The 140220-nt window shown below is 28.6% G+C and overlaps 3 protein-coding genes and 1 long non-coding RNA gene across 5 annotated transcripts; 1 reads left to right on the plus strand and 3 right to left on the minus strand.

Annotated features, from left to right (window-relative positions):
* Positions 1-28162: 28162 nt before the first annotated feature.
* Positions 28163-29402, minus strand: LOC105844499 (neuropeptide FF receptor 2). The gene has a single exon (XM_065810411.1). The coding sequence runs from the start codon at positions 29331-29333 to the stop codon at positions 28314-28316; it is 1020 nt and encodes a 339-aa protein (XP_065666483.1). The 5' UTR covers positions 29334-29402; the 3' UTR covers positions 28163-28313.
* Positions 29403-57130: 27728 nt separating this feature from the next.
* LOC136086918 (histone-lysine N-methyltransferase SETMAR-like) lies at positions 57131-58021 on the minus strand. The gene has a single exon (XM_065809417.1). The coding sequence runs from the start codon at positions 58019-58021 to the stop codon at positions 57131-57133; it is 891 nt and encodes a 296-aa protein (XP_065665489.1).
* A 20614-nt stretch (positions 58022-78635) lies between these two features.
* On the plus strand, positions 78636-117485 carry LOC101239467 (protein boule-like). The gene is made up of 9 exons (XM_065810412.1): positions 78636-78818; positions 78975-79040; positions 80918-81009; positions 81492-81546; positions 81807-81863; positions 100359-100395; positions 100477-100850; positions 107940-108209; positions 115963-117485. The coding sequence occupies exons 1-9, from the start codon at positions 78816-78818 to the stop codon at positions 116203-116205; spliced, it is 1197 nt and encodes a 398-aa protein (XP_065666484.1). The 5' UTR covers positions 78636-78815; the 3' UTR covers positions 116206-117485.
* On the minus strand, positions 85917-90762 carry LOC136087514 (uncharacterized). 2 transcript variants are annotated; one of them, XR_010641840.1, is made up of 5 exons: positions 90342-90751; positions 89895-90038; positions 89449-89601; positions 89239-89307; positions 85917-86121 (listed from the first exon to the last, which is right to left on the minus strand). It is a non-coding gene; the product is annotated as an uncharacterized LOC136087514 (long non-coding RNA). The 2 variants fall into 2 exon arrangements; XR_010641841.1 differs by lacking the exon at positions 85917-86121 and adding an exon at positions 86952-89049 and having other exon boundaries at positions 90342-90762.
* Positions 117486-140220: the final 22735 nt, after the last annotated feature.

Consider the following 140220-nt stretch of genomic DNA (forward strand, 5'->3'; position numbering starts at 1 on the left):
ATTTGAATGTTAATAAGCACAACGGTTCTTTTAGTATTTTTCTATTTAATCATTTTAAAAAACAATTTTTTAAAGCGATTTCAAACTAAAACAGTTGTTTTGTACTTGAGAAGACCAAACAAGATTAAAGTACTTAATTGCAACATAAAATAAAAATTGAAAAATTGAAAATTAAAATTAAAAAATCAATTCAATACGATTTCATATTTTAATATGATAACGTGTTGAATTGTTATGATTTATATTATGTTTTAATATGATTTATTTTTATATATTTTATCAAACACCCACTCTATATAATTCAAGAAAAATAACTATTATATATAAAATTATTAAGTCAAATTTTGGAAGTCGAATAAAAAGTCTTGGAATTTTTTTAAGAATAACGAGTGTTCAATGAAAATCAGTAAAAAGTTTGAAGGTTAAAATATAGTACACTTACGAATCTTTTGAACTCAGATACTACTTTGTTACAAAATTAAGTTCCTTTTTTTATATACATGCTTCATGTGGATTTTCAATAAAATGTATCAAGACAGTACTTTGTCCCTAGCAATCCTGCAGTTAACAAAAATCTTTACTTAAGAAACAATCATTAAAGATTTTTTTATTAAAGTGCGTAATGACATAATTTAAAACACAATTAATTTTAAAACATAATGACAATCAATAGTTAATCCAATGATATATTAGGAATAACTAATAAAAAAATTAGCCATTATGGGGGGCAAAATCTTTACACTATTTATAACTACGAAATTTAAAATTCGTTTAATTTAGTGTAACCAATAATCTTATCTTTCAATACACAGATATTTGAAAATTGTGATGTTATTTTTATTTTATTTAAATTAAATAACTATGTAAACTACGCATTGTTTTTGTTAAACATTTTTAAATCATACTTATTTAAATCTGTATGATTTTAAAATTTAACATTCAATTCAAATCTTAGGTTTGGTTGGATTTTAATCTATAATCTATTAACATTTTATTTTTAAATCATTAATTACAATCTGCAGTAATGCTAGGAGGTATTAAAACATAGCTGCAAGGTAAACAAAGTTAAAACTTGTGATGAAACAAGGTGACATCAAGCTCTGTGTGACACTCAATGTGACACAACTTAAAGGTTTTTTCTAGAAATGTTAGAACTTTTATTTATGTTTAAAGACTTTTTGTTATTATAAAAATCATTATTACAATTTTCTATATTTGATTTACCGTCAATAATTAAGTAAATTTAATGCAATGTTGTTACAATCCAGTTACGTCATCAGTACAAAAAAGTTCTATAGGTATTAAGGTATATAAAGTATATCTTTCCTTTAAAAAGCAAGTTTTTCAATATAAACAACAAACTTAGAAAAATTAACAGTTAATAAAACTTCATTTAATACTTTCTTTTTTTAAACGTTTTCATGCATATATATATATATATATATATATATATATATATATATATATATATATATATATATATATATATATATATAGCTGCTTTTTCTAAATATTGGCAAAGATATTCTTTTATCGGAAAATCAAATCCAAAAGAGTAATTTTTTTTCATATTTTGCAATGGGGTTGAATTTGACTGTCTCTATTTTATCACAAGTTCTTAATGCACTTAAATTTCTAAGCTGCTTGTGTTTGGGTTATGCCGTCTGTGTGGTCAAACATTGTTTTAAGTCTTTTGATGTTCCTTTACGTCGTTATTTTAGCAATCCTACCATTTCCAGGGACTCTCTGGTGCCCAGAAATATTTTCAGCGCGTCGAAGAATGGTATAGATTGTGTTAATAGAAATTTTTTCAGCAAGAAATTAAACTGTAAACTTTTCCCTTTAGATCGATTTCAAATAAAAGCTGTACAAACGTTCTCGACGAGCTTCTTGTTTTTCTTTCATTTTTCTCTGTAACAATTAATTATTGTAATTTAAAATAAAACAAGTTTTGTAGAGAATTAAAAATGCTACAAGCTAGGTAAGATTGCTACCATAATTAATATAAAGTATGTTGCATAACATTTTTAATTAGTTGTGCGGAATGCATGTCTTCGGTGACAGCTTCATGCTCAGCATCGTGTTCACTTAGGTCTTCAAAAAAATGTTCTTTACTAATAATTTTATTAACTGCATCAATTTTGTTTTCATCTTAAGCTTTCGCTCCACATTCATTTTCGGTTTTTTAAAATTGCAACCACTGACATAAATTTTAAAAACGCTCTCGCATACTATTATAGTTTGCATAACAACATTTGAGCAATAAATCCACCCCTATTTTTTACGTTAACCAATGAAAGAACTGATTTTCCATAAGAATATTTCACAAAACTATTTTGGGATATTAGTGAGTTTGCGCACGCAGAACATGTTATCTTTGATAATAATCTTCTTTCAATGAATCCATATACTAGGGTATAAAACAAGATCATCTTGAGTTACTATTCTCTTGTATTCATGGAATGAATGGATTTAACAACTTAACAACAAAGATGTTAACAACTTAAGTCATCTTTAAAAAGAATTCTTTACGCAATTCTATTGTAGGCTCAAAGCATGCAAATTGTTTAATGTTTGAGGATATTGCAAACGGCACTATTTTAGCATTGTTGTGAAAAAAAAAATCTGTAATTTATTCAAGTCCTTAAACAGATTTTTTAAACTTTGATATTGATATTGTTACAACTCAAAATTTTCCTGATAATACCTCTATCTACAAAAAAGCAATACTAGGATATATATCTGGCGTTAAACAAAATTTAAAAGGATGAACATTTAAAGTCAAAAGCACGTAGGTCGAGTGTTGAAGATTTTTTGCAGCCACAATTAACCCTAATACAAAGGTTTTTCTCCTATGTTTTAATAATGAAGTACTATTACCATATCTGTCAACTTTGATAAGTAGTTTATTATTTGATCAAACGTTTACATTCCAATGTAGAAAGTCATTTCAAAAAAGAGCTTTCTTATATGATTTTGAATAAAGCTTTTTAGAGTTCAGCATATCGAACAATTTGAATCAGTAACCCTTATAAAATTTATAGTAACTTCAACATGCTTGAAATTCGGGTGTTTGGATATCATAAGAAATTCAATTGCATCTGCAACTAAACTATTGAGAGTTTGTGCAGAAAATACGTTCATTTGGTGACGTTGGAAATAAATATGTTTTATTGAGATTTTATTTGCAAATTTTAATACTTCTTCTTCTTGTATTTCATATAGAGCTTTTATATAACTCCATTATATATATTTTCACAATCCTTAAGTACTTCTAAATCACATAATGCATTTTTAGCTAATTTTAGAATATGACTTGGGTAATGGATTACATACAAGTAGTGATTATAGCTTTCATAAGAAAATTTTCCATTAATTTTTTCTTGTCTTTTCCCAAATGTACATCCTAATGATACAACAGAATTAAAGTTGACATTTACACCATCAAAATGTAATGCTACGTACATTTACTACAGAAGAAACTGTTAATACTTTTTTAATAAGACATGAAAGGGGTTCGGCTGTTATTTTACTACACAGTATATAGCTAATAGGTGTTATCCTATGGACTTGTAATACTACCAGCATAAATACCAATGCTTTTTTAGTTGGTGTATCTTGTTCAATTGCAGCAATATCTTTTCCATAATCTGTAAAGCCAATGTCTTTTTATAGTTTGGATAAAACCAATCGACATGTCTTTTTATCGTTTAGAACTGATGTTTTGATTGCCATTTTGGCAATTAAAATTGTAAAAAAAATTGTATCTGAAGATGTTATTGTAAGCCTAAAGCATACAATTTTCTACGTCCTATTCTCCATTTACCTGTTTAGCTAACTGGACTTCTTCTGTAGATTGTGAACCTGGTTTTTGAACGTGTTTTAAGTTATACTAGTATAAACCAGACACTGATATTAATTGCAAAAATTGTGCGTTAATAATTCCATGCCAATGAATTATGGTAGTATAATATTATGGAACTACTTTTGGTAAGTTATTTACATTTACCTGCTTCAAGGTAATTATGGAATTACCTTGATGCAGGTAAATGGAGTATTGGACGTAGAAAATTGTATGCTTTAGGCGAGTAAAAATGCAGAGTTATTGCAAACTTTTTCATTTCATCAGTGTACTTATGTCCTTTTAGAAGTGGAGTATTGTTTTAAACTGATTTTTTATAATATCAAAAGTTAACCCGCTAAAGTTTTCTCAAAACACATTAGCAGCATCTTTGAATACATTTTTTTTTGCTTGGATTTTTTGGCATAATTTTTAATGAATTTACTTTTTTTTCTTTTCGTCATAACTTTTGTTTAAGAATTTTATTTTTTGCTTTTATAAAGTTATAAAAAACAACTGCTGAACTGGTAATTCTAGTTTAAAGGAACATTCGGAAAATATCAGCAGTGTGTATATTTTTATATATTTGTATTATATATATACATAAATACATACATACATGCATATTTACATACATACATACATACATACATACATACATACATACATACATACATACATACATACATACATACATACATACATACATACATACATACATACATACATACATACATACATACATACATACATACATACATACATACATACATACATACATACATACATACATACATACATACATACATACATACATACATACATACATACATACATACATACATACATACATACATACATACATACATGCATACATTCATAAAAAAAACAGAGCTCTATGCTGGGCCCGTCGATGGGCCCTTTTTTTTGCGGGAAAAAATTAATTTTTTCCCGCAAAATATTTTTTCGAAAATATTTTTTCTTCCCAAAATATTTTTGAAAAGCTAAAAAAAATTTAGGAAATTCGTATATCTTCCTAACATCCCCAAAGCTGTAAGATGTTACCATACATTGGCGCTGTACATCTGAAATCAATTTGGGCCATGTACCAGGGTCATCAAGAATTTTCTCAGTATTTTTGATTACATTAGAATCAGAAGTATTATCTGCATTTAATTCTTTTTCTGCCACATTATTGTTAGACTTATCTCTTGTGTCTTGTTCATCAGAAGCAGTGAATCCATGTACATCTCCTTTGTCTAATTTTTTGTCTATTGAATTTATTTCAAAATGATTTAAGCTCTGATATCAATGCTAAAGTTATGCTCTCTGCAATCCTCAATTATACCATTAGAAGAATCTTCGTTTCCATATCGGAAAAATTTGGTTATTGATTGACTTCCAAGAGATTCTTTTGTTCTTATTTCATTTTTAAATTTTCTCTTTTGAACTCCAGATTTATGTTTGTAATTTGAGTTTCACATGGTGTTTGAATAACTTGGCAATTTAAAAATTTAAAATAATTTTCCTTTCAAGACATCATTTGAATTCTGAACAACAAATCTTTTTAGGAAGTAAAATTTTAGTTTTGATACATCAGAATCTTAAATTTTTCAAATGATATGTCTGAACTCAAATAATTTCAGAATAAATTATTTTCCTTTTTTATTTTTTTGATTTGATAACAAAGTTCAACTAATGTAAAATAATCAACCTGAAAGAATATGGACCAAATTATGCTAACCAATCCATTAACAAAGAAAAAATTATTACGCTAGAAAAATGCGGGAATAAGTTTATACAACGGTCCGCATAATAGTTTTAAGACCATATCGCTCTTAAGTGCAATTATAAATGTTAAGCTATTCGTTAACGTTAACGACTAATAACTTATATTTCATAACAAAGATGAGTTTAGCTTCAGGAATCGCTCATAGAAATCAGCGTAAAAAAACGGCAATATATATGAAATATATATGAAATAAGTAAAAAAACAACAAGTTTACCTGAACTGTTAAAATGTTTGTTTGTTTTCTACTTTTTAATTTTAGACAATGCTTTTGCTTCAAAAGTTTTTCTTTTCTTTTCACATTTATTTTTAATTCAAAACAATAACATTTTACTTGGATTTCCTATTTTTACGGTTACTTTCTTTACCTCAGGGCCCCAGTGCTGCAGTACCGGTATTCCTCCTCCCTTCTTTGTGGGGGCATTTATACATACATACATACATACATACATACAAACATACATACATCATACATACATACATACATACATACATACATACATACATACATACATACATACATACATACATACATACATACATACATACATACATACATACATACATACATACATACATACATACATACATACATACATACATACATACTAAAATATTATAACAATAATATTTATTTTCTGAAAATATTGCCTTTTGATATTTAGAATAACAAACAACAAATATGGTTATTTCATGCTCTACCTATGGCTGTAAAAGTAGATTTGAAAAAGCAGTTTTATTTCTAAAAAACAAAACAAAAAAAACAAAAAACAAAAATTTTCAGATTATTTCCAGATTGTATGAAAATAAATTTATAAACTTCTAGATTGTATAAAAATGGGTATTGGTTACTAAACGTGTACAATTTACACCTCAAGCCGCATCTGCAGTAAACATTTTAAATTAGAAGATTTTGATTACCAAGAGAACGGAAAACAGGTGTAAAATGATGTTGTACCTTCAATTTTTGAATTTGCTGTGATGATGAAAAGTAAGAGAGCTAAAAAATGGTGACAAAAAATTCAAAGATGATTTTATAAATCTTTGTCATGTACTAAAACTAGCTTGAAACGCTCTGTGTAGTATAGGCATCTTTGTTGATAAACAAAATTAATATATAAAGTGGAACCACATTAAAGCATTGCACAAACTACAAGAAGAAGAAGGAATAATATTAGTAATAAACTAGGCAATTATCATACTGACTTTTATTGGCACAAAATGAATGTAAACTATGTTAGAGACCTTGCTGGTTGCCTCTCATCAGTCTCTTCTTCTGTTTACAAAGAAACTATACTTCGGTATATAGCAGGGGTTATTGCTAGAAAATGATATACTAAAATTACGTGTTGTACATGTACAAATAGTCTGATTTCTCAACAGGATTTGTCCTTAGATCATAATTACTCTATATCTTGCAGTTCACTAAGGAAAAGTTTTATAGCTTTTAAAAATTGCGGTGGTTTAATATTTCTATCCTATAATGTTTTTGAGAATGTTGAAAAATGTAAAGCATTAAAACAAAAATGTAAGTTTTAGTGTGTAGGAAATAATCTGAAAATTTTTTGTTTTTTTAGGTGCCCCAGAAAGTCCTAACGGTCTTGTCACAGATTACCGCGGAAGTGCATTTAACCAGAAAGTTCACGCCTCCTTCCTTACTGTGACTCGAAAGTTTGTCCAGAGCTCGTTTCAAACCTGGATCTCCTGCTTATAAAGCAAGCGCTCTAACAGGTCTGAAAACCTTAACAAAGTACTCTGACTTGATATTAAAGATTTAAAAATTATACTAAAAACGCTAATATTCCACCAGAGGCGATTTTACGGGGAGGTGTTCCAACCCCTCCCTCCCCTCCGCCTAGTCGATATTTTTACGAATTTAGTTGGCTAGTCGGGTATTCAGTTGGGTAAATTTTAGTTTGAGGGCCTTTTTTTTTTTTCAGAAGCCAGTCGGTACTTTTTAAGGATTCACCCCCTCCCCCTTATTTTATTCGTAGAATCGCCTTTGTATTTCTGCATCTTTTTTAAAAACATCATGCGTTTTTAAAAACGTCAAACATAAAAACACTGCTTTCGAAAATTAATAAACTATTTTTATTAATTAAGGGACCCAATTTTTATTGTCGTGAAAGTTTAAACATGTTTAAGGTGGTAGACCACTAATAAAAAAATATCCTTCAAAAATTACATTTTAGAAATTATTTTTACATAAGTTGATTAAAATTTACATTTTAATGACAATTTTTATTTTTCGATTATTAAATGGCTTAAGAAATTTGGTCCCGAAAACCCCAAAATAGGGTTATTTCGTTGCGGTGAGTCATATAAAAAATGGGAAACATTTTTTACATCAAATTTTTCTATTCACATGTATACGAACATTAGAAAGGTGTCAAGATTACTTTGCCTTCTGATAATTCTACTCTTATGTAAAAGCTATGATTTTTAATGTTGCCCTGATTGCATCTTTAAGATTGAATTCTCTATGTATTGAATTAATAATAGTAATTTAAAACTCAAGCTAGTATAGAAGACTTTATTCAGCAAAATAATAAATATGGTAAAATAAAGATACAGTCAAATTATTTTACATAAAAGAAACACAATAGTTATAGAATAACAGTAGTAAACAATAGGAATCAACACACTCTGTCAGCAAGTATACAGCCACTAGGTTTAAGCTTCTGATAAAAGTTGATATAGTAATCTGTCTGATACACAACCACAAATTAATTGCATCAGCAAACAAGTTGCTGTTTTTTATTATATACCAGTTACAAGTTCAATTGTATCAATATGTTTCTAACTGAATTATTTTTGCTATTTTAAAGTCAAAATTTTTTACTCCCAATAAAAACTTCATTACAATCAATAAAACAAACAATCCTTAAATTTTTTTTCATAAACGTTTTTGTAGGTTATTTTTATTGCTCAACAATTTGGTCAAAAATCAAATTAACAACTCTAGCAGAAAATTGGTATTTTATTTTTAAGATATTACACTATTGCAGGGCTACTGAAAAAAAGGAGTATCTTTATTTGATGGACTGTACAAAAACAGTACCTTTATTTTGAAGGACTTCGTTTTAGCTTTATAAGCACAACATTAGGATGGTCCTGCTGGTCCTCAAACAACAATCGCAAGTGAGCTAATTTGTAACTCTTTTGAATAGGGGAATTAATATTCTTTTAGATAAAACTAAAAAAAATTCTTTTGTTTGTCTGATGTTAGATTTTGGTATGAAATATGTTTACTTTGTTCAAGTAAAGCTTATTTTTTGAAGTTTAATTATTCAATTAAGTTTTATGCTGCATTAATTGAAAGTAAAAAAGTTCTGCTTTATAAACATTGTGTTGATAATATTTAGAAACAGTAGACTCATTATTAGAAAATGTATTTTCTCAGTATAGTTATCAAGATCTATATCGCAGGTGTTCATATCAGTATAGTTATCAAGATCTATATCGCAGGTATTCATATTCAAATGGTTGTCTTTTTTTACATAAAGCTTCATAGGATACTTTTCTCTTCTCTTTTTTTTATTAAACTAGAAATTGGAACTATGAAATCAGTTGGATGAAGCTAATCCATTAGCTTTAATCCAGTTTCTACGTCTTCTACTTTTAAAAATTGATTTTCCAAAAGAAAATCTATAAGCTTGAAATCCACATTAGTTTTCACATCTTTTTGAGTTACTAGCTACACAACAACTTGTTGAAATATTCTTGTTAAATAATAAAACAGTGAATAAATTTCCGAACAGAACATACAAATATCACAATGTTTTTTCAGGAAAATTTCCGAATATTTATTTTTTCTGTAGCGGGTAGCGAAAAGATGTTACAGTATTCTCTCGCTTAATTGCGCACCCAATTAGTTGCGCATCCCAGTTAATTGCGCGTTTAGGCTCAAAATATTTGTGTTTCAATTTTTTATTGAGTTTTTTTGTTGAAAGTGTAATTAGATCAGAAAACGTAACTATTATTTTCCTGTGTTAAGTAAAAAACTAGTTTTTATCATAACTATTTTGAGATAATGATTTTATCAGAATGTAAATTGATAAATAATTCGAATTCGAATCGAATTAAATGATAAATCTTATTTTAAGCAGATAATAATAAGTTTTAACGATTTATCAGTCAAGTCTCATTGAAAAAACTTTAATAAGAAATCTTCATTTTAAATTTAGCCGTCTATTCACAGTTCTCTTAATCCAACTTTTTTATCCTTACTTTTTATGGCTTAAGGCAAAGGAAAAAGATTATCAGAAGATCAACGAGTTGAAATTATAGCTAAACTTAAAAAAAGTGATGCGCCAAGCAAACGAGCGATTGCAAGAGAATATAATGTAACTGAAAATTCAGTTCGATCTCTCTGGAATAATCGAGAGCAAATAGAAAAAAGAAGTTTACTAATGACAGAAGAAGCTAGAAAAAAAGTGTTTCGATTATCGTCTGGAAAATTTGAAGCAATAGAAAATGAGCTATATATTTGGATTGATGCATTGCGTCGTTCGAAGATTGAAGTGCCTCCATCGTTAGCAATTATGAAAGCAAAAGAAATAGCGCAAAAATTAAATATAAAAGAAGAAGAATTTAAAGCTTCTTGGCAATGGCTCGCAAACTTTTGTCGTCGTTGAGGCTTAAAATCGATGCATCTCTTCGGAGAAGGAGCTGAAGTTGACAACGATGATCCTGTTCTTCTTCAGCAATGCGAGGACCTTTACTTAGTTATTAAAATGTACAGACCCAAAAATGTATATAATATGGACGAAACTGGACTTTTTTTTTCGCTTGCTGCCTAGATATTCTCTGTTAATGCCTACTGAAAGCTTAGTAACTACAAGAAGTAAAAAAAAATCTAAAGAAAAAAAGCTGCAGAATGCATATCAGCCTACAGTTCATGACTTTTTCCGTCATGCATAACATATTTCTTAATAAAGATTTGTTTATATAGTTAATAATTTAGTTTGCTAAATTTTTTCTTATCTTTTTCTTAATTTGCGCACTCCTAGTTAATTGCGCACCGCAGTGCCTGTTTCAATTTGCGCAATTAAGCGAGAGACTACTAAATCATATTTTTCTTTTGTTCTTTCTTTTTGAACAATAGTCTGGTTTTAATCTCTGCTTTTAAATCGTTTCATTTAAATAACTTTTTATTTATAAATTAAATCATTATTTTACCATTAATTTTATCTTATTAACTTTACTATTTTAACTATATTTAATTATATAAAAAGTTCGTTTTTATTAAATTTTTTCGGAAAGAAAAAATTTGCTAATAGAAACCAGTAAATTTTTTGCTTTAACTAAATTAAAAACGATTATAATTTACAAAATGCTTAATAATTTGTTTTTTTAATTAAATAATATTTTGACTCCGTGATTTTAATAAATCTAATTAAAAATTTAATTTGTTTTTGACAAAAACAAAGTAAACTTTTAATTAGATTTTTAATTAGATTTTTTAATTAGATTTAAAAAAAAAATCAGTTAACCAGTTTACCAGTGGAATTCAACTTGACACATCGCGACGTTAGAATTATCTTGTTCTATCTCCACTTTTTGAAAAAATCGAGTTTTTATAGTTTTTGAATAGTTTTGCACTATGTTTTTCTATTTTATTTATATTGAAAACATATAAAACTTTTAATACGGTGCTGCATGCCATATTGCATTGTTCTATCTCCTAAATAAGCAAATTTGAAAATCTTATTTTAACTCCGATCAACCAATCATATATTTACAATTACATACTTGTACGGAATAATTTTGTTGTTATTGTAATTTTCAAAATGACAACTAAAAATATTGGGTAATCCTGCAGTTAAGCGGCCTAAAATAATTTTACTTTTTCGCTTGTTGCGCTCTCGTCAGAGGATGCTTTTTAAACATTAGAAATATTAAGTGTAATAATATTTAAAAAAAAAGATGCTGCCCCATGCCAAACCCTTAGTCGATGAAGCAGCACTCCCTTGTAGCAGCAGGCTATAAGATAGTCGATGTATGTACTGAAGCCAATAATATTCCTTTTGTTTATATTAAAAAGTTACTACTTTGAGCAAGTCTTCACACGAAAGCGCAGCAAGCAAAAAAATAAAATTATTTTAGGCCGCTTAATATAACTGAGATCGAGCGTCAAGTTATATTTGATAACTTTTGGACCTTAGATGATGACGGTAAAAAACATTTTTATTCAAAAACTACCGAAAAACTAGAGAAAAAACGCTGTCGGACAGCTGCTGGTGAAAATTCGAGAAGAAAAGTGTCTTAATATTATAGCTTCTTTGTTTCTAATACACAATATAGAGTTTGTAAATCCTACTATCTTTCAACATTGAATATTAGTAGCCAAAGATTTTTTTACTTTCACAAATTTAATAAATGCTTAACTACTGGAACGCCAATGCAATCAAAATTTAGGAGACATGTAAAAAAAAGCTTACCGGAAAATTCTAAAAAAAAATGTACGAGACAAATAAATCTTTTCCCAAGAATTGAGGCCTATTATTGCAGGAAAAAGACATTTAAAGAGTATATGGAAGGATCGCTCAATATAGGTAAACTGTATGATCTTTTTAAAATCTATTGTGATGAAAATTACTATATACCAGTAAAAGAACATATGTATCGTTATATCTTCAATCACGAGTTCAACATAGAATTTCAAAAACCAAAGAAAGATTTATGTGACACATGCTATAAATATTTCAATATTGTTAATGCAAGCAATGAGCAGACAGATAATTATAATAAGCACATAACATCAAGGAATGAAAACTGAACGTGAAATAGATCGTCAAAATGCTGATCCTAAAACTGCAGTTGTTTGTATTGATCTTGAAAATGTTTTAAGTTTGCCTTGGGCTAATGTAGGAAACTTTTATTACAAACGGAAACTTTCAAATTATAACTTAACTGGTCGTTGTTCGCTTAACAAGAAAGGTTATTGCGTCCTTTGGCATGAAGCTATGGCTGGTCGTGAAGGAAGTGATCTTGCCAGTGCTGTAACATGTGTGCTTCTGAAAATCATGGATGACCTTGACATAAATAGGTTCATACTTTAGTTCGATTCATGTGTACCACAAAACTGCAATAGTTTTATGCCAGCAGCTTTATGTGAATTTATTATACGATACCCAAAATTAAAGTCATTGAGCAAAAGTTCTGCGAGCCAGGTCACTCCAGCATTCAAGAATGTGATAACATTCATAGTCAAATTGAAAAATCTCTCTCTATTGCAGAAATATTCAGTCCGCTCGGACTAGAAAGAGCTATTAAAAATGTAAACCGTAAAAAACCATTCTCTGTTTACCAAAGGCAATTAATAGATGTGAAGAATTTTTCAGTTGTTGCTGGTTTTTCAAGTTATAAGTTAGTGCCTTATACAAGAGTTAAAAATCTTGTTTATCGAAACGGACTGCCATACCATGTTTTTTTTAAAACCTCATTTTCAGACAATTATTCACAAGCTCGTATTAATAAGTTTGTCAAGCGAGCAACATCAAGCATTATTACCAAACCATTTCAGACAAATATACCAATGACAGCTTGCTTACGTGCTCCTTATCAGTCTTTATCTGCTGAAAAAGCCAATGAAATCATTTCCATGTATTTATACATGCCTGCTGTTGATATTGCATTTTACAAAGCATTAATAAAGTGATTTTATATATGACTTTCTCTGTTATTTATTTAGTATTGATATATAAAACATATAAATATTACTATTATTTAGAAATCTTGATGAAATTCCTTATTTAGCTTATTATTTATAATAGTTTTTAATAGATACTTAAACTCTTGTAATAGAATCACAGGTAGGTATACGTAAATACGAAATACGAAACACAAAAATACGAGTTATACGAAAAATAAAATCTATACGAAACCTATACGAAAAATAAAATCAAGTTCATCTTGCATGTTGTTTGTAATTAGATTAGTTTAATTGTTGTGTTAATATCTGTAAGACTTAAATAATTGATAGATAATTTTAAAAAAGCTATTTCTTTTGATAAATATTTTCATCCCTTTCCTATACGCTATATATTACCATTTTTTTAATATTATGTAGCGAAGTGTTCTGTTTTAAATTAGATGTCTTGTTCAGATCCGGCGCGAACAGGTATCAAACAAACTTGTAAGAACAGTGCAATAGCTAGTGGGTCGGAGGCCCTCCCAAAATAAATTTTAAAAAATTCCATTTTTAGGTATTACAAAAAAAAAACTCCTTTTACTCTAAAAAGAGTTCCCATAGGTTCGCCGGGTCCCAACCAACCCTAATTTAGGGGCGTGGGTGTGCAACAGCACTGCGTAAGAAGAATGACTACCTAGAACAAAATTTCATCGATTTTCAACATGTCTTTGTTAAAAAATGTAGTTAATATATTTATTATATAAGATGTAACAAAATAACATTTTTGTATTTTACAAAATACCAAAGTTATATTGTTCTATCTCCAAAAGTGGGTGGGAAAATATGGGCGTTAGCGAAATTTTTATAAGTTTTTTTTATTTAAAAATAAACAACGGAACAATCATAAATCTAAAGAAAATCTTTAATTCCCAAAAAATTTTTTCAACTTAGCAGCAAACAAATTCAAACTTTGACATCGATTTTCTCAGTTTGCAAAAACATGGACTTATAACAAGATAATTCTAACGTCGCGACATATTGTTCATATTGAAAAGAAATAGTGTGCAAAAAGTCTTTGAAAACAAAAGATGCAAACACAAGCGGACTTCATCGTCACCTCGAAAAAAAACACAGCCAAGATTACGTTGAGTATTCTGAAAAAACGGACGACTCTCTTCTTCCTCCTCCTAAGAATAAACAACGAACCATGGTCGAAATGCTTGAAACAAAGTCCAAATATGACAAAGACAATTCCATTCAAAAACAGTTTGACTCTGCAATGCTGGATTACTTTTGCACTGATCTGGCATCCTTTTCAGCATTCGAAGGAAGAGGTTTCAAGAAATTGTTTGACATTGCAAACCCTAAACTGAGCCTTCATCACAGAACAACATATTCAAGAAAGCTTTCAATTCGGTCAAGAGAAGTTCAAGCTGGAATGAATAACATAATAACGGAGATTACACCAAATCTAAAAAGTGCTGCATTTACTTCTGATTTTTGGACTTCTAGAGCTCAGGACAGCTACATCTCTTGGACTTTTCGTGCTATTGACGAAAATTGGAGACTACATCACTGGACACCCCATGTCCAACAGTTCCCAGGCAGACACACAGGTATCTTAATTTAAGGAAAGCTGGATTCTTTCTTAGAAGAACTAAATTTGCCTGCTGATTTGCCAATGTACTGCGTGAACGACCAGGCAAGAAACATGAAACTTGCAGTCAAATTGTCAAAGCGCCTTGACCAATACTTGTGCAACAATCATATTTTGCAATGTGCAGTTCGAGATTCATTTGGAATGACTGCTGGAATGGATGATGCGTTGCAAACATGCAAAGATTTGGCTTCTTTAACTCACCAGTCAACATTTGCAGCTGAGTTGCTTGAATCAGAATCAGACGCTCAAGGAATCAATTTTAAACAGTTACACCAATCTGTTGATACAAGATGGAATAGTGAACTGGATTGCATGGCTTCTGTCCTACATCTAAATAGTGCAATTATCAGCTTATGTGCAAATGAAGATATTTTTTTCTTCAAAGACCATCAGTGCATCACAGTGGAAATCAATCGAGGGAGCAGTAGAATTTTTGGCACCACTTAAAGAGCTACAGAAACGTGGTCGGCTGAGTCTATTCCAACAATTAACACTGTCGCCGATTCTCTTTATTTAATCCATGACAAAATTGATCAATTCATTGAGACGGATGGAAAAAATGGCTACGATGTCTTGTATGCAAAAACCTTGAAAAGATGCATTGAGAAAAGATTTCCTCTTTGTCACACTGGAAATTTATTGAGTGCTGCAGCAAACTACTTAAATCCTGCTTTTAAAGGGACTTGAAGCTCTTCAAAAAATTTCAAACAACAAAAAATTGTTAGCCTCACAGGTTAAGGATAATGTTGAGTGCTAACCTATTGCCAGAATCCTTTCAGCAGATTTGTCCCCTAATTCAAAACAGAAGCGCAAGTTAAACGCCAGACTTGAAACACAAGAGCCAACACTGAACTAAATCCTATTTTGAGTGAAATGTGCCAGTATGAATATCTCTCTGATGCCAAAAAAGACTTTCCGATTCTTGATTGGTGAAAATTGCATTCAAATACATTGCCAAAACTCTCTCTTTATTAGCGAGACAAATTTTAGCAATTCCAGCAAGTTCAACTAAATCAGAGAGAGTTTTTAGCTCAGGTGGAAATGTCGTCCGATCATCAAGACACAACTTACATCCAGAAAAAGTAGAACAAATCATCTTATACAGAGAAAACATTGTCTTTTTGGAAAAGTTTGGCAAAAAAATTCTGAATTAATATTTGAAAAAGTTGTTTACATTTGACAAATGTCATTTGTGTCTATTTGTCAAAAACATGTTTACATTATTATTTTTTTACTTGGATTTTAATAAATTTGTTTTAAAAAATTGTTAAATTTCTCGTCTCGTTTTGTTCTCGGTCACACGAGAAGTAGTTCTCGTCTTGAAAAAACCTAGTCTCGCTCATGGTTAGCTTTAACAACCCTGAAGCGTTTTTTTGGCCTACAAGTATGCGCGTGCATATTTTTTTGAAAAAGAGAATGTAAACATTCGAAAGTCATCTTACAGATGACTTTTATAGCACTTCAATACAAATGGCTTAAAGACATTTTAGACCAATTCTATGAAACAATTAACAAAAATACTATTTTTAAATGTACTGGAGATCAAAACGTTTAAATTTTTATATGAAAAATAATTTAATCAAAATAAAGGAAATTGTATAATAGTTGCAGTTGGAAAAGATTTGGTTAAATCGGTGAATGGGCAATACGTCAATTTTTGGTGAATGGGCAATACGTCAATCAACGATTCGTGAATGGGCAATACGTCAATCAACGATTTTAGAACGTTAGGTTTTCAGAAACAACTAGTTTTCTTAAATGTTTTTAATCAAAATTCTAGAATATATTTACAGGAATAACAAAACAAAAAAACATTACAGGAGTTGAGTAAAATTGGGTCAAACCGCACACCATATCATTCCGCACACTGATTGAAATTATCAAATAAAAACTAAACGGATATGGCTATGAAAAAAATAAAAATAAATTCAAATACAAAACTCAAATTGATAAACTTTTATGCCAATTCGATTCTTTTTTTATACAACTTTAACGGGGAGTCAAAATTATATATATATATATATATATATATATATATATATATATATATATATATATATATATATATATATATATATATATATATATATATATATATATATATATATATATATATATATATATATATTTTATCGTTGCGAACAAAATAGCGCTTGAACCGAAACTAATATAAAAATAATTTTAGCACTATCTTGTTGGATATTTAATTTTAATTCTGATAGTATAATTTTTATGCAGCTAGAACAAAAAGTTAAATAAAAAATCAAAAAAGTATAAAAAACTATTTTTTCTGATAAAACCACACACTCGTTTAATTACTTAGTTTAGATTTTCGCAAGCGACTAAGCGCCTATCTTTATCTAATTAACTTAGTGTTAATTCCGGTTTAATTAAAAATGAATTATAACGTTGTTTGTTAATATAATCATCTCTTACTCATTAAAAACCAATTATTATATTATTTATCAATATAATCATCACTCACTCAATTCAATTTAACTCACTCACTTTAACATGTCAACAAAAAAAACAATAGCATACAAAGAAGACGATATATTAACCGCATTAACTGATATAAAAGAAAATAAAACATCACTGAGAAATGCTGCATTCAAAACTGGCGTTCCAGTCTCAACGCTCAAAGATTGCAAAAGTAACAACAACAAAGGCTTCCATGGCTCAGGTACAACAACGGTACTCTCAAATGAAACAGAAAGATTAATGGTGCATGGGTTCCAATTACTTGGTGACTGGGGTTATGGTTTAACCCGAAATGAAAACCTAGAATCTGTAAGTGGCTACCTTAAACGCGAAGGTCAATTGCACTTATTCAAAAATGGCAACCCTGGTAAAGACTGGTTTAATGCCTTTATTAAGTTTCAACAAAAAAAAGCGGCCTCTTGTACGCCAGAAATAATTGATAGTTATTTTGAATGCGTTACCAAGTAATATCAACAGGCTGGTATAACTTCTGGGTCGCATATTTGGAATTGTGATGAAACAGGTTTTTTGGGTAATCAAGGTAAAGCAACCGTAGAGTGTTGAAAAGGAACAAGACGTGCATTTAAACTTACTTGCAACAATGAAAAAATTCATTATACTGTAAACAATTGCTGCAACGCTGATGGGCATTTTGGTAAATGTTTTATACGCTTGCATGCAATCGCTGGTTTCCAGTACACTGGCTTTTTTCCACTAAATAAAAACAACATAAATCATAAGGCATTAGCAATCACACAAACTTTTAATCCACCTTCATCAAATTTAGCAACCTACGCATTACCTACACCATCTTGCTCAGACACAGCTTCACCATCTTCAACAGCCGCCGTAGCACCTACTCCAACTACACACCGATTACCATCTTTCTCAATTACACCAGCTTCAAGTTTTGATAGGTATCAAGCATGTGTTGAGCGTTGCAAAAACAGTATCGAGATAGAGTTGAAGCAGTTTTTTCAAGCAAAAAATGTATTGCGTGTTAAGAAACCGAAACAGTGCAACATGTCAAAACTTGGCAGAAAATGTATTACCGAAGAAAATGCGATCGAGTTCCTCAAAGAAAAAGATGAAGACAAAGCAACAATGGAAGCCGCGAAAGTTGCTAAACTTAACGCAAAGCGTAGACTCTCTATTCCAAGTACTCAAATAGACTCTCTATTCAAAGTACTCAAAAAAAATGTTTACTTGGTAGATCAGTTGATACTAATTGTTAATAAATCCAGAGATTTAAGAAATTTTATTTTTCTATAATGTATTATTTAGAAATGCTAACATTTAACAATATTTCAAATTTTAATAAATATTTTATGTCGCAAAATCGTTTCAAAAGTTATAACAAAATTTTATTGAATACAAAATTTTAAGACAATTATGAAACCAACGCAAGAGCATAGAAATAATGCACTCGCCATTTTTATAGCCCAGGTACTATAACAGTTAATAAAACTATCAGTATAAAGAATAATTTCGCACTCATCTAAACCTCTCTGCTTCATGTTTTCTTTTATAACATTCTGTTCTGTATGCGATAAAGTATGTAATCTCCATATTTCAGAATAACTAGTCTTTGTAAAACGTATATTTGCGCTGGAGTGGAAAAGCGTTAATTCGTTAGATACACCTGAATCGACTAAACCAATAGTCCCTAATGGTACTTTAAAAGTAAACCATGACATTTCCCAATAACGTTTGTTATGTATTAAAATAGATCCAACAAATACATGCCAAACTAAAGATAACAGTTCCACAAAAAATAAAATCCATTTAATTGACGGCGTTTGAAAATTTTTGAAAAATAAAAGAATAGGAACTAGCGCCACTAAAAACTGTAACAATAAACCCAAAACAGCTTTCCACATTGTTTGTCGAGAAGATTCACCATTCCATAGTAACATGTACAAGCGAGTTATGTCACTTTTATTATTTTCCCATGCATACATAAAACATCGAGTCATGTAATTTGATCGACTGATAATCCCACCTGCAAAACTTGAATCAACCATGAAAAAGACAGAAGCCATTCGAGGCCGAACATAAGACAAAGATCTGGTTTTTCCAACAAGTTTTTCGTTTTCATTTTCACTATCAATTTCAATTTCTTTGTCATCTGAAAATCGTACCTTTGATTTTTGAAAACCGTTTACTTTATAATCATTTGCCATACCATAAACATAAATAAAGATTCTTAGACACTAAGGTAACCTATACAAGCCAATCTCAAACAAGTTGTGATGCCGAACCAACAAGTAAATATTTTTTTAAGTTTTCATTCAATAACAAAAACGATTGCTTGTAAAATTACATACTTTTGTTAATTTTTTATAAACGATCTTTATTACTTGTTTCACATAAACTTATAAGCGCGTGATGTTTTATAATAAAATTTCCCAACACTTAATATATTAAGTAGAATTTATTATTAATAAGAAAGTCTTGTTTCAAAAAACTTAACACTTTTCCAATTGCTAAAGATTATTTATGTTTTTTCTGAATACATGGCTGACTGAGGCTTTCTCAGTAGCTAAAGAGAATTTAAAGTTAAGGTTCATCTTTCACACCAGATAAAACATAAGCGTAAACAAAGTATTAATCTTATAGCTTACGAGCAAATATACCTAAGCTGTCTGAACAATAAAATAGATATTCAAAACTTGCGTTATTTACTTTTAGACAAAGTTTTAAAAATGTTTAAGTTTGTATTTTTATTTAAGCAACTTATCTGAATGCGAGGAGAACAAGCAAAGGTGCACAATCGAAGAGGATATCTATCTACGATTCAAGGGATATGGAGCTGCAACGCATAGAGTCTACCTATATTACGTTAAATGAAAAGCAAATCAGAAATGATATGTACTTTTCATATTTTAAAAAAAAGGAATGCTATGTAAACAGTTTTTGATGATATGACAGCTTATATTTTCTCTAGGTATTTATAATATGTGTTTATTTTTATTTTATTGTAAATACCAATATGCGACATAGAAAAGGAAGAAAAAAAAGAAAACAAAGTGAGATAATTCGACAGCGTGAAGCATTAAGTTAACGTTTACATTTTATTCTGCAATACATTAAGGTGGTACCCTACTAAAAAGCGCTTTTTTAGTGTAAAATTGAAGTAAAACCAGATACTAATATTTTTCTGATAAGAAATTTATAAAAAAATAGTAGTTGAAATAAAAATTTTTTTTTTTAACTTTTTTGACATCCATAATGGCAGAAAAAATGCCTAAAATTGAATAACTTTGTGACGTAATATCTTTCGTTATATAAATTTTCTCTGGTTCAAACTTTGTAGAATGATGCATTATTATGTTTTATTCCGGCTGACAGATGGATTTTTAATTTAAGTACTTATTTTAAATTTTTTACAAATTATTGAAAACATGCTTGAAATTCTAAGTAGTTTCACTTAAAATGTGAACTAACTTTTTTATTTAAAGATATTGAACATGAATTTTTAAATTTCCATCTGTTAACCGAATTTATTGAGTATACCCAGAAAATTTCATGCAAAAATCATTAGCCAATACAAAGATATTCCGTTTCAAAGTTACCATAGTATTGCAAAAATCAAAACTTGTATAAAACACATTGAAAGTTTTTTTCAAGTAAAATCTTCTTTAATATCCACCAGAAATATATGACTGATTAGTTTTATTTGACTTTAGTTTATCGCTGAACCCTTTGGCTACTGATCTTAACTTTTTTCTTTGCTTTATACACTCTTTTGTTGACTTTCGCTTCATTTGTTTCACACGAGAATTGTCAAACTGAATAGATGTCATCACTGTTATATACCCAGTCAAATTGAACTCTTTTAAAACATTCGAAATACCTTTACTACCATCATTAAAATGAATAACAGCAGTGTAAGTTCCCATTTCAATTGTTTTTCTACTGGCAAAAGTGCTCTTTGGAACTCTGGACCATATAATGGCATTCAAGGACTCATTCAGATTTTGTGTCTTACCGTGAAGACATTTAGATAGCAGTTGATTGTCTTGTAAGCTTTTATAAATTGGCATTAGCAGGTTTTTAATCCATACTGGAATTGAACTCGATGGTATATACTGCTTTGTTTTACACCAATACCTGCACCAGCATTCAGAATCACGAGGACAAAACTGATGTCGCTCATCTTGATTTAGAATATTAGTAAAGTGGAAAAGAATGGTAAATATAGACTTCTTCATAGCATAAATATTATCAATGTTCCTTCTAATAGCGATGCCATAGTAGTTCTGCATCGAATTTATTATCTTATCTGTCAGTTTATTTCTACCAGACAATGGTGTTTTAGTGCCGCTGTATAATTTTACTAAACTTCGTAATTGGGTACCTATACGCTTTTGAACATGCCCAATACATTCAAGTTTTATTGGAATTACTCCTTGTTCAATGTAAGGTTTTGATTTTACAACATCTAAAAATGAGCTTGTGTCACCATCTCCAAGGTACTTTTTATAAATTAAGTTTCGATTTGAAATGGACCGACGAAATATGTCAACAGCCTCTGATGATTCCATAGATATTCAAGATCCTTCATGGTTTATTTGACAATTGTGGTCTAACTTCCACTGCTCGTATTCTAATGTATTTTCTTTACCTATCCACATTTTGCAACCGTAACAATGTCTTGACTGGATTTCAACATCAACACATTTATCACCTGTTATGGCTGTAACAATGCCATGCAAAGAAAAATAACCACGTCATTACCATGAGCCATTAACAGAAACCTGAGTGCAACGAATATTATTTACAATTTCAGTATAAGGAGCCTCTATAGCTGCCTTTTCCATGCAAGTTGTTGCAATTTTTTTATAGGCATTTTTAACCTGCAAGTCTATGTTGTGAAATGCCCCTTTAGCTAAAGAATGACGTTCATAACTGACATGAATGTCTTCATTGAAGCATATCCGCAGCCAATTTCTCGAAAAGCAATAACAGCTTGAGTGTTCATTTCCTTTAAATTGGCTCCTTGAATTATTTTTTGTTTTTTTATTTCTGGAGAGGTATTGAGATTTTTAAGAAAAACTACATTTTTTATTGCAACATAGTAGTGATAAATTATGTGAAAGTCCTTTTCTTTTATTGGGATAATCAATAAGCTTAATGTTGCAAAAACAATCTGGGCATGAAAGAGACTGAGCAATATTTTCCAACAAATGAAAATGAATAAAAATAAAATAATCTGATACAATAGAACTATCGTTTTGAATGCTGGAAGATAACTTTCTTTCGCTGGAACTAGAGGTTTGATTAACATTTGAGGTCTTACAAGACCTCAAATGTTTATCAACCCTCTAGACCTCTATTTGTTATAACACAATTCCATTTTCTTTGTTTTTTTCTAGAAAAGTTTTTTTTTTGCTAACTTTATATTTTTGATTTAGGTTTTCTTTTCCTCCTGAACTCATTTTTATATTTATTAAATAAAAAGCTAAAATTATTCAATCATATTAAAAATATATATCTCACATTAATTGATGTATTACAATAAAATTTACAACAATTATTTAAATTTGAATAAGTCACACAACAATGTGCTTTTAAAGTTTAGCTCAACTCTTTTATTTTTTATACAACAAATGTGCTTTTAAAGCACACTTTACAACGAATGTGCTTTTAAAGTATAGCTCAACAGTTTACGAAAATAAAAAAGAAGTCTAGCATAGCTTAAGCATAGATTTTAAGGCTTAAATTATGATTTTTTGTGTGTTGCTAAGGCGTTGCTAAGGTCAATAATTTTTATTAACTCTGGTAAAATACATTTTTTAAATGTTTAATGTAATTAAAAAATACAAGATGGTTATATCAAATGAAAAAGGATAAAATTTGTCCTTTTTCATTTGATAGTCCAAAAACTAAATTTTGACATTTTACTTCAAAATCAGTATTTTTTTTTAGTAGTCTACCATCTTAACTAATGTGTATGTAATCAATATTCTAGATCACATGTAGCATCGGATTGCTTTATTTGCTTATCTCCGTAAGCTATGTATTTACTTATCTCTGAAATTCTATATTAAAAAAAAAGTATTGTTAAGCATATTTGCATATTTTAACTTTTTTTTTCAATTAGTTTATATATTTGTTAATATATAATTATATAAATGTATCTTTAGACATTAAAACAATAACAAAAAGGACATCAGCTTATTGAAAAATACTCTGTTTGATGCCATTTTTTGGTTAGATAAATAATTACCTTTTTTTGAAGTTTTTACTTTAAAGAGTATTTTCTGAATCAAAATTTAAAAAAGAGCTTAATTCTGGAAAGAAATTGAGGTAAAGATGACAATTTTGGTCAGAAAAGGGGATTTGACAATTTATAGCACGACTCACAAAATCAACTGGATCAACATAAGCAAGGTTTTTGGGTCTTGATCATGAATATGGATTTTGATCTTCTTGTTCTACTGCTGATTTGTTAACGGTAATGCCCGATAGATTTTAATGTGCTAATCGTTATCGCAACAATCTAGATCTTCCTATATTTATGAACGGTATTGTACTGGATAAATCACCTTCCCTTCATCTTCTAGGATTAAATCTTACCTCCGATCTTTCTTGGAAATCATATCTCAATTCAATTGCAAAATTAGCATCTGCTAAGGTTGCATCTCTTTATCGTGCTCGCCGCTTTCTAACATCGGATTTTATTCTTTATCTCTATAAATCTCAAAACCGTTCTAGTATGGAAAACTGTTGTCATATCTGGAGCGGATCTTTGAATGATGCTATATCTCTTTTAAAAAAGGTGTAAAACGCATTTTAAATATAGTTGGGCTTGCAATTTTAGCCAACCTTTAACCATTGTCACACCATCGTAATGTTGCTTCTCTTTCTCTTTTCTATAAATACTATAATGGACATTGCTCTAAAGATTAACGTCTCTTGTACCATCTACTAAAATTCATTCTCGTCTTACTCGTTATTCAATTAAGTCTCATTTTTTTACTATGATTGTTCTTAATTGCTCCAAAAATTCTTACTTGTCTAGTCTTTTTTCCTTGAACACCAGTTCTTTGGAACTTGCTCCTTTCATCGTGATTTCCTGATTTTTACTATTTGAAATCTTTTAAGTTGTCTGTTAATAGTTATCTTGCATTATAAATTTCATCTTTTCTCTTCCAGTAACTTCCAAATCTAATAGTGGTTGCTTGCAGCCTTGTTGGAAGTGAAAATGTTAAAAAAACACAACTGAATCAACGAGAAGTCTGCATGCCATTTGAGTATCATGAAATCTGACAGCTTTAATTACCATCATCAGAATTCACATGAACAAATACCTCATTGTTCGTTATAAGACATTAGATATATCAAAAAGTCTGAATTCAGCAGATACGGATTGGCAGTGATGAATCCAGCATTTTTTGATGTTTGAGATTCAGATATGTAGCAAACTCCAAAAATGTCTAGGAACAAAAAAGTCCTAAAATTTCATCCCGTCCCCACCCCAAACGTGAGGACAAAAAGTGGATAAAATATCTTTGTACTATTCTTAACAAGACTTATTCATCGATAGATTTCAAGTTTCATGGTATTACCTCTCAGCATTAAAAAATTATGACCATATAAAGTTTAAACTCCCCTCAATTTTAGGGGGTTAAAAATCTCAAACACCAAAAAATGCTGGATCTGTCACTGAGCATTGGTTATCACTTCACTCTTTCTAAAAATGGCCTGTGTTGACGTAATTTCTTGACATAACTTTTTGCGATTGTCCAGTTTGTTTATTTGTTTTTTTTGGTGCCCCAATAAGTCCTAATGGTCTTGTCACAGAGCACCGCGTAAGTGCATTTAACCAGAAAGTTCACGCCTCCTTCCTTACCGTGACGCGAAAATATGTCCAGAGCTTGTTTCGAACCTGGATCTTCCGCTTATAAAGCAAGTGCTGTAACCATTGCGCCAGGGCCGCACCCCTGCACTGAGTTTGAAGAACTCAGATTCGCATCTGAGAATAGTCAATGGTGCGTTCTGACAAACAGTTTATAAAATTTCAGTCAAGATAGCAGCAAAAATATTTTACTGTTCAGGTTATTTTTAACGGGTAATGTCACACTTCAAATTGCTTCTGACGAATGATGTAACAGTTCAAATTATTATTAACGGGTATTGCCACAGTTCAATTTGTTTCTAACGGGTGATGCCATAGTTCAAGTTTTTTTTGGGCTAGAGAAAAGATATCCGAACTAAAAAGGCTTGTCAACAACCAATCGTCGTAAATCAATTGGTCGTAAATTTAAAATGAATATTCAATATAGAAAAAATTAAAATACACTATAAAATAATAATAAAAAGAAAAAAAACGAAGCAGAAAACTTGTTAATCAGCTTTATAACACGAAGATACTTCTGGTCATCGATGATGAGAAATACTTTAATTTTACAAACATCTAGAAATTCTGTATTTTATGCAAGTTCTTATTACTCTAAAGGTTCTGTAAATTAAACAAATATGTCAGTTAAGTTAACAAAAAATCCAACCCATCAAATGTGCCTCAAGCACAACCAAATGAGAACTTTTGGGGGTCATTTGGGTCCAAAGGTTTACAAGAGAGGTTGGAAGGCGATTTCATGATTGATCGCATCAACTTTTAACCAAAAGAAATCTGTTTAAATTTTTAATATTTACTTATGAATAGTGTCAAAGCAAAATTTAGATCAATTGCAGGTGGTTGCGTGTGGTTTTTTACTTAAGGAATAATTGATTTTTACTCACAAATAAGTACTTTAATTTAGAAAAGTATCCTTCTTTTTATTTGATAATAACATAATAAAATTTTTGCTTTACCGCATAACTTATGTTTCACCTTTCAGTTCACACGGTTCCAGATTGAATAATTTTTATAGTTCTTTGTTAGTCTGATTATTTATAGTCATATAATGTTTTCTAGCTCCGCGTAACACTTTAGCATGATTATATATATATATATATATATATATATATATATATATATATATATATATATATATATATATATATATATATATATATATATATATATATATATATATATATATATATATATGTATATATATATATATATATGAATATATATATATATATATATATATATATATATATACATATATATATAAATATATATATATGTATATATATATATATATATATATACATATATATAAATATATATATATATGTGTATATATATATATATATATATATATATATATATATATGTGTGTGTGTGTGTGTGTGTGTGTGGGTGTGTGTGTGTGTGTGTGTGTGTGTGTGTGTGTGTGTGTGTGTGTGTGTGTGTGTGTGTGTGTGTTTCATTAAAATTCACACAAAAAAAAACACACACACACATAAAAGATGAGCGTTTTCTTCTGTAGTAAGTTGTAAGTTTGTGCTGCTCCTGGCAGCAGATATTTCTTTTAGTACACAAAAATCTCTATCTCTATCAGCAATATTAAAGTGTGTGCGAGCAGTTCCAGCAACAAATAAATATTAGGAACAAAACAATAAAAAGATAACATCCTAAGCCTCTTTTTCATTCCCCTCCTCTACTTATCTGCCTCAAAAAAAACTCTCATGAAAAATTGTTTTTTTGAGTTAAAAACTATTATTTCTATGGTTTTTTTTAGGGGAGGAGAGGAAGGAGATGTGGGTGTGTGTGTGGGTGTGTGGGGGAAGGGGGCTGGAAGAATAATAAGGAAAAATGCCCCACTGCTAACTTACTAAATAAACTTGAGGTTCATAACACTATCAATAACTCAATTTTTTCAAAAAGTTGAGAACAACATAATTCTAATGTTGAAAGAACAACATAATTTCAATGTTGCGAAAAATCAGTTAAACTACCAACTAATTGACAGCATTTTGAGCAAAATGCATTTTTTTTAAAATGAAAATCATCAAGATTTATTTTACGGTTACTTATTTTATTCTGGACTAGGATGCAAATAGCATGTAAACATTTCTTTTTTTATATTTCTAATTATTTAACTTGGGTTCGGAAACTTTTATTAAATTGACTGAGTAACCAGCTTTCTCTAGAGACCCCAGCATAATTTAAAAAACTTGTTTATAAGTACTTAAGATTAAATAAAAAATAATAAAAGATTTAATAATTTTTTTACAAGAGTAGCTTTTATATTTTAAGAGTGGACTTAAAATATTTCTTATATTTATTCTATAATTTGTCTTTTTTTTTTAGGAGAGTTTTCTTTATTTATAATAAATAAAAGTAGTTCTAAACAATTTTATAAAAAAAAATTGAAATAACAAAAATAGTTTATAAAAGAGATCTTTTAAAATCTTGCAAAAAATAGTTAATCTATAAAAGATAATAAAACAATTTTATATTTTTTCTTCAATTGCTTTAACAATCATGTTTTTCAGAGTTCAAGGTTTCAGGGTGACTCTGATTTTATGTTCCGTACCATACGTGTCATGTCATATGAATATATTTAACTTAAAACGTATAAATTTAAATTTAGCAACTTGTTTTATTGAATAAAAAGAAAACAACAGAAAAATAAAATTAACCTAATTATTACTCAGAGGATTAGCGACTCAAAATTCTCACATAGTTTATGAGAATTTGAAGAATAAAATTGAATTATTCTCCTCACATGTAGTTTATGAGAATTTGAAGAATAATATATACCAACACAAAAAGGACAAAATGTTCAAAAAAAAAACAACAAGTTATTTAAATTAATAGTTTTTCTAATAAAATCAAAATTTATTTATAAATATGAAAATATAAATGGGTACATAACGAATTTAGATTTTTTGAGTTTTTGATGTTGCTATTTTTTTTTTTTTAGTTTTGTCCTATCTACTCGTTATCAATTTGTACCAATCAAACTTGTAACAAATGAACAAATAAATTCTTTATTTAAGATTTCTAAAATGGCGGGACTAAAGGTAACATTTTTTTAAAGTTTTTCTGTTCTACTTTTTCGTTATTGCCACGTTTATCTGTAAAACAAATTAAAAGTTTTCTGTATCCTTGCCTAAAGTCTGTGCTAAGGGCGTAAAGTATGATAGGGTTCATTATTGAGTTGAAAAATAACAAAGCTATTGCTATTTGATAAACAATTGAAGCATATTTCCATTTACTAATTGGACCTTTAAATACATTATCAATCAACAAAACTTGTATTGGGAAAATGCAAAACGTAAAACTTGAAAAAATGATTAGTAGAACTTTCAAAATTTTTTTATTTTTTTGCGTTCGATAAACCAGCTGCATTTTTCCTAATGACCCATTTGTCAGTTTTAACATATTACTTAAGCCACGGCGCATGTGCAATATACAAAATAATACCACTATAAATGGAATAATAAACAAAATTACAAAAAGTAGAATTCGATGAGCAATTTTCTCTGCGTTCTTTAAATTTAAATTGCAGCTTTTTTTGACCCAATAACCTGATGAAATTTCAAAAGATCCAACTAACGGAAGCCCAAAACAGATATAAGAAAAAATCCACGTCACAATAATTATATACAAAGTAGTTTTAAAGGAAACTTTTCTTGAAAATGGGTAACAAATGGCTCGATAACGATCTACGGTGATCTGCATCATAGTAAAAATTGTATTTGCTATCACGACATCAGAAATTGGAAAAATATACTTACAGACAAACCTTCCGTAAGGCCAGGGTACATAAAGCGAAACAAGTGAAGTTGGTAAACACCAAAGAATGTTAATTAAATCACTTACAGCTAAATTTGCTATAAACCCGTTTCTTACATTTCGCAATTGCTTTACTCTAATAATGGTTAAGATTACCAGTATATTACCGGGCAAACCAACCACAAAAATTGTTGCGTACAACCATGTCATTGCCATTTTAAAGGGCATCATTGTTGAGCATGTTACGTTACTATTGCAAGATGTATTTATTGGTAGAGAAGTCATAACTGATTAAAAAAACATAACTTTTAAGTATATTTCAAAGGAATTTCTGTAAAAAACACGTTAGGTCCGTTATCATAATTTTTATTTTTGTAAATAAAAGTTGTAAGAAACTTAATGGAATTAATTTTTTAAATTATTTATAATGTTAAAAATTTCATTTTATACATTTATTCTATTTTTATGAAAAAGAAAAGAAAGAGGAATCACTAAAATTTTAAATCTAATTTAATTAAAAAGCGAAATGAACTTCTGAGTTCAAAACCTTTCTTTTTAAAATATACAAAGAAATAATTAAAATAAACCTTTAAAAAACTATATTAAAAATTGGAAAACATCAATACGAAGTTGTCGTGTAATGAGATAAATAAACACCGATAAAATTAAACTTCTAGACAATTTTTTGTCAACAAATATTTAAGTTGCCATATTAAGAAATTAAATTGCTCAGCTGAAAATCTCAGAAAATGTAGTAATCTCCCTAATTTAAAAATCTCCATTATCTGAAAATATAATTTCCGACTGAGAAAAATAGAATAGCTGTAAGTAAAAATTGTAAAACTTCGTCTATGGAGATAAAGTAGTTTTTATATTATTAGTGGAGATAAAGTGGTTTTTATATTTATTCCATATTTTGTTTTCTGTTAGGAGAGTTTTCTTTATTTATAATAAATAAAAGCAAAATTAAAATAGCAAAAATAGATTGTAAAAGAGATCTTTTAAAATCTTTGTGGAGATTATTGAACTCAAAATTTAGAACAGTTAATATTTTTAAATTGGCAAATTAAAACTTGTAGATTTCTTATCATCTATATTTTTTTATATCTTTATAGTAAGTTTTTCTTAACAAACCTCACTAAGATAAAATATGATATTTGACAACAGCTAAAATAAGTTCAGTTACTAAGATAAAAACTAAGATTTGTTTATAAATTAAAAATTTTAACTTTGATAATATATATAAAACGAGGAAAATGTAAAATATTGTAGTTTGAAAAATACTTAGTTAATAAACAGAAACAAAAAACTGTCTAACTATCTGTTGAACTATCTATTTGATAAAAACGACTACAAGTATGAAGAAATACACAAATTAGTTTCAGCTTAAAAAATTTGATTTTGATTTTTAATAAGGCTAGTACCACGCTCATTATCGCCAGAAACAGGTATCTACTATCTTATAGCATTTAGTAATTATAGATGCAAATTTCTAATTAAGTAAATACATCTTTTTTATTTGAAAGTTTGTGTTATGTAAACATATAAAAACAATATTAAAAAAAAAAAAATTTTAAGTTGAATATGGCATAGCTCTAAACCTAGGTAACCAAACAGAAATGAAGCAAAAAGTTCATCTGTCAGTTAATTTTTTTTTTTTTTTTTTTTGCATAAAAACCTAATGCTACAATGTTGTTTATAACTCGTTTATTTTGAATTTATATAATTCATTTTATCATTATTTTGATTATTTAAAAATTGATGTTTTGCAGTGGCGTAGAAAGGGTTTGTGCTGCCCGAAGCTAAACTTGATTTGTACTACCCCCTCCTCCTCCCCCCGCTCCTAATAAAAAGAACACCAATTGCAATTATCAAAAAGCTTATTCAGATATAGGATTTTTTATATCTTAATTTTTTAATGGCAAAAAGTTAATTTCGTCGCAACATTTTAAAGGTTCGTTTATCTTGCTTTTCTGTTAACAAAACCATCAATGAGGCTTTTAAAGTCAATTTAATTACTCATTTTTTGTTGAATTGGTAATATGGCAGGTTTCATAAACCCGGGTTACTCATTGTAGATCAAAGGTAGATTTTTATCCGTTTAAGTTTTGAAAAACTTTTATTACAACTAGCCGTACTCATTGCAATCGTAAAAAACTCGTATTTGTATAACTATACTTGTAGCAGTATAACTATACTCGGAGCAGTATAATTATACGCGTAGCAGTATACGATACTTGTAACAGTAAACTATACTCGTAACAGTATACAATACACGTAACAGTAACTATATCAGGAACTTAGTTTACAAGATTATAATTTAGAAGGAATTGCAAAAGTTTAAGTGAACCTCTATCTATTTATGTTTTGTTTTGTCTTGAAATGCGATAACAGAAATAAAACTTTTGAGTCTTTTTTTTTTAACGAGAAACATTCTTTTATTAATGAGCATCATGGTCATGACCAAAAACTTAAGATTCATAATTATCACTTAAAAAATTTGATGTAGTAAGAATGGCATATTTAGCAAGATCATGAAGCTGTTCAAATCTTGTAATGACTTATTGGATTACTCTGTCAAGTAATCCAATAAGTCGTCATTTGATTTTTTTAACAAAGAGCTTCATACAACAATATTGAAAAAAATAAAAGCCTAAGTTTCTCGTTTTAAATAATATACAATATAAACAGAAAGGGACTTAAAGAAGGTATGGGTGATAAGACTATTACCTCAACCGTTTTATAAAGTCCCTTTGACAACTTTTTTTTTAAAATTGCACTTAATATGACACCTGTTGTTTTTGATATAACAGGGTTTTAAAATCAATTTTTTCGATTTGAGAGTGATCAATATAAAGTGAAATAATCACAAAATAGATCAATAAATAAATAAAAAAGTAGGATGAAAAAAACAACTTTTTTACGGTACTTAAAGTTTCATGCCGTTTGCGGCCCTCATCAGCCATATCTATGGCTGATGATATAAATATATATCAGCCATAGATATGGCTGATGAGTGCCGCAAACGGCATGAAACTTTAAGTACCGTAAAAAAGTTGTTTTTTTTCATCTTACTTTTTTTATTTCTTTTTTATATATATATATATATATATATATATATATATATATATATATATATATATATATATATATATATATATATATATATATATATATATATATATATATATTAAATAACAAAACTTATAAAAGCATAATTGAAAATAGAACATCAAAAATAACATTAAACAGCACACTTAAAAAATGTGTTTCCATAATACACTAAAGTTTTTAATTAAGAAATTATTACTGCAAAATAAATTTTAAAAAAAATAAAGAGAAAATTAAGAAAAATGAGCTAGTTCATTTGTCGGCAAAAAAAGCTAGTTCAGATATGACTCTTTCAGTTTTGGGAAAAGGACAAAATTTCGAGACTCGTTCCTTACCAGTGTCGTTTAATAGGCTAGAACCGATATCGAACCTTCGACCTCTTGGTTCTGACTTTTATTATTGACCATGTTTCTTTTTATTATATTAAATTTAGATACTTTAAAATTAAATTTAATTTTGGAATGTAAAGATGTTTTTATTTTATTTTTTGATTTTAGGTTCCCCAAGAAACCTTTACGATCTTATCACAGAGCACCGCGGAAGAGCATTTGAAAGGAAGTTCACGTCTCCTTCCTTATCATTTTATAAAATTTGTCTAGAGGTGGCGTTGAACAACGGATCTCTAGCTTCCAGAGGTGGCGTTGAACCACGGATCTTTTGCTTCTGAAGCAAGCGCGCTAACCACTGCGCTACGGCTGCTCTGAAAATATAAAAACAAAGTGGTTTCCTGTCCGCAGTCATGCACTAGACTTTAATTATTTTACAAGTTTCAATTTTATTTCAATTAATTTTTATTACGAACTTTTCTATACTTTTAATATTAAATTTTATTTTGTAATAAAAACAAGCTTAAATAAATAATAATAATAATAATAATAAAAATAAAAGATATGAAGTAACTTAAAGTGTCGCTAGTATCCTTAGCAGACTTTGTATTTTAAGCGTTAAGATGTATAAATTAAAGTCAAAATATATATTTGAAGCGGTAAGATGAGAGAAGTAACTATCGTTTGAAAGCCATACAATTGGTTAGAATGACGAATAAAATTTGTTACAAAAGTTTGAATGAGAATTATATAGGATATAAGCACTATTTACTTATGTTATAAACTTACAAAATGTAGTAAGTTTTATTTTTTCTTTAAAAAAAAGGCGACAATATCTTCTTATAGTGTCTACTCGCGTAAAAAAAACAACCTCAAAGTTAAGATTTTTTATAATGAAAAATAAAAGAAAGACATCATTTTATAATTTGTCATATATTTAAAGAATAATTTAGTCTAAAGTAGTAATAAAAAATTACAACTACCGAAATATAATTAAATTTTCGTTCTCAAAAAAATAAACGTGTAAATAGAAAAAATAAATTTTGAGAAGTACTTTTTTTTAATTAAAAGACTGGCATGACCAAGCCAAAACCCTCGTTGATGTATTTACATTCTAGGTAGTCAGTTTATAATAAAGGGGTAATTCTAGGAATAAAATGAGGGGGGGGGGGTGAGAAGTGATTTCTTAAAAAGCACTAAAAGTCTGCCAACTAAAATGAGTCAAATGCCGATTAACCGACGATATTCCTAATAAAATCACCTTTTTTAGGGGTACCACAACCTTACACGCACACAGATACACACATCCATCCCCTGTACAGGGTTGTCCCGAAGAGGGCGTAAAGGGTGTCTAGCCCGCCCTAGGAAGTTAATTAGTCAGAAAATTTGGTTGTAGTTGGCAGTTTATATATATATATATACATATATATATATATATATATATAAATATATATATATATATATATATATTTATATTATATATATATATATATATATATATATATATATATATATATATATATATATATATATATATAAAGAGTACACGGGAAATAACGACAGACATTTTAAAAGTTTTGAGAAAGTATATAGTAATCATTTATAAAAGTTTTCATATAGAGCATAGAAGTAAATTAGAAAAATTGAATAATAAAATATTTGTAACTTTTATTGAAAAAAATTTTTCCTAACTTGCAAAGACTTTTATAAATGATTAATATCTTTCTCAAAACTTTCTCAAAACTTTTTCATATATATATATATATATATATATATATATATATATATATATATATATATATATATATATATATATATATATATATATATATATATATATATATATATATATATATATATATATATATATATATATATATATATATTAGGGGTATGACTAAAATGTAAATTTCATGTTTCAAAAATGGCATAGCGGCTAAAGATAAACTTTTACTTGTATTAACATAAAACATTATTACTTTTTTCCAAATCGAAAAAAAACTCCCCCATCATGTGCAAATAAAATTTTTTCAAAAAACGCAACATTGAAGAAAACGCTACTTGTCGTGTGCAAAACAAATTGACTTGTGTAAACAAGATTCAACTTACAAAAAGCATTAACAGCTAAACCAGCTATCTAGTTATTTTCTTAAATCAATGATATCAACGGTTCAAATATATTTACTATTAAAAAAAATTTTTGATAGGTATTTATTAGTTATATTTAATTATTCTTCATTTTATTTATAATTTAATAACAATACTCATCATTCTGTTTATAATTTAATTTATTATTTTAGACATGGCATATCGTAAAGCTTCAAAATCTGTTAAAAAAAAAACATCTGTGTGGTCCAAAAATTTAAAATACTTTGAAAAGGCAGTCAAACAACGGAAAAAAATTCAAATAGTTGAGGAAAACTTGATTCAGTGTTGCAAAATACCAAAAGAAATTAGAATACTAGGTAGATATTTATTTCTTTCTACTGAAATGAAGTCCAAATCCGAACAATGTAAAGTCGTAGCAAAGGAGTTCAAGAAGATCGGGACTATAATACTGTCGAATGTAAAGTCGTAGTAAAGAAGATTGGGACTATAATACTGTCGAATGCAGGACAAGTAAACGTAAGGGCCATTTTACTAAAATTGCAGTCAATTCGGTTACAAAGACAAACTTATCAACAAAAAAAGCATCTAAAATTATGGATATTCTAAAAAAAGATTGTTACACTGTTCGAACGCTTTCTTAATATGGTGTTTACGAAGCTTTATATAAAGAGGCAAAGTTTTTATCCAAAGATTTCAAATTTTCCGTTTGTAATTATGAGTGGTGTTTGCATTTTGATGGTAAACATCTGGAAGGAGGAAAGGAAATTTTCGCCGAAAAAACTCTATGCATGAAATTCAACTTGCTGTTCTCTCATTAAAAAGTAGAAAAGCTGACACAATATACGGTGGTTTCATGGCTGTTTTAACATGTGTTTTTACATACATGCCATGTCTAAACATTTTTAACATTAGTTATGTAGTATTGGAAGCTATTAAGATTATTATATGTGACACAGCAAACACAAATACGGGCTCCAAAAATAGTATTGTTGTGAAAATCTAAAAACATTGCATGCAACAGTACGGAAACAGCCTCTGTACATCGGATATCATCATCACATTTTAGAAAGAGTTTTACGGCTTGCAATAGATGCAGTACTTATAAGTCCAACTTATTCTCCAAACATTTTGTACTTGTTCATTTCTGAAACCACCACAAAGTATAAAGATTTAAAAAAATAATAATTTTCTCAAATGGATAGGCCAGAATTACCTTATATAATTTGACGTAAATTTGAGGTGCCGTGATGAAATTCTTGTTTCACTTGCCACAAGCATTCATATATTATAAAAAGAATCGTAAAATTCCCAATGTTCATTTTTAAAAACTATCAGCAATGAGTAATGCTTGATGGAATTTTTGCACTTCTAGCCTTCATATTGCTCCCTTTGACGCATTGTGATTAATTCACCAAATTATGCAGCTTTATTGCAACGCCTTGGAGTGAGATATGGTTCTCAGGATAACGTGACTAGAAATCAGCAATGGAATCTTTGAGATCAAGATTACAGCCGTATCAAAAAGCCTTAAAGTGTTTCGATAAACAGTGGAAGCAGGAAGATTCTGCCATAGTTAACATAGAAAGAAGCAATTGTTGTGCGGAGAGAGCTATTCATGTAATGCAAGACCTTCTTCCTATGTGTAAGACTGGTGCCAAACTGACCAACAGTTTTCTACTTTGTAATAATGTTCAATTTACCCGACAGGGCCGTACCAAAAGACGAAGACGTGTAGAAAGGGGTTGCAACTGAAAAAAGCTAGTTTTACTGACGAAGGGTAAAACTAGCTTTTTCAGTTGGGTTTTTTTTTAAAGTCAAATTTTAGTTTTAACCGAAGGAGTTCAAAAATTACCAACTTACCGACAGAAACCGACAGAGTATTATAAATCTAGTGGTGGTGGTGGTGTGGCGGATAGGTGGCAAATTCCCTCCCTTCCCCTTCCCTTGTCGGTATGACCCTGCTAGCCGAACCCTATAGCATCAAAGGGAATAACACTAACATTTTGAAACCTTACACAAATTTAATTTATCCAAACTTTGAAGCCTTAAAAGTAGCGTTTTCTTCAACGTTTGCGTTTTTTTGAAAAATTTTTTGAGTTACAAAAAAACAAAAAGTTGGAAGAAAGGTTCTACAATTGTATTATATGCACGTTGGCAATTATAAACATGGTTATCAAATCTATCTGTCCAGTTCTACAAGTAGAAATATGTCCATTTGTACGAAGTCTTAAATTATTAGTTATTATAGTGTATGTAGTTTTCTTATTACAAGATAGACATTTTAAATAGTATATTTCATTTTTACTATTGCAAGTTATATGACTCTTTATGTTCCATATGGCACCATTTGATGTCGTAAATGTTTTAACATTTTGAAGGTATAATTTGAATATTTTACAACAATTAGCTTTACATTCAAATAATCTTATTTCTTTATCAATTAACTGAAATTTTACAGAGATCAGTATTCTTAACAGTTTGGGTGGTTGTTTAAATGCAATTACTGGCTGGATATTTGAAAAAACTTCCTTTACACTTTCATTTGAAGATAGATTAAGTAAAAGATTAGTTTCAGTTATAAAAGGTTGATGGTTCAAGTTGCTATAAAAAGTTGTAGTTAAGAGAAAAATTCCTTGAGATTGGTTTTGGGAAGCTGGTCCTTTGGAGTTTTGCATTGCAAAAAGCTTTTTTTATAATATTATCAGAATATTCACATTCTTTTAGCCATGTTTTTAGTTCTGCTAATCTTTGTTTTTCCTTTTTGTAATCATATATGAAAACAATTATTCTTTTAGCCAGATTAAAAGGGATATTTTTTATGTGATAAGGATGATGGCTTTTGTAATTTAAGTAATCATGAGTATTGCTTTCTCTATAATCAATGTCTGTTTTTATTGTATTGCTATTTTCAAGAATAATAGATATGTTCAAAAAATTATATTCACATTGTAAGTGTTACCATCTTTTATACGTTTTTTGCCCTGCTCTGTTGTAAAACTAATTGAATTATCTATTTCAGTTAAAGAATTTACAAGCTTTACGATATCCAATAGTTTCGGCCAGATTATGAAACCGTCATCAATATATCTATAATAAAATTGTTTTATATCGTTAACTTCTTGATCGTAAAAGTACTTACGTAAGATTTTAGAAAAATTTTTTGTTTCTTCTAAAAAAAACCAATTGTGAGACATGCGTAGTCTGGAGCAAAATCAGTACTCTTGCTGTTCCTGTAATTTGGTGATACATTTTGTCATTAAACAGAAAGTTATTGTTTTTTAAAATAAAAGATGCTGATTCTAATATAAATTCTTTAGTAAATCTTTTATCTATTATATCTTTATGTTTTGTAATCCGGAGTTTTAAAGCTTCCAATCCTAACTTGTGTGGAATACTAGTATAGAGCTTAACAATGTCACATGTCAAAATACAACTTTCTCTCTCTCTATAAATCTCTTAATATCTTTCTTAAAATATTCCAATCATCTATAATGAATGTTTTTTGTTTTATAACAGAAGGAGATAAAACTATGTGTAATAACTAATTTAGGTGTGATATTGGTATGTTAATTCCTGCAATAATTGGTCTACCCTTAAGCTCTTCCGGTGATTTCACTTCTATACACAGAAAGTTTGATTTGTAAAACTTATCAATAATTTCATGACATTTATGAATTTTTGGAGTTATGTAAGAATTGCTAGACTTCTAATTGTAATTTTTGATGTAATTTATTTCATTTTTGGTTTGACAATTATATTTACTAATCATTTTAGTAAGATCTCAAAAGATAATTTTATCTGATTCAAGATTTGCTTTTTTAAAAGTGTTCAAAGAAAGTTGGTGGTCTTGATAAACTAGTTTGTTGTTATAATAAGATAAGTCCATTACAATTTAAGCATTACCTTTGTCTGCCTTTTTGATAACTATATATTTGATTTCTTTTAGTTGATTTAAGGCTATATTTATTGAGTAATGCAATCCACTGATTGTACTTTGATTGTAAATATTTTCTTATGCTTATTTAGAGACTAATTCTTCACTTGAGGTAAAAAAAGGTTTTTGTATTGTAAAAGGTAAAAAAAGGTTTTTGTATTGGTCCTGTTTCAATATTCAAACAATGTACAGTTAGCCAAGGTCTTTTCCACTAATAACCTACCAAAACATGACTTTAGTAGAATTTTGAAGTGATACAATCTTTATGGAATTTTCCATTGGAAGCCCTTTTCACAAATTGAGTCTTTTGAGTTATCATTTCTATGGTAGACTCATCGCTGAAGCCTGGAGGAAATATTTAGACCTCATTCAACTTGCATGGAATTGCTGAGTATGTACTAAATCTATTTTCTTTCACTATTTTCACTAGCTTTCTTTCATTTCTTGGTATTTATTTTGTTTGTTTTTTGCCGCATTTGTCTTGCCTCTGAAAATCTAATGAGAGACCATTGTTTAAAAAAATTAGCTTATTTTTGTTGCAAGTTTTTTTCAGTTTTTCTTCCTCTTTTTCATTTTTTTTTACTAAAAATTAAATTCCTTAAAAACGTTTTTTAAGATTAAATGAAAAAAAAAGATTAAGCTAGGCTTCCATTAATTAAAAAGAGTTTTTATCTTTGCAATAAGTAATATTTTTTGAAAAAAACAACTAGACACAATCACCATAAGAATTATAGTCACTAAACGTCTAATTGATACCCAGAAAACCAAATTAGCAAACATGAATTCTATCAAAATCAGTCAGGGCACAATAATTACAAACTTAAAAACCATCATTGCACAACACAGCACAAACACACAAGCAGAGGCAATAAAAGCAACCCCCCCCCCCACATACACCCCCCACCTACCCCCTACCCCCTCCCCACCCGCCTTCCTGGAACCAGATTGTCAGCAAGAATTCTAAAACTTCTAAAAAAGACCAACAGCAAATTTTCATGATTAACACTATAGCCAAAGAATCAAAAGAACACAAAATTCTATCCAAAAAAATCATTATCCAGGTAATAAGCAAATCGCCTTTAGTCAACTTGAACGACCAAAAGCAATACGATCAAACTGAAAGCAATAAAGTTTTTGATCTCATTGGAGCTAAAAAAAGCAAGTACCTAACTTACTTCCAACTCACTTCTCGTAATTCCGTTGGAAGCCCCAACAAAGCGGGACCGATAGTCATCGCAATTACAAGCGAAAGCGACAGCAACCAAGTTCTGAAACTTTCCAATCTGTTCTTTTGAGCCCCAGAAAACTGAGCCAACTACACCACACTCTTTATTAATCATGACCTGACGCTCATGATTAATAAAGAATGGCAACTACGCACTGAATGCAAAATATATATAATCGAAGAAAACAATATTAAGAATATCATTTTTAATAAGCTAGCAATGCTAATTAACTTAATTGCATACTTTTGAGAGTTAATGTTTTACACGTTCTAACAATACATACAAACTTTATCAACAAAAAAGTATAGCAGGTTAGTGAATTACATTCAGAATTAGATAATTTATACAACGAGAAAGTACAGCTACAGGAGAGCAAACTGAAACTCATTTTTTATGTAGTGGTAGAAGAGAAAGAGTAACTTATTCAATTTCATGAATGTAACTAAAAAATATATACTTGATTGTAACTGAAAAAAAGGTTTGGGAATCGATATATCATGTGGATATTGAAGGTGTAACAATGAGGTGTATTAAGTTAAAAACATTATATGTGGATGTATGTATTTCCACTTCCGTTACATAGTGTTAGGGGGAGGGGGCGGTTTTTAACAGTGGAGTATTTAGTATTTTTTATTCATTATATTGATATATTTTATTAGAACTCTTATACAAACTTTTTTTTAATAGTCTTTTACTACTAAGGATATTTGGGTTTTCTTTTTTTAAAATTGTTAAATGATGTACACAAAAACTAACAAGTATAATTAAGGTGGTTATATATTAATTTTTAATTTTGATGGCTAACTCTTTTCACCCACCAAAATTAGTTTAAAGGCAAAATTCTGCAAAATAAAATTTAAAATGCTAAAATTAAAATTATAACACTATTTTATGATGATTCTGCATAAAATTCATTAAAAACAAAAACAGCATTTTCTCAGCTTTTTCCATACCCATAATTTACCATATAGCCACCTTAAGCTATATATGATATATAAAAATTATACATATATTTTAAATTTTTTTATAGATTAATGGTGATTTTTTAAATTATTTAATTATGATTAATAGCCGACCCAATTAAATAGTAGTATTATGATTGTTGAATTTAATTTAGTGCATCATGGGACCTCAGAAGAAAACAAATCTGTTTTATGGTAAAGCTAAAACTTATTTAGCTTGTAATTTTCCAATACCAGTTTATTTAAATGTTGACTGTAGAAATGGACATGTACTGCATATATTTGCAACTAACAACGATTCATATAAAGTAACTGTAGAACTAATCGGTAAGTATTTTAACATCAAAATTTGTATAAGTCAGATTCAGCAACTAGTTAGAACATCAAAAGTCTTTGTCATTTTTCACGAAATTCGAAACCATTTTTTGACATCTGCAACAAAAGATCTGACACTTGGTTTTGATGCAACAACCCAGGAGGGTGTTCATATAAATGCTGTGCACTTGACAACCGAATCAGTATGTATGGTTGTAGCTATTGATCAACTTCCTGGAGGTACAGCTTATGACTATCAGAGTCATATTACAAAGTCTATTGATAATCTTGCTAAGTTATATAGTGATTTCTATCAACTCAAATATACTGATGTAAGAAGCACTATTATTGGGAACATAACAAATACAATGAGTAATAGAGTTACAACAAACCATGCAACAATCGCAAAGTTAAACCTTGTTTGGCAGAAATCATTAAATGAACTAAACTGTCACCTTCACCCCTTAGACACAATAACCAGCTCTTGTAAGTCTTCACTTAAAGCATTAGAGACTTCAAAAGGAAAACTTTTTGGAAGACACTGCATTGCAGCAAACATTGTTGTACAGCTGAACAAACTTCGCTACAAGGATGCAAAATATCTCTAACTAATCTAAACCATTCTTTTACTTAAATATATTTGGTTTTCTGAATAAAATTTTGAGTTAAAATGAAATATTATAATTAGTGCATGTTTTTATTTCACACTCTTCTTGCAATTGGCAAAATGAGCTTCTTTATGATATTCATAGATGATCTAAAAGGTTTTGTAACCTTTTTGGACCAACACCAGCTCCCCAGAGAATTGCTACCACGCTATAGAGGCAACAGACTACATGTGCTTTTTCACACATGTGGTATTTTGATTCATCCATTATGCCATATTGAATATATTTCTGTGTTCTGGCTTGGCGTTATGCGGAGGTCTGCGAAATAGTTTATTTCAAGACTTTACATCTGGAACAGGTATCTTTTTTCTTTTTTATACCTGTTCAGTTCATTTGATAAAGTGCTACACAATATTATAGGCTATAGAACTAATTACAAATATAGTTACAAATACAAATTACAAATAATAATGACACTTGCGAGAATAACGGGGAGTAAAGACTATTATAAACAAAGATTATTCTTTGTTACTAATTAACTTTTTCACCTTAGGTATCCGTGAGTTGTGTGTTTTAGCTTTAATTGGAAAGCTACTTTCTGGTCCTTGGATGACAAAATTTTATATTGCACCAGGTACGGGACTTGACTACATATCTGGCAGTCAGGTAGTAAAAGATATTCGGAACACTCTTATTGAGTACAGCAAGAATCCCTTAATGATATTGAAGATGTAGTTTTTGATTCAATAATCAGCTTTTGCCCAGTAACTGATGAAATGAGTAAAGCGTTAGCTGACTGCCTTAATGCAATTATTAGCGTCATTGACAGGCAGTACAAGCGGCAATTTGAAATGAGTTCTAATGATCACCTTAAAGACCAGACTAAGTCAGCTAGGCTTCACAACATTGATTCAGAAGAACTTATGGGTATGTTTAGCGCTGCAAAGCACAAAGCTCCAAATGCCACTCTTTGTTTTTTTTCTTCAAAACTTTGTGCTTGCAAAAATAAAACAACTGCTCTGCTATGCAAAAAGCCAAATGATATTCAAAACAAGTTGATATTATGGACTATCTCTAGTGCCAGAAAAAAGTTTACAAATATGCAATGTCATAATGACCTGAAGTTAAAATTGATAAAACGAATAGCAGATAAAATTCAGAAAAAAGAAAACAAAGAACGCAGAAATGTAGAAAAAATATTAAAAAACTGCATGTCTGATCAGATAAAATAAATTTTTCCTGACCTAGAAAATAATGAGGCCTCAGATATTGAAGAAATTCTTATTGGAGCTTCTATTGGAAGAAGTATTTGCCACATGTGGTTCGATAATGCCACTAACACCCATGATGTATATTATGGCAGAATTGTTGGCATTAAAAAGAAGAAAAGTAATGTATATATAGTTTCTTATTGGCAACCAAAAGAGAATGAAGATGATGATGGTGTTGAGTATAATGTGAGCAAATATCAACTTTCTGCAGACATAATAAATGGTGATATGGTTATAACATAATAGAAATGTGTAATAAGGTATATGTTATTTTAAATAATAGTATGTTTTATAAACTTGCATTAACAGGTATTATTTACAGATAGTAGGTTAATCTTATTTTTTTATGATAAATTTTACAGTGCCTAATGTATATCATATTCTCAATCCTCCCCTTTTTTAAGATAATAAAAAGATTTATAATTATTTAATTTCTTTTTATGTATACATATATGTATATAGAAATGTAATTTTAGGTAGTCGGTTAGTTACCGATATCCAACAACCAGGGTTGACCTGGTTGCAACGAGCTATGGGAAACCAAAGCTCATTTACTATTTGACATAAGCAAATTGCCTGGCTCATCACAATTAATGTTAATCATAATGATGGCTATACATTGTTTCTACCCAGAAAGACAGACTTTTGCTTGCATGGATTGAGAGATGTAAGTGTTTAGTTACAATAAATCAGTACACTCTAGCCAAATGGCATATGCCATTACCAGATAGTTATGCTAACTTATATAACTTTCTTTTCATTATAACTTATAATCAAATCTATTATATTTCAGGTTAAAAAGTATTGAAGGGTCTACTTCTATCAATTTTTCTGTTTGGTAATGGGAAATGTGTTGTGTATCAGAAGTTAAGTGATTTTTTTTTAAGTTAGAAAATCATTCTCATCTTCTCTAATTTGTAATGGGTTTTTTAGTTATTGTGCTAAATATCTAATATAATTTCATTTATCTTTTATTGCAAGGTTTTAACTATGATGGCAGCTTGCTACTGTAGATGTTTATCTTAAAGATCTCAAATTATATTTATTAATTCAGTAATAACAGTTACATGTTAATTTATTATACATTAGTTAATTGTTAGCCTTAATTTTTTTTTTAATTTTATATATCTGATATATTTTATCTTATGTATCATTGCAAGGTTACTCAACATGATGAAAACCACACGATTGTTTCGATGGATGTTGATCTTTTTCATATCAAGATTAAACCGGTTCATATTTTTTTAGAGATTGATTATGTTTATTAATGCAATAATAACAGTTATATATTTATTTATTATCCGCGAAATAAGGCGTCCTTATTTATTATCCGCGACATAAGGCATCATAAATAGGTATGGCGATATTAATTTAGGGGTTTACTTTATTTCAGATATCATTGGATGTGGTTTCCTTTGTGTACTAAAGAATTGACTCTTTCTTGCTATGGATGTCACAGTTTTGTTTGCTTCAAAAACTAGGCTTTCTTCAAAGCCACAATTCTGTTAAAAACATTACTAAGCAAAAAAGAAAATAGTTATTATAGTCTAAATTTTTTGTTAAAGAAGTATGTTTTTGAAAAAATATTTTTTTTTTTTTGCGGTTTGTTGGAATTTATATATAGTTAGATAGATATAAGGACTACGGAAAGGAAAATGAAGGAGAGCCGTGGTGGACATGCCCCCCCCCCGCCCCATTGTTTAGATGGATATATTTTTGTAGGTTTTTAGTTGAACTATATGGTGTTTTATGATTATTTTTTTGTACTCCGGCCCCCACTGAAATATCACGCCTTTAATAAAAAAAAGGGAAAAAATGCTAAGGATTTTAATGTATTTAAAGATCACCTATATGCATTTAAAGATACGCTATAGAAATCCTAGCCTTGGTGCATATTTAATAAAATAAATATATATACCCTTAACCATAAATATATATATATATATATATATATATATATATATATATATATATATATATATATATATATATATATATATATATATATATATATATATATATATATATATATATACATATATATATATATATATATAATTATTGTAAATATTGCAAAAAACGCGATATTTTTTTATGCATGTTTTATAAAGTTTTGTTATAAATTTTACTATTACGTTTTAATCATTAATAATATTTTGTTACTTAAATTCGAAACTTTTTTAATTACGTTTTTTAATCGTTTTGCACATTTCACTACGCAAAATCAAGCGCAAATTAACAACGATTTTATTACAAAGCTGCCGTTAGCCAAACGCGAGATTTATACGTAAGTTGCATTTTTCTTAAGAGCCGTTTTTTCTAAGAATCAGGCAAATTCCTGAAACTGTGGAAGTGACCTCCTCCAAATTGCTTGAATTTTTTATATATTGATCAGAATATAGAGAAAACCTGTTGGGGAAAAAAAAAATTTTCAAAAATGTTTCGTTCACTCGGAATCTGGGCTTAAATTTTTGAGATTTTTTTAAAAATTTTTAGAAATTTAGTTTTTGCCACCTTTGAACCCATTTTTTTGGCAAGGCAAAAAGTTGCACATAGCTTTTGTAGTTAATATCAGACGTAACCCAAAAGCTCTCTCCAAAAAATATAAAAAAGTTGCGTGACACTGTGCGGTTGGCTAATTATCATAGTTCAAAAGTACAAAATCAATCAGTTTTGTCAACTTTTAATCGGAGTTAATTCTAGCGGCGAAGTGTTGCACACAATTTTTCTTTTAGGATTTGAAATTATCAAAGGTATTGAGTCTAAAAATGCAAAGAAAGTTATGTGACACCTAAGGCCTAATAATATATTTAGGCTTGAAATTGGAAAAAAATGTTTTAGTATACTTACAAAATGAACCATTACGGCAGAGGCGCTTAGTTTTGTAAAAATGTAAACATATCCAACTGTCAATACAAAAAGGTCCTAACATAATAATAAAAAAAATTCGTGTGATTTTGTCACGCGCATGATATATCATGAATTAAAAACTGAACAAAAATCTAACATCAAGATAACTATATTGCTAATTAAATAAAACATAAATCAAACATTTAAATGTTTTTCCATTTAAAAATTAGTTTTTCATTTATTAATAGAGTCATTTACACACATTATCCACCACATCACACATAATTTCTACTCTGCTGCAGTAAGTTTCTCTAAGAATAATGATATGACTGTATTATAGTCTTCTTCGGATAATGAATAATCGCCACAACCACTGATTAGAAAAGGAGCATTTACTAAACAGATAATTTTATCAGTTTGGTTATTTATCTCCTCGGTAGTAACTGGCCAGCGAAAAGTATTCTTCTCTTGCCCGTTAATCATACAATTAACTCTGATCCCAGTTATAGATACCTAAAAGTATTAGCGCAACATTTAAAATAAAATAATAAAGAGTTTATGATTTGTTTAATTTTGCTTACATTCAATAAAACTTGTAAAGTCTTATATAATGTCATTCTGAAATTATTTTTACATTTTATTTATATTCCTTTTATTTTAGAGCACTGTTTTGTAAAACAAAATAAAAATTTGAAACTAATATATACTTTGAATAATATTACCTCCACAATATATCCAATATTCCATTGTTTTTCATATGCAACAGCAACCCAATCATTCACTTTCCATACAAGACAAATTTCTTTTGCAAGATTGGCGATGTCTTCCTCATATTTATTATCATCTTCATTGTCTCCTGCCAGATTAAAGTCATCATTTTCGCCATAAACTTCTTTGTTATCGTTAACCTGACTATTTTCATTATTTTCTGTTGTCGGTTCTACCAGTTTACCTTTTCTTTTCAGGTTACTAAATCTATAACAATATCAATTGTACATATTTTTAAACATATGTAAACAAACACACAAAATTATAACTTTCACCTAAATTTTAATTTCATATTTGTAAAAGAACTATTTAACAGTCAGAAACATAATCTAATTTGCAAAAGTTTTGATAGCAACAATGCCTACCTTGAAAATAAAGATCTTATCTGTTGGCTAGTTACATATTGATCAGGCGGAAGTTCTCTCCTCAGCTGCATGTGAACCTGCTCAGGGCTCATTTTATTACCTGATTCTTCTCCACGAATAAAGTATTTATACAACAGTTCTTTCTGCTGATTTGAAAATCTAAAAGAACTTCGAACTGGTAATGCCCAACCTTGCAATAGAAAAATGTTTTTGCAATGTGGTTTGTCTTTTACGGAATCACTGTTAGAGGATGAAGAAATTGGCATATTTAGTTGTGAAGTAATTTTCATCTTATGAACAAACGAGTTGCGAACTTTATCCAATGATGTTAATGATTTCGGAACTGTATGAAGACCGGATAGCATGTGTTCTTCTAACTCAGCATCGCTTTCAAATGATAAAGTACAATTCATTTCAGTGCAAAATCTTAATGAATATAATTGCCTGTCACTTCTTTTCTGTTTTTCCTTAAGTGACTTGTTACGCTTAATTGAATTATCTGTTTTGCTATATGGCAACAACAACTTAATCGAGGGTTGAATTTTAAGATTTCCATACTCTTGTTCAATTCCCTCACCGATATTGAAATAACGCCACATCTTCATACTTTTCTCACCAAACTCAAATGAGTGATAGCTGCTAATGTTCTTAATCTTTGGTCCAGTAACTACAGTTTTATCATTGCTAATTTGAGCAACTGCTACTTTTGCATCTTTAGCGCCAAAACTATAATGCATAGCCTTGTGTATATCTTCAGCAGTCAAAAGATTATTCCCAGAGTCAACGTAACTCCTTAAAATTGTCTTTACAACTGCACTCTCCCTGTCACATTGATCTTTTCCACAACAGGGTTCATTATAATCATATCTCAGCAACTTTATATCTCTCTCTTTGCATACATTGTAGATTGCTTCAGCTGAAAGATTTCCCTGATAGCAGCCGGCATTATCAGATTTGATAAACATTTTCTTGATATGCGGTTGATCAATTCTGAATTGGTCTAAAACTACAGTGGCTAACGAAACAACATCACCTATTCCCTGATCACACCTATACATTGAAGTAAAGTAAACACGTTTGAATAACTTTCCTGCTATTTTTATGAAGAATATATCCACATGTAAACTCATTCCTTTCTTGCCAAAATACTCTCTTTGGCCCTCTCTGTATCGAACCGGAAGAATTTTTTGACAAAAATCTTTAAGCCAGAAAGCAGTTTCATCGTTTAATTGCTTAAAAGCTTCGATTTTTGCCTTTTTCTGTTGAGAATCTCTCATCAGGTGTTTTATGTAGTTGAATACATCCTTTACAGCAATTTCCAAATCATAAATAGAATCAGCATCGTCAGAATTTTGAATTGTTAGTTCTTTGATCATCTCGATAGCTTTGCACAAATCATAGCAATCGGCACATACCACTTCTGATATCTCTGTGTTGGATTGAAGATTTTTTTCAGATGGATCTGATAAGGCATGTTTTGAGCTATGAGAAGAAATGTTTGAGTCATTGACACTACAATTGGTTTGATAACTTGTTTTCAAATACCTTTTTCCTTTTTTAAGGGCAGCTTCGAGAGATTTAGAACTAAATCTTTGTGCCAATTTTTGTAATGTTTGAAAACCATTCATGCCTGAAGCAGTAACATCATCTAATCCAGCTAAGCTTTTTCGACTTGAAGGTTTTATTGCATGCAATACTTTCCACAAACTTGAATCAGATAATGGTATATAATTGTTTTCACTACAACTTTTTCGATAGAACATGATAGCGTGGCTATATTTTGTCGTCAGTATTGCATGCACTATCTTTTGTTCTTCACCGCTGTCGTATTTTAATTTGGTTATTCCATAAGCAACATCATGCAAAATACCGCTTGTAAATATAAAGTCTAAGAAATGTTCACACTTTGTTTGATCAAGACTAGATCGGACGAATACTTTCTTCTCTGGAAATGCCAACCCTTTATGAGATGCATGCCATTTTCTTGCTGTTTCTATACGATGTTTGGTACACTCAAATGTGTTCATTATAAACTTTTTGGTATACTTGGTATGGTCTAATAATGAGAGGATAACTAACTTTCCCATGGAATCACTTTGCTTATATACTTTCTGAGCACGAATAATTTCAATTGGGAGAGGGCTATTTATTTCATCAACATTTTTACTGTTAAGAAAATCTATAAGTATTTCCTCTTGTCCAGGAGCAACAGCTTCCGCAAATTTTTTCTTTAATAAGTTTTCTAGGGGAACATACTTGCGTTTTAACTTATCTTTAGTAGTATCTTCCAGATATTCGAACTTCCTTTTTAATCTAAATTTTATTGGACTTGCATTAAGAACCTCAGTTACACTCTCACGGCCTCTTAGAGATTCGTCCAAAATCTCCTATGAAACATTAATTTCACCGGGATCAAATTCTTCATCTGGAATAGCAGGTGTCATATATGTTTGTTCTTGTTGTGTTTGTGTTTCTGTACATAAATTGGTGTTTTCGTTGACTCTAGATAAAGCAGTTTCTTGCTTTAAATGGGTAAAACACAGCATTGCACCAACTGAAAATACTTCATTGTATCGCTTTGACATTGATATGACGACATGTATTGGTGACGCCCTTAAAGCGGGAGATTTTTTTCCTTTTATATTTAGATGGTGAGGATGAAAGCATGTTTTTGGAGGACTCCATGCAATACCAAACGTGTACCGGTGAAAAGCACATATTTGTTCATCCTTTTCAAGATTTCTTTTAAGTCTATTTGCAATAAGTCCATTTTCTTCCCAAATATTATTATCGTTTAATCGCATGACCTAAAAACAATTTTTTAAACAATTATTAAGTGTGTCATTTAAAGCATTGTTTATAATCTGACTCTTCACGAAAAATGTTTACAAGTTTGAAATACATTGTTGTTATTATTAAAATACAATATTGCAAGAGTGTGATTAATTTAGTGATTATTTATTAAAAGAGTGAGGAATTAATTAAAAGAGCTATTTTTTTTTGTTTAAAGAACTTTGTCTCAAAATCTTATTGCAGAGAAGTTATAAAGTATGTAAATATAAAAATTATATTACAGTCTGCGTAAATTTAAAATACATAATTACCTTTAAGTTGATGAGGTGTTTCTTAACATCAACATCTCCCAGCTGATGAATGTAGAACATTTTGTTTATAATTTTATGTTTTTTGAATGATCCACAATTTCCTTTTGAAAAGCAACAACAGTTTTCATAAAAATATTTGTTTTGTTTCATACTCAACTAAAAACAAGTTCTATTTATGCAGTACCTACTTCTCAATAGCAATGATAAAATATCTACTCTATTTATGCAAATTTTAAAGATCGTTAAAATAAAGTTAAGACATTTTTATGGTAAAGTAAACAACCGCCCACTAACTTGTTTCTCCACAATCGTGATATCAGCGATTCTTCTTCCATTCGATCACCACAAGTTATTTGGTTATGACGTAAATTTAAATAATTCACTTCTGATCATGTATTGTTTTTTATTTATTTCAATTGTTATGATTTCTATATCATAGTCAGAAACGCTTAAATTTTTTCTTAACATTACGTGCAATGTTTTGTGTGTCTAAATGCTAATTTTGGATGATAGAAATTTTATTGTGAGCGAAAACCTCATCTGTGTGTCCAAAAAAATATCTCTTCGTACTTAATCATTTTTAACAATTTGTACCTTTATTTTTAACTTAATATCTAAAGATCACACGAAATTTTTTTATTATTATGTTAGGACCTTTTTGTATTGACAGTTGGATAAGTTTACATTTTTACAAAACTAAGCGCCTCTGCCGTAATGGTTCATTTTGTAAGTATACTAAAACATTTTTTTCCAATTTCAAGCCTTAATATATTATTAGGCCTTAGGTATCACATAACTTTCTTTGCATTTTTAGACTCAATACCTTTGATAATTTCAAACCCTAAAAGAAAAATTGTGTGCAACACTTCGCCGCTAGAATTAACTCCGATTAAAAATTGACAAAAGTGATTGATTTTGTACTTTTGAACTATGATAATTAGCCAACCGCACAGTGTCACGCAACTTTTTTATACTTTTTGGAGAGAGCTTTTGGGTTACGTCTGATATTAACTACAAAAGCTATGTGCAACTTTTTGCCTTGCCAAAAAAATGGGTTCAAAGGTGGCAAAAACTAAACTTCTAAAAATTTTTAAAAAAATCTCAAAAATTTAAGCCCAGATTCCGAGTGAACGAAACATTTTTGAAAATTTTTTTTTTCCCCAACAGGTTTTCTCTATATTCTGATCAATATATAAAAAATTCAAGCAATTTGGAGGAGGTCACTTCCATTGACTGCCTGATTCTTACAAAAAATGACTCTTAAGCAATGCTTCATAAAAAATAATGTCACTTAAATGAGCATAACATTTTTTGTAATGATTCTTTTTTCATAACGTTTTCACCATTTTATTACAAATTCAAAGCTCTTTCGAACCATATAGAAAACTTGAATAATTAAATGGTATGAAATTTTTACACACGTACCTACATATAGATTATTTAATTGTACTAAATAGTTGTAATGTAGTTAGCAATTGAAATATCATTATATTTATGGGGCCAAAAATGAAGTTTGTGTTTTATGGAGAATGCAAAAAGTATTTAACTGCTAATTTTGAACTAGTTAGTTAATGTTGCAAATAAGCATTGACTCTAATACAGAGTGTAATACAGTTTGTAGAAATGGACATATTTTATTTTTATTTACAAAAATAGAGATTCTTTTCTCAAAACATCTTAACAAGTCACTAAACATTTTAAGATGAAAACATGTAAAAATCTGGTTATGAATCTCATAAATAAATCATTGTATTGGGAGAGAAATTTTAACAGGGCTGAGAACAGTAAGCATTTTTTTTAATTTTGCAATAAAACTTTTTTAAGCCATATATTAAGTTTGTCTAATATTGTAGCAGAAGAGTAGTCTATGCATAATAATAATCTTACTCTTGGTGTCCTCATTAATAGCATTAACTTAGCGTCTAAGGATAAATGTCTTGTTATTTCTCTAGATCAGTTACAAGGAGGAACACCATTTGATTATAAAAGTCATATATGCACTTCAATTGATTATATGGTATTTGTTTATTCAGATTTTTACCAAAGTAGCTTTGATGAATGTCATAACTCGATTATTGAAAATATATCTAACACAATGTCAGACAGAGTTGCTGTCAACCATCTTACTTTAAGCAAAGTTTGTACAACCTGGGGCAAGAATTTGAATGAACTGAACTGCCATTTGCACCCTCTTGACACAATTGCAGTTTTTCTGTTGCTCAGCATTACAGTCTCTTGAGAGTGAGAGTTGTTAATTATTTGGAAATGATTGTATGGCAGTTAAAATTGTTTTAGCAATGAACAAAATGAGGTTTATAGACATCAAAGGTGATCCAAAAGGATTTGCAAATTTTTTAGATGAAAACGATCTACTACAAAGTATTACTCCTAGATATCGCGGAAATTTGCTTCATATTCTTTTTCATACTTGTTTTATTTTTATGAAGCATTACAGTGAGTTTAAACATTTTCTCACTGTTGGAACAGTAAAATGTATAAGTTTGCAAGCAATTTTAAGAAGGGCATTTTGCAATAAAATTGCCATAAAAGAAATGTGCGTGATTGCATTGTTTGGAAAACTCCTTACTGAGCTTTAGATGAAAAAGTTTTATGTTTTAGCTGGTGATGCAACTTTTGATCATTTTTCTGGTATTCAGTTAAAGAAAAAAGTTTTGCTAATAATTACAAATTGTAATCCAAATACTACAAATTCTAATCAAGCTGCTCAGTTTTGTAGAAGAGCAGATTTTTTTGGGAATACTCTTGCCCCTAACATTTTAAAATTAATAATAGCTCCATTGCTAACCACTAACACTAGTATAAGCTTCATTGAAAACCAGCTTAAAAAAATGACTTCTGCTTGTCTTGATGCTGTGCAAGTTGTCTTGAAGCGACAATACAAAATGTATTTCTCACTTTCTATTACAGAGACACTAAAGGAGGTAAGAAACGCAAAAGGGAAAAACTTGGCAAATATATCTTAATGTTGTAAATTTTTTTTTTAATGATTTTTTACTAAATGAACACTATTTTTTGAACTTATTTCATATTAAAAATTTTAAAAATTAAATTTACCAGCTTCATCCATGTCATCACTGCTATCTGGCACCCAGAGTGAAAACCAAGACCTACTTGGTAAGTTTTTTACTGTGTTTTAATTTTTGATTTCATTCAATTTTTCGAACACTCATTTATTTATTTTTTTTAAATATAGGCTTGTCTAGGAGTGATTTCTTGGTTTGGCGCCGAAGCTACCCTGGGCCTAAATCAAAATGGGCCTTCCGCATATAAGACCAGAATGGAGGTAAAGACCTGCCTTAATTTAAATACAGTCCTCCTGGTAGCAGAAGGGATAGCGGAGGATTCAGGAATGTAGTTATTAACAACTGTAAATATACTTATTAATAAGTTTATATAGGTTCACATAGCTGAATCTATATACACTTATTAATAGGCGTATGTATATAATCCTTTTGTATATTTATTTTTGTATTTAGTTGAGTTTGATTTCTTTGAGAAAAATTTGTGTTTTATATAAATACTATTTATTATTACAAAAAAATAATATTTAAGTTTTAACCCACCCTAGCCAAAGTGTGAGAGGTGTAAAGCTTCCAAATAATAACCTCTTGCACCCTTCTCGTGCGTTTATCCCTAAAACCTTTCTTTCTTTTGATACTAAATTTCATGAATATTGGGTCAGAGGGTGCGCCTGAAGCTAAAAGGACTTCTAGCCTATCAATCTAAAGTATCCAAATCATATTTGATAGTACCCTGTTTGAATATATTAAAAATACAAACAAAAATTTTAAATTTCAATTAAATAATTTTTTTTTTTTTTTAAATCTACATTTTTCAATATAATAAAAAGTTTTGTAGACGCCCCTCTAACGCCTCTCTAGCGTCCTTTGTATATACATATAGCCCTTTGCTAGACCTATCTTTTGATACCAAGTTGTTTGTATTTCGATAAGAATTGACCAAGTAATGACGTTTTAAGTTGAAAAAACCTCAAATTTGATCACAGTTTCTTCAAGAAATCCTTATATCAAAAATTCGGTACTGAAAATGCTATAACTTTTTGTAGAATTGATCATTTTTGATCATTTTTCACCTTTAAAATACTGAAGTAAAAACCTTTCCAATGTTATAAAACAATCTAGTGTTTGAAAACTTTAAGTATTTCATGTAACGTACCTATATATATATATATATATATATATATATATATATATATGTGTGTGTGTGTGTGTGTGTGTGTGTGTGTGTGTGTATGTGTGTGTGTGTGTGTGTGTGTGTGTGTGTGTGTGTGTGTGTGTGTGTGTGTGTGTGTATATGTATGGAGCAGGAGTCGGAGCCGAAATCCGGTACAGCCCTAAATATATATATATATATATATATATATATATATATATATATATATATATATATATATATATATATACATATATTATGTATGTGTCTGTAAACAAATGTGTAAGTTACCTTTCTAATGTTATATTTCTAAATGATTGAAAGATTTTTTTATAAAAGACTTGATTGTATTAATTAAACTGTCATATGCTTTCAACCGCCATTTACCTATAAAAGTAACTAATTAAAAAAAATTTATATTATAAAGTAACTTGCATGTGAAAGTAAATTACATAAAAGTAATATGCTACCAAATGTAAATTAAATTTACAAATAAAATAATACTTTTTAAGTAGGAATTTTTAATTTTAAAAGTAATAACAAATCTTTATTAAAAATAAGTCAGATAAAATAAAATTTAAATAATATAAGCTTACATTTTGTATAAATTGTAAAGTAAATTAAAAGTAACTTATATAAAGTAAGCAAATAAATTTACTTATATTTTAAGATAACTTTGACATGATCTTGTATAAAAGAAATGCAAAAAAGTAAAACTTTAAGTCACTAACATTTCGTTTGCCGCAACATTCGGATTTGCGCCGTTTTAGGTATTTCTTCCCTGTAAAGTTTGAAAATATCAATAATAGTTTTCCGCCCATGATTAAAACCCTCTCTAATTCCGGTCCATGATAGTTTTAACTATTATAACCATTCTATGAATCAAACCGTCTCAAAAATGTTCATTCTCTGGCCAACCATTCGAAAGGTCTGGAATTTAGACAAAGCTAAAATAAGGCATTTAGCAGAAGGCGCATACACTCAGAAAGACTCAGAAAGGGTAGATTATTAGAAAACAAAATAATTGGCGTAATTGTTAGTCTTTTTTTACAATTTTCTTGCGTAAATGCATTTATTATTTAAAAACTAAGCAGGGATAGTTTAAACTTGTCCTGAATTATGGGAACTATAACACCATTGCCTGAAGATTAAGGAGCCTCGAACTTTTTAAGAGGACACATTATTTTTGTAAAGATTTTTTTTTTTTTTTTTTTTTAGGTGCTTCAAGAAGTCCTAACGGTCTTGTCACAGAGCACCGCGGAGGTGCATTTAACCAGGAAGTTCACGCCTTCTTCCTTACCATGACGCGAAAATATGTCCAAAACTCGTTTCGAACCTGGATCTCCTGCTTATAAAGCAAGCGCTGTAACCACTGCGCCACGGCCGCAATTTTTCGCTACTTTGATACAAAAAAAGTCCACCTGCTCAAGAATATCCTTTGATTCTAAAAGTCTTAGTTTAAACAACTACGGTACTTTTATATGGGCATAAAAAATTTAGAACTTTTCACGTAAATATCTTTATCTGCGTGTAGTATCAGTGGCCTAGCTGCCGCAAGGCCAGTATAAGCAAAACTTACGGTCCCACAAAAAACTAAACCAAGAGCTGCAAGGTTCAGAAGCTCTAAGATATATTTAAAGAGTTATTTTTGTTTTTTTTTTATTAGAAAAGTTATCGCTCCAGAGAAACAGAAATTGGCCACCTTGGCCACTTATGTTTAATAACAAAATACACTTTGCTTGGCCGCTGTGTAATATACCTATATCCCGAGCTGTAGCGTAAAAACGATTTATGAGTAGATAAAGAAATAAAAATTGTGGTGATTAGAACCTGGATACAAAAATCCCCTAAAACATTTACCATCCCTACTCCAAATGTGAGGGCAACAAATTAGTAATTTTAAAGAAAATTTAATATGAAATATTATAAAAACCATATTGATCAAAATTATTGCGTTTACATAATTATATTAATATTACATCTCATAATTTACGTACGTAAATTTTGAGATGTAATATTGATGTAATTATTGAGGCTATTGATTAATTAACTGTATTTGGTTTGTTGATAAAAGGAACCGTCGCATGTACAAATTATAAAACTTTTTTATATTTTCCTAAACATTCTAATGTGATATAAACAAGAACATACTTAAGTTTGGCACTTAAGTATGTTTTATTTACCATAAGTATATTTATTAACAAAAATCATTGATTTTTCATAATCATAATATTACATCTCAGAGATGTAATATTATGATTATGAAAAATGAACATAAAGACTTTAATTGAGTTTAATATGGTTTTTAACAACACATTTAAAGACCTCATTTGTACGTAGCTATTAATAATACTATTAGTTAAAGATGCTGTTGATTAAGTAATTTTAATAGGTTTGGTAATAAAAGAATACGCCGCATTTTCACTTTTTTACATCGCTTTTAATGTGGTATAATACCACTCAATACTTATATTTAAATCCATTTAAAGTTAAATCTTGCATTTAGTTTAATTTATATTTTCATGGATTCATGGATAAAATTTTTTTAAACCATTTTATTTATATGTTAAAAAAAAAAAAAATTATTCAAAACTTTTGTTATTTATGCAATATTTCTTCTGTTTTAGTATGTTATTTTAGAAAAAGATTCACCTTTTTCTAAAATAACATCCTCAAACAGGAGAATTTGGTACTTCAGATACATTTATTTTAATTTTTTTAGATATATCAGGTAACCAAAAAAGTTCGTGCGGTTTTTCCGTATATAATAAAAACACACAAAACGACAAAAGTAAGTACATTTATTCATCAAAATAGTCACCATTAGCATCTAAAACCTTTTCCCAACGTAAAATAAGCTTATTTATTCCACTTCTAAAAAATTCTCGGTCCTTTGAGTCTTTAAAAGCTTTCAACTTCATTTCAACCGCCTCCTGGTCTCAGAACTGCTGTCCTTTTAAATGATTTCCCAGGGAAAGGAAAAAATGGAAATCAGTAGGGGAGAGGTCTGACGAGTATGGTGGATGAGGCAAACTCTCCCAACCAAGGCTTTGGAGCTTGTCCTGAGTCACGCGAGCGGTCTGCGGTCTCGCGTTGTCGTGGAGAAGCAGAACTCCTCTCCTGTGCACCAGTGCAGGCTGCTTTACAAGCAACAGGTCGTGAACTCGTTGCAGCTGTGCTGAGTAGACCAGTCCAGTAATGGTTTGGCCTGTTGGGAGCAGCTCGTAATGCACCACACCAGCTGTAGTCCACCAAATGCAGAGCAAAACCTTTCGCTCGTGGAGATTGGGCTTGGGTGTCTTTGGGATGGGGTCATCGGGGGACAACCAATGGTAGCAACGCTTGGTATTGTTGTACACAATCCATTTTTCGTCGCATGTCAATAAACAATCAAGAAAAGGCTCAACATTGTGGCGTGATAAGAGTGATGTGCAGATCGTAAGCCGTTGCTTCTTGTTGTCGATCGACAATTTGTGCGGAACCCACCGACTCAGCTTCCACGCTTTCCCAATCGCATGCAGATGCAGGCGGATGGTTTCAACACTCACAGCAAACCTCACTGCAAGTTCTTGGCAAGTTTGGCTGGAGTCAGACTTGACAGCGTCCTTCAGTTCATCCTCATCAACCAACAATGGGCGTCCAGAACGCGGCAGGTCTTCGATGGACTCATCTCCCGAAGAGAATCGCTGAAACCACTTCTGTGCTGTGCGTTCACTTACTGTACCTTCTCCAAATGCTGTGCAGATGTTTTTGGCCGCTTGTGTTGCATTCCTTCCAAGTTTGAACTCGTAAAGTAAGCAAGATCGAATAATCGTTGGTTGGGTTGCCATCCTTTCTTTACACAAAACCTTTCCTGTAAGCTCGTTACAAGCCTACACTATATATGCAGCAACTGCGCGTGACACACGCGTTCTATTACGCAACAAAGCTACTTGCCTTGTGCGATGTGGGTGTTGTAAAAAATGCTAAAAACAATTCAATTACCAAAAACCGAACGAACTTTTTTGGTTACCTAATTTTTTCGAAAAATACAAAACTATAATTGTCAACTAAAATAAGGTTATTTAACTCAAACTTAATAAAAACACATGATCATCAATTTTTAATGACAAGTTTTTAATGACTTTATTATGTACGGATATTTAGAGGCTTGGCAATAAGACTATTTTTGTTTTCTTCTTTTCCCCGCCTTTCGTATATTTTACAAAAGAAAATAAATATTTGTAACGGCAAACTAAGAAAAATAAAAAAATATAAAAATTAAAATTCCATTACTGTATTAAATAATGTCTTTATATAATTAAAAAAAAAAACCAATGACGAAATTAAATTTGAAAAAAAAATAGATTTGATAATTATCAAATCCCATTTAAATCCCCTAAATAATTGGGGAGGTTGCTCAAAATTTATATGTTCATAGTTTTTGAACACTAAGAGATTATTGCATGACATTTGAGACTTGTTAATGAACTTAAATTTAGTTTAAAATGTTAAAAAAATGTATTTATAAATGTTATAAACTCATCACTCTCGCACTAATGGCATAAAAGGGAAGTCAACATCTTTAAAGGTTTATTTTTAGCAGACTCCGATTATCGCAATACTTTTGAAAAGCTTTACATAAACATGAATATATAAATGTTTGGAGTTTGCTTCATGTCGTTACATAAAGTTAAGTTCTCAAACAAAAACAAAAAGCTTGCTACGGGCCTGATTTTAAATATGTGATTGGAATCTGGTTGTTTAAATATTGTGATTTGCACTTTTGTTATTTTTTTTACTTTAAATTTTTTGAAAATTTAAAGTAAAAGTAACAAAAAGTAACAAAAATTTACTGAAAAAAATTTAAAGGGAAAAAGAAAAAAAATAGGAAAAAATTTACTGAAAAAAAAAGAATTTTATGTTATTTTATCTGTGTGATAAAATAAAATCAAGACAATTTTCTTCACAATCGACCATATAATTTTAAACTTGAAAGTGTGCTTTTTTGAACCATCCTACTAAATACGTTATATTAAATAAATTAAAATAAGCGGTTGTTGCGGTTATAAAAAGTTATTAATTTTTTTTCAAGTTAAATACTTTTACATTTATACTTTTTTAACTTTAATTTTTTTTTTCAAATTAATCTTGATGTTATTTACATCAGTTGTTTGAAAGTTTTTTTTGAAAGACTGTCTTGTTTAATGTTCTTGCTTTGGAAATGGCTCTACATTTTGCAATTTTATTCTAAGTTTTGTATTTTGGCTTCCTTTATTCAGCGTGGTTGTTAAAAACCAATCTAACCAAAATAAAAGTTATTTCTTGAAATGACCAACTCGAATAATTGTTAGATAATAGAATAATAAAGGAATAATTGTTTTCTGGAATGGACTAATTGAATTTAGTTCATTCCAGACAACAGTTTTATAAATAGCTATTAATAAATAAACAAAAAAAAATTAATTTTCCTTTCTGAGTGGCTATTTCGACCAGAGCTGACCAGTGTCGTCCCGAACGGGGGTGAAGGGGTATCCCCCGCCCCAAAGCTATTATAAATGCATTTGAGTTAGCATTTGTACATTTATTCGGCAAGTTTTGAAGTATTGTTGGCAAATATCAAATATCGAGGACCCTTTTTTTGTGTGCGTGTGTGTCTTTAGTTGGCAAAAAACACATACGAACCCCTTCCTCAATCAGAGACCTCTTCGAGACGGCTCTGATAACAACCACGCTGAATAAGAGAAGCGAAAAGCAGCAGCATAACTACAAATATGCCCGGCTCCTTTACGGTAAATTTTTATTGGGGTCATTAACATATTTCCTCCCGAAAAAAAATTAATACTGAAACAAATCAATCAAAAAGATGTTTTCAAACCTTTTATGCAAAAAATCTTTCTTTCTATAAAGTTATAAGCCCCAGCTTTAAAGGAAAATAAAATATTTGAGAAAAAAAGTAAGGGTACGACCTCCTTGCCCAGGAAACAAATTTAACATGCACGTTCATCGAGACAACACAAATGCTGTCAAGATAAAAAAAAATCAAAGTAAAGCCGGAATGATAAAGTAAAATTAAAAAAAAAAAAGATTCAAAAAAAAGGAGTTCTCTCCAGTGCTCTAAAAACAATTTCAACTTATATATTTGTTAAGTTTTATTAACAAATGCTGGAAGGTTTACACATGCATGAATTACCCATAGCTTAGAAATTATGCCCCCTTTCCCCCTTCTTCCCCCGACAAACTTTCATTATGGCCATTAACCTAATCTGCTAAACAAAAAAAAAGAAATAAAAAATCAATGATTATTTAGAGGCCCCTGTTAGCACTCATGTCTCTATACTACTAGTATAGCCGCGTGTGGGCTATATTTGCCCCTAATTATAATAGAACTACCCTATACGATATATGTGAAAAAAAAATCTTTTCCCGATGCCCCACCACAAACATTGCCCACATACATCAGAGTATTACCTGATGTATTACCAAGAAGTGCCCTCAAACAGGCAATAGATTTGAATACGCAACTATCTCAAAATTTATGTTAAATCAACATGAAATGACTGTTCTTTGAGAAAGTAAATAATATAACTTACTTTTTACTTACTTACCAAGTAAAGCATAAAATTTCAAAGAAAAAAATTTCTTTTATTTGTTAAAGTAAATAATTTTTTTCAAATTACTTTTGTAAACTGTTTTTGCTAATTACTTACTTTCACACGTAAAAGTAATTTGTTGTTACGATGTAGTTTTATTTTGCTTTGTAAAGTAAGTGTTTTGTCTTTTAAATATTATATTTACGTAAGTTTATTTCATGAATAATTTTTTTTACATTTAAAAAGTAAATTACATTTCGATGTAAATTTTTTACATAATTATAACCAAAATTACTTTTTAAAGTAGTTTACTTTACATAACTTACCATTAAAAGTAAGTTACATTTACAAGTAAAAGTAAAAATTTAAATGACTTTTACTTGTAAAAGTAAATTACTTTTTCAAGTAACACATACCTATTTACTCATTTAAAAAACTTAACTTAAGTAGAGTCATGGCACCTCCTACCGCGACTTTAAGAAAACTTTTAACTTCAAAACTTCTAAACTCCAAAATAATTGCATATTTTTACTTAGGGTTTTCGAATTAATATTTTTTACTCAATTAGTAACTAAATTAATTCGAATTTGAGTAAAGTTATTTTTTTTTAATGTTATTTTTAATTTTTTGTAAGATCTAGTACGTTTCTTCACCTACCGTGATAAAGCACCACCTACCGTAATTGATTCTCCACCTACCGTTTATGAAAAAAATCGTATATTTTAATTTTAGTTTTATATATTTAAATCAAGAAACAAATGAATCAATTTAATATGATTACAAAACAAAGAAGACATTGGCTCTAAATTTATCCACCAAAGCTTTTTTCTGAATTCTTTTTTTAAATATTTTTTTTTTTGTCTTTTATTTTTATTTTCTTTTGTAACTTTTTGTTTTCTTTAAGATTTTTCTTGTTTTTCTTTTTCTTTCAATTCTTTTTTTTCAGTAGTTTTATTTTTACGTTCAATTTTTTGATATCTTCTTCTTTCTTTGCATTTTCTTTAGTTATTTGAATCTCTAACCATTTGGATGAAGTTACAACGCTCGGTAATCGTTCAACTTGTTTCAGCCTTTTTTTGTGATTGGTTGTTTTGGCCATAAAAGAAAGTCGTGTAATGAATTTACATCTTTTATTATTTGTTTATTTGAATTTGGTGGATCTGTTGCTGATTTACTTTCACCGGATTATTCAATTATTACGCTTTTTCCGAATTCGCTCACATTACTAGCAACGTTTTCATTTTGCGTACTGCTAATATCTAAATAGGATTCTTTATCGATTTCATTGTTCGATACATTACTGTTGGCTTCTATTAAATTTATGGTTTGTTTGGAGCTATCGTTAAACTTAATTTTTTTCCAAAAATTAATTATTAAAATAATTCTCTGAATTCAGTTTTTCCTCCCCATTCTTTATTTCCAGTTTTTTCAAACTAGAACATAATTCAGGTGCAACGTTGTTTTTAAATATGTTTCCCACATTATTATAGCTTGAAAGATTCGTTTCATTATTATCAATTGTAGAAATCAATTTAACACATTGAATTACTTTTTTATAATCAACATTGTATGCATTAAATGGGAATATTCCTCTCGACCAAAATCCGTTAATAATATTTTTTTTCATATTTGGATCCATAACAAAATTATTCAACAACATTGTACATTTTCTCTGCGAATTTTATTAAAATCATTATCCAATTTAAATTGCCGACAAATAATCTGCCTTTTTTTTTCATTGGTCTAAAAACTGACACATCTCATGGTTGTAAAATGTGTGTAGCATTAGGAAACAACGAAATCAAATGAATTCTTTCCGAGGAGCAATACATGCTGAGCTCTTTAGACAGGTGCAAGCGATGTCCATCCATGAACATATATATTGGTAATTGTGAATTAATAGATTTCAAATATGGTACTAACACATTTGTGAAGTACTCATAAAGGGATTCGGTTGTCATCCACCCGCTGTCACTTTTACCTAGACCCAACCTGGTGGTGCAGCAGTAAGAACAGTTTTTGGTATTTTTTTTATTTATTTAACTTTTATTTCGCTGATTAAACAATGTTACAATTTTTCATATAAAATAAATAACATCGTAAACATAAAAAATCTTTATAAAAAGCGTTTTTAATCTTTTTAATTTATAATATATATATATATATATATATATATATATATATATATATATATATATATATATATATATATATATATATATATATATATATATATATATATATATATATATATATATATACTGTTATAATCAGTCAGGGACTCAAAGAAGGTAAGGATGATGTGTTTATCATCACAACCTTTTCATAGAGCCCCTTTAGTCACTATTGAAATAAAAATAAAAAAAACACTTTAATTTTTAAAGAAAAATAAAAAATTTAATAAAATTAAAACACATAAGAAAAAAAAATAAATAAATACATAAAAAGAAAAAATACAAAAAAATCTGAAAACAAATACTGTAAACTATAATATATATGTCAGGAATTAAGGAGATGCATTTTAATTTGTTGTTTAAACGATGAAATGCTTTTTAGGTCTTTAATATTTTTATTTTGGAAACGATTCCATATTGATGGACCTCGGTTTGTAATTAGAAAACTTGACTGCTGTGATTTAATTTTTCCTAGTTGATAGTCTTTCCTGGTATTTGAACGCAGATTATATTTTTCAGAAAATGATATAAGAAAGTTATCTGATAAAACGCTTGGTAGAAGATTGTTTTTATATTTACACATAAAAATTAATATCTGTAATGTGTTAAGTTTCTCAACCATCATGCTTTTCATCACTGGGGCCGGGTTTACTAACCTATTTAAATAATTAATTGCTTTGCATACATGGTTTTGCAGACTTTGCAATTTTAGCAATTTGGTTTTATGGGTGCTGGCCCATACAATATTTGCGTACAAAAGCTGACTATGTACAAGACTAAAGTAAAGCATATTACGTAATTTACCATCGAGAAAAGGTCTTGACTTATACAAAACACCTATTACAGAGGAAACCTTTGTTTCATTCGAGCATTCTTGTACAATGTTAATGATGGTGCAAATTCACCATTAGCATTTACGCAAAATAGAGTTGTAAGATTTTTCTTATCGCTGTTGTTGCATTCTTCATAAACATTTCTTCCTCTAATGACAATTACTTTTCCAGTTTTTGGTGCTAACTCAAAACCAGTTTCGTCTTAATTGAAAACACGAGATGGATCGTTTAGGTATTGCGCATCGCCTAATAATTCATACACCTCATTAAAGCATTTTCTTATCGATGCTTCAGTTATAAGACCTCTAGCTCTACTAATATACTAATATAATAATAATAATAATAATCTACTAATATTAATTTTAATTCTTTTAATGAAAAGCAATTTGTATAAGGAACTTTTATAAACCTATCCAAAGCATTTGACACAGTTAATCATGATATCTTACTAAAAAAAATGGAAAAATACGGAATAAAAAATATTAGCCTAGATTGGTTTAAAATTTATCTGTGCAACAGACAACAATGTGTTATTTCAAACGACAATAAATTTCTAAATTACTAAAAATAAAATGCGGAGTTCCCCAAGGTTCCATTCTTGGTCCTCTTTTATTTTTAATTTATATTAACGATCTTCCACAATCATTAAAAAAACTCGATGCAATAATGTTTGCTGATGACACAAACTTATTTTATTCATCAGCATCAATTGAAAATCTCTTTGAATCTCCAAATGATGACCTTGAGAGTCTAAACATTTGGTTTAAAGTAAACAAATTATCTTTAAATCAAGAAAAAACAAAATACATCTTGTTTCATTCCAACCAGCAAAAAACTAAAATACCAATCATACTACCATTACTAAAAATTGACATAAACATCGAAAGAACTGAAACTATTAAATTTCTTGGGATAATTATTGACGAAACGATTTCTTGGAAAGCCCATATAAAAACATTAAATACAAAAATATCAAAAAGTATCGGCATACTTTACAAAGTCAAAAATATACTTTCCCAGGAGAATCTAAAAATTCTCTACTTTTCTTATATACAAAGTTATATAACATAAGCTAATATTTCCTGGGGAAGTACAAATAAATCTAAATTAAGTTCTCTATATACACACCAAAAACACGCATCAAGATTGATTTATAATAAAAATAAACTCACTCATGCCGATCCTTAAATTAAAAACTTGAATGCTTTGAATATCTATCAAATTAACATCTACCAAAATGTTTTATTTATGCTCAAATATAAGCTCGGACTTGTCCCAACTCATTTTACTAATAACTTTTTTCAAACCAACGCCAACAGATATATCTCACGAGGAACCGGAAACTTTACATTGCCCATAAAAAAAAAAAAAAATTTCGAGATTTTCAATTGTATACCGTGGCCCCTATTTATACAACAAAACATTACCTCAAAATATAGAACTTACTAAACTGAATAATCTTATTGCCCTGAAGAAAAAACTAAAAGATCTTATAATTAACAAAACCAATTTTATCGATATGTGTTAAATATAAAAGAACAATTAATATAATAAAATGTGAAAAGAACAATTTAAGTTATAAAAATAAATAAAAAAGAAATAAAACATAAATTAAAAAAGAATAAATAAATAAAAATTGTTAGCAACTATACATAGTAAAATATTACTGAACAGTAGATCTCAAAAAATTAATGTGTGTCTTTACTCTTTAAACTTTTAGTTTATTTTGTATTTTAAAGGTTCTCGATGAAAAGACTTTTCTTAGTCTTCTGCGAGTTTCCTTACAACTACATAGTACTACTAATATATGTTAATATATATTTTCATCAAATAAAATATATGCTCTGCTCGCTTTTGCAATAATTCCTTATGACGGCGCATAACTTTATAAAACCAGTTTTTACTTGGGATATCTTTAAGTGGTGTTTTTATACCTCGCCCTTTAACTATTTTTTGTATGGCCTTAATTAATAACTTTTTTGTTATCGCAAAACCCATGTTAGCGCACTGCATTAACCAAGCAATCAATTCATTCTCTATTTCTTCTCCAAGATATGATTTAAAGCCAGAGTTTTGCCGTTTGCATTGGCTTTTACCAGATAATTTGTCGCGTAAGGTACTTTCAGGACCATTAACCTTATTACACAAAAAAAATTTTCACCTTTATTTAAAGCTCTAAGTGCTGCATGCAGTTGTTCTTCGGAATACAATAGCTTTTTTCGAATATTTTTTTTTCTTTTTTGAACTTTGCATCTTTCTTATCGAATTCATTTCACATAATAAATAAAGTATAAAAAACATATCAAATAAATACTCCCAAGCAGTAAAAATACCCAAAAAGTTGTTAAATTACCTTTAATTGGTTAAATTACTAGGGTTAAGTTACCTTCAATTGGTAATCTAGTTTAACTTAAATGGTTTTCAAGAGAGAAAACTTCACAAAATAAAACACGTCCGATAAAATATTTTTATAAACGGTAAGTGCTAACTATTATAATATTCGTAATCACCTACCGTGTAAAGGATTAAACAATGTTATACAAAAAATACTATTATTTTTTGATAAAAGTTAAAATAATCAATGTTTTTACAACTATTTTAAACTTTATTCGAAAAAATTATATAAATTTTAGGCCATAAAAAAACTAGACAAACTTTTTTTTACTGTTAAAGATTTTTTTAAGAAAGCAATAAAAAATCATTTGCAAGTAAAAAAACATCTCAAATCTTTAAAAATATATCTTTTTAAAAATATATTATTACTGAAATAAGTTAGTTTGTATAAAACAATAAAAAAAAAAAATTTTTTTTTAAAAAAAATTAAAAATTTACTGATTTTTTCAAAAACCACGGTAGGTGCTTCTTCACGGTAGGGGGTGCCATGACCCTAATTAAGTTTTACGCGTTATATAATTTATGTAAAAAAAAACGAATTAATTTTAAAAGTAAGTAAATTATATACTTTTAGATGAGTTATGTAAAAGTAATTTACGCGTAAAAGTAATTCGCGTTTTTACATCAAAATAAGTAAAAGTGCCATCCCTAGTACATATGAATGGGAAGGAACCTAAACGTGGTTTATGTGCTTTAAAAAAATAGCTTCCAGAAATATACTCTTTCAAACTTTATATTGTGGGGAAGGTAGGGGGGACGTTAGTATTTGTCTTATAGGAAAGATAATGATCCGATTTTAGTGAAAATTTCTAACATATATAGGCAAAAAAAAAATGACTCAGTCATGATACTATTGTTTGCAAAGTAAAAGATGGAGTGAAAACTTTTTGAAAATATGATTTGGGTTTTTTACAGTGTGAATGGGAGGAAAAGCTCACACCTAATAAACTAGTAGCAGATGTTTTTTTAGCACTAAAGAGTAGTTGTGCATGGGAGAGGATAGGTTTACAAGACTGGTTCGGAAGTAAGATTTACACTAAAGGATTTGCCAAAAGAGAAAAAAAAATACTAGATTCGCCCCAGCATGCTTTATTATAAAATGCCATAGCACGTATGTCATTAATGTTTAAAATCTTTACCTCAATATTTAATATGGGAGTTTTTTATTCATGGTTCAATAGATGCTTATTATATATTGCTATTTATTGCAATATAAAATATATAATGCAAAGTTCTATTATTGCTAATAATAGAACTTTGCACTGCAGTATATTTTTGCTGGTAGAAATCTTTATATAACTTTACAAGATGATCTATTTACTGTGTAACGTGACTCTGATAGTCATTAATTGTACCCCACGCAAGTTGGTTAATTGACATAACCGTACATATTGTCTGATTTGTAAAGTGTACTGCATTTACATGAAAACCCTACTGAGCATCAAAACTCAGAGAAAGACCTTTTTTTGACAATGCTATCTCAGCAGTCTGTAGGTCTAAAATAACACCTAGTTCACGGATCATTTGTCATGCAGTTTTGAATATGTGTTAATCAGAAAAATTTTATGGAGTAGCAGTGGCCCATTGTGAGAAGGAACATGGCGCATAAGCATATCGTAAATTAGTGCCCGAACACTTGATGAGTAATACTTTGAATGTCTTGAGTCTTGTTCTATTTGCGGTATAAATTCCAATTTACCCTGTAATATCAACATATGCAGGACTTGATATCTCTGCATTTTTGTCAACAAGTTGCTTTTGTAATATGACTGCTGGAGAAGATAGCTGGTTTTGGGCTGATGCTATTTGCTTTTTCGAATAAACATTTAGAAATTTCTTAAACTTTAAGTTCAAGAAATTTCTAAATGTTTATTTGAAAAAGCAATTTTTATTTATTTTCTCACGCAGTTGATGAATTGTTATTTCCTTTTAAGCAATAGTCTTATTAAGTTTTTTAAACCTATATAGTTATGATCAAACTTTTTCTTTCAAAATTTTAAATCCCCTTTATGTTTTAGTCTTTTTTTAGTAACTTTTTATGCCAATATAGATAACTTCTGTTTAACAACTTTTTCTTCAGAGTCAGCTGGTCATCTCTAACTTAGACAAACTTTAAACTTAGACAACAGTAGTTGTGATGGAGAACCAGAATTTGAAACAGAAATAACACATTTCACAGCTGAGGTATTTGGCTCAATGGGGGTTAAATAAGGAAAACAGTTGGATGTAAATAGTTTATTGTAGAACGTAGTTGGCACTTTAACATCTGCAGTAGTTGCTATAGCTCGCAATAGCTTCAACTATTTTACCTGTTAAATGTAAAATGTAAAAGAAGTGGAAGAAGAAATGGATTTAAAAAATACTTCTGTATACATACCACCATTCAACGGTGGTATGTAAACACATACCAGCGTTCTACAAATAACTCGTTTTATCTGTATTTTTAAGTTGGATAAACAGTTACAAAATCTCTTATTTAAGTGCGGTGGATCAGGCATAAAATAAATGAATTGTTTAAGAATTAAAAAAATTTAGAGTTTTACAGTAACATCAACATTCAGATTTGTTTTATCATCATTTTTCATAGTAAAATCCATTTGCAAATTGCATCCAAATTGCAAGCTGTTCAGCTTGCAATTTGCAAAACATTTATCACAAGTTACAGCAAAAACCTTTAAAGAGTTTAGCTTACAAACTTCAATTGCTTTCCGAAGCAACGGAATCTTTTGACATGCAGTGAAACCATGCAGTGGAAAATTTAGCTAAGCTATATAAGCTATAACGTATATCGTCATACAGTGTAGTGTAATTTTGAATTCTTAACTTTAAACATATGGTAGCTTGCAATTATCTGCGTGGACATCCCTCTAGATATAATTCGATAAAATGTTTGCATATATACCTTTATATGGCATAGGTATAACCCATTTACGAACTCTGTCACAAGTTAACAAACTACGTTTGTTAACTTGTATTCAGTTTATTCATCATCTTTATTTAAAATACAAAATATAGACAAATCAATATAATTTTTTGAAAGTGAACAACAAAATATTTAACTAAAGTAACTCCATTTGCTCGTGCTTAATAATATTTAACCCAGATAGATCGTGGAATAAAACACAAAACATGCATTTGAATGAATTTTTGTGGTTCAGTTGTGAGATCTGAAAAATTTCAGTTGGTATAAGCGCTTAAAGGTGTGGCGATTTTGAAAATTAAATTTCTCGATTCAAAAACTTGCAATTATTGACTTATCATATACGACCAATCAATTTTAACCATTTTTTTAAATATCATTATTTTCCTAAATGTAATTGGTTTACTAATTTGTAATGGTTCTATAGCAAATAAAACTAAAAAAAAACTATAAAAACATTAACAAAGATATCGATTAACTTGTTGTTATCGAGTAAAAAATATCGAATTTATTATAAACAATTCGCTTAATCAACAAATCGTTGCAAGAAGTTTGACATACTCAGTGAGAACCTTAAAAAGATTCTTCTTTACATTTTCCGATGAACAAATTTGTTGTATCACAATCTAATAAAGTATTGTAGCGTCAGTAATTCGCTTGGTGTGCTTTAACAAGTCTTTATTTTAGTTAATGATAAACAGATGTTTAAAGTTCTTTATGGGACAATTGTCCTGCCACATTTCGAGTATAGTATTCTCTTATGGTTTTCTTATCTTAAAGAAGATTTATCTATATTGGAACGAGAACAGAGATAAACAAATCAAATAGTTCCTCTTTTCAAAACATGACGTTCAAAGAAAGACTCACGAATTTAAATTTAAAACAAATTTCAACTCGAGCGTTAGAGACGACTTGATTCAAGTTTTAAGATAATCAATAAAATAGATAATATAAATCTAACCTTAAATGGACACAGATTCTTAGAACAATTAAATATCCAAGAAATCAGATTCAAACACGTGGACACAAATTTAGATACTAAGCTCAGATTGCTAAAAGTGCTTCAAGATAAAATTACCTCCGTAATCAATCTACAAACGCATGGAATAAATTTCTGGAGTAGTCAGTTCTCATCCTTCTAGTTTAAACCTAAAACAATCTTGACCAGTATCAACAAAATAATAGATATAGCAATTTTTTTAAACGTTTCAAAATATTATTCGCTCTTACTGTTTTATGCAACCACAGCTTTATTACTAAACCAAACTAAACGAACAGTAAAAAAACACAAATGCGTTGTATAAGTAGAAACAGAGTAAACTGAAATTTTATTACAGTTGGTCCAACCTAGATATTTGCTCTGGATAAGAATTTGTTTTTTCTTTACTGCTAACGCAGTATATGCGTTTTACCAAACTACGCCTGAATACGGTAATAACACAACTGACTCTGCAATTACATCAGAGGCATAGCCAGGGTGTGATAACAGAGGGAGCAAAGGTTTTATGAGGATGAGGCTTTGTAATAAAAGCCGAGCGGAGGCAAGGCTTTTCTGCATAGGGAACTACAACTTTTTTTTTGTAGTTCACAGCAGTATGGGGTATAACATAAATATGTTTTAAAACATAATTATTTTCCTTTTTATAAACACAGTAAAACAAAGTTACAAAAACATGTTACTAAACGCTACTGCACTTGTTACTGCAGCAAATTAAAGGTCATTTATAAATCTGGATGTTAATTTTGATCGATCAAACATATTGAGTAAGACATTAGGTAAACTTTTAAGACTTTTATGGACAAACTATAATTTTCTTCATAATAATTATTAAATATTTATTGATAGTAAACAGAAAAAACACAAAATGTGACATACGGCCTCTTAGTTCTCAGCTGACGAATTTACATTGTACCTGTAATTTCTTCTGTTGAGTTTTGTCTCTAGCAAAGTTTACCAGACTTACATGCACTTTGTGAAACTAATTTAAATTTAGTCTCATCTTTTGATCTTAGTGTTGATAGTTATTTGATTCGTAAATACTCCAATAATCACATGCTTGGCCTGGGCATTTATGCTCGTAAGAATTCACCTATTTTTTGGGAAACTAGGTTTGAACGCACAAACAATACTTTTACGTGCTTTCTGTTGTCTGACCTGTGACTCTGCAGACTCACATCTATTGTCTTCTCAATCTATAACACAAATAGTCAACTTTCTAACCCGCTTTCCGGACAATCCTAATCATTTACCTTCTTTACTCGACTCGGTCTTTCAATTTCTTCCTGAAAAGGAAATCTTTCAATTTCCTCCTGAAAAATGTGCTTCTAATGTAACGTTTTGAATTCAGGCTGACATGGAATCTTTTATTATCTGCCGACAATTCTAATTCAAGCCTCACTCTTCTTCATAATTTTCCACTAATTATGCTGCTGCAATTTTCAATTGTAACCATACTTTCATATCTACCGCCAAAACAATTCTCCAGAAAACAGCCGTCTATTTACTATTGCTAGAAATCATTATAAAGATGTATTGTCTAACGCCAAAGCTGGCTGTTTTAAGTTCACGTAAAAATGCATTGCAAACATAGTCGGACCTGCACTTTCAGCCAGCCTTCAACCATTGTCATACCGTCGTAATATTGCTTCTCTTTCTCTTTTTTATAAATACTATAATGGGTGCTGCTCTAAAGAGCTAGCGTCTCTTGTGTCATTTACTAAAATTCTCGTGTTACTCGTCATTCAATTAAGTCCTTTTACTGTGACTGTTACTAAGTGCTCCAAAAATTCTTATTCGTCTAGCTTTTTTGCTCGAACATCAGTTTTTTGGAATTTACTCCCATCATTTTGTTTCCTGATTCATATAACTTGTCTTCATATAACTTCGTCAGTTAATCGTTATCTTGCTTATGCTGTTCAAATTTGTCACAGCAATGAGTTAATAAAGCATATAGTGCAATATCTTTGATTACTTTCTGCAGCCCAGAAATTTCACCAGACCTGGTATTTGAACCATCGTATGACTGACCATAAAAAAATTTCTTCCGGGATAAATTGTAAAGCAAGAAAAAAGAAGAATAAAATAAAGAGTAGAACTACAATTGCATTTACAATTGGTAGTTCTAAAAATTGAACAAATTCTAAAAATTGAACAAATCCTTTAACTGAAACTCCACCGGATGAAACATATTACAAAGACAAAGAAAATCGGTCTACTTGACTAACGTCTATGGTGGAATCTATTTTAACTGCAAAACATATTGCATTTTTCTAAACATATTTTTCTTTGTCAGGACTAAGATAAGAAATGTCAGAACTAACATGAGAAGTGTTGCGATTACATTGATTGACATGCTGCTGTAACATGTTGTTGTATTTTGAAAGACGCTTTCTGAGTTTGAGAAATCCTCCTGTTTTTTGCTATCTGTCTCCTCTCTGAAGCCACAAACTTTGCCGAAACCGTTTTGCTATTGAATATGCAAAACTTTGTTAGAAACAACTACAGATTCCTAACAAACTTTAATGATTCATGATTCTCAATTTCGGAGAAACCTTCTGCAAAATTTATAAAACTTTTTTGACAATAGCTCACATTCGATGCAAGGTGTTCGCAAATAGCGGATGTGTCGATCTAACGGTTGATAGAAGGAGAAAAAAAGAAAAGAAGAAAGAAATTATTTGAAATAAAAGAAAAAAACTTATCAATATAAAAGAAAACAAAAGCATTCGCAAATTATATATAAAAGTCAAAAGGTTAACTTCTAATCTTTTGTTTAAAAAAAATTACATAAGTTATAAATTATTCAATTAATAAGTTATAAATTATTCAATTAATAATGACCCATTAAATAAAGTTTATATTGAATGCAGCGAATTATACCTGCTTACAGATAAAAAAAAAAAAAGAAACTCGAATTTTGAAAAAGAACTTTTAATTATTTGCCCTCCATCAGCGAGAAAAAAGAAGAAGAATTAAAGAAGTTTAAGAATTTATGGTTATATTTGAAGTTGTATTAACTTTTTATTTTTTTATTTTACTGTTTTTTCTTTTTTTTTCAGCTCATTCAATTTATTTTCTTTTTTACATATCTATTTTATCATATTATTAATTACATTATTATTAGCTATATAATTGTATATTTTATTATTAAGCGTAAGTCATATTTATAGTATTTATATTTTTATTAAACATTACTACTACTACTTTTGTTATTACTGTCACTATTTTTATTATTATTGCTTTTTTTGTGATTGTTATTATTATTATTGTTGTTATTATTGTTATATTGTTTTATTATCCGTTATTATTGTTATATTGGTAATATTTTTATCATAAACTTCATCATTGTTATATTATCGTATAGTTACTAATATTGTTATATTGTTTCTGTTGTAATAATCTTATTAATATCAATATCTTTATTTCTAAATAAATTTATACTTATTATGTCCAAACTCTGCAAAACTTGTAATAAAATTATTCGTGCTAATCATCACTGCCTAAGTTCAATCCACAAGAAATGTAGTTCTTTAAATAATAATGATTTTAGTTTATTAAAAAACTCTTCCATGAATTATTGACTCTGTATTACATGTTGCAACAGTATTTTTCCTTTTAGTTCTATATCGGATAATGAACTACGTCTTCAAACTTCAATTAACAATATATTATATCTCAATGATCTGCCAAATGACCTTTTCCTCTTTCCTTGCTCCCAAGAATCTGATACTTTTAATCAACTTAATAATTACTTATCAGCTAAATAACAACGACTATGATGATAGGAACATAGTTGAGAATCCAATCAATTGTAAATACATCGATGTTGAAAAATTTAACTCTTCAAACATCAATATTGATTGTTTTTCTCTATTTCATTTAAACATTGCTTCATTAGTTAAACATTTTGACGAATTAACCTCACTTTTATCTCTAATAAATTATGAATTTAGTATCATCGGAATTACAGAAACTAAGCTGAAATCTGATTTACTCCCAACAACTCCAATTAATCTTAGTGGATAAGTTTATGAACATACTCCAACAAAAACTTCATTTGGAGGTGCTCTACTTTACATTTCTAATAAACTAGTTTATTAATCTAAAAATGATTTACTTACGTACAAACCCTAAGAGTCTGTATTTGTTGAAATCATTTTCCCTAAAAAGTCTAATATCATAGTAGGCTGTGCTTATCGCCATCCTAGCATGGATATTAATGAATTTATTGTTTCATATCTAGCTATTTTACTTAAAAACTTGCTATTGAAAAAATATAACTATTTTTATAATGGGTGATTTTAATATAGATCTTATAAAAACAAACTCAGATAATTCAATCTCGGAGTATTTGAACACCATTGCTTCAAACAACAATCTTCCTTTTATTTCCTTACCGACAAAAATTATCAATCACTCAAGTACTATATCTGATAATATATTTTCTAATTCAACTTCTAAAGATATCTTTGGCAATCTAACTATTAGCATATCGGATCATTTGCCACAGTTTCTAATTTATTCATCTTTTAAAAAAAGAATTATTAATTCTCGAAAAAGCAATATTATTCTTCGAAACTTCAAAAAATTAAATAGTGAAGAATTCAGGAATGATTACTTGGAAATCAACTGGGATAAAGTAGTTAAAGTTTCCAATAGTAATACAAATAAATCATATGAAGATTTCTTCATTACCTTTAACTCTCTTCTAGACAAACACGCACCGCTAAAAAAACTAAGTAATCGTAGCTTAACTCGTAGCCTTAAACCATGGATTACTTCAGCAATTTTAACCTCGATAAAAAAACGAAACAATATATTTAAGACGTTTCTTAAAACAAAAAACATTCATGACAAACTAATTCTTGAAAAAAACTTACAAAACCTATAGAAATTTACTTGTAACACTTATTCGAAGAAGCAAAAAAAAACACTTTTCTCACTACTTTACTACCAATAGCAATAGTTTGAGAGCAACGTGGAAGGGTATTAGAACTTTTTTTGAATATACGTTCGAATGATATCTCATATACATTTTGTATATCTTCAAACAACACCATTATCAATAATCCAGTTAAAATCTCGGAAATTTTCAACTCCTTTTTAATTTTAATTCCTGAAAAACTGCAAAAAAATATTCATTCATCTCATACTGACTTCCATAAATATTTAAAAACATTAAACCCTGACTCTCTTTTCATTAAGCCTACTGAAAAAAATGAAATAATATCAGTTATTCTTTCTCTAAATGATGGCAAGGCTTCTGATCCAAACCAAGGATCCTGATCTTGCTAATGATATTTCCTCAGTACTTTTTAAACTATTTAATATCTCATTCGCTACTGGTATATTTCCTAATATTTTAAAAACTGCATCTGTTAAACCAATCCATAAAAAGGACTCAAAACTTGACTACAATAACTATAGACCAATATTATTATTATCAAATATCAGCAAAATTCTTGAAAAATTAATGTATTCTTGTATCTTCCACTTTTTTGATAATTCTAAGTAAGCACCAGTGCTAGCTTCATTTTTGTGACCGTAACGAAACGTAACGTAGTCAGACTTCATCTTCCCAAAAACCAAAATTGAACGTAGCGAAATAATAATTCAACGAAGTTGAACAAAGTTGAACGAAATTGAACAAAGTTGAACGAAGTTGAACAAAGTTGAGCAGGATAACTTAAAATATTGAAAACTTCATCACCAATTTCCAATTTGTAAATATATATGAATGTTGCCTCAACTAATAGTTTCAACCTAAGATTAGCAATGGTATTAGGTCAATTTAAGATGTAAATTAATTACCTTAATGCATGAAAACTAGGATATCAAATGTACTAAATCAAAACTGAAAAAAGATAATCAGGACTTAATACTGGCTATTGCCACATTTGGGGACCTAAAAAAACAAAAAGTTTAGTACTACTATTGTAGAGTTATTTCCAATCGTGTAAGCTATTTAATAAACAAAATTGAAATAAAAATTTTCCACATTTTCGCAGGCTTAGGCTCGACTTTCTAAAATCACACTAAACTCTGGCTTTAACATCTTCTTAAATTTAATTTTGGTTATTTATACTAGCAATACAAATCAGTGGTTTTTAAAAGTTAATTAGGTTGTTCAAAAATGTATTTGGTTCAACTACGTTCAACTTTGTTCAACTACGTTTAACTAAGATGATTAATACAAAAATATCGTAAATAAACGTAACGTAATTGAAACAAAACTACGTTACGTTTATTTACGTTCAACTACGTTCAACTTCGTTGACCGTAGTTAAACGTAGTTGAACGAACGTAACACTGATGCTTAATTCTAAGTGTCTCTACGGCCGTCAGTTTGGATTTCGTTTAAAACACTCTACTTCCCATGCACTTGTTAGCATTGCTGAAATGATTCGTGGTGCGATTGGTAGTGGTTCTTTTGCCTGTGGCATCTTTATTGATATATTACACTCGAAATACTGAAAATTTTAACTTGCACACTTCCTTTTTCAACATTATCAAATATAGCAAGCTTCTATTAAACATCAATGTATTTCTCACTAGAACCAAATAATACCATTTATAACCATAAATAATACCATTAATGGTTATTGTCCTAATTTTTGCAATTGTTATGTTTATTTTATTAATTTGTGTCGTAGTTATAAACTTTATTATAATTATTTTTACCATTAGTTATAATTTTTAGTAAAGTTATCATGATATAGTTATTATTTGTTTCTTTATTCACATTATTATTAATATTATTATTTTTATTATATTATTATTATTATTGCACTTATTAAAATCATCTTTATTTATTAGTGCTTCATTTTCCTTTCTTTTCCTTTTTTTTTTTTTTTCTTTTTCTTTTTAATTTTTTTTTCTTATTCTTTTTCTTATTTTTTTCTTATTCTTATTTTATATTCTTTCTGTGTTTTATTTGTTTGTTTTTTTAGGTGTCACTCCATTGATTAGTTTTTGACTATATGAGTGACACCTAACCTTATTTATGTGAGTTTATAAAATATTTTTGTAAATTTTCATATTTTATGGTTGAATAAATGAATTTAAAAATGCTTTCATTACTAAATAAGTTAAGATCTGTTAGGTAGCTTGCTTACAAATTAAGGGCGAGCTTCATCAAAGCAGAAGTAAATGTGACTGTATGTTATCATCAATTAGAATTGAAGTGTTAGTATTTTTGGTGTTCACTGTAGCATCTTATCCAGGTTGCGGGTGATTTGTTCCATTAGCAGCATCGATACCAAATTCGTGCCAAAAGGTACAAATATTTGTTCTGTTCCATTGGTATAAATTAAGAGTTCTTCTGGCGTTACCATATTGTTACCTCCGTCAAGTTAAATTTGGGATAGACGTTAATGAATGGCGCCGTTCAATTTGTTTCATTAAACTAAATATGTTAACCTTATATTACACATCACTTTATGCGTATGTAAAACCTAAATCTTTTTCAATTTGTACATTATGTATAACCTAAAAAAAAAGCGCTAAATTTCAAATAGACGCCGCTCTAAATAATTTTGATTTGGGAAACATTCGCCCACTGGATAATAACACGATTATTCTAATTGTATAATATACAATAAGACTAATCGTTTTATTGAAAAATTGGCTGGTTTATCCGAGCCGCTTGCATCTTTAACTATCCGTATTGCACGTTAGTTGGCGCGACCACATTAGTTAGATATTATCTATCTAATGCTGTTGCGCCAACTAACTTGCAATGTGATGGTTAAAGATAATAGCGGCTCGGAAAAACCAGCCTGTTTTTCAATCAGAAAATCTGTTAATCAGGCTAAATCGCTAGTTACACAGAGCTGCGAAAATGAGTTTACCCAACCGCCTGACTCGTAGATGGTTGGCTAAACCAATTATCACATACGGGCATAATTTATGAAAAATAAACGAGTTAATCTAACCGACTCGTTTACTTAACTAACCTTAACTTAACTAAGTTTATAGAAAACTTGAAATTGGTATATATGCTGATCAGATTGGTGGTTACATCTTCTAACATTTCTAATATATAGCTTAGCATGATATGTTAAAAATATTATGTAAAAGTTTGGTTTTAAATTGTTGCTTTTGAAAAACTTAAAACAAAACAGGTATAATAAATAGGCAACACCGTTTTTAAAACGTTTATAACTTTTGTATGCAGAATAACTTTCGTGATTAGTTAAAAAAATTTTGGAGTAATTAAAATTAAACAAATATATAGGAATTTTATAAAAAAAAAAATCTTGTGTTGAAAGATATTTTCTCACGTGACAAATTTATTTATCTTAGGGTGTTTAACGTTAGACATTTTGCTAAGATTTTGTTTTTTAACTTTGTTTATAAAACAAATTGTTATTGAAATAGTATAAAAATATAAATTCATTAATTTCAACGCAACAAAACTCTGAAGTATTTTTTTTATTTAAAACGTAGCAAAGTTTTTAAAAAATAAATCTTTAACTCCGTTTTCATAAATTACAAGCTTTTGAAATTGTCGAGTTTTTTTGTATTGCAATAAAAATAAACACAGCATTTTTTTGCGCTAAATCGAATCTCTTGAGACGCATTAAACCAAACTTAATTGCTTAAAATGAATTCATACATTGTGTACCTTAAAAATGATATTTTAATTTAATGGAAGTTTAGTAAAACATTGTTAGATAAGAAGCTTTATTTAGCTAACTGTATTCACATTTCGATTTTAATATTTTTTGAAATGGTGAGAGATTATTTTTACCACTAATTTGCTAATTTAGATTAAAACCCATTTAATAAACTTTATGATTTTTTTCAAGAATTCATAACTATTACTTGGTTAACTTTTGTAATGTTTTTGAATTTTATTAAAATCCTAATAACCTCAATCCTAAACTAGGCCGACGTTGTGAAGTACGGTATTCAAATTGCCAATCGAGTTTTTGTTGGAGGAGTTGCATTTGATGTAAGTTTTTATATTTATTGACGAAACTAATTATTATCGATTTTTCAGACCAATTTATTAAGTTAAATGTTGCATTATTATTTGGATAATAAAGACGGCAAAGATTAAAGGATATTAAAAACGGCAATCCAATTTCATATTATATTTTTGTTTAATAAATAATAATGTAATAATATAGAATCCGTTATTATTGTTTTTACAACAACTTATTAGATATTTATTTAAAAAATAGTCCTCTCAAGTAAATTAAACGCATTACGACTAAGATTTTGGAAAATAATAATTATTAATTACAACAAATAAAATCTTATATTGTTATACAATTTACCTACACGCACGTGCACAATGTAGTTCGTTTATCGTTATCGACTCTTACTAGAAATTTTTTTAAAACTTGCATAATAAAGAATAAGTTGAAACAATGTATGCAGTGGTTAGAGTGAACTTAAAAGTTAAAGGTTTAAATCTTGAGTCGTGTAAACGCCATTAGTGATGCTAGAAGCGGGAAACTGCCTCAATAATATTTCTGTGATCGTGCTTAATGATTTTTCAGATCTTTTTTATTTTATTTTTATTTACTTTTTTATTAAATGAAGAGTAAAAATGTCCTATTTTAATGTATATGACGATCTCCAGTTTCAAACTCGTAAAATTAAAAGCAAAGTATAAATTTGTATAGAAAAAACTTAAGTTTATAACTTTATTGCGTTTATCCACGCGTATATATTTATTAAAAACACGTTTCTGCTTTTTCTTACATGCATGTATATTATTTATTAAAAAAATACGATAAATAAAATTCTTTTTAAAAACGTTTAAAAGCTAATTCTGTGTGAAAAAGGGAAAGGGAGATGAGTCAAAAAAATGTCAAAAATACACGGCATTCGAATAATATTATTAAGTATCAAGAAAAAAAGTTTAAATTTTAAATATTCCCTCAAAAAATGAGCATTCGATTCAATTTCATACTAGGAATTCATTCATGAAAATCGTACTTTTCAAAGAAGTTGCAACTGCTCCAATTTTATATTGCTTCTGCTGTAAAGTGACATTTCCAGACTCATCCCCCTTTTCCTCTTGCACACAGAATTTTATGCTATGAAATTGTCATAACTATTCTAGGTTACAACAGCAAAAAATCGAATTGTTACCTTTGTTAAAAATTAAAAAATACTTTTAAAATAAACGAAGTAAAAAGTTAATTCTTTACTTCGTTTATTTTAAGCTTAATTATTATGTAATGATTTTTTTAATGTCCAAGATGAAGTCTATTTAAATGAATCCTCCATGAAAATCAAAAAAGTTATACAGACAACATATTTTTAACCTAATAAAAACCTTTAACTTCACTCATGGTTATGAGAAAAATTACAGTTTTAAAACGTGTTTTAAAACAATTAATTCAGCCTTGGATTTGTTTAACTTCTTAAGTTTTGAAGAAAGATTTATAAAATTTTGCCTATTTTATAGATCATATACTTATAAATAATCTTGTAAGCAACCCACCATTAAAAAACCGAGTGCACACAGCATTTTATGAAATAACATAATTTTTTTTTTTTTTTTTGCTGAAGACCCATTATATAATATTTTGATATATTTTTTTTAAGTTTAAAATAAAAATAGTTTTAAAATGGCCTTGATTTTTAAACAATTGTTGTTGTGTTCTTTCATGTATAAGTTATATTATTTTCTTCGCTATATCTTTAGATATATATTTGGATATTTCATAACTTTCTAATCAGCTTTTACTTTTCTAAACTCAAGTTAACTATATTGCTTATCTAAAATTGTCATAGTCGTATTTTTAGTAGTTTCGTTTATTATAAATAGGAATAATGCCTCACTTATTATTGTTCTTAAATTTATTTTATTAGACAAAAGAAGAGGAACTAAAAGATTTTTTTTCGCAGTATGGTAAAGTAAAAGAATGCAAAATTATTAAAGACAATCAAAGCATCAGTCGTGGGTAAGTGTTGAATTATTTTTATGCAAATTTTTATTAATCAACAATGAATAGTAATCAGATGCATCATTATTGTTATATATATATATATATATATATATATATATATATATATATATATATATATATATATATATATATATATATATATATATATATATATATATATACATAATATATATATATATATATATATATATATATATATATATATATATATATATATATATATATATATATATAATTTCTAAAATAATGATTGAAAACGTTTTACATTTGGATAAAACTTGTAAATTCTACAAAGCTATGTCTTTTTAAAAATAACTAATTAAATAAAAATATTTTAACACTGTTTTCAATTTTTTTCGTTTAAAAACTACATATGATTCTAATCGGCCATAACTTCACCAAAGTCTTATGAGGCAGATGAGTGTGCGCTAATCAATGAAAATATTTTAATTAAATATTGATTAAAATTTCTTTAGTTTTGCATTTGTCACATTCGAATGTAAACAAGATGCAGTAAAAACTCAACAGCTGGTAAGATTGAACCATTACTAATTTCTGACGTCTTTTTGCTAGGAAATAATTAAACCAATATTTCTTAATTAAATAAAGGTTGACACTTTGTTTGTATAGTAGTTTATTTAATTATTATTATTATTATTATTGTTATTATTATTTTTACTATAATTTTTGTAATTTATTTACAATTATCATCTGTAAAAAATACTAGTCTTCTAAAATGTTTTCATTAAAAAAAATTTTTATAAAAATAAAATTTTACTTAAATTTCACAGGGGACAGTGTTTTTCAATCAAAAGAAATTGAATTTGGGTCCAGCAATCCGACAAAAGGTACCCATTTTAAGTTTTATTATATAATTCCTTTAATAATTTACATATGTAATTGTTCTCAACTGCGCAAATGCGGTTTATGCAGAATCAACATAACTTATTTTACTTGACATATGGTCAATTTATGACAACTTTCATTTTATTCATTGTTTTTCCAAACTGGTTTATATTAAAAAAACTTAAAACAAAATTATTTATAGCAATAATATTTTAAAACCTACAAAAATTACAAGTGTTCTTAACAAGAAAATGGATATCACCGAGATTAATAGTACAAAAATTTGCGTGAAAATGTTCTTTAAGATGTATATACTTTTTGTTTTTAAGTCATGGTAACCGCAAAACCTCAGCATCACTTTATTATAATACTCATATATATCAATAAATGCAGATTTAGATACACATAATAATAAGCATGAAACGTCACATATACATCACACAAAAATAGCTTTAAAGTTTTTTCTTTTTGGATTTTTTTTTTTCTGGCTTCGTCTGAAAAACTGTCTGGATTAAAGTCGGCGTTTTAAAAGATCAAGTCAGCAAAATATAATTAGTATAATGCTGACATAAATTTGCAGCCGTAAATTTGAGTAGCAGTAAAAATAATATGACGGACTGTACATAAAGCACATAAAGCTCTTTAACAAACAAAATCTCTCAAAATCGCGATGTTTTTATTTATGTATTTTTATTCTGAAAGTTTTTTATATAATAGTAGTTTATTTTGCTGAAATAAGTAACATTGAAGAGACTTTTATTAAACCTTGTTGCAGTAAGTTGAAAAAGCATTAGCATCCCCTCCGTCCACCCTCCCTAATTTACACTTTCATCACATCGTATGTGTGTGAAGGGGGTGGGGAGGTGCTTACGGTTTTTGCTAAAAAAAATACTTGAAAAATAGGTATTCTCATTCCCTAATTTGTCGACTATAGATAAATAGTCCAAGTCTTATTTTGTTGACTAAATCTAAAAAAGGTTCTTATTTGCCAACTGAATCTACAGAAAAGTCAAAATTTACCAACTGATGGTAAAAAATTCATTTATTGAGGGGAGAGGTCACACAACCCACACACACCTTTCACGCCAGCCTTGTATATAATATAATTAATATATATATATGTATATATATATTTATATATATATATATATATATATATATATATATATATATATATATATATATATATATATATATATCACCGTAAGTATGTATGTATATATATATACATACGTATGTATATACATATATATATACATACATTCATACATACCTACATACTTACGGATATATATATATATATATATATATATATATATATATATATATATATAAATATATATATATATATATATATATATATATATATATATATATATATATATATATATATATATATATATATATATATATTTAAACAACTTTAAAAAGTATTCTACACAATAGAGTGCTCAATGTTCTTAAAAGAACAGAGCAATTATATATTCGTAGAAAATCACTTAACAAAAATTTTTTCCATTTAACACTGTGTTTCATCAACAAAGATTCATCAGAAATGGATTTCTGATGAATCTTTGTTGATGAAACACAGTGTTAAATGGAAAAAATTTTTGTTAAGTGATTTTTAACTAATATATATATATATATATATATATATATATATATATATATATATATATATATATATATATATATATATATAAATAAATATATATATATATATATATGTATGTAAATATATATATATATATATATATATATATATATATATATATATATATATATATATATATATATATATATAAATAAATATATATATATATATATATATATATATATATATATATATATATATATATATATATATATATATGACCGTAAGTATGTATGTATGTATACATATATGTATACATACATACATACTTATGTATACCGTATGTATGTATGTATGTATGTATGTATGTATGTATGTATGTATGTATGTATGTATGTATGTATGTATGTATGTATGTATGTATGTATGTATTCATGTCATCATCTGATAATTTCCTTCAAGCACGAAACTCTAAGTCCCGCTAATCGGTTTTTTTATTCGTCTAATTGGGGAGAAGTGGAACACGTAAATTTTTTTTTTTTAGGGCTATTACAATATCTTTTTTATTTGATGTATAAACTGAACCAAACAAGTTTTTACGAATAAACCTTCTTTTTAGGCGCGATTCAATCCCTATAGGTTTCTAGCTAATCATAACTAAGTGTATAAGCTTTTGCTTTTAGAGAAACCGTGCCATTGGGGTAAAGTTGGACAAATAAATTTAAAACAACGTTTTAACACATTGTTAAATAGAAACTGATATAATCGCCTAATCGACATAAAAATGTTCAAGAGATTTTACCAATCGAAATAATCAAATGGCGATAAGAAGAGCGAGCATAAACATTTCTTTTATCTGTCCCACTTCATCCCAATGTAAACTTTTTTTAAGGTACATTTCAAAATTAGGGCTTCTAGCGCAATTTCTGCTAGATAAAGGGAAAGAAATTTAGAATACCATTATATATATATATATATATATATATATATATATATATATATATATATATATATATATATATATATATATATATATATATATATATTTATATATGCATATATGCGCATACATATTTTTTTAATAAGAAACCACGCAAATGGGTTAGTACTAGAAAGTTTCTTATTTTGGGAGTCCTATTTTTCCAATCTAAGTATTTAAAGTTTCTAAAGAGTTTCTTAAGTTAGTTAATATATTAACATGATTTCTTTCAAATCGAATGGTATTCTATTCAATTAGGCATGCAATTTACTTACTCATTCCAACTTCTCTCTTGTAGATAATGCTTTTTAACCTTGTGTTATGCTGACCCGATGTTTATGTAAAAAATTACAATGAAAATACTCAAATTCTTTATAAAATAAGTTTTTTTAATTGAATAGTAACTTTGTATCAAAAGTTTTCTAAAATTTTGGGGCTTCTAGTACCAGTTTTTTTAATAAAAGTTGCGTGGTCGTTCAAAAAAGAAATTTTAGCGATATTATCGTTCATTCAATCTTCTCATTCAAAAAATAACATTCTCATTCAAAGCATTTGAATAAAAATGTTTTTTTGTTTTTTAATTTAATTATAAAAACGTACTCTTACAAGCTTAATTATGAATGTCTACTATAAATTTGTGCAGACTTTTGTTAAAGTTGAATAAGCGTGTTTTTTTAAGCCTGTTATTTTTCAAAATTTAAGCGTCGAAAATGTTACTTTGATAAAGCGTACATACTGTCAACGTTTCTGAAGTAATTGTTTGTTAACATTTTTTCAATGTTGATTAAATGTGATTTTTGTGATGCTAAATTACTTAGGATTTTTAAACTTCATATTTTTAAAGTTTGTATTTTTCGCAATATTTTTAAAACGTTTATTTACATTGAATAAATCGTTAAACAATTTTTTTTAAGAAGCTAAAACTTTTAATAGTTTTAACTTGAACGCTTTTTCAAAGATAAAATGTAATGTTTAAAAAGTGGTCCAATTTTAACGTTGAATAAGAGTAAAATTTTCTTTTTAAGTTGGCATTTTACGTCTGATGATGGTCTGTACAAATTAGGCTGAAATATTACTTAGTAAATTAGTTACGCTGTCGGGTTTATGTTTTAAACTTGATATAATTTTACGTACAACAAGAAATATCGCTGAAACGCGTAAACTTTGCTATATTTTCAAAGTGACACTGTGCGCACAGGGGCGGATTCAGAATCTCTAGTAACGGGGGCGAGTTTTAGTTTTTTTGTCTTCCACTATCTAGAAAGGAAGAGAAAAAAAGAGAGAGAGCGATATAGAGAGAAAGAACCAAGACAGCCTCCCGCTAGCGGCTCAATGCTGGCTCAGTTACGCTTGCGACAACGGCGCAATGACGGTCGTCGATCACGGGCCTGCATCGAAACGGCCAACTTCTCGAAATTTATTCCAATTTATAACGACAAAAATAAATAAGTATTTTCAAATTTATTGCTAACCAAAGTTGTGTTAGAAAATAATGAAATTATTAATAAAAAAAAATTATTATAAGTTCAAATTGTAATTAATGTAAAGAACTTTTTATACAAAGAACGTTCCTCTCGAGCTTTTCGTCCGTCATATTGATCCGCGAAAAGGTAAAAATATCTTTTCAGTTAATGTTCAAACTCTTCTCCTGATACTCCTGAGGTTAAAGCTTTTAATTTCACAGCATCTAATATAATACAAAGTTAAACTATGTGTGACAACATTTTATATAAAGGATATATTTATATATTCAATAGTAAACAATTAAACTAAAATATATGACTAAAAAGTACATTACACACAAACGTATATAAACGTTAGGGTAATTAAAAAAACAACTTTTTTTAAATATTCCGTACCTCAACTCTATTCTATATAATAAAATAACACTAGATATAAAATTATAAAGAATATTTATCATTAGACCATATAATTATAAGGCGAGTTCATAATATTATCGAAAAAAAAAATCTTTTCAATTATGTCAACTTGGAACTAAAAAGATGTCAAAACTAAATAAAAATTTCAAAATTAATAACAATTTTGAAATTTTTATTTAGTTTTGACTAAAAAAAATTTCAAAATTGGTTTTATGACTAAATATAAAAGTCAATATATAGTTTCTTAATAATTATTATTTTTAAATGTTTTTTAATATAAAAAATATTTAAAATAATTATTATTAAGAAACTATATATTGACTTATATTTTTAGTCATAAAACCATAGTTTTTTTATGAAATAATAATTTTTTTATAAAATGATTATTATTTTTGAAAACTTTATTTAATATTGAACTTTTGAGTACTAGTATCAAAATTTTTATCTTGTGTTATTTTATTATATAAAACACATTTAGGGTTGAGCAGCAGACTATTTGAAAAGCTGCTTTTGCAATCACCCTAAGTATACATATGAAGGGCTCAGCGGAAAAGTGGTCTAAGCCACAATTACTTCATTTTTAGTAAACTGTAAAAGACTTTAAGGATCTTTTTAAAAATAACAGGAAAAAGTATCATTATCAGAAAAATAGTATTTATTATAAAGACAGGTGAAAAAATACACTGATATATCTACTATTATATACTGATATATCTAAAATTAGGACACTATATTACTGTGTTCTGCAATAACAAAAATGTTAGGCAGCTTTGCCTCTTCAAAATTTTTAAAAATATTCTTAATAGAGTTGGTTAGGCTAAATAGATGTTTTGTTTATGACTTGTTAATGATTCTTTTATATATGTAGCATGCACTAATTTATGTCTTCGTCACCAGAATCACCTTTAAGAGCAAGATAATAGGGATGATGAACAGGTGGTATGAATTGTATTAGCTCAAAAAGATCACTTAGTTTTTCTCTTGTGAGTCTTCTACCATTGGGGTACAACGGCTCAAGTTTAACATTGATAGTGGTAGATGGCCGTCCACGATTTTGCTTTGTTACGTCCAGCAACATGAATGTGTCACTTTCTAAATGTGTTTGCTTCATTTGAAATGAGCGTGGTGATCCTTTTTCCAATTTTATCAAGCATGTCTTTAGCCATGAAATTTTTTCGCCATTTGTTAATTTTTTTCTATTGGTTATCCCACTCTCCAATGATTTTGTACTGAGAAATTCATGGGTCTCCATTTTTCTTACAATAATATTGGGGCACTCTTCTTTGCATTTTTAATAAGGTCTATCCAATCATTTAGAACAAAAATTTGGTCCTTCATTTTTTTGGCTTTTTCAATCACAGCAAAGTCTCGGTTGCAGGAGGAAAAACTATGCCCTGGTACAAAAAGTTTCTGTTCAATGGTTTTCAGAAATGGAGATTTGTGCAAAATATATTGTAACATAACTGACATTTTTATATTATGATTTTGTCCACCGCAACTATTGCTATACAATATTAAATGGGTCACAGTTTTTGGTATGTGTCGAAAAACATGCTCAAGGATACACGAACCTATCTCTTGAGTACCTCTGAATGCTTGCTCCTCACTCCATACATACATAAAACCTGTCTTTAAGTTTTCATAGTGGATTCCAAGATTGTAAGTCCACATTTGCCTTTTATAGTAGGGTATTCCTGTACTAAGCACTGGTGTTGGTAGAGTTTTTTGTAAGTCGAAAACTAATACACTCTTGTTTGGATTTGTATGTGCATCTAGTGTATCTTCTTTCCTTTTTTTTTTTGCCTTTTCAGCCATCTCTTGATGAATAATAAGGTCCCTGCTAAACAGCGTTCTTTTCTTCACCCTCTGAAAGACACCTAATTCTATTGTTAAATAGATCACATTTTTGACATGTATCTGATTGCGGATGGTGAAAATGTAAATTGAATTTTGTATTGAATATGCGTCGAAATACAAAAATTAAAAGTGGGGTGCGATCATTTTCATTGCAATTGCAAACATATTTCTTGTACAACGTTGACATTCGTAAACTTAGAGGCAAATAATTTCTGTACTGGTTGTCTTTTCTGCTATAGTGAGATTGGTACATTGGAAATAAGCAAATAAATCTTTGAAGATATTCTGTGTCTTCATCACTACTTTTATTTAGTGGAGCCGATTTATCTCTGCGATCTTCGATAGGTGTACAATCTGTTTTTTTCCTTGCTAAAATATTTGTTATTGTCCCATCAAGAATCTGCAATGTGTCTTTGAAGTAAGTTTTGCAAATCTTTTTAACATTTCCACATTCATCAGTTAGTTTATAGGAACGACTATTTGCCCTACAGGAGTTATTTGATGCAGTATACGTCCTGTGTTTTTCTTTTACATCAACAGAACGCATCGCAAAGGCGTTTTTTAAATCCCAGTTCATGGTGTAAAAGTTAGAAAAAATTTGATTACGGCAAGCAACTGTTATTTTACTGTTATTTTACTGCTGCACTCTAGATTGCAACCACAATCTTTGTTAATAAAAATCTTTGGTTCAACTACTTTGCCCTTTGATGTAACATATCCCTTCCCTGTTGGCTTTTTCTGTTTCAAAATTTTTTTTTTGTGTAGTTCTGGATGGACAACTTGCTTACGACTATGTCTATGACTATGGGTTTCTCCTTGTACTTCCTGGGAAAAGCTGTCGTCCTCTCCTACTTCTCCAACAAGGTTAACATGTGAATCTGCAATGAAAATGTTAGTTAAAAATTCTTTCCTAACAAGAAAAGAATTCCTAACAAAACAAACTAAATGGCCCTAGCTAGTCTAATGCTAGGCCTAACACCAATGTAAACAATCAGTCCTAGGCCATATCAATAGGACAAAAAAACTCCTTTTATAAGCCTATTTAGTTTTAGACAAATTGTACGTACCATTAACTCCTGTTAGTATAGGTATAGGTCTCCCGTTTTCTTCAACATATTGATCCCCAATACTTGAAACTGAAATAAAAAAGTGCATGTCAGTTTTGAAAAACTAGAAGAGGAAAACCTGCCTAAACAACATTGAGGCTAGAAACTATATTATTGTATGATAAACTCAATGAAAAGTATATTTTGATGCTGCATTAATTATATACATACCTTAGCTAACATCATCCTCTAAAGAAGTGTTGTTATCTGCATCTGAATCATCACAATCACTTTTCATTAGAAACTCTTCCAAATCTGAGCAGTTCATTTTCGCCATGTTGATTGTTGGATAGGTAACTTTTCCACCATTCAAATTTTATTTTTCTGTTAAAGTAAATATGATTATAGTTAGTAGCACTGTATGGATGGGTTTTGGGGTTAGGCACTTTTTCCACAACAAACTACATACTCAATGTACAGTTTGCAGTGATTATCCGGAAAATTTCAAAAATGTGGGTTAGACCACTTTTCCGCTGAGCCCCTCATATATACAAATGTTATATATATATATATATATATATATATATATATATATATATTATATATATATATATATATATATATATATATATATATATATATATATATATATATATATATATGAAATTTCTTCTTACCCAATAACTTTAATGGCATTGCTTTCAATTCAAGCTAAATGTTTGCTCCTGACCAATCAATAGTGTTCTTTATATTGGTGCCATTCACCATTGGAATCATATTCCAAACAATCTTCTTAATTTTTTGGATGCAAATTTCCTGCTCTAAAATTTAAATAGACATTATTCAAAAATAAGAAAAATAAAGAAAGTAAAGAAATAAGAAAACAATAAATATATTTATTGTATATATATATATATATATATATATATATATATATATATATATATATATATATATATATATAATATATATATATATATATATATATATATATATATATATATATATATATATATATATATATATATATATATATATATATATTAAATTAAAAGTTAAAAATAAAAAGTTTTTATCGCAGTTAGAGATATCTAATATTATAAAAACTTTCATTTTTTACTTACCTTGTTTTTTATTAAATAAGCATCTTTTGCATATCAGCTTAACTTTTATACAAAACTAAAGCATAGTAATATTTCGTCGTAATAACAAAATATATCTTGTAAACGTTTAGTTTCGCTTTTATAGTATCATCATGGATAACGAGAAAAGCATTTAAATAATAATGCAATTATGGCAAAACGACGTTCGGCCAAAACTCTATATCAGTGATCTCAAAATATAACGTTATAAACATATAACAAAATATAACTGCATCACTGATTTCAAAATATGACAAAGTTATATTTTGAGATCAGTGCTCTGTATTCAACGCAATCGGGCCAGTGCTAGCCCAAGATCAAATGCCGTCGCAGTGGCTTACGACTACTAACCAGAGTTCTGGCCCGGAGTCGTGTGCTGTCTTGGAAAGAATGAAGAAAAGAAAGGTTGGCGGCGATTTTTTTTTTATTGTTTGGTGGATCCAATCCAATTAGTAACGTAGGGGGACAGTTTTTTGGTTTAATGATTTGTAAGCAGGTTAGTCCACAAATCATAAAGCTTTTTTAGTTTATATTTTCTGAATATTAACTGAAAAGCTATATTATCTTACAATTCAAATGCCTATTAAACGTCTCAATTTATTACGATTCATTGGGCGCAAGTAAAATGCGGAGATCTTCCACGCGTGAAGTACGAAAAAAAAAGTGGAAAATTTCAGCACTTTACCTAGTTTTTGAAAAAAGAAAAAATCGAAAAATCAAACGTTTTGAAGTCGAAAAATGAAACTTTTTGAAAAATTTAAAATAAGAAAATTTTAAAGTTGTTTTGCAGTACTTGCCCAAATCCTAACCATCAGTCAATTTATGTACTTAAACCCCTTTTGCAATTGCTAGTTGATGTCAATAACGTTTCATTTGTCCTCTACATTTATGTTTTGAATAAACCAAATTACTTATGCGTTTTTTATGTGTTTTAGCATCTCTGTGAAGCGCAACATTAGGTTTGGTGTCACTCATATAGATAAAAACTAGTCATTGGAGTAACACCTAAATAAAATAAACAAACAAAAAAAAATCAACAGCAAAATATATAAGCAAGCGTAAGTTAAATTACCTTAAAAAAAAAAAAGAATAGCTATAATCAAACAGATATAATAGCTGGAGGGAGAACAGTCTTAGTTGTAACATAATTTTCTACACCGCGTAATTATCTTAAGTTAAAGTTAACAATCCATTCCACTTTTAACAAAAATTATCCAATGATATTGTTTTAAAACGTCATAAGCAATTGAAGCATTGCGGATAAAACGTGGAAGTTTAAAAAGTTCGTAACCAATATTTAGAGTTAATTTATTGTTATTTTGTTATGTTGTGCTTTTGAACGACTAATAGTAAATTTCTAGATTAGAATTGAATTTATAAATATCTAGTTAAGAATTGGTAGGATTTTTGCCAGGTATCTTATATCACTATATTTAGAATAAAGCAATTTGCTTTATTCGATATATATCTTTTTTTTTCACGATTTATATCACGGCACAAATAATAACAAATTTTGCGCAAGCGAAAAGGCAAAACACAAAAACTTCTGCAAAATAAAATGAAAAAATAATAATTTTTTACTATTTTTGGGAAAGAAAAAAAAAAGCGTAGAGAATTGGTAGCGGTTTATTTCTATGTTTTAATTAGTTCTTTTTATTATTATTTCAAATATTTTTCGAACTTTTTTTTTTTAACTTGTTACTTTGCTTTTAATTGATTTTTTGTTGTTTTGTTTTTGTTTTATTAAATCTATTTGTTCGTTTTATTCTTTTATCTATTTTCTTGATTTATTTTTTCATCAATCTTTTCGTTTGTTTATAGATTTCAAAAAAATTTTTACTTTATTTTTAGCTAATCTTTTTTATTCTTTAAAATAATTTCAGTCATTTTTCATTTTCACCGTTAAATAAACGCTTCCGCCTGTTACAATTTAATTTCATTAGTTTGATGTTAAAAAGCTGTGAAGCAGGAAAGCTTTTTAACATCAAACTAATGAAAGTTAGTTAACCTTGTGAGCTTACGCTCACCCTTAACCGCGTACTTTAATTGTTGAAAATTTCTGCGTACCGCAGAAATGTTCAACAATTAAATTAATTCACCGTTTTACCACCACCCTGGTTTAAATGTTATATATGCTGTGTTAAAAGCTAAGTTCACAATTCAGACTTTCCAAACTTAAAAACTTAACATTTTGCGTGGAAATGTTTTTCTTTCACGTACAAGCAGAATTAGATAAAAACAGCTAATGAAAAACCACGATGAAATATAAAAAATGTTGAGCATTTGTATTACCAGCTTTTTATTTAACCATGGAAGTATAAAACATATGGAAGTTCATCAAGCCGCAAACATCAAAGCTATTTCAAGTCGTCTCGGGAGTATGCTTGTAGCCGACTAAAAAAAAACGAGTTTCAATAGACAAAAAACAACAAAAATTCACTGAAGTGATATTAATCATTTAAACATTAGTTACTGTAATTATTTAACAAAATGTTTACTAAAACTCGGTAATTAAATAGGATCACTTTATTTTCAAAGCATATGCAAGTTAAAGATTCTTTTCTTGTTTCGAATCATAACACGATGTTTGATTCAAAAGATAATTAAAACAGTTTTTAAAAAATCAAAATTATATTTTCTACATTACTAAAGCTTTAAGGTTCCATTAGTTGTATATCATAATTCCATTTATGCTTGTAATATTCTTATTATGGGTTGCTATTATCCTCTTTTTTCCGTAGGAGAGCGTAATAAAAATTTTATCCTTAATTAATTTAGCGCCGCGCTCTCCAACGGTATAGAGGAGATGGCAACTCTAATTTAATATGAAGTTAATTTGCCGTTAAATTATACATCTTTAGTAAATAAAAAATCTACCAGTATCAAGTCAAAGAGAACAAGACACTTTGTCATATTTTACAATTTCAGGAAGTTTGAAAAATCTAATTTTGTGGTTATTTTTTTTTTTTTTTTTTTGTTACTTTCGATGTACAATTCATAACACCTATTATATATTATAATTATTATTTTATAAGGTTTTATGTGCTTAAAAAACCCTACCCTAAAAATTTATTTAAAAATCCTTATGGTCTGTTCTTAAGTCACGTGACCCACGGGAACACTCTATACAGGCTCAGATATGGCAGAGATATGCGCATTCTGATTCGCTGATTTTGAAAAAGAGGCTTTTCTACGTATGGTAAAATCAAAACAAATTTTAAAAAGCGGATTAGTTAATAAATGTAAAATTGAATCATAAAATCAAATAATAATAATAAAATAAGTATGATTTTTCTATCTAATTTTGTACATTATAGTACTTATACATTTACAAAACTTCTCAACTCAAAACCCATGATTTTCATAATATTTTCTTAAAAATATAGATTTAAAAAAAGTAGTTTGTTTTCCTAATGGTTTTTATAATTCCAAGACAAAAAAAACGATCATTGTAACAAACTTTAAACCAGATAGTGAAACTTGACCATGCTGTGATTCTCTTACAATAGATTTTATAACATAATAGTTTTATAATTTACCTAGTAATATCAATAGAATATAAATAACTTGGTATGATTTTTTTCACATTAAGTTCCCATTAATCCTATCATTTAGCTAGAAAAATATTTTTAAAAAAATCCCTTATTTCTTTTCAAAACATTACACTTATTACTCCCATATATAAATTATATACATTACTAAAACATTTTATGTTTGAGAATGTTGCTTATTGGGTGTTATAGCTAGTCCAGGTAATTTACTCTCAAATTAAAAGCAACTGTAAACAAAAGCTAATTTAGATTGCCTTTGATATTGTATAGTAATAAAAGATAACAAAACATTGTAGCATAATAAACTATAAGAAAAAAGTATATAACCTGATGTCCACATTTATGTTTTGAAATAGTAAATTGATTACTAAAAGAAATAACTCTTAACTTACCACACCTTTATAAAAAACTAAGTGTAAAAGGGTAGAAACAATAAAAATTGCAGACATACAAATTCATGTTGTAGTTTATTTCAATTTTAAAAGTCAATACATATAAAACACATGTTTGTTGATATATAAATGTTAACCTAAACAAAATATTGATTATTGTATGAATTCAATAACCAATATTTTATTCAGGTTTCTAAAGCATTCAAATTTTTTTATTTAGGAGTATATAATGTAAAATAAATCGATTATTATTTACCATCAGTTGCTATTAGAGGGTCAACATTTTTACCAATTATAGAATTCTAAAAATTATAAAATTGGTAAAAAATGTTTACCCTTAAATAGCCATTGATGGCAAATAATATTAAATAAAGCAACAAATTTGGATAAATTTTATGTTTATTATGTTATCAATTTATTTTACATTATATACTCCTGAAGAAAAAAAAAATCTGTCTGTTCTAGAAAAATGAAAAAAAAAAACTTAAGATGTATTCCACATTTCCAAATTTTTATGAATAGTTTCATTATGTAATTTTTGGTATAACTAATAAAATCAAGTGTGCTTTGTTTGAATTTCTGTAAATAACTTTTGTTTAGTAATATAAAAATAGAGATATGTTATATTATATTTTTAAGTAATATTATAAATTTTTATTAAAATCTTGCTTCTTCCAATGTAAAATCTCGTTTTGATGAAGTTTTTTTAATTACAATATATGCCATAATTCACTTTCATTTGGTTAAATTTTTTTGAATTCAATTCTCTTTGCTAACTTGTAATATTAAAGCTTATATGTAACCGTACATAAAAAACTGTTCAGTAGAAAAATAAATAAATACCACTTCTTTTGTTAAATTTTCAAATTGATTAATATTATTCAGTTGTCATCCTATTTATATATAAGTTAAAATTTTCTTTTTGCAAAAACTTAAATGTTTAACTCTTTATAATTACCAAGTTGGTATAAAGATATAGTAACAAGCTTAGAACAACCTCTGCTCCAGCTTAAGCTTTATTTAGCTTTATTTAGCTTAACTTAGCACATTTTAAGTGCTTTATCAGTAGTCTGGCATAACTGCATATAAACTTTTTTAATTAAGTATGCTTTATAGAACAGGGACATTACATTTGACAAGGAACACATTTAGAAATCTTTTCACATTTACAATTTAGCTTCAAATGCAGGATCATCTAGTAATTAACAGATTGCAAAGCATTGTAGCATTGTAAACTATTGAAAAAAAAAAATGACCTTATTGCCACATATTTGTTTTGATATAATAACTAAATATGAAACAAAACATGAAGACAAAATCTCCTTAGAATTTATATATTGACATGGAACGTGTGATCTAGTTTTGCAATCAGTATAAATTTTCTTTTTAAAAAAATTCTAATGTTCAACTTATTATAATTAACATGCAAATCAATTTATAAATAAAGTTCTTCACCCGTAGTCTAGTAAAACTACATTTAATCTTTGTATGCAAAAGTACTTCACCAGTAGTCTTGTACAACTGCGTATAAATTTTGTAGTTGAGTATGCTTCAAGTTCAAGGTGCTTACTTTAACACATACATTTTTTTTCCCAATTCTTTAAATTAACAACAGATAAATCCCCATCACCAAGGTAAACGTTTGAGTTTTTGAGATTTTTTCGAGTGAAAATCTTCTTGTACAAATAGATTTTGATACCTTTTAAATGCTCTAAAGAGTATTAAAATAAAATGAATTTCCTGTGTTGATAGTACGCAAGACTTGTATTGATAAACTTACTTTGAAATTTATTTCCAAAATCTGCTTAATTTGATTTTATATTTTTAAACAAAAGCATATTTGCCTCTCATTCAAAATCAACAAATCAGATTGCTCATATTTCTGCCTACTCCGAGTCTGTATTGGGTTTCAAAATATGCCACTGGGCCTTATGTCTTTAAATTATTGCTAATGTACTTATTTGTGTCAACATATAAAGATTAAACCTAAAGTACAGACTTTATGTTGTTTACTTTAAGTTTAAAAAATAAAACGTTACAAGCATAGTCCCAAAGCATTTCAATGCTTTTGAACATCCATCTATTTTATATTTTTATTTAATTTAAAAACTTTATTTCAAGTTGATTTTTACATGATAGTTTTAACATTAAAACTAATTTAAATAAACACATTTAACTTTACAGACAGAACATGCACACGCATATAAATGTCATAAAAAATTACAATTGAAAAATGTCATAAAAATTTACAATTGTTTTAATTTAAAAAAAAAAGAAATAAAAATAATGAAGCTTATACGTAAGATTTTATAGTGAAAATAATTTCATAAATTTTTTATATATTCTGGATTTAGACAATGAATTTAAAAGTTTCCATCATAAGAAATCTAAAATTTCTTAAGTGAATCCTTGGACTGGTATCAAAATTTAATAATTCATCCAGAGACAAATCAAATCATTTAAAGACTATACTCAAAGTTTTTTTATGAATTTTATTTATTAATTTGTTGTCTCTTTTTGAATAAAATATCCAAATTAGAGGACAATAAGATAAGTTAGACAAATACAAGCATTAAACAGCAAGATAGATTTATCACAGGATAAATTTCTTATGTGTGAAAGAGCAAAACATTTACCATTAGCTTTACTGCATAACTGTTTAATGTGTTGCCAAACTTTAGATCTTTAGGTCTGTGCTACCTGATGGCACTGCAATATTTATGAATTAGTTACTAAAAATATTAGTAAATAGAGAGTTGTCAGATTATATTACCGTTTTAAATTAAAGTGGATATGTTTGTTAAAATCATGGTCCCCACAAAGGGGGGATGGCCGAACTGTAGCACTGGGGCCCGCAGGTAAAGAGGCCTTGTGGTAGTAACCGCAAAAGTAGTAAATCCGAGTAAAGTATTATTGTTTTGAAAAGAAAAGAAAATATTGAATCAAAAATATTGTCTAAAATTAAAAAGTGGAAAACAAACAGACATTTCAACAATTCAGGTAAACTTCTCGTTTTTTACATATTTCATATATATTGACATTTTTTTACGCTGATTTCTTTAAGCAATTCCTCGAGCTAAACTCATCTTCATTATGAAATATAAGTTATTAGTCGTTAACGTTAACAAGTAGCTTAACATGCACTTAAGAGCGCTATGGTCTTAAAACTTCCTTAAAAGATACATTTGTTGATCTGGATTTAAATAATGTCTTGAAAGGAAAATTATTTTTTAAGATTGTCAAGTTATTCAAAGACCATGTGAAACTCAAATTACTAACATAAATCTGGAGCTTAAAAGAGAAAACTTAAAAATGAGATAAGATCAAAAGAATCACTTGGTTGTCAATCAATAACCAAATTTTTCCAATTTGGAAACAAAGATTCTTCTAATGGTAAAATTGAGGATTGCAGAGAGTATAACTGTGGCATTGATGTCAGACCTGAAGATCATTTTGAAATAGATTCAATAGATGAAAAATCAGACTAAGGAAATGCACATGGATCCACTGCTTCTGATGAACAAGACACAAGAGATAGGTCTAACAATGATGTGGCAGAAAAGGAATTGAACGCAGATGATACTTTTGACTCTTATGTAATCAAAAACACTGAGATAATTCTTGACGGCCCTGGTACATGGCCTAAATTGATTTCAGATGGACAGCCCTAATGTATAGTAACATCTTACAGGTTTGGAGCTTTGGGGAAGTTAGGCAGATCTGAAAAATTGCCTAAATTTTTATTAGTTTTTCCAAAGTATTTTAAGAAGAAAAAATATTTTTGAAATATATTTTGTGGGAAAAGAAAAAAAAATTTTCCCCCAGAAAAAGGGCCCGTAAACAGGCCCAGCATAGGGCCTTGTTTAATAATGTGGCGGCATGGTTAGAATTACCTGATTTATCTGAAAGGAAAAGCATAATAAACTTTCGGAGAGATGTATCTGAAATCGAGAAAGTGTTAATTTGCTCAAAATAAATTTTCTTTAGTTAACACTTCAAATTTACCACCCTATTTTTTTGTTTTTTGAACATTAGCGCTGAAATACCTTGTTTATCACAAAGGAATTTTTTATATAATGTACAGCAGAGCATTAATGCTTTTCATAAGTCTTTAGTAACAAAGGTTTATTATTACTTCTGAGTATTTTAAGCTTAAGAGGGGCCTAGAAATCTAGAATTTTGCTGAGTATCTCATTAAAATTATTTATATCATAACGAGAATTTAAGTTTTTATGGAGTGTTGTTGCAAATTTTTTGCTTGAAAAATTTTTAAACGATTTATATATTAGTTTTTTAGGGGATAACTTACAAATCGTAGATCTAAGCATTGTGTAAATTAGTTGATGATGATCACTCAGACCCGTACAAAAGTTATTTAAATTTTGAAAGCGCAACTTTCTATTAGTGCGGATAAGATCTATGCATAAAAATTTACTCTACACTCTTTGGGACGCTGCTGATTGTAAATAAATATATTTCCCTGATTTAAAACTCCTGCGTTTTCTAAGCATGTGCAAAGGTACGCACTTAAAAAACTTTTTGCTCAGGAATTTCCAAAAAAAACTAAATTTAGAATTGACTTTATGTAAACATCAGGCAAAAGTACAAATTTTTGATAATACCTCTAAAATAAATTTTTTTTTAAATTATGTTGTTACTATTGATACTAGAAGCTTTATTCAAAAAAATTTTCAAAAAATATTAATTTGTTCTTTAAATGCTGGTTTGACTAAATTTTTAAAAATATTGACCAAATGTAGTCAAAAGCATTTTTAAACTTGGCAAATATAATAAATAATATAATCATCATAATAACGTACTTTTTAATTGGTATTTTAGGGTTTATACGGGTTCTCAATCAAAGATTTTCCTTACTCAACTCAAAAACATAAGTAATTCTCCTGACTTTTTTCCTGATTAATTATAAAATGTTTCCAGAAAAAAACTGAGTTGCATTGACACTCGCATATTGAAAATAAAATACTCACATTTTAACATTAATGAAAATAAAATTGGTCTTATCAGAAAAAGATTTACCTCATCAATTAAATATATATTCTTATATGAAATGTTCATATATTCAGAGCCGGATGCAGCTTTTTTTAGTGATTGAGATAACTTCCAAACATGGAACAAACTCCAAACTTTTATACTAATGTCAAATAAAAATGATTTGCAAAAAATGATTAGAGCCTGGGGAAAAAAGCCCCCAAATTTTTGCTCCACCTGCCCAAAACATAAAAGTAACAAATTGAAAAAATAATCTTTTCACTATTTCTAAACTAAACATAAATTCATTGATAAATTTTAGGTTTCATAGTATAATCTCTCAGCGTTCAAAAATTATGACCTTATGAAGTTTGAACATTTCTCAATTTGAGGGGGTTTCAAATTTATAGAAATCTAAAGCTCTCTAAATACTCCAAAAATTATTATTGTTGATAGGGTAATCACAGGAAGCATTTTTTTCCTAGCTCTGAATGAACATTTCATATCAGAATACATATATATATATATATATATATATATATATATATATATATATATATATATATATATATATATATATATATATATATATACATATATATATATATATATATAGCGTAATTAGATAAGCATTTTCTCAATAGTTTTGCTTATCTTTATAGCATACAGTGTTTTCAGGAAAAAAAAAGGGAAAAAAACAATATAAAAGTGCGAAAAGATTATTTCATTTTGGAAATGTAGAGCTAACAATCATCTCTGGTTTATTTTGAATTTTTAAATATATGTTCTGTATTAAGTTGTCTTACAATATTATGATAATATTTTTACATTCAAATTACAATTATATTTTAATTAACTAATTAATTTAAATGAAATATTTAAAAAAAAAAAAAAAAATTTAAATTAAAATACATTTAAACTTTACCAGATGTTATACTTTAAGTTCTTTTTTTTTTTTAATTCTCTAGATTCCAAATATCATATTTTCTCTGTGTTTTTTATTTACTCGAAAATTCCTGATTTAAAAATATTAAAATAAATTTTCTGTTGTTTTTTTTTAACTTTAGGGGGTTGTGTTTAATGGAACAAAAGAAGTAGAGAATGGTGAGAAATTCATCTTTACATTAAGTTACATTAAGTTTTATTAAACTTCTCTAATGTTTTTTTATTTTTATTTATTTTCAGAACCAGTTTTGTCAACTGGTGTTTACATACATCCAAGTGGTTATTCGTATACAGTTGCTCCAAATGGTGTATGGTATTTTCACAATTCTGATGGTAAACCACCAACACGTGTGCCTGGTTCACCTCCAATGGCATATGCACCTAATATTCTGCAGCGTAGAAGAAGTTCTAATAGTCAAACTGAACAAACAATCTTGCTAAGGCAGCGCCAAACACCAGGTGAATGTTGCTCATCTCCTACTTGTGAGTCATTGTCTCCTACATCTGTTAACTCTTCTCCAGATGTAAGTTTGCCTATTTTTCATGGTGTTCCACCAGCAGAAGTTCAACCTATTTTGCATAATCGTCAAGTTATTCAGCCTACTGTTCTTCCTGTAAGTAAAAATTATTATCGAATAATTAAAAAATAATTTAAATAAAATATTTATTCCTGTAGTACTGCTGATTTCACATGTTAACTTTGGAATGGAAATAGAAAACAATGTTTTAATTTTTTTTTTTTTTTAATTTTTATTTCATTTAAATTTTATTTTTTATTTTAACTTAAAATTTTATAAAGTATTTTTATCTAGACATTAGTTTTTACTTTTAATTTATCATTTCTCTAATAAAATTACATATTAATGACACACTTTAATGTTGCTCACCAAAAAATTGATGGGAAATATGTCAATATTTATGGTAGTTTACAACAGTTATATATTAGCGAGTGAAAAAGTTTTTTATTGTAAAAATAGTCTTTTACAACAAAAGAGAAACAGTGACACCGTTTGTTCATCACTTAAAACTAAACATTTTAGCGAGCAATATTTATTGGATTATTGTTGTTTTTAACTTACAATGTTGTTGTTTAATTGATTTTATACTTGATTAAAAAGTTAAATATATTGTGAGTTATCACAGTAATGACAGTAGAGGATATAAAAGTTAATTTTACACACACAGGTCTGCAAATGAATGTTTTATGAAGCATTCATTCTAGTCTTCTCGCAAGAAAACTAGAATGAAATCTTGAAATCAAACTAATTCACACTTAACCTTTAATCAATTAACAAAAATCAATCAATAATTTATACCTCAAAAAACTTCAAATATTCACTAAAAAAGCATGTAAACACATTAAAATAATTGAAAATTTAAAAAAGTAAACCACAAACTGCAGAGTCATAACGAACTGTTACAAAGTTTTCTAGAATATAGTTACATTCATTGATATATGTATGTATATATATATATATATATATATATATATATATATATATATATATATATATATATATATATATATATATATATATATATATATATATATATATATATATATATATATATATATATATATATATTTATTGATAAATGTTGTATATATATATATATATATATATATATATATATATATATATATATATATATATATATATACAACATTTATCAATAAATATATATATATATATATATATATATATATATTTATTGATAAATGTTGTATATTGCTGGAAATACAACTCTTGTCTGTTTAAGAGTGATCAATATCTTTTTGGAAAAAAAAAATAGATCAAATAATATTAAAATATTTTAAATGAGAAAATACAACTTTATAATGGAACTTGAAGTTTCATGCCATTCGGCAATCATCAGCCATATTATTCATTTTTATAAATTCCTTATTTTCGACATCGTTGACTTTTACCCTTCTATTAATGAAAAGCTACTTATCGACTCCATAAACTTTGCAGAACAATACGTTTCCATTGCTGCTGATCATAAATTTTTAATTCTCCACGCGCGTAAGTCTTTATTATTTAACAATGATCAAGTTTGGATGGAAATATATATATATATATATATATATATATATATATATATATATATATATATATATATATATATATATATATTTATATTAGAGTGATTCTAAAAACAGCTTTTTTTGAAATTGTTTGCTGCTACCCCCTAAATGTGTTCTATGTAATAAATTAATACTAAATTTAAAAAATTTTTGAATAAAAAAATTGGGTCTCAAAAGTAGTGAAATTTTATAAAAATTTTAAAAATAGTAAAAAAAATTTATGAAAACACAAATTAAAAAAGTTTGTTTAAAATAACTATCAAAATATGTTCTTTTTTATTTTAGTTAAATAATGGTAGTTTTTAAGCCATTAAATTTAAAATATTAATCTTTATATAAAATGATTGTTATTTTTAGAATTTTTATAAAATTTCACTTCCTTTGAGACCCAACGTGATATGCTTTTGAAGAACTTTTTTTTTCAAAATATTACAGACTCGTCTGATGTTTAAGTAAATCAAAATTCAAAAATTTTATTATTTTATGTGTACTGTAATTTTTTTTAATTTTATAAATTTACCTCCCCATTGCTCCAGTGTCCACTACAGTCAAGGGAGCTACTTATTTTTTAAAAATATTCTCTCTCAATCCTTCACTCTAACACTAACAATTTTAAAAAAGGGGGTTGTGCGGAGAAACAGGTTGAGCACAGTAATTTCAGAGGGAGCAGGATAGATTTGAATCTCAACCTCTTGATTGTGAGCCAAATGTTTAATCTCTAGTCTACTAACACATATCAATAGTGCTCATGGGGACCCCTTTAACTATAAATGATGTTAATTAATTGCATTAAATTAAAACATGTTCAGAATATTTTTGCAAAATATCACAATAAAAATTATTATAGCATCTGAGTTATTCAAAGTTGGTAAGACAATATATATGTTGCAAACTTTTTTATATACTAATATGTTCAACATGTTACTTCAAAAACTAGTTTGTACAAGTTTACAATATGTAATCTACAAGTTTGCAACATGTTGCAATTTTGAAAATTATCGTCATGAACACTTTTTAAATATTTTTGCATCATAGTAGAAAACTGTTAGCTAAATCGTTACCTCTTTTTTTAACAGACATACTATACAGCTTTCTGGAAAATTTCTGATGCAGTAAATACAGTGAACTCCCAATATCTCAAACTTCCAAGGGACCTAGAAAATAGTTCAAGTTAGTAAATGTTTGAGTTATCAGGACATTCTATTACACAAACTTTTGCCGATAAGTAAAAACAATTTGAGTTATCAAAAGTTTTGATCTCAAAGGTAAAATTAATACATTATAAATTAAAAAATGTTCTAATATCACTCTGTCTTAGTTTTGAAGAAACCTCTCTATTGAATATAATTGAGACTGCATTGAGCTTTTGTTGCAAATCTTCACCCATAAGACTGAAGGGCATACAACACTTGCAGTGCCTTCCAAATATCACAATATTTTTTTGGCAAACTAGATCGATGGCATTATTATCATCATTATCTTCCTCGTCATTAGCATCATGTTCATTCGCTGCATTTTTAACTGTTCATCTGTAAGTAAAGGTTCTGTGCTAATTAAGTTTTCATCTTTTTTTTTTTTTTTTTTTTTTTTTTTTTTTTTTTTTTTAGATTATTCACCTCCCCAAGGCCCGAGGGGGGCCACTACAGCTACAGTCGAGGAGGCTACTCATTTTTTTGTATTTTTTATTTTTATTTTATTTTTTTATTTTTAGTTGTTATTTGTGGTACAACCCTCTCTCAACTCTTTAACTCCGAAACACGAACCTTTCCGAGCAAGGCCGCTGCGCGGAGAAACTAAGTTGAGCGCGGTACTTCCAGGGACGTGGTGGGAGTCGAACTCCGAACCTCTCGCTTATGAAGCGAGCGCTCTTACCACTACACCACTACCGCATTGTCATCATCTGCAAAAATAACATCTTCAGCTGTTGTACATGGAGGGTAAAAATGATCAAGTTTTTCTAACTAATTTTGAATCTCTTTAAAGGGATTGTCATCTTCATCCGAATGGACAGATATTTTGCTGATCTTCGGAAATTCCTGCTTTTGCAAAACAATTAACGATGGTGAAGGTTTTCACTATTTGCCATGCAAGTAATATCATTGCATCTAAAATCGAAAAAACAGGAAGATCTTTCTTTTATTGATAGCTACGACCAGCCTTTGCAATGCTAAAGATCTCTAATAAACTTTCAAATAGTGTATAACTCCCTGATCTATTGGCTGAAGTTTAGATGTGGTATTTAGTGGTAAAAGCTCAATAGATTTTAGATTATCAATCTTCGGGTGTGCTGGGCAGTTATCTATTATGTTATCTTTTCTTTTGTAAACTTTGTATCCATTTCTCGTATACACTCTTCAAACAGTTTACTATCCATTCAGCTTTTATTTTGATTTCTGTATCTGCAAGGTAAGTGCTTAATTCCTTTGAAGAGCAGCAAGGCGATTTTGATATTCCTATTACAAACACAGGAATTTTATCACCCGCTGCACTTGCTGTGACCATTCCTGTAAGATGAATTTTACTGTGCTTTCCCCTATACACATTTAGTGACTTATTTGCTTACAAAAAAACAATCCAAATTCATCTGCATTATCAAGTTTATACCTGGATAAAATTGTAGGGAGAGTTGTTTCCTTCCGTGGCGTGGTCATTTCAGCTGTACAAGAGTTACCCTCTCCACATACCTTCTTGAAAGAAACATGTTTTTCCAACAATCAAGCCAACCATCAGACGCTTTAAATCCATTTATATTAATTTTTCAGCAAGTTCTCTGTCTTTTGTTTTAAGAATTGTTGCTGATACTACCATGTTTCTACTCCTTACATTTAAAAGCCATTTAAAAACAAGATTATCTAAACTTGAAAATCTTCCTTTTTTAATCCTCATACATTTTGACTTGTTCTCTTGCGTCTTCATACATTCGAACATTTTTTCTTTATTTTTGATCCATGTTGACAGCGTATTTTCGGAATGCCAATTTCATAGCAACCTGAGACTTTGACGATCCTTCTCCAATTTCCCTCAAAGCAGCTTACTTTTCTTTAATTGATTTTGTGTTTATTTTTCTCTTTACAGCAACAGTAGCCATAATAAAATGTAAACACAACAAATTTTATTATAATATTGCAACACGCGTTAGTATTTAACTTATACTATAAACTTAATCTATTATTATCATTAACATTGCATATTATCATAAACTATTATTATCATTAACATTGCAATGCAAAAGCTTCATTGGAGTTTTTTTCATATTTTTGTTTTAAAGTTTGAGTTATCAGAAAAATATTAACCATGGGAACAGATAAAATGGTTCAACTTTGCGAATGTTCAAGTTAACAGGTGTTCGATAACTCGAACACCTGTTACTCGAACTTTAAGTTACTGGATAACTCGAACTTCAAGTTACTGGATAACTCGAACTTCAAGTTACTGGAAGTTTGAGTTATCAGGGGTTAGAGGTATCGGGATTTCACTGTATTCTGATTTTCATATTTTACATTTTTAAAATGAAGTGAGAATGATTAGCCGACTTGGGGTGACATTGAACACATTTAATTTTTTAGATTATGGATAGATTTGTTTTGCAATTGGATTTTTGCTTAAGTCTAGATTGTTCTTAGGAATATCTAAAACATTTGTTAAGAACCATTACCCAAGTTTTACTTTTTTATGTAGTATTCCTTATGAAATGTTGTAAGTTTTTAGCAACTTTCCTTATGGTAAGTTCATTGATTTTTACTTTATTTACAGATGTTTCTAAGTCTGCTTGAGTGTAACTTGTTTTCTAACATCAGCTATTTTCCTTTCTTTTGTAATTTCGAGACAAACTTCCTAAAATTAGCAAAAAAAACTTATGTTCTTGATAAAAAAAAAAGTCATTTTAAATAAGCATATAATTAGATACAGAAAAGCTACATCCTAAATTTTGATTTTATTAGAGCAATATGTACCTAAACTTGACGTGTAGCAACAATTATAGTGTTTTGTTATAAGGTTCCAAAGATAGCTTAATAAGTCACTTAACTACCTGAACTCTTACTGCTTATATGTGATAGAGAAAAGCTGAAAAAGGCAAGTTAAAACATTAAATACATGCATTATGTGCATGCAAGTTTGCAGGGATTGTTGATAAAAATGATACTCGTGCTCATCTGTCTTCAGGTTTAATAATTTTATATCAGCTTCAAGTTTACAACATGTACTGTCAACAAAGGTGACTATGAACAGCAGGGTAAAAATAAACATCAAAACCAAATTTACTAAAAGGTGAAGAAACACACACAATAGAGATATATATTGTGTTTCACCACTGTATAATATTAGTTTGTTTGTTAGCAATAGAGTTGACAGATATTTTTTACTGTTTTGCTTGATTTCAGAAGTGTTTTTAGATTTTGGTCTGGAGCTAAGACATCCTGAGTATTAGTAGTCAAATTTAGTTATATCAATCACATCAGAATCTAGATTATTAGTAAAGTAGCCAAAAATTAGCTTCTATATATTATACTTAAAGCAACTGAACCGAAATAACACAATATATATTTCTATTGTGTGTATTTTTTCACCTTTTAGTAAGTTTGGTTTTGATGTTTATTTTTACCCTGCTGTTCATAGTCACCTCTGTTGACGGTACATGTTGTAAACTTGAAGCTGATATAAAATTTACAAACCTGTAGACAGATGAGTACGAGTATCGTTTTTATCAACAATCCCTGTCCTTGTAAGTGCATACAAGTTTCCAATATGTTCTCTTATCTTAAGCAAACATGTTGCAAGCTTGCATGCACATAACGCATGTATTTAATGTTTTAAGGTTGTATGCACTTCACAAGGACAAGTTCACAGTCTAGTAAACTGTAGCATAATTTTTTTACCTGACAACTTTCCACTTCTAGACTGTGAGTAAAGTGTAACAATTTTTATATAATGTTCTGCTGGTGGCCTTGTACTGAATTTCGCAGTTTATATTTGATCTTTATTTTGTAAAGTTTGTATAACATAAACTTTACAAAATATAGATCAAATATCAATGTGAAATGACAGATCTAAAATGCTTGTTCAGATATGTAGGCATTTGAGAAAAGAGTAAAGATATAAAATAACTTGTAATCTCCTGTACTTTGAAATTTAGTAGAATGATTTTATTTTCCTTTATAAACATTTAACTATTTTGCCCTAAAATATTAAAAAATATTACAATAATATTTTTTAATATTTAACTTGCTAATTGTTTAAAAATTATTAAATTACCAAATTGCTAAAAGAAATGATTGATTGGATTTTGGATTATTATACAAGGAGTTCAAACTAAAAATTATATTCTAAATACCATTTTGTATATAAATACAATGTATAAAAGAGTATATACAGAATAAAACATGCAATTTGTTTATAACAAAGCATTTATAAGAGCTGAAAAGGTATTTGTTGTAAAATAAGTGGTTTTTTTGGTTTTTTTTTGGGTTGGGTTTTTTTTTTACCAGTCATGGGCCTCCATAAAAAAGAAAATAATAGTAAAATGAAGTTTTTAATAATATAAAATTAAAAAATAATTGAAGAAAATTTTTTTTATTAATTTAAGATTATTTTTTTTATATAATTCTTTATTTAGCCTCAACATGAGTATGTCCAACAAACACCATTTGTAAATCCTGGCCTTCAATTTGCATTTCAAAGTATGTCTATCTCGTCTCCGCCATCTTGTGCTCAAGGGTTAACTGGGAATGAGACAGTTCATCAAATACACCCTCCTCCCCTGACTGCTTTTCATGGATTTAATGGAACTTCATCAACTCACATTAGTGAAATGTATTTACCATATTACCAGAATAAAGTATTGCCTGGAAACATTTCGATAAATAACATTAATAATCCACAGCAGGTTAGTAAAATATTTTTAAAAAGTCATTATTATTTCTACTTTATTATAAAAAAGTTTAATTCAAAAATGTATATATATATATATATATATATATATATATATATATATATATATATATATATATATATATATATATATACACACACACATATTAATATAAAAGGTATAATAGTAATATTAAAGGTGGTCTATATAATAATGCTGAACTCAATGGTAGTTGTAGTGTCCAGTTTTGTGCTTCGACATGGTGCTGACGGGATCCATTAAAGAAAAAATAAGATGTAATTAAGTTTTTTAGCACATTTTTATAAGAAAGTATAAGAAATTTATATACAGATATATAAATATGTAGTTTATCTGAATTAATAACAATATGTTATTTAAAATTATGCAAATTTTAAAATTCCATTTATATGGTGAACGACAGAAGGTTAAGTTTGAGTTTGCAGATTGTATATGTAACAATCATATTTAATATATGTATAATATAAGAAAACAAAAAAAAAATCGTTTTTGCTTAAACTGTTTTGTTTTGTATTTAAAAAAGCAGCAAGAATGAAAAAATCAAAAAAAAGAATCTTACTAAACAATAGATTTGAACCTATCATTCAATAAAAATAATTATATCACTAAAAGTCTCACATGTAAAAAAAAGACTCACATAAAAAAAATTACATGCTTTTATTAAAACTGATATTTTTATATAGAATTACCCAAATAGATTAATAAAGAATTTAAAAGATAAAATACTTTAAATTTATTTGAAACGTGTATTAAAAAATTATTTATGTTTAATTATCAGTTCTAAATTCTTAAAACATTCATTAAGTTTTTAGTTTAAAAAAATCACAACTAAAATTTTAATGAATAAAAAGAAAGAGCACCCTTTGTGGTTTGCACAACGGGTGCTAAAACCCAAACTATATAAAATTTGTTTAAGTTGGTTTTATTATGAAGTTATTTAATTTTCATAATTTTGAAAAGTAGACAATATGTATAGCTTTTCTATATATATTTTTGAACAAAAATTTGAAATTGAATTTGTTTAACTTGCCATGACTCTCTCCTTTTTTTTTAGTGACCTTTCAGTGTTAACTGTTTTTGAAGTGCATTGCTGTAGTTCAAATCCTTACACTTGCACTTTCTTTTTTTTTAAATCTTTTCAATTTTCAAAAATACAAAATAAAACATTTTTGAAGTTCTATAGATATGCATATGTTTTGTATATCTATAGAACTTCAAAAATGTTTTATTTTGTATTTTAAGCACATTAATAACATAAGTATTTCTATCTAATATGCACATTAATAACATAAGTATCTCTATCATGACATATGCACAATAAATTTCTTCCAGTGTTTTGATGAAATTTTAAGATTTTTTTAAAAGTTCTCTCCCTTTCGTTTGTTATAGTATATAATATCTTTATATATGTTATCATAGCATATTAAATATAATCGTTACATATGCAATCTGCAAGTATATAAACGGCAGTAGTTTAAGTTGAGTTTGCAGATTGTATATGTAACAATCATGTTTAATATGTTATAATAACATATATAAAAATATTATATACTCTAACAAACTAAATGGAGAGAATCTTTAAAAAAGCTTAAAATTTCTAAAAACATCAAAACACAAGGAGAAATTTGTTGAGCATACATCATGATAGAGATACTTATGTTGTAAATGTGCTTAGGCAATTAGTGAAGGCTGCACACTTAACACATTAAAAGGCAGTGATTCCCAACCTTTCCGATGTTGCGACCCATTGATATTTTTTACCAAGCTGTGGTGAGCCCAACAATGAAATTAATAAAGTTGCTCCATCACTGCATTTTTGCAGCTAATTATTATGTTTTTTGACTTCTAAATATCTGATTTTATTTATAAGCACTATATTTTTTTGCTACAAACTTTTTTATAATTAGTTTATAATAGTTTATCTACAAAACACTTTGTTAAATGTTTCGTTTAATATTTGCAAAGGAATAAAATGTTGATATTGTAAACATTTTGTTAAGCTTCAACATTAAAGTTTCCATTATGTGTGACTCCTAATTGTTACAGGTCTTTTATTAAGAATAAGATTTTAATTTTAAATAAAACAACATAGGTTTGACATATCCTATCATTTCCAAAGTATCTTTGATTGTGGATATTTTCATAGACACTTCCAGCCGGTCCTGTTTTTCAATGTAAGTTTCTTAAGGAAGATAGTATGTTAAGTTGATAGAATTTATTACCATGTTAAAAAAAATACTAACTTCTTTTTCTTTACATAGATAAGGTTGTTAAGTTCATTCTTTATAATCTTTCCTCATAAAATAGGTCTTATTATTTGCAATGTATACACAATTAATCATTTCAAAAAAAAAAAATTTTCATTGTGTACACTTATATTTGGGCAAAATATGAATTTGCACAAAGTTTTAGATCAGTTAATGATATTTTGACTCTGCCCAATCCAAATAAATAATTTATGGAATGAATCTTTATTTTTTCACACTAAAATTATGTAAAAATATATTGTCGCGTTGGTTTGACATGGTTCTAACTGATTTTTTTTATATTAGGAGAATAGCAAATAAATCGTTTTTTTTTTTATTGTCTTAATAAAAATATTTATATAATAGTTTTTTGTTTATTTATGTATTTTTATTCATCAACCAAAAAAAGATAAACAAATCAAAAAGCAATAATATAAATAATTTTGATTAAAAATTAAAAAAAGATAAAAGATTTTTTCTAAATTCTCCTAATATAAAAAATTTCAGTTAGAACCGTGCCAAACCAATGTGAAAATATGTAATGAACAAAGGTTTTTAAAAAAAGAGAAAACTAAGTACAGGTAACTATATGGTATAATTAAATAATAACAGTAATAATATAGTACAACTATAAAATTAATACCAAGTTACATGTAAATCAATTTATTTAATATTTCTTTTTAAAATGTATGGAAATTCTTTGCGATGATATTCAACAACTTGCAATAAAAGTTGTTTTTATTCCTAATTTGAAACTAGAAAACTAGAACTAAACTTGAACACTTGTTTCAAAATCTTGAATCAATTATACAGGCCTTCACAAATGTTTCAACTTCACAAATATTTCAACTTCACAAATGTTTCAACTTCACAAATGTTTCAACTTCACAAATGTTTCAACTTCACAAATGTTTCAACTTCACAAATGTTTGTAATTAAACTTCTGTGTAATTAAAATCTCAGTAAACACTGCTCATTCCTCTGCAATTTAAAAGTAATGGGAAAATACAAGAAGTATTTTCCCATTACTTTTAAATTGCATTAGCAATTTGTGAATCATGTTTACAATAATTTATTAAGTTGCGTTATAGATTCAGATTATAAGCTGCATCGTCCCCGATGGATGAGCAGAGCCGGTTTTTACTGTAGAAATATGCATTAAATTTATATATTGTTACCAATTTTGTGATCATGTCCTGGTCATTATCCTATTCAAAAACTGAATGTCAACTTCTTTGTAAGATACAAAAATGATGGCATTCATCTAGATTAATTTATTAAGCTTTTTTTTTTTGGAATTTTTGGCTGAAATAGGCATAACAGCAACGCTAGAATGTTTTCAACACTCCTCAATCATCAAATAACGAATTTTATTAGATCATCCTTTTTTCTTTCTGCATGGATCCACGGTTGAATAAATAAAGTAGCTAAGTACATTCTTATTTATGGACAGCTGATTTGACCGTTTTCTAGATCAATCTGCTAAGGTTGCTTCCCTTTATCGTATTCACCATTTTTTCTCTCCTGATTCCATTCTCTACCTCTACAAATCTCTTATTTCTCCCTGTATGGAATACTGTTTGGGCTATGTCATATTTGGGCTGGTTCTTCTAATGATGGTCAATTACTATTATGATTGGTGCTCAAAGGAGCTATCATTTCTCATTCAATCAACTAAAACTTATTCTCGCTTGGCATCATTCAGCAAAGTCTCATTCTCATTGTACTGTATCTGTTTCTGCATGCTCTAAAAACTTTTACTTGCCTGGCTTTTTTCCCGCACTTTAACGCTTTGGAACTCTCTCCCATCTTCATTTTTTTCTGGCTCAACCTTCAACTTTTCGAGTCTTCTGTCAACCATTTCCTTGCTCTATAACTCTATTCTTTTTTTTTTTTTTGTAACTTTCAACTTAATAGTTGAAATAAATCAGAATTAAAAAAAAAAGAGTTATTCGGTTTAGCAAAGGTCAAAACATCATCAAAGATCTAAAATTTTGTACACATTCATATTTTGCCAAAAAGAACAAGATAAGAAGGGTATCATGTAGTTATAAAAAAAAAACTTTTTTTTTTCAATGGTCGAACATATACACTGTCCAAAACATTACCAACCAAATATAAAATTTTATACATATTACAGTATTTTTTTTAAAAAAAAAAAACTCTTTATTCAAAACTAAATTGTTACAACTACATGAAAATTAATAAATATGTTTTTTGGCTTGTATTGATTTTCAATGTAAAAATGTGGTCTTCAAAAACATTCATAACTTTTTAATAACTACTAAAAAAATACTAAAATTATTAATTGCATATTAATGATAATGGCATATCATTTACTTTTAAGAACCAAGGCACATCTTTTCTGCTTTTTTTTTGTGTGTGTGTGTGTGTGTGTGTGTGTGTGTGTGTGTGTGTGTGTGTGTGTAATCTCATTCCATGGCTTCAATAGCTTTATATAGCTCATCCACATTTTTTATATAGCTCATCTGCATTTTAGAGAAAGTTTAACTTGATGCCATAAATTTTCAATTAGTTTGAGATCAGGTAATTGAACTGACCATTTGTTACTTTAAATTGAATTGTTGTAGACCATTGTTTAAAGAATTTAAAAACATGTGTTTGGGTTGTTGTTTTGTTAAAACGTCCATAGAAGAGGCATATTATCAACATGAGGAATTATCTTTATTTCAAATTATTCAATGAATAGTTCCAACTCCACTAAAACCAGAAAAACAACCCCAAGCTATTGTACTTTTTTTGCCACCATATAGTAAGTGACCGGGCCCCATCTGGCCCAAACCTAACCTGGGCTCTGCCATAATTATAAGATTTTTGAGGTTTTCTTGTTGTGCAAGGAAAAAAGTAGATAAATAAAAGTTTTTATAACATGAAAGGACAGATACAGTAAAGGAATATAACTTTGCTAAATGACAAGTCATGTGAGAATGAGTTTTTGTTGATTGAAGAGATGATAACTTGTTTGAGCAATGACTATGATAGTATTTGTAGAAAAAAGAAAGAGAACTTTATAACAATGAGCTAGTTGCTAAAGTTTGAAAGATAAAGCTGTTTCAACTAAATTTACAATGTGCTTTTGGACCTTGTCTGAGAGCGAGAGGTTTTTTATTCCTCAATATAAGAATGTCAATAATATTGCGATATTGTGAGTTGAGTACCGTAAATAACTGAGCAAAGATCTTGCAGTACCCCTAAAGTTACTAGAAATAAAGAAAAGTGTAGACTTCAAGAATGACTATAATACTGCAGTTAAAAAGAAATGATTAAATAATATCAAAACCTTTATGTAAAGAAACTATTAATAGAGATAAGATTATTTGTAGGATAGTTAGAGAGGTCAGAATGTTTTCTAGAGTTTTTTAAAATTAGAACAACTTATTTAGTACTTATTAATAGTTCAGCAAGAATTGAAGATTCTTGAGAACACTTTTGTAAGACTATGATGGAAATGTTGTCTGAACCACAAGCTGTAGAACCATCCAAAGTCAAAGTGATTTGTATGTCTAACATATCTGTTTAACTGGGACAGCAGGAAGAGTATGGCCATTAGATTCAAGAGTCAAATTATAGGAAAAGTTCTTTGAAAATAACTCTGCTTTATTCTGGGCAGAAGTAATAAGATCAAACCCATGGTTTACAGATTATGGATCTTAGCATCAGACTGGACTCCTTTTACATAGCAATAATAAAAAGACATTTGTTCTCAAGAGATGTTCTTGTAAAAAAGATGAAAAAAATGATTATGCTTTAATATAGCAACTGCATAAGAAGTTGAAAGACATGGAGTAGAATGTGGCTTGACTTAAAGCTGAAGAACAGGAATAAAAGCCTTCATACCTGCTTGGATCCAGGAGATTAGGTAAGAACCATGTTTATGCATACATAATATGGATATATAAGAATATAAACATATATTTGCTATTTATTTAGATGCTATCATACAATATCTTTACATATTTATATAAACTTTAGTATTTATATTGTGTGTAGTATTTGTCAAAAGAGAAGATGATGATCAGATGGATGTTTGGTTTGACTCTAACAAGACAAGAAAAGGAGCCGAAATCTTAGGCAGAGATTAGAAAAAACATTGTATTGAACAGTGTTTTAGTCAGGCTAAAGTGAATTAAGTATCAGGATCTAGAGAAGTAGCAGCTTCAGAAGTAAATAGAGGTAGAAGTAAGGAAAATTGGAGAAAATGCGTTCCAAATGGTATGAACAAGCTTTAGTTAAGGAAAGAAGATGCTTGAGATTATTTATATTAAATAAACAACATATTGGGGTAAGGGTAAAGTTGATGATGATAATGATGATGATGATGATGATGATGATGATGATGATGATGATGATGATGATGATGATGATGATGATGATGATGATGATGATGATGATGATGATGATGATAATGATGATAACGATGACGATGACAATGATACCTGGTCACTTACTACCACCATGTTTGAACTTTCCGCTTGTGTATTTAGGATCTAAACTAACTATTAGATCTACGCACCTTCAAATTATACTTTGATTTATTGCTCCACAACTTTTTTATTAATTTTATAACTAGTACTGTCATAAGGATTCATTTTGACAAGATAAATATTTTTCTTTCAGTGAAAAGACATGTTTGCATGGTCTTCTGTACTTATGTTTCGTTTCTAAAGAACTGTCTTTAATAAATTGTTTGCCTATTCGACATACAATTGACTTGTTAATGGAGTACTTAATGGCAGTTTCTTCTCGTTTGACTCCTTTCTTATAATCTTGAAAAACTAAATTATACTTCAAAAAATCATTTGTAAATGAGAAATCTGTAACATTTCAAAGTTTTCTTACTAAAACAGCTCAAAACTGTGATCACAAGTAAATATCATTTCATGTAATACGACATCGATCACAAAAATGAACACTTATGTTTTTTTTAGTAGTTATAAAATTGTGATAATGTTTAGGAAGACCACATTTTTACATTAAAGTTCCAATATATCCAAAACAACATTTATTTTCAGGTAATTGTATTATGTACAAATCTTTTCCTAATGAATTTGATTTCTTTTAAAGGGTTTTCTTTTTAAAAATGTTGTATTTAGTAATTGAAGTTGAAAAAGTAGATTTTTTTATTTGCTTGCTGATATTTTGGAGGTCAGTGTGTGTGTATTATTTATATTACTATACTTTTTGTTATTTTTATTGTTTTTAATATTATTTATATTGCTCTACCAACTGAATGCTATATGGTGCCTACTATATATATACGGTATATTTTAGTCAGGGGATTTTCACAAGAATTTTTTTTAGTGGCATTATAGTTTTTTTTTTCGTTGTTGTTGTTTTTTTTAATACTATTTATATTACTATAATTATTTGATTTTAATTTCATAAATATGTTTTTTTTTCTATACAAATTTTTTTTGCTCTACAATTAAAATGCATCAATGTTTTGTTATCATTTATTTTAGATTCATCCGTTACACTACCACTATAATTTTCCAGTTCAGAAAACTGAATGCTATATGGTGCCTCCTATATGTATAAACCCCATCAAAGATACATTCTTATATCCTTTGTGTACTGATCAATCTCTTCCCTTTTTTTTTGCTCCTAATGAAGTGAATTCTTTTAACAATGGTGGTTGTTATAAGCGAAAGTACAATAAAGAATCTTTTGACAATGGAAACAATTTAAATCGTATATCAGTTTAATAAATTTATTTTAAAGATATTTTTCAGACCATTTTTGAGTGATTGGAAAGATTTAAAATATATATTTCGTATTATAATTTATAATAAATTGCTTAAACAAGTTATTTATCATCTTCACTGTCTTTTAAATATGATTTTAAAATGAAAAATTAATTTACTATAATTTTCATCTTTTTTTTTGGTGACATTAACTCACGGTTAGAATTTTTTAGATAAAATATTTTAGTAATGTTTGTTAATTGCTAAGTTATAAAAGCAGCTGCAATAGGTATAACAGTATTTATTAAGCTTTCTTTTTTTACTTAGAAAAAAGATAAAATCGTTATTTAATAACTTATTTTAGTTTTTTTTCTTGTTATTTATTTTTAGTGATAGTTATTTTTATTTAAACTGTTTATTTTTATTTTTCATTTTTAAATGAAAACAGATATAGTTAAACTAAGTTACATATTTGCAAGATTTGTTACCTGAGAATATAAATATAAATACAACTGTACTGTAATTTGAAAATTAACAATACATATTATGTATTGCATGATAGTAAATTTTTTATAACAATAATTATATTCTCAGGTGGAAGTTTAATTTTTTTTTTAATGAATTAATATAGTTATTAACTTTTTTATCGATTAAAAAAAAGTTTTCATTTATAGTTTCATTTTCTAATCAAATTTAATACCTAATTTAGACTTTAACTATAAAAAAGATATTTTGCTGTTTTTTTCTGTTGGACAAAAAAATGTTATATATTGAAATTATTTTTTATATATTTAAAAATATTTTGCAATATTAAAATATAAATGTAACAAAAAAAAAAGAAATGCTTTTTAGAGAATAATTGAGCACGTGGTTTATTTGAAAACGAGTAATGCTACTTTTTTGAATTTTATTGTAATTGTCTTAAAAAATTATACCTTAACCTAAATAAAGATAATTCAATGCGATATTTATTTTTCAGTGTTTGTCATGTGTAGTTAATTGTGTTTGTATATTTGTTTAAAAAAAGAAAAAGAAACTGTTTGCTTAAGGTATCTTTTTACGATCTTTTATAATTATTTAAAAATAGCAAACTATATATAAACATAATTTAGATTGGCATTTTGTTTCGTAAGTGAATAATTTTGTTTTTTGCTTAGTTTTCCTTTTATTAAGAATAAAATCTTACTTCGAACCATTCATTCGAACGCATTTTTTGTTTTTAATAGTAATTTTTGTCTAAATGTTGCATATTTTTATTTGTCTGCGTGATATATAATTTAAATTAAATAATAACCACAAAACTTTTTTGTCTTTTTGATGTCATCGTTCCTCGCCCAAACTTTTTTTTTTTTTTTTTTTTTTTTGAAACATGACTAAACTTGACAAGCAAAATTTATTTTTTAAAATTCGCTTGTTGGGGAGTTTATTTTTTTTAAAAACTGTTGTTATGACTCCCAAACAGTCAATTATTTTGACAAACAAGGCTGTTACACGAAGAAATAAGTTATTATTATCATTATTGTTATTAATATTACAATATATATATGTATAAATATATATATATATATATATTAAACAAAAAAAAACAATAACAATTTAAAAATACAAGCTAGTTAAGTCCACTTTGCACATTTTCTAAACCAACATCAGAGTGGTAGTGCTTAAATGGATGGGGTTCGTGAGCCTCTTAAGCAGAGGAGGGAGCTCGCGTAATATCTATGGAGAGATGTGTCCTAAGCCAATTTGTAACTGCCCCGTACCTCTCACCATTCTTTACGGACAGTTTATGTGCCAGTGGTGTCGTGAAGCATTTACATTCGTCTCCGAATACACCATTAATACCAAAAATCAATGGGGTGAATATCGTATTCAACCTCTAGAACTCGTTCTAAATATTCACGTTTTTTCGCTTCTACGTGTGTACGGAACATCTGTTTTGTTGGTTGTTTTAGGACTTGAAATTTTTGTGAGTTATTCTAACAAAAAAATGCTGTTTCTTCATTCCTCTAAAACCCTTTTGCTTTCCTTTCCAATCTAGCTTCGTCACTTGTATTGGCAGTTTTGAGATGAAATTTTTCATTTGTCAACGGAATTAAATGCAGCTCTGCTAGATCATCAGCACAAACTTTAGTTTGGCAAACAGTTAAAAAGTCTATGGTACTATGATGTCTTTTACACGCAAAGATAGGATGGGGAGGAGGGTTAGTAGAAATTAAATACATTATCAAAGTTAAAGATATATTTAACAAATATTGAAAGTTCACAAAACTGATAAGGTTTAAATACATGCAAAAATAAAACTAGAGTTCGCTTTTAAAGTTATGTGACGTAACTTATGTCATTGCTTAAAAATGAAAAAATTCACGCTAAAAACAAATTTAGTGCTAAATAGGCCGGCGTATGTGGCATGAAATTCAATCATTTTTGTTAGACACATCGAGTAACTAAGTTCTGAAAGGAGCAACTTGCGTTTTAAGTATAGAATCTAAAATAAAAAGATCGCACTCTAAAAGTGTCCTAAGCGGCCAGTATAGACTCTCAAAGTGACCCTTTATCGTGTCTATTGTGTGCTATCGATTTCATTCGGTTTCTTATAAAATATTTTGCAGAACGTTTTTTTACAAAAGATTTATACGAACTTTTGGTGTAAAAACAGTTCTGTAAAATAAAAACCTCATAAATATCGGTAACCCCAAGGGTAGCGGGATGTCAGAGCGAAAAGTTTAAAAGCGAAAGAATGTTAGAGCGAAAAGTTTTGGAGCGAAAGAACGTTAAAGCGAAAAGTTTAAAAGCGAAAACCTGGAAATCGAGTATCGTGATAAGTTCAACAACAACAACATATGCTTAATCAATTATGCATATGATCTTTTATAAGAAATAATGTTCTTTTTGTAAAATTATTTTTAAACTAAAGTATGCACTGACTATTTTAGTCCTAAAGTTAATATTTTCTCTTGCTATTTGATATATTTACGGATTTGTTGGGTTAAATATTGTTCTTCACTGACTTTTTGAAAATATATTGTAGAATAATGTTTTTGAAGTTCTATGTTTTTTTAAGGGTAGTTTTTGAACAAATGTTGATAGATTTTAGTGCTCTTAAGTAAATCTGCTTTATTTTGCATTTAATTTTAAGACTCCTTACACTCAGTAATAATGCACTTTAAATAACTGTAGGGGAGATGGGGGCGCATTGATCGCCGTAGCAGTGTTTTGAAAATTGCGCAGAACCTGAAAGAGATGTAAAAACTTATTAACTACGAAACACATGTAGAACTATCTGGCTTTTGGAATATATAAATATTTGGATTTCAAAAATGATAAACATGAATAATTTTAACTTTTAAACAACCCTCTCAAAAGATCAATGTACCACAAACTATGGGGTACTATGATCTCCGACTTGGGGCATATTGATCTTATATGCGTAATATTATCTAAACGTTTAACACTTCTATAACTAAATCTTGTAAATAATTTAGTCAAAGGGTAATATTGTATAACATATAATACATCTAAATTTTTTAATTATTTTTTAAATATAGCAGTTAAACCCACTAGTCTAATTTTTAATTAAAAAATGTATAAATCACAGCAGCTATAAGCTACCCGCTTTGTATACGTTTAAAACTTTACAACAACTTGAAATTTATAAGAACTGAAATATAAAGACTGAAATAAGAATACAACTTTTAAGTTTACAAAACTTGTTAAAAGTACAATATTTTGATTAAGAATATTTCATCATTTGTGAAAGTCAAGCTGTGAAGCAGCTTTTGGTTTACATTGTTTTTTATTCCTAAGCAAGTAATTCTTAGTTTCTTTCTTATCTTTTGTGGAGACTTTTTGTTGATTTTTGGTTTGCTTCAAAATTTTCTTTTCTTTTGACAAACGAATTTCATTTCTGACAGGAGTATCAGTCAAGATCCTTGTTTTTAACTGCCTACTTTTAACTTTTTTTTTTCTGGCAGATGCTTTTGGGTAAGGTTTTAAAACCTCAGGTGAGATTATAGAAGCAACACTTGTTGACACTTTGTTTAAAATACTTGTTTCAATATTTACTATAGTTATTTCTGACTCTATGTGATTAACATGTGCTGGTATCATTTCAGATTCCATGTTGTTGACAGGAGTGATAGTAACTGTATCTGGAGCAGCTCTATCTGTAACTGATGATGGTAAATATTCGTCATCTTTGAAAATTTCAGAATTGAATGGCTCAATGCCAGCTACTCTAAATCCTGTCTGTATATTAGATGGTGAGAAAGCTTTTGTATACGGTTCTCGAACTATTGAAACAATATCATAAATGGTCATTGGTCTTGGGTTTGAAACCATCCAATTATCACATGCAGAATTGTAAAACCTTTTCAATGGTCCAAAAACAGTTCTATCTAATGGCTGCAATTTATGGCTGCAATGGGGAGGAAAACTTATCATTGTAATTCCGTGTTGAATTGCAAGCTCCAAGCCTTTAACAGAAATATGACTTTCATGACTGTCGAGAAGTAACAAAACTGGAGATTCCTGAGAACAGTTTGAATATTTAACAAAATGTTTAATCCATTCTATGAAAATTTCTGAGTTCATCCAACCAGAAGGATTTGCAAATCCCACACATCCAGGAGGTCCTTTCTTAATCATGTAATCATGAAACTTTACCCTAGGAAAAATAAATAATGGAGGAATGGAATTTCCAATAGCATTAGAGGCACAACATGCAGTTACCAATGTTCCTCGTTCTGCAGATGTGATTCTTCCAACTTGTTTGCTTCCTCTACCAGCTAAAACCTTTACCGGCTTTTGAACGGTTGTTAAACCAGTTTCATCAACATTATATATACAGTTAGGATTATATTTATATCGATTTCTTACCGTTTTAAGATTTTGAAAAAACTCTCTTACAGTGTGTTTGTTAAAAGCTGTTGATCGAGCGAAGCTCGTTGCTTCAGGTTTTCGTAGAGACAACTCTGGTTGTCTTTTCATAAAACCTTGCAACCAATCAATGCCTGCAATTTTATTTTTGATCCATGATGATGGGCATACCTTATTGTTTTTTAAAGCAAATTCATATGCCAATAATCGCGTTGACCTAGTTGAAAGGCCATACTTCATTTTTGATGCAATTAGTAAATAACTTGATAAACTTTTTTCATCTTCTGCTGTAAAAACTTGTCTATTGTTGTAGTTAGGCTTGAAAGCTTCATTTGGATTAAGCCTTTTTTTACGACAATATCTTTTTAAAGTCATTCTATCTATGTTAAACTGACGTGCTACAACATTCAGTTGTGTTCCTTCTAAAACTTTATTAACAGCTACTTTCATTGTTTCACTTGGTATAGCAACTTTATTTGTTTTTTTAATTCTATTTCTAACCATTTTAAGATCTGTAAAAAAATATATCAATAAAAACATATGTTTTTAATAAATGCTAATATTTAACATAATAATATTATGTTAAATATTTTTTAATTATTATGTTAAATAATATTCTTTTGATATTACAAAATAATAGTATTATTATTACTAGCTTATAACATAAGTAGATTTAAAAAATGAAATGCTAAAAGCTATTGTTTGTTTATATATAGTTTTTTTTTAAATTATAAATACAATTCCATTCGTTTAACCGTATTGCTTATAAACAAAAACATGGGGCACTTCGTCTTCTATGTGGCACTTTGATCCTCCGATCAATGGGCCCCGCATAGTCAAAGATCAATGTACCCCAATAGGTATAGGTAACATATTGATAGCAATATCTACTGTATAAATTGCAGCCAAATAAAAATTATATATTATATTATACACCTAACACTTACAATTTTAAAATAAAATTGTTGTTAACCCATACAGACATCTAAATAAAAATATATTTGAATTATAGTACGATTTAAAAAAATCACTTTTTATGACGAAAAACAATATTTTCTTTATTTTTTTTGACTCTGATAACCTTATGAAAAAATATTACGAATAATCAATTAGGGAAGCATAATGGTTAATTAAATTGCAACCTCACTTCTAGTAAGGCAAAAATGAACGAGTAAAAGCCAAAAGATCATACTGCCCCGGCGATCATTGCGCCCCCATCTCCTCTACTGTCATTATTGGTCTGTGTTTATTTCTACATTTAAGCCAATTTTTAGGTAAAGAATAAGAGGTTAAGAAACTATTTGATATTTTTAATTTATATGAGGTTTAATAAATTATTCTGTTGAGAACGGAACTTATTATATTGTATTAAAGCTTCAAAACTTATCAACCTTTTTATAAATAAGCTTTATACAAAAAATAAATAGAACATAGAAAAAATAAAAGTGTTTACAATAAACAACCATTAAAATATAAATTAGGGTGTATCGAAAAACAACTTTTTTTGAATTTGAAATTGTAATAAAGCGGAAAAGTTGCATAACGCTATAAAAAGTAATTGTGCCAAATATTTTTGTATACTTTTTATGTCTTCAGTTCTGACCTTTTTTACAAAATAAAAATAACTAATTCGATGCATATACTAGAGTTGAAATAGAGTTTAAACATTACACAATGACTAAGTTAGAAATGGTTACAATTTTTAGAAAATATTTTAATTTCTTTAGTTGCCGCTAGCGGGCTGAGTTGTTAAGAAAAAACACAGTTCTTATTTAAAACGAAGTAATTTTAATTATGTTGTTGATGCTTTCACTTGTCGTCACTGTCTACGGAACACTGTTAATGGAATAAAAGTATTTAAAATGTAATTAACTAAACATTCTATGCCAACAGTAACACCGGTGATTTTTAAATGACATTAAAGTATGTAAAATGTCATTAATTACGTCATTTATTACCATCACCATCAGTATTATTTACCTCAAATCATGCCTATAATCAAAACATTTAATAAATATTCAAATAGCAAAAAGCACAGGTTTTAATTCATTAGTTCTAATTTACATCTGTTTATTATTAAAATAAATTGAAATCAAAAAAAATTTTAATGGGAAAAATGCTTCTGCTGCAGTGACAATAAGGAAAAAGTCTACTTGTCCTATCTTCGGTTCACCGGCAGACTTACGCGAAAATGTCTTGCCAACATTCAAACATGTCATGCTAAATTATCTTTTCTCAATGCAGAAATAGAGAGAGGAAAGTGGTGGAAAACAACCTAATTTGAAAGAAATATCGGAAAATTTAGCGCACAAAATAGAAAATTTGTGGAGGAAAGCATCGATACTTACTGTGTTTCATAAACGCATTGTAAAAATGTTTCTTGATTACAACCAAAAGTATAGAAATATTATGAAGTCCGTTAACAAAACATACAGACAAGTTTAAGTCCAAAATAATAACTTTTCAAAAGCATGCAAAAAATACTTTATTTGACATTGTAGCATGCAAATGCCTTAATTTTTCTAAATGTATCTGTGTTAAAAAGTAAAGAAGGTACCAAAGAAAGAACATGATTTTCTCAGCGATTAGAGATTTATGAGGATTATGTATATGGAAGGACTCGATATTCAAAGTACTATAAGATTACGGTGAAAAGAAGCAAGAAAAAACAGAGTTAATAGTCCCTTACTGTCTAACCCATCAACACAGTCTTGAGCTATTACAGGTGTTCTGACTCTGATGACACTGTGATTTGGAATACTGACTCTGAATCAGATGCTGATTGTTTAGACACAGCTGAAAGCCGCATGCAAAAGTGGAACAGAAAAAAAAATGAAACAAATGAGATCACCGTTACTATCCTTAGCACAAACCTGCGATAGAGTAGGTGTTTCAAGCAGAGGTGCTGCATTTATAGCATGTGCTGTGCCGGAAAATATGAACATGATTTCAAAAGGAGACCAATCTAAAGTAATTGATTAAAACAAGATTCAAAAAGAACGAAAGAAAAACAGACTTAAAATGCAACATTTAGACCATGAAAATATTTAAATGGTTTGTATTTTGATGGAAAAAAAGATACAACATTAGTTATTGATACAAACAAGGAGAAAAATATAGGTAAAACTATCAAAGAAGAACATGTAGTTTTAGTACAAGAACCAGGTTCAAAGTATAGGGCATGTAGAGACTACATCAGGGCATGGATACAGCATTAACACAAGTATAAAAACATTTTAAACTTTAAACAACATTGATACATCTAAATTAGTTGCCATAGGCTGTGACGGAACAGCTGTCAATACCGAATTTCTTAATGGTGTTATTGCTGTGTTCGAGTTAAAACTAAAAAGACCTGTCCACTGGTTTATCTGTCAAATACATGCTAATGAGACATCTAATTCAAAAACTAGATGGACCTACATTAGAACCTAATGGATGGTCTGGACCAATCGGAAGAGAAATCAAATTGTGTGATACCTTGCCAATAGTCAACTACATTCCTGTTAATGTCACATAGCCAAAAAAAGACAAAAAATTTCTTAGTTCTGACCAAAAATACTTACTTAATATTTGAAAAGCAATTTCTACACGTTATTGTTCAAACGCTTTGGCTAACCAAAATCCTGCAAAACTTAACCATGCCAGGTGGGCTACCACTGCAAACAGAATATTAAGGTATTATGTTGGATATAGCGAACCAGTTATACAAAATTATTGATCCAGTTATACAAAGGAATGGTTTTTTTGCGCATCCAGAAAATATGCTTCTTGCTATAATATCGGTTACTCGCCCCAATGTGAAGAAATTGGCATTAAAACAAATAATGAAAGCAAGATCGATGAAAAAGAACCTGTAAAAATCGAAAGTTCTCTATACCAGAAATCAATTTTGAGGCAAAAGACCATATAGATCTAATTGATTGGAAAAATGTGAACTAAATGAACCTCCGATTACCACTCACATTTCAGATGAAAATCTAATTGAAATGTTAACAAATGTTTATCTTCCAGATGTGCAGCATTTACCATGCCATAATCAAGGATTAGAGAGATGCATAATAACTTGTAACCGAAGCTTCAGATCAAGTTTGCGGATTGGCTAATAGAGACGGCTTCATTTGCGCAAGACTTGCATCGCAAAAAATAATGCATTTATTCAACACAAAAAGACAGATTGAGATATATCCAAATGGATCAGAAAACTTTATTACAGCTAAGCTTTAGACATTTTTCAAAAATATTTTCCACATAACTTTAATTGTACATTATGGACTGCAGAGCTTTAAAGTTTAAGGAACAAACCAAATCAAAACAACATCATAAAACAAAAGTAGCCAAATAAAATACCTAAAAAGATGCAGCAACATATTACAAGTGTAATAACATTGATCAAGATAATGCCACCAAAAATGGTCACAATATTAGCCTCTACAAGTCAAAAAAAAAAAGGCTTTATAAATACAACATATAAAAGAACATTAGTATTAGTCCTTTTTGACACAGGCTCTGAGCAATTATTCATTTCTCTAAAATACCTGATAAAAACATTAATTTTAACACAAATATCAAAAATTCACTTCATTTTGCAGATAACTGCAATATTTATTGGCAATAAATATAACTGGCCAATATGATGCACATAAAATAGAACCACTGTTACTTAACTAAATGTTTTGTGTGAAGACAACTAGTTTCACCTCTTATCGTTGGTATAAACACTCAACTATTACACTTTATTTTGGAGCAAAATTCTAAACAATTTAATTTCGCCTTACTCTATAAAATATAAACTTCATGAAATTAATTCAATTGTAACACCTTTAATATGAGACAATCCAAATGCAGTATTTATTAATAATTATCCCTCTCCTAAATGATGCTATTACTTAAATTTGTCAACCTTTGACATCTCCAGGGACTTTGACTCAAAGCCCCTGGGGATGCTTTTAATCGATTTCTCTAAGTTAGAGAAAAAGATTTAGAGTCAAACTTTATAAAAATACCTCCTCTTCTGCCTCCTTATTTTTATCCTAGAATATATGACCTTTGAAAATTAGTAATTTTAATATAAATAGTCAGTTACGTTTTCCTTTAACCCATTTATATAAAAATAATGACGTTACCAATGTTACCAAAATTTTTTTCTTGCTTAACCCATTCCATTTGCTTCTAACTTTTTCGCTTTCCCGACCTTCGCTTTTTAAATTTTTGCTCTTAAAAGTTTCGCTTTAACGACACCGAACCAGCGTAAGATACTATGACTCAAAATGAGGTTTTGATTTTTCAAAAAAACGAAGACCAGCTGTATTAATGGTTTGGGGAGAAATGCAGGAGAGTGCTGCTACTTCGATTGATCTATGCCTGCCCCAACCCAAACCCTCAGTCAATGTAGCAGCATTCCCTTACATGCTATCCATAAATTGGCTGATGTAGCAACACTCTTCAACATTTCTCCCCAAATCAATAATAAATCTGATCTTCGTTTTTTGAAAAATCAAAACCTCATTTTGAGCCATATTATCTTTTACCCATCATAAATATTAGTAAACAAATTTGTTTCCAGTTAAACAAAATGAATGCATGTTTTATTCACATTGATGGTTTTTCTAATGATTTGATTTTAATTTCTGAAAAAAGACTATTATCTATTAAACATGCCAAAAAATTATCGTTACTTTATCCTGGATATAAATAACACTTAGTTAGGTTACTTGTTAATGTTCAGCTTCTTCGTATGCCATACATTGTATGGCATACGAAGAAGCTGAACAAGTATGAACAAGCCAAGCAGTATATTATTTTATAGTTTATTTTTTATATTTTTTAAAGAAGGTTTGCTGAAGTTAAATCAGTTACCAAGTTTATATTAATAATATTACATTTATTGATTAACCAGGCAGATAATGTATTGGTAACACTCCCTCTGAAATCACAGGTTTAATTTTCAATAATACTTTGAGTTGCTGTATAGTAGTAATAGTAGTAGTAGTAGTTTATTTTGATGTATCTAGTTATTTAGTTTTATGAAGTTGGAATTATTTAGTTGTATTTTTTGTGCCTATTATTAGATGTCAAAAATAAAGGGAAGATCAAGATTAGTTCACTGTCTTACTTCTGATGCTGGCTGTCTTCGAGAAGCAGCAGAAAATAAAAAAACGAAGATATATTGCTGCATTTTAGAGACAAAGACTGCTCCTGTATAGAGTTAAAGTATCATAAGTATTGTTATGCCAAATAAACTGCTTTTATTACTCGTAAACCAAGTGAGAAGCCTAGATCTCTTCATGAACATTCATTTCTTATACTATCTGAACAAATAGAGAAACAGCTTTATGATGATGGAGAAAGTCTTTCAATGTCTAATATTTTTTCTTCATTTGTAAAAATTGTGAAATCAGCAGAAAGTCTTGATGCATCCAAGTATAACAACGCTAGGTTGAAATGGAGAGTACAGCAGAAATTTCCAGATTTAATATTTTATAGCCCAGATAATAAAGCAATAAGTGAGCAATAAGTTTATCATTCAAATATCAATATTGGGTCAGTTATCGAGTCTGCAAATAGTACAGTCAAAGAACAAAATAGCAGTATTATAGATTCAGATTTCAGTGATGATCCTGTTCTAGTAAAAAAACAGTTGCAAATTCTTTGCAGATATGATATTCTGCAGCACTAGAATTAAGAAATAACCTGAAACAAGTTCCATCAACAAAATGCAAATGGCCTCCTAAAGCAACAGATCTAAATTTGAAATGTGCAGATGAATTTGTACCAGATTTAGTATTTAATTTTTTAGCATGAACATTTGGGCTTTTAGATGAGCCAACATCCGAATGTAAAGTAAAACTAGATGTAAAAGGTAGAGTCGAAGTTTTAAGCATTGCGCAGGATCTTATTTTCTTACATTCAAAAAGAAAAAACTTCCTCCAAAACATCTAGCACTTAGTATGGCTGACAAATTACAGGATCAAAAAAGCTTATAAGTATTCTAAACGGTTTTGGAAACTGCGTATCGAATTCAGTTGTTAGATCACATGAAACAGGATTGGCAATACTTAATATAAGTGATGATGTTATTATTGGTTCAAATATTAACCATGGTCAATTTACCACACTTGTATGAGACAACATTGACTTTGGAGAGGAAACTTATTATTATTTATTATACAAATGAAGGTGGAAAACCCTAGTATTGCATTAAATCAATCTGTGATTAACATTAAAAAAAGTGAACAGTCATTGCCTAACCCTAATATAGAGATACCACAATATATTTTAAGGCAGAAAAAGTCACCAGAATTATATTTCCTTTTCAGAAAGAATCCAATTTCAATTAATGAGGATGATCATATAATAGATCAATCTTTTTCAAGACTTATAAGCTTTGCTTATATCTTGTGTAAGGTTAACGGTTCTGATATTTTGCTTCCTGGATGGACTGGCTTCAAAACCCTTCTTCAAGCAAATCCTTTAGATAAATATGTTGTTGGTTACTTACCTGTAATAAATGCACCAGTTACTAAAATTTCAACAGTAAATGTAATTCTTCTGAAAAGTATTGCAATAGCAGATAAATTATCGCATCATATGATTGTGGTATTTGATGAAGCATTATATGCTAAAGCTCAACAAGTAAGATGGAAAAACGCCATGTTAATGGAGCATATTATCATCCGTATTGGTGATTTTCATGCAGCAATGTCGTACATTATTGCTATAGGTAAACGATTTACAGACTCTGGTTTGCAGGTATTAATTTCTTATTGCTTTTATTTGCGCTAATTTCATCATTTACTATTCAAATTTATTTTTTTATTGTAATACTTTCTGTTTGGACTTTTACAATTTTCAAATTTATTTCATTTAAATTTTTAGAATGTTTAGGTAGGAGTTTTACATTTTTTTTGACTGCAAAACTAGTGGCGTCCAAAAGAGAACAGTATAGCGGAGGAGGGTGGGGTGAAATATGTCCTTTTGCTGACTAAAGTTCTATTTTATTAAGATCTTTAAAAAAAATAGTTCCTCTGATATTTATATTAGCTGACAGAAGATCTACATTTGCCTACAGGTTTTTGTAGTCTCCTACACCCCCGTTGGGACAGCCCTTAGAAAAAAATTCACTTTCTTTTTTACAGGATATTCTTATTGAATCTGGTGTTGTAGCATCTGGCTCTTTGAATGGAGTGTTACGAGGTAAGCACTATAATTGTTCAGTATATGCCTATAAAATCTTATGCAAGGCGTTACAACGATTAAGACTGCATTCATTCACTGAAACATTGAATTTAAATGAACTGGATTGCCTCAATACTCATATTGCAATGCTGAGAGAGAAACTTCCTAATCAGTTTACAGATCATCTAGTAGAGGACAAATACTTGTCAATCTTTGCGAAGTACTTTTGTTGTGGTTTCTATTAACTGTCATTTTAAGACAGCGTGGATCCGCAATTTTTTTGCCGAAATTATTAAAAAACCCTTCAGTTTCCAATCATTTTGCTAAATTTTCATATTTCTTGACTATTATTTTGTTAAAGATATGATGATTTTATTCTCGAATTAAATCAACAGTCACCAACCTTTGCATTCAGGCCATCTTTTATTGAAATGATAGAATTGTTGTTATTGTTCATTAGTGCTACACAAGTTTACTAACAAGGCTTTGTGATTTTTTTTAAATAAGGAAATTTTGTATTGTTTTATACAAAACTAATTTATTTCAGTAATTATATATTTTTGAAATGATTTATTTTTAAAGTTTTTAAATATTTTTTATTTGCGAATGATTTTTATCGCTTTTTTGTAAAAATGTATTTACTTTTTTTTATGACAAAAAATTAATATATTTTTTTCGATAAAACTGTTAAATAATTGTTCAAACATTATATCTTCTAAATTTTATCGAAAAATTGTAGTTTTTTTATATAACGTTGTATAATTCTTGAGAAGGTTGGTGATCACGAAAATTTTATAATTAGAAATATTTTTGAATCGGTTTTCTTTTATTATATTTTTTCTCTAAGAAACCAAATAGGTTACCCCAATTAACAATTAAAAGTTATTTAGCCCTAATATTCATTTTATATGATTTTTATACTTTATTTAAGATGTGAAACGAATGCATATCATAAGATTCAAGATTCGAAAAAGAAAAAAAATACTCTGATTAACTATTCTTGACAGGTACCAAAGCAGTGGAAAAAAATAATATCTCTCGGACGAAATAAAGAGGAACTAATAAATTTTCTATACACGTCATGGTGTGAGTGTGATCCACAAATTCTTGGCAACATAACTCTCTACGTAACACACACAAACTTGTGTAAAAAAATTCACTCAATTGACAACCTAATTGTTTTAAGTGAAGTCCATGAGCTTGCCAGTGACCACGAAGAAGCTGATACTAGGTTGATTTTACATGCATCACATGCGTCACTGCACTATCAAAATGTTGTAATTAGAAGTCCTGACACTGATGTGTTTGTGTTTGCTCTGTCAACTTGCCTTCCGTCAACTAAATGCTTTGATTCTGGTGCTGGTAACAAATGTCATATCACTAATATAAAAAAATGTGAATCTGATCTTGGTAAAGATTTGTCGATTGCTATGACTGGCTTTCATTTGCTTACAGGTGACGATTTTTGTTTATTTAGAAAATATAATAATGTTTAGACGGGGTAAAACCTGTAAATTCAGATTTTTAAATTTATTCAAGTTATTTATATTTATAATCGGTATTTAGGACTCAGCAAGTGCATTTTATGGAAAAGGAAAAGTAATAGCTTTCAAAGTCCTACGGAAGAAAGTAAAATATTTAGAAGCTTTTAAAACTCTAGGTGATTCAGTACCACCATCTGACGAACTAATAAATATGCTGGAAAAATATGTCTGTGATTTATACGAGGCTAAACAAGAAGAATCAGTTAATGTAGCTCGTTACACATTATTTAAATCTGGTAAATTTAGCGAGGAAACGTTGCCACCGAATAAAAATTCGCTTGCGCAAAACATAAAAAGAACTAATTATGAAGCTTTTATAAGAAAAAGATCACATGTAGCATTTATTAATCTATCAAGTCATTTTGGAAAGGGTCGGTTTAATGATCAAAGTTCCATTGCCATATCTTGGATGGAATTGCCTGCTGCACCAGATTCAGTGTTTGATTTTGTTCATTGTTATTGCCGTGGTGATTGTTCCACAAAAAGACGTTCATGCAACAAAGCTGGTATAATTTGCACAGATCTTTGCAAATGTAATGTCTGCAGCAATAACCATCCCAATGAGGAGGATGACGAACAGTCAGACAAACTATCCGAGTCTGAGTCAGATACCGACAGTAATATGGAATAAATGCTTACTTTTTTTATTATATCATTGTTATTTTTATATTTTCGGACATTAAACTGTGAGATAAGCATTGACAGTAGTAATAAAAATAAAAATTTTAGTAATAATAATATTTATGTTTTGAATACAATACTCTTTTGAAGCGGAGCATAAATATGGTAACTGATATTATCCAAAGAAAACAGCGCACAAAAATACAAAGGCGTAGAAGTCAGGTTACCCATATCATAAATCGTCCGAAATTTTATATAATATTGGCAATTTATTGAGGAATACACAAACAAAATTTGAAATCACAAATATTTATTTGGGGGTAATTAAACAAAAAGCAAACTTAAGTTTTTTTTAGTTAGTAGAAACCGTCTTTCTTAAAATAACAGGATGGTTTTTATATACAACAAATATTTGACCTTGGTTATCCGGTTATTGGGACTCTAAAAATCTGGGATCTTTTGGGTATAATATCATGTCATTTAGATCTTCAAAATAACCCTTTCGAAAATCAGTTACTAAAAATGTCTAACAAAAGTCTTTTCTAGAAGCCTTTTTTTTTAACAGACGCCGGCCTAAAACATGCCAAGTTTGAAAATATATTTGATAACATAGCCTGAGGTACATAAAATAATTTTTCCATTTTGGTACGCATAAAAGGGTGAAGTTTTAATAACTTAAGTTACTCGTCAAAGATTTTGTGTTTTACATTTGTAAATTATAAAACTAAACATATAAATGCCTTAAAAAACAACTTTATGTAATAAAATTAACAGAGTAACTTAAGAATATGCTAGAACAGACAAGTAGATATGTTATCAAATCTTAGTTGGCCCAAGACAGTTTTTCCGTAAAAATCGCAAAAAACAAAAAAGTGATTCACGTCTCATTAACAATATTTTAACAATAATAATTTTTATTTCGTTTAATGTAAACATTTATTTAACAAGGAAAGATTTATCTTTTATAATTTTTTTATTTGAAATAAAAAGCTTTTATAAAAAAAAAATATGACATGGTTTTAAAGTTGGTGCATTTTTATACTTTTTTTGCAAGAATTTTTTTTTTTTTTGATAAACTCGTGACGTAATGCCAAATTTTACATTGCGTGAAACAACCGTGTTGTATCTCAATCTAAGGTTGACCTTAAACTCTTCCTTATTCAGATCTAGATTTTGTTCTTTAATTGGTAAAATATTTAACTAGCTGCTACCGTCTTTGTCAGAGACCTGTTCAACCAGTAGTTTAAGATTTTTTTTTTTTTAAGTTTAAAATTTTCTTTTTTAAGTTTATTATTTGACATCCTTTTTTTTTTTTTTTTTTCGATTTATCCATGTTTGTTTTCTTTTTTTTTTCTGAAACCGTTTTACCAAAATCATCTTTTTCTTTCATGAAATCTAACAAGTCTAACAAAAGGTAGTATGCTGTTCCTTGGCTTAAGTTATTAAATTACAAATTCCGAGCCCTCCTCTGATGGATTCAGCGCCAATAACTCCCTGTTTTTCTTGATACTGAAATACTTAGTACCAAACAACACTGGTAAAAAAAATTCTGATAATCATTTTTCAACTGGTGTTACAAATTCTTTGAAGGCTTTAATTGTGCGTAAGACGTATGTGAATTTAGATCTATATCCTTAAACAAAATCTGCATGAACAGCTTGTAGTTGTGTATAAGCGATGTTGCAGAGATAGTTAACTTCATTAGACCATTTACAGAATTAATCCTCACAATACGCTTTTTTGTATGCTTCCGAACTAAGAGTGACTCCTAATTGCCTTTTTCCCTGGGTAGTTATATTTTTATAAATATTTTCCCTGGGTAGTTATACTTTTATAAATAATTATAGAGTTTCCGACATAAGTTTTGCTTTTTCAGTTTGATTATCAGATTTTACAATTAATTACCAGCATTTCGACTAATTTACACTGTAAAGCTCCAACTTCCTAAAGGCATTTATAACACTTTTTTATCGACTGCAGTTTTCCTACAGCGGTGGCATTGTCGGGCAACCATACTTGTTTTACTTCAAGCTCTACTAGTTTCAATGCATTTATGATTGTCACAATGCTAAGAAAGTACCATGGCATAGCGAGGGGGTTGCCTTGTGCGGTTCCTTCTCTCGAAGATAGTTTCTATGCCGTAGATGAATAGTTATGCTGGTTTAAGTTAATTGATTAAGTATCTGGTAAGTAAATTGGACAAGTGTATCATGTAGTGTAGCAGAGAGCTTTAGACAGTTAAACGCGTTCTTGGCTCTGATCAGCAAAATCCCATTTGTATCTTCTTGATAAAATTTCTCTTGCATGGCAGCTTTTCCTACTGCATTGTGTTCTGTGCAGGCTTTTAGTGGTCCAGTTGCTTCTTTGATTTCTTTTTGACAGTGTAGACATATAGCTTTATCTACAATCCTTCGTAACACTTTCCCTATTTCTATGGGGCAAATCCAGTGATTTTTGTCCAAGGGAATTAACCGAAAAGCAATATAGGGTCAGGATAGTATAATTTTGTTGCAATGCTTTTTATTAATATCACTACTTCTTTTTGAAGCGTCTAACAAAATGGTCCGAAACATCTTGAGCATAAGACTCAACGGTAAAGGTCTGTATCCATACCAGAAGGGCCTGCAGATCCTTTAGTTTTTGAAGCTGAGTAAAGTATGCTTATCTCATCAATTGAATCAAAAAAACATTCTAGAGTGTTTTGTAACGGGCCGTATAGCAAACAGTTATCTTGTACCGAAGATTCGTCTGGGTGTTTACTTTTCAATTCTTTCAATACTTTTTCCAAGCACTGCAAAATACCAGATGACTCCCTATCTAAAACTATTAGTGCAGCAGCAACTTTACCTTCCATAATTAGTTTTGCAAATACCCTTTTCTTTTTTGAGGTGTTAACTTTGCTCTGAATATATCTAATTTTCTGCATAAATTAACTAAAGTTCCCATTCCACCATAATGTAATTCGTCTCACATAATGTAATTCTCTCAATATTCTACATATTCTTTGGCTTTGGACCATTTTGAGGACTTTTGTAGCATAAAGGAAGGAATTATTATGAAGCATTTCATGGTTGTTTCATTCAGTTTTGTTTGATTATTAAATTGTTTTAGCCAAAAGTTTAATTCTTCTATAAATATTTTACCACCTTTTCCTCATGGCACTTTTAAATGTTTTTATGATAAAATGCTATCTCATCGTATATAGCTTTGTTATTATTTGAAAGAAATTGCTAAGGTCCACAATGTTCAACGTCTACAAACTTGAAATTTTGTGAAATGCATAATCGGACATTTAGTTAGAACATATATTAGTTGAACTTTTTCTGTGGAGAAAAAAAAAAGCGCTTGATCAAGGTTCGATGTCTTTTCTGGCTGTATTTGCAACATAACTATTTTGACATTACTGATACATCGGTAATGAAGACCGGTATTATTATGTCAAGACATGCATCGGTTACAAAGACCGAGTTTTTTCGGTCTTTATTCGGTAATGCAAATCAAAGAACTCCCAAATAAGCGACGTCCTAAATGAATTTTCACTCCCGCTGCGCTTTGTGTCAATACCGTTGGGGCCTTCTTGGAGCATTTCAATATTCAAAACATATCTATATTGGGATCAAGTTTAAACCCGAAAAATGCCATAAGGAAATATTATAGAAAAATTCCCCCTAATGTGAGTAACTGCCGATGATTTTCTTGTATAGGCAACTCTCTAGTATCTGATAATTTTCGGTAATATATTTCTAAAGAGTCTTTAATTCTAAATAGTTTTAGTACTATTTTTGTTTGCGCATTTTAAGAGAACTTGCAAAAAATAATTGTTTTATCAAGCAATTAAATTTTTCCATGAAAATGAATACTTATGTTCTATTTTTTTTCTTCCACGTGTTAGATAACGTTTTGTTTTTAGTAAAACCAAAACTTTATCAAACACTAAATTTAATTGATTGATACATATATAAATTACAAAGTGACTTGTTCATATGTACTACACTTCTATGTTAAGGTACTTTATGACAAGACTAGTTTCAGTCTTCAGCAAGCTCCTTTTGACTACGTATAATTAATTCCTATCTAACCTTTTTCTTTCGATAAAATATATATTTTTTGAAAAAATGCGCTGAACAAATACTGATCGAAAATTTCTGCATATCTTACAATATGCAAAAATTTACTTTATAAACTACTGATTTTTATAAATTATTTTAATTGGAAGAAGTGATATTTTTATTGAAGTATTTATATTTTGAGTAGAGAAATATCCTTTAAATATGTTGTGGAAGATTTGGAGAATTAAGTGAGATACTGCATTAAGTATAGTATAATAATACAATATACTAAATACAAACTATACCATAATACAACAAGTTATCAATAATATTATCAAATGTTCATTCGTGCCGCTTTTTCTGACTGAGAACTTTTTAAACAAATGCAGACAGAGGAAACATATGGCTAAAGAGAACCTAAATCGCTTTTAGTTGTTTTTCTAATGAAATTTTTTGCAACCTTTTGTTATATTTGCTTATCTATTATCTATTTATATTAAATTATTTAAAGTAATAGTTTTATTTTGTGTAGCTTTTTGTAGAATTGTTGTTGTTATATACTTCGGTTCATAATAAAATAAAGTTAAACTGTTGTTTGTTGTCAAGCACGATGTTTTTTTAAAACATTTTTCTAATTTATATATGTATATATATATATATATATATATATATATATATATATATATATATATATATATATATATATATATATATATATATATATATATATATATATATATATATATATCGTGACGTTAGAACTATCTTGTTTTAAGTCCATGTTTTTGCAAACTGAGAAAATCGATGTCAAAGTTCGAGTTTGCTTGCTGCTAAATTGAAAAAATTATTTGGGAAATAAAGTTTTTCTTTAGATTTATGATTGTTCCGTTGTTTATTTTTAAGTAAAAAAAACTTATAAAAATTACGCTAACACCCATATTTTCCCACCCTCTTTTGGAGAACAAAATAACTTTAGCTTTTTGTAAAATACAAAAATGTTATTTTGTTACATCTTATATATTAAATATATTAACTACATTTTTTAACAAAGACATGTTGAAAATCGATGAAATTTTGTTCTAGGTAGTCATTCTTCTTACTCTTTGTCATTCAACTTTAATTTAGGGGCGTGAGGGTGCTGTTGCTAAGCACCCCTATGCCCCAATTAGGGTTGGTTGGGACCCAGTGAATCTATGGGAACTCTTTTTAAAATAAAAGGAGTATTTTTTTTGTAATACCTAAAAATGGAAGTTTTTTTAATTATTTTGGGACCCTAATGAGGGTTATTTATTTAAAGAGGGCCTCCAACCCACTAGCTACTGCACTGTTCTTACAAGTTTATTTGATACCTGTTTGCGCCGGCTCTGAACAAGACTAAGACATCTAATTTAAAACAGAACACTTTGCTACATAATAAAAAAGGGTAATATATAGGGTATAGGAAAGGGATGAAAAATATTTATTAAAGAAATAGCTTTTTTAAAGTTTTCCATCAGTTATTTAAGTATTACAGATATTAACACAAAATCAAACTCATTTAATTACAAACAACATGCAAGATTAACTTGATTTTATTTTTCTTATACCTGTGATTCCATTACAAGAGTTTAACTATTTATTAAAAACTATTATAAATAATAAGCTAAACAAGGAATTTTATCAAGATTTCTAAATAATAATAATTATGTTTTATATATCAATACTAAATAAATAACAGAGAAAGTCATATATAAAAAAAGTTCACTTTATTAATGCTTTGTAAAATGCAATATCAACATATATCAGCAGGCATGTATGAATACATGGAAATGATATCATTGGCTTTTTCAGCAGATAAAGGCTGATAAGGAGCACGTAAGCAAGCTGCCATTGGTATATTTGTCTTTAATGGTTTGGCAATAATGCTTGATGCTGCTCGCTCGACAAATTTATTAATACAAGCTTGTGGATAATTATCTGAAAACAAGGTTTTAAAAAAAACATAGTATGGCAGTCCATTTTGATAAAAAAGATTTTTAACTCTTGTATAAGGCACTAACTTATAACTTGACAACATCCAGCAACAACTGAAAAATTCTTCACATCTACTAATTGCATTTTGTAAACAGAGAATGGTTTTTTACGGTTTACATTTTTAATAGCTCTTTCTAGTCCAAGCAGACTACATATTTCAGCAGCAGAGAGATATTTTTCAATTTGACTATTAATTATATCACATTCTTGTTAGCAGACATGTTACAGCACTGACAAGATCATTTCCTCCACGACCAGTCATAGCTTCATGCCAAAGGTCATTGTTCGCTTACCAAGAAAGATTATTGCAAAAATGCAATAACCTTTCTTGTTAAGCAAACAATGACCAGTTAAGTTATAATTTGAAATTTTCTGTTTGTAATAAAAGTTTCCAACATTAGCTCGAAGCAAAATTAAAACATTTTTAAGATCAATACAAACAATTACAGTTTTACGATCAGCATTTTGACAACTTATTTGCGTTCAGTTTTGGTATCATTCCTTGATGTTATGTGCTTATTATAACTATCTGCCTGCTCATTGCTTGCATTAACAATGTTTCAATATTCATAGCATGTGTCACATAAATCTTTCTTTAGTTTTTGAAATTCTATGCTGAACTTGTGATTGAAGATATAACGATACATTTGTTCTTTTACTGGTCTATAGTCATTTTCATCACAATATATTTTAAAAAGATCATACAGTTTACCTATATTGAGTGACCCTTCCATATATTCGTTAAATGTCTTTTTCCTGCAATAATGAGCCTCAATTCCTGGGAAAAGATTTATATGGTCTCGTACAACTTTTTTAGAATCTTGTGGTAAGCTTTTTTTTTTACATGTCTTCCAAATTTAGATTGCATTGGCGTTCCACCCAAGCAAAAATTCACAACAGGCGCAGTACAGCGCCAGTACTGTCTAATACTGGTGCAAGACTGGCAGTCAGTACTGGTTCTGCATTGGCATTTACATGGCATGATAACGCTTTGCCAGACCTGGATGTCCAGTACTTAACCATTGCTGGCATCTGGTAATGGCATAGTACTGCCTCAATTAAAAATTCGCAACAGGCATAGTATTGCGCCAGTACTGTTTAACACTGGCGGAATACAGGTAGCCAGTACTGGTTGTGCATTGGCAGTTATCTGGGATGATAACGTTTTGCCAGTACTGGCTGTTTATTCTTAACCATTGCTAGCACCTGAGAGTGGAATAGCACTTAAGTGCTATTCCACTCTCAAGTGCTAGAAATGGCATTTCAAGAAATTTCTTGAAAAATTGAGAGCTGTCACGCTATTGGTAGCCAGTACTGGGTTTTGTAACGGCCGTTACCGGTAACTGTCTGGGAAAATTATATATATATATACATTATATATATATATATATATATATATATATATATATATATATATAATATATATATATATATATATATATATATATATATATATATATGTATATATATATATATATATATATATATATATATATGTATATATATATATATATATATATATATATATATATATGTATATATATATATATATATACATATATATATATATACATATATATGTATATATATATGTATATATATATATATATATATATATATATGTATATATATATATATATATATATATATATATATATATATATATATATATATATATATATATATATATATATATATATATATATATATATGACACTATAGCATCAATTTTATAAGGTAATCTTTTAAGACAAACAAAATATTATTTTTCAATGTTTTTATGTATAATTCAAAAAAAAAAAATTTATTGAACTTCGTCTTCGTTTTCAACACTCACTTCTCTTTTTATTTAACAATCTATTTTTCTTTCCACCATCTCTATCCTTCGCACCTGAAAACCAGCGACTTATTTGACTAGAAATTTGTTTTTCGCTTATCTCAGGAAATCTTATTGTAATTACTTCTAAAATAAACATCTAAACTGTGTATTTTAAGGGTTAAGTAAGAAATTACATAAAATAATACTTTATTTATGTTTGGTAAAGTTAGAAATAAGACAATATACCTAGCAAATATTTGTAAGTTTCTGTGCCAGAAAAATTCATTATTTTTACACCATTTGACTCTCGTCCAAAGGCACTGTAAAGCACTTGAATATTCGGTAAAATATTCTTTTGAATTACAAAAGATAAATTTTCCGAAAGTTTTAAAGTACTTTTCACATTTAACATCATGAAGCATTTCTAAAAAAAAAATTAATCTATAAATAAAATTTGTATACTAAATATCAAATAATTAAATATAACATTAAATATAAATAAAAAATAATATTTAATAATGCAATACTTCGTAGCAGACTTAAAACAAATATTTCTAGCATTTTTTGAATCAATACTAAATCATTTACCAGTTTTTGAATCATTACTACATCACTCTTTTATTGGTTGTCAAAATCATGAAAATTCTCTATTTGGTTGAATGGTAATTCGTTAATTGTCTGTTCGGTTATTATTTTTTGGATATTAACAGTGTTATTGTTAAGACTAAATAACGTTCTTGTGATTTTCGCTTCCTCTCTAATGCGATATTCAATGCTTCTCCTGGCAGACTCCAGATTAGCTTTCGACGCAGGAGCATCTTTAGCTGTCATGAAAACATATATTTTATATTTGCATTAGTAAAGAAAAACCACCATTTTAAATAACTAAATCAGTTATTAATTATTAAATTATCATTAGGTAATTTTTTTCCCAATG

The sequence above is a fragment of the Hydra vulgaris genome, chromosome 11 (assembly GCF_038396675.1).
Source record: "Hydra vulgaris chromosome 11, alternate assembly HydraT2T_AEP".
Lineage (NCBI taxonomy): Eukaryota > Metazoa > Cnidaria > Hydrozoa > Anthoathecata > Hydridae > Hydra > Hydra vulgaris.

Bases quoted from the DNA above. Each gene is read 5' to 3' on its own strand.
- LOC105844499 (XM_065810411.1), bottom strand. From the start codon at position 29,333: ATGACTTCTCTACCAATAAATACATCTTGCAATAGTAACGTAACATGC.
- LOC136086918 (XM_065809417.1), bottom strand. From the start codon at position 58,021: ATGGCAACCCAACCAACGATTATTCGATCTTGCTTACTTTACGAGTTC.
- LOC101239467 (XM_065810412.1), top strand. The intron at 81,547-81,806 runs GTAAGATTGAAC...TAAATTTCACAG, and splicing joins CAGTAAAAACTCAACAGCTG to GGGACAGTGTTTTTCAATCA. The intron at 81,864-100,358 runs GTACCCATTTTA...TTTTAACTTTAG, and splicing joins GTCCAGCAATCCGACAAAAG to GGGGTTGTGTTTAATGGAAC.